The following is a 144,179-nucleotide window of genomic DNA, read 5'->3' as shown; positions in this document are numbered from 1 at the left end:
ATAGCTCCATACTACGTTGTTGGCTCATTGCACTATTCAAGCCTTACTGTTGGCTCATTGCACTATTCAAACCTTACTACAGCCTAAGGCTCCATACTACCTTGTTGGCTCATTGCACTATTCAAGCCTTACTGTTGGCTCATTGCACTATTAAAGCCTTACAACAACCGATAGCTCCATACTACGTTGTTGGCTCATTGCACTATTCAAGCCTTACTATTGGCTCATTGCACTATTAAAGCCTTACAACAACCGATAGCTCCATACTACGTTGTTGGCTCATTGCACTATTCAAGCCTGACTACAGCCCAAGGCTCGAGACTACCTTGTTGGCTCATTGCACTATTCACGCCCCGTGACGTTACCACATACTACAGCCCTTGGCTCAATATTTCCTTGTTGGCTCATTGCACTACACAAACCTTTTACTTACATTTCAGCTTCCCTCCTCCCCACCTGTTGCAACTCGTCACTAATACCCCCGTAATGGCTACTTATTCTGCACGAGTTCACATCAAATGGCGGGAGGGGGTGGGAGGGGTGGGGATGTTGAAGATCAAAGACGTACACGCTCATGGGTCAAGACATGCATTATTGACCACTTCTTATTGATCACAGATCGAAAGAAAATTGAGCTCTCATACAATAAGACCATTCCCTTTTAAACTATAATAATTAACTATTCTGATAATTTAAAAAAAAAATAAACTTAAAAAAAAAAAACAAATAAAGTCCTTTTAAAAAGAACAAAGAAAAAAACAAGATTAGCGTGGTTTTATTGTAAAAAGATTATATTTTACGAAGAAAAAAAAAACGTGTTTAAAAATGTATCGAACTGTCGCATGCAAATTAACAAGACGCCCAGGCCGATATTGAACGATGAATCACTGAGCGTGGGCGGAGATCGAATTGTGCAAACGTCCGGGGGGATAAAACTAAAAGAAGAGAGGGGGAAAAAATGGGACAATGAGTTGTTTGTAAAGCTGAACAGAAACAACAGACATTGCAGTAGAATTATGTCCCTTTTCAATTACCGCCTGCATTTGTTGCGTCGGTTCGATTAATTCATCCCCCCACCCACTGTTTGATTAGCCCACACTAATAGGTTCGGCCTAAATACAAAATGGCGTTAATAGATTAGCCATTTCGTTATAGATGGGACGCCAAAAATAAACAGCGCGCGGCCATTAAGAAATTAAACTTTTAAAGTTTATTGAATGGGCCCAGGATGCCACGTACAGATTAACCCTCTAAGCGCAGCACGGAGACTACTGCAGCCATTAATAAATTAACCCTTCACTTTTAACAAAAAAATCTAAACAGCTTAATTGGTTAATCAGTTAAGTCAACAATGATACATAATTATTGAGCCATGGGTAAATTAACCCTCTATGTACGACAAACGAGACGAATACATCTATTAATTAATTAACCCTTCAATTCTCCCAGACTGCCATTAACAAATTAACCCTCTAATCCCACAAAAGTATCGTATTTATCCAGGATTAACCCTCGAAGTCTACGTCGATAAAGGCTATTGATTGTCATGAAGGGTTTAGTTACAGTCTAATTGAAAGTCACTAGATCTATGTTGTGCATACAATGAGAGCTTAATTTTTTTAAGAATTAGAAACTACCGATTTTTTTAAAAACATGATCTTGTAAGTACATTTTTTTTTAAATTACAAAATTTGAAAAATACAACAATCTTACAAAACATTATAGTATAAACTTTCTTCACAGGGAGTAAAAATATAATTTCCAATGTCCCCCCCCCCCTCCCTGCGACGAAATAGAAAAAAATATTTTTATATAGAGTATATACACTTTATATATACTTTAACAAGATATTTTAAGTATCTCCCAATATAAGTTTCAAGTACACTTGCCCCCCCCCCCCCCCCCGCCTAAAAATAACTGAAAGAAACACTGGCAGGCCTATTCCGAGGCTTACATAGGAACAGTGTATGACATACTGTTTTTCTCTCTTCGTACAATGAAATAGTGTGTGGGTATTTGTGTGTATATAAGTAAAGCGTCAACACAATGGAATACTTCACTAACTTCACTTTAACCATACGTTAAAGTGAATTCATTACAACGATACCGACAGGGGAAAAAAATCTCGATACGATACTGTATCGTCATGCCCACCCTTTAAAAATAAAAAAAAAAAAAATATTTTTTTTAAGATACAGATAATCGCTCCTTGATGGTTTAAATCTTCGCAAAACATCAGACCGATTACGTGACCTTGCGGGGTGTCAACGAGAAATAGCGAGGACTCGTAACATTTAATCAAGATAAGCCTCCGCTATTAGTGGGACCGTTTGATCCCCCACGACGCTGTTGATAAATCACTCCACGTCCAGCTGACATTGTTTGACAAAGCCCATCATTCATGCCTTGGCGGCCACGCGATTGGTGATGTCATAAGAGGGGAGAAAAAATAGTTCCTGTGGGAATGTCAACGAGTAGCCTTGTGGAAGAGTTGAATGAAAACAATCGGGGGAAGGGTGGGGTGGAGGAGGGGGGTGAAGCTGCATCGTGACTATGAGACGACATCCTTCCCACACCCACAATCTACACATCCGGCAGCCATTGATTCCGTTCAAACGGAGTGAGCCACGCATACACACACACACACACACAATTTCATCGATAACAATTGTTAAAATTACTTATAAATAAAAATCGTTATTATTCTTAAAGTATTTTAGCTGCCTCGAGTGAATTGTATTAATTAATTCAAGAATAAATAGTTCAATTCTATTTTTTAAAAGTGCGTTGGATGATTATCATTCACAAGTAAATTACTGCGAGAGTAGTGCCTACCCCCACAAAATGAATTGTTTTAAAATTAATTATGTTATTTCTTTGGTCACAGTTTATGAATCTTCAAAAATTATTTTAATAAACTTTATATAAGGTCAAAAATAAAATAAAACTGCATTAAGCAACTCTAAAATAAAAGAAGTAGACCAAACAAAATGGGATTATTTCTATTTGCGGATTGTTCCTATCGTTTACAATATCGTGTTTTTTTTTTCTTCTTTTGATGTTGAGTTATAGTGCATATTGTACTACACTTAGGATCTTTATAGTATAATAAATACACCAATAATGATTTCGATGTTTATTGATACAATAATACAATCAATTTTACTAGACCATTTTTGCAAATGCAATATTTAGATGTCGAACTTGAAAAAAAATAATCAAAATAACCCTCCTCGCCAAAACACGTTTCTGCACACGGCACTACGCCACGCCTCGTCGCTTGGCGCGCGCGCAGCCCGCCAGCGTACTAGGCCGCGGAGTAAGATCAATAATACGTGCATTTCGGTTCATTCATAACTAGGCATGTCCACGTGAATTCTATTTCAGTTTTACTACAACCACCAACCCAACAGGATACCGGCGTTCTCCAGCGTTCACTATGCTTCATCACAGTTGTGACTTGGCCAGCGGAAACACATTCTGATGTTTGATAAACGGAGTATCCAACAACGCTTCGTGTGGACCTTCTTCCCTTCATCACTGCTGCCTTGCCCAGTTTTATGCCTGCCATGGAGAACGTGTGTGGATTAAATGTGACTGAGGTGACAGAAGTCCTAGCTTCGGGGAACTCTGACCAAATCCTCATCATCGACTGCCGGTCGTTTTTAGCTTTCAACCAAAGTCGCATTGTCGAATCGGTGAACATCCATTGCCCACCCATTCTCAAACGGCGCTCAGGGGGGTTCATTTCGTTGGAGAATATAGTGCCTTGTGAGGAGAAGAGGGCCATGTTGTTGAAAGGTGTGTACCCCAATGTGTTGGTGTACGACGACAACACGCTCGAGCTGGCCCAGGCTTCCAGTGACTCGAACCTCCTGTCTGTGATTAAGAGCTTGCTCAAGCAGGTGGATAGTTTATCTGTGAGGTTTATCATAGGTAAGTTTAACGGTTTAACTGGCTCAAGTGTTAACTGTCTGATGTTTGTGATAGTGTTTGAGTGGGGGGGGGGGGTGTTTTTTGTTCAAGTCCCCAATTCATAGAATCTATCTAGATCTAGATCTACTATCTAAATCTAGTTACAGTAGTTGTTAATTTGGTTTAATATTAATTATTATTGAATGTATTCGTTTGTTTATAGCAGATCTATTATTACATTACTTAGTCTAACTTAGTGAAGCTGGTTTTATAACTGTCATTAACTGAGCCTTACTGAGCCAATTACACACATTAGCAGACTTACTACTCTAGGGCTAGGCCTATTAGCCTTCATTAATCAATGTAACAGACCTACAATTCTGCACTGTACTGGATTAGATATAGACCAGTACTAGATAGTAGTATTCAATTTATTATTAGCCTATAGGCCTATTCAGAAATTCTAAATTTGTCTTGCTGACTTACACCTGGTTTACTGTTCACAGTTCAGTTATGGTCACAATTATTTATAGTTTTGTTATAAATAGTTTAAATTCGCTTTTTTTAGTGTCTCAGAATCTAGAGGTGGACGAGAAGTGTCGAGGGTTAGGCTTAAGGAATGATAAGGGGATTATTATAGCTAGGTCTATTGAGTATAATCGGCTGACATTTAAATATAGATAGATGTAGGGCTATTTTAAAAGGCTACGGTTTACACCAAGGAAGATTCATAGATTGTCTGATATAACAATATTTCTTTTTTTATTTTACCCCTAAAGACTAAAGGCTTCTTATTAGGCATATAATTATATAAATAGCTTTAGATTAGCAATTTTTACTGTATTTAAATGCATTGCATTAGAGCAGGGGTCTCCAAACTACGGCCCGCGGGCCGCATGCGGCCCGCGAAGTCCTCTCATCCGGCCCGCGGAGATATTTTGTCCATGAAAAAATCGTTTGTTGGTGATGGCTGAGGAACTTTGCCCAGAAAAATCAAAGACAAGCCTGGAAGAAACTGGCCCCCGAGCTGAAATTTGATAGTTAATGCGGCCCTCGGACTGAAAAGTTTGGAGACCCCTGCATTAGAGAAATGGCCAGACACAAAAACCCACGATTGCGTAGGCGTCTACTTTCAGGAAAAAAATATCGACCAAACTTTGTCAGAGGCCGAGGCCTCATCGTTTCACCGTGCTTCATTACAGTGTTATTCATTACATTACATAGTTCATTACATTGTTATTCATTACATTACATAGTGTTCATCATCATTATACTATTATTCGTTATACAAATTGTCAATCACTACACTGTTCTGTTTCATTACATATTTCCATAATTACTCTCTTTATTTTCATTACACATTTTCCGTCATTACCCTATTCTTCGGTACACAGTCAATCATTACACTCATTACACTGGTCTGTTTCATTTCATATTTCCATTATTACACTCTTTATTTTCATTACACGTTTATCATTAAAATCTTCATCGTTACTGTATTTATTAGGTGTAATACATACCTGAAGCAGAAAACCGAACATTTTAAAATCAGTGTTAGTGTAAGGTTCAAGTAGTTTTGCTTTTATTGATAGTTTTTGCGATAGTACCGGTTTCCTTTGGCTATATCTATCCAATACAAAATATTTGGTTCTTAAACAGTAGTGTGGCTTAGTTGGTCCATAAACCGCAAAAAAAAAAAATCAAGACTTGTATGTACGTGCCTTATGTGTCATAGTTATTTCAATGCGTTCCTGTTCTCAAATAACACTACGGATCAACCTAACCAAGCCCACCCATCAAGGCTTTATCTCATTCGACCGTATAATCAACTACCTGGGTTACATTGTGAAACAACTGGGTAGGCCCTCGAGTTATCTATATTCGGTCTCTGTCTGTTAGTCAGCCAGCCTACCTTTGTTTATGTTTAAAGGCCCCTTATCGATTAACCGTACCCAGGTATTCAGTTGAAGTTCTAAATCCCAGCCCCTTCAAAATGTGTAGGCTTTATCCTCCATACCTGTATGGCGATTAGGAGAAAAGGGAGGGTACTCGTGTGACGTGGATTACCGCGCCTTAGTTTGTTTCTAACAACGATACATCTGTTCGTTTACTGAAGTATCTTCTACTTCCTGAAACAATGTAGTTACTATTTTGTTGGGCGTACAGTATCCCACGCTTAAATTTAGATTTGGTTAGTTTATTAAACTACATAGAGAATAGTGACAACTAACTTTGTAAAGTAATTAAATAACGAGTTAATTGTAAATTTTTAAACATTGTGTGTTGCACCAGAGATGTTAAAATATTGGTCATAACCAAGTTATTTAGATTCCAGGGGAACTAACTCTGCTACACTACTTTTTGAGTAAAGTACGTCAAGCTTGGAGTACTGTTTGTGTTTGTTTTTCCTTCAGAGTTATGTTTCCCTTGGTTGGCGTATTTGTGGGCGTGGTGTATGTGTGTGTGTACATTTGAGATAACTAACAGTACAGAGGTGTCTTGTTCTTGCCAAGGTCTAGGGCCTAGATTTTCTGCCAGGGTTGGGAGGTGGGGGGTGGGAGGAGTGAATATGGGATAGTAGGTGTTTCGAGGACAGGATCGTCCTCCGTGTTTCTCTCAGGGAAAGATACACTGATCGTCATGTGGTAGCAAATATTGTTTACACACACAAACACACACACACACATATATATATATATATATATATATATATATATATATATATATATATATATATATATATATATATATATATATGTATGTATAATGTGTGTGTGTGAAAGGGTGCGTTTGTATGGTTAATAAGATGGAATACTTGACCAAGTGTCTGACGTTGTATTCCTACGCTTGTGAATAATAGATTGTGAATGAGCGTGTCGGTAGAGAACCCATTGCCACCAGCCCACTTGATGGTCTGATAGATGACAATCGACAACGGGGTCAGTGAATGAAGTGCGGCCGCTCCTAGCTCTGAATGGTGTGGTAGTCGACCGGACAAGGCCGTGATGGTGGGGGTGGGGGGTGAGTGGATTCACCGGAAATCAAACATGCCACTTGTGTTTAGTATTAGGACAGGAGAGGTTGCGGCCCCTGAAGTGTACTCCGGCTTCCTCTTCTACTTGTTGCTTAGTTTAAAAAATTAAAGCTACTTTAGAAATATATTTAAATTTAATTCAATGGTTTGCAGCTCTATATTGTGTGCCCGTTTCTTAAATTTTGAGTATTTTGGATTATCTTTTGGGGGGTAATTTTCTGAGAAGTTTTTCTTAAAAAATCGATTTTTTTTTGCAGGGAACAATTGTTAGGGGAGCGATTTTCCCTTTAAAGCGAGCAGTAGGTTTTATCCTTATCCTCATTCGATTTGTGAAATAAAAATAACATTTCTACAAGTCATTACAAAACACCGTCGATACAAAATAAGCGTAAGCTTTTATTGTTAAAACAGTATGTTCTACATTATAAAGGGGTGAGGTATCGAAACTGACAATACTGTTTCTAATTATCGAGTTGTTTTTGGTTTAAGGTTAAACATGTCCTGCCTACCGGAAAGTACATTATTCCTTGTAAGGGTGGGGGATTACGTAATCAGAATTTAACCGCATTTTTCCATCCGCTTTTCTATTCATGAAAAGACCCGCCACTGTCCTAGATAACTGTTAGACCAGAACCTGTTTGTTATCTAAATATACCACTCTATTCACCTACCTCTGATGTTCTATACAGGGAGATTTGTGTTCGTGAACCTCATTACCGTGTTCAAGCTACAAGTCATCTGATAAACGATATATATATATATATATATATATATATATATATATATATATATATATATATATATATATATATATATATATATATATATATATATATATATATACACTTTTATACACCACTGTTGAAAAAGTAAATGTGTCCCGTTTTTAAAAGGAAAAATCAATTTTTTTAAAAGCAATTCCATCCCCTCCTTACTCCCCCTCGCCCCTCCCTCCTGATTTTCTTCCGGTACATGAGGCTGATGTCGTGCAGACGCGAAGGACTGGGGTGACTTGAGCTGAGGTGACTTGAGCCAGATTCTTAGAAACTCCCCGGGCGTGGGGTTTTTTGAAGGGTGTGGGGGAGAGGGGTGCTTATGTGATAAGTGTTGGTTTTTCGTGGTATTTGGGTTAGTAGGAAATAAAGATTTAGGTTAGCTAGAAATATGGAAGGATTTGTTGGTATTTAGACGTTAGACGTTAGTTTTTGAGTATTCAGTGGTATTAGATTTCAGTTGGGGGTTGTTTGTTTTTTGTTTGTCAGAAGCAAGATGTTTGTAGTATTTCGTCGTAATAAAGAACGGCATTGTGGTATTCTGGTTTGCAATAAATCAGTTTGTGTGTGTCTATCGTGTCCGTAACTATAGGTTTATTTTTGTTTTTATTTGTATCCGCTAGCCAGAGATGCGAGAATGTTGTTGTTTAATAGTTCTTCAGAATGTTGAATGCGTTTTAGTTGTACCTATAACTGAGGAAAAAAAAAAGGGGGGGGGGGGGTTAAGTTAAGGTACAGTGTTGCAAAATAGAAGGTGTTTCATTTTAATTCCAATGAAGATTTAAGACCAATTTGAGCTTAACGAAGTTTCTGTTTTTAGCAGAAGATATTTTTTCCCCTTCTTTACAGTATCATAGCGTACTTTGATTGGTATTTGCTAATAAAGCCTTGTAATTTAACCTGTGATATATTTAAAGTTACGCTTATGTTCAGTAAGCAATTTTTAGAGGGTTTACTACACTGTCGATGAAAATAACTTGTATTGATAACTTTCTTAGCCCCCTCCCCCACACCTCGATAACATGAAATTTCTACCAACAGTAACTTTCACTAAGCAACGTTCATATTGCATTTTGTTTGCAACGTTTACAAGAACTTATGAACAAATCTAGCTCTCGTCTATTAGTTACGCTGTGTTCATAAACTGAAGCCTCTCTAAACCACACTGTCCTGACGCTTGATTCTAACTACCTGTAGCTTCTTGCATAACTTCCTCCTCTCGTCTTTCATACCCCCTCCCCCTGACTCTGCCCCCCCCCTCACCCCCCCCCCCCCCCCAGCTGAAATGGACTGTGATTGTCCGGGCCACCAAGTACTGGCTGTCGAGGACGGTCGAGTGGGTCCACATGTAACAACTTCCTGTCTGGGTCCCGTTCAAAATGGCGGCGATGGAGAGAGAAATTTTTTTTTTGCATGTGTCAGACGTGAAACGTGTGGGGGGGGGGGAGCCTCTTAAACACGTCGTTTCCTGTTCTCCTTGCTGCAGTTTTCTGTATTGGTCTATGTGTGTGTGTGTGTGTAAATAATCCGTAAATATTTGATTTTATAATAGATGGGTGGGGTGGAAATACGATTAAAATTTTGTTTGTTGTGTACTTTAAAATTGGTTGATTTCGTTTCTTTGCTGTTTTCTTTAAAAAAAATACGTATTTGTATTCTCTTTGGGGTTTATTTTGATGTCTTTATCAGCGGCCCTCGTTCATAGAGTCGTAAAGGGGTTGATCACTTGGGTTTGGCAGTAGGACACTGCCGCTAGGGGTGGGGAGGGGGTTCTGTAGAGTTGCAACTATTAGGGCTAGAGACTATGGTGTTACACTAATGTCCTATATCGTCAAATAATGTATTTTTTTTTAAAGAGGATGTTACGTTACTGGTAGTGAATTTAAAAAGAATAAGAAAAACAACTAACAATGCAATGCTAACCCTAAACCGCGATCTTTCCATAACCCTAACCTGAATACATTGTTCTAACACTGAACTACAATACTTCTAACAGGCCTATTTCGGGCGAGTCCATTGCCGGAGACTAGTAACATTAATACACCGGGTTGGGACAAAATCACCAGCTGTAGCTCAACTGTTTAACATCCCTTCCTGGATTGATAACATTTTTTTTGTCGTTTCCCTGTCTAGGGAAAACACTTTCTTGCATTAACCTATAGCATTTGTTATTTCGAAATCTACTTCATTGATCGAAACATTAAACCTTCTTGTTTTTTTGTATCACTCCGCCGCTTGTTTTTAAAAAAAGTAGTACTCATTATATATCCAGACAGGATTTGATCGTTTAAACCTATTTCAATTTCTGAATAACACTACGTAAACCTAACCTTCCGGGTTAAAGAATCATCATAGATCCCCCTCTTTGAAACTATGTGGGTACGGCTAATCGATTGTAACCTTAATCGTTCGTGCTGTTTTGGATGTGGTACAGTCAAACTCAGATTAATACGGGGGGGGGGGGGGGGGGGGGAGCAGGATTAACGATCCGCCAACCAGCTGTTTCCTGTTAGTCCTTGGTGAAGCGGGGCGTGACCGACCTGTTAAGTAACGTGTTGGTGGTTAGCTGGGTTAAGGTTAAGCCGTGCTTAAAAGTTCAATTCTGTGTGGGATGGGGGGTTAGCTGGGTTAAGGTTAAGCCGTGCTTAAAAGTTCAATTCTGTGTGAGTCTACGTGTGGGATTGGAGGGGGGGGGGGGGGTGAGCTGGGTTAAGTAGATGTCTTAAAGTTCAATTCTTTGTGTGACTGTGTGTGAACTTCTTTTTTTAAAACTGTTTGTACGGTTGGTCTATAAGATTAGTGAAAGACTACTCGCATTTCTGTTTTTATTCCACGGATTTACTGTATTTTGATTTTGCCCCCCCCCCCCCTTACACCCCCACGCCCCTAACACACTCCTTGACTTAAAGTGACGCCGTAGGGCCGCATCTCTGTAACAAAACTCCAAAACGGCCTTGGTGGCTCACTGAAGTCTATAGTCCTCCCACTGTAAGGTGGGATTGGCACTTTCAGACTGGACTCCACAAAGCATGCGAGGTCGTGTTAATCTGTTTCTAAATCCTCACCAGATTAACTTATTGTTTGGCCAATCAGCCCCGGATGTCTTTACCGAATGGGAAAAAAAATATATTTCGCTCATTGATGTTATTTTAAAATTATGACTTCCTGGGAGGGTGCCCATCTAGTTTGTGTTTGGAGATTATAGCTCTTTTCAAATCTTTGTCTCCAGGTGGATTCGATGCTGTGAGAGAGGAGTGCCCCGTCCTGTGTATGAGCCAAGATTTACATCTGTTCCACTGCATGCGCGAGAAGCTGTCCCACAAAGACAGGCGGAGAACCCCTCAGCAGGTGAGTACTTCATGCTAGTCACACACGCGAGTCAGCGAGTACACAGCCTCGCAGTTTTAAATGGTTAAAACTTTTTAGACAGTACAACAGGATACTGAGAATAACGCTGTATATAAAACAAATAACTACTATGTTACTCTTTATTTGTTCCCTTACTGTTCAACAAAGTATAGTTTTTAGAAATGACATACTGACGTTCAAAACATAACAAAGCTACCATGCACCCTACAGGACGGTACCGAACTGACTTTTGTTTAGCTGGTATCTCTATTCCAGCGCAACCCTAATCCTAGCAACTATTTCTATAGAAGAGCGAATATCAAAATAATGTATACGATACTGAATAGCATTACACCAACAGGAGTACCTAGAGCTACATGTTCACTATATGACAAACACAACTTAAACCAAAACTGTTTGACGACCCCACCTCCTTGTAAGCACTGAAGTGTCACACTGACCTCTTTAATTATCCTAACCCCCCCCCCCCCCTACCTGCACATGCACACACACCCCCGCCCAAACGTGACAGGAAGACAGGTCACGAAACACCTGGGCCGGCTAATCTCCTCCTCCTCTTCCTCCCGTCTGCCAGTGACCCACGACCCATTTCGCTTCCGCAAAATGTCGTCTGAAAGAAAATTACTTCTTGCTACAAAAAATTATTGGTCTGTTATCATGGGGGGGGGGGGGGGCGGATTTTTGACTTGTGTTTCTATTATTTTGTATGAATATGTCAACATTTTTTTAGACATGACCTGAACTCGTATCCTAATTACTTTATTTTAATTGGGACGTTAACTAGAGTTCAAACAAGAGGAAAGAATGGTAAAGTTGACCACTGTAGATATTTTAAAAAGGTATTCGATAGTCGACTGCCTATCACTAGGCTGAAGTTGTAATGAACGAAAGCGTACTGGCATCCCAAATTTATTTTCTGAACTAATTACCATCCTTCTTGCTGAATGGCTTCCACATTGGACCCGCATCATCCATCCCTCGCATCATCCATCCCTCGGCCTCGACCCTCGGCCTCCTCGACCCTCGGTCTCGCTCGACGCCTCTTTGAACAGGCTTTTATCTGACAATTAAAACTTGTTGTGACGCACCCAGTGGCTGTTGATGTAGCGCTGTGGTGCGGGTTGATGGTGTGAGACCTGGGCCGGTACGTGGGTCTGGGCCGGCCCACGTACCAGGTAGGCCGTGTGTCAGGTCGTGATGGTTGTCAGTCTGTAGGGTTAAAGGTGAAGTCACAACCCAGGGGGGGGGAACGATTTTGGTGTCAGTTTTTTATGTATTATTCCGGCCAGTTTTTGTCTTTTGATAATCTTGACATCACATTGTATAGTGTTCTTTTTTATATATATAACAGCGATACAATAAACTATCTCTGATACGATTCAGCATTGCGAAAAGAAATTGTATTAATTAATTTAACACATATTCATTGTCAAGCTAAATATGGTTTTAGATATTTTTTTAAAATAATAGAACGCTTCCTGGTATGTTTTTGTGTGTGCTTGTCTCCCATCACAATTTGTCATTCCCATTTATCCTGTCTGTTTGTTTTTGCCATACGCCCCCGATGTCGCATGTACTACACCTTACATGCATGTTGCTTCATCCGCTGATACATCTTGACATGTTGCCCCATGGGTGTTTCATTGAAAAAAATACAATTGTTTTCATGACAAATTAAAAACCGTGATTCTTGGACCCTTTTATAGTGTTCCGGTGTATTTCGTTTTCCGTTTATTTATTTTTGATTAAAGACGCTCATAATTTTGGTAGTTCAACTTTTTAAATATTTTATTTTAATTTGCCCGTCTAGTCGGATTGTAGAACTTGAACTTTACCTTAAGTAAATTTAAACGCCGAAATGTTAATGTACCTTATTTTTAGTCTTAAACGTAACCCTTTCTTTTTGAAACTGCACATTAATGCTTATTAGCAAAAAAAAAAAAAAAAAAAAAAAAAAACGTATCAAGGTCAGGGTTAAGAGACCTCGGGCTGAATTATATGGTCTGATACGTCTCACCCTATACTAACTAATGCACTCATGAATATGGAGGTGAGAATCTGCGCAAAAATGTGATTGGTCGCCTAGCTTTACTGACGTCATTTGCTGTACTAGATACACCAGGTGGACGAGTGGGAGGAGGGGGGGGGGGGTGGGGTGGATCAGGTGTTCGTTTGTCAGATAAAGAGAAACAGATAGTAGGCGGCCCATGAGATTCTAGTGGGGGGGGGGGGGGTGAGAGAGAAAAAAATAACGGTGGGTGGTCTGTGGCTTTTGTAGTTGGCTGCCTGGAAATAGCTCTTAATTAATCGTCATGTGTTGTGTTAGCTTCTGTACCGGGGGAGATGCGAGGGATTTAAATCCCAGAATACACGAGGGCGGGTGGAGTAGAGTTTTTAAAAAAAATCTTCTGTCATCTTGGCTTTAGAGTTAATGAATGAGAACTGAAATGTAGAACGTACAAATCCTATCGTTATATGTTTTTAATATTTCTATGGTAAACTGTCATTCATGAATGAGAACTCAAATGTAGAACGTACAAATCCTATCGTTATATGTCTTTCATATTTCTATGGTATACTGTCATTCTCGACGATCTCCGTTCTATCTATGCGGACTTTCCTTGTTATGTTATCAATTATCAAGTATATCCTCAATGTTATTGATTCATTAGTTCTACTTCGTATACTCTATATAGACCGATCGGTCTTAAAGTGTTCTTAACTGCTTTAACTTAATATTATGTACTTTACAAAAAAATCACGTTGGTATAATTTACCCCTGATTGGCGTGATAATTTGAGCGGGGTTAATTAACACCAGAAAAAAGACGTATGATTTAATTACCAGAACGGGCGTTAATTAAGTGATGTGACTAATGAGAGACAATGCCCGTGCAGTCGTTAATTACACAGAGACGCCTTGATAGTCTCAGCTTGAAAACTTTTCGCTCGCCCATCAAAGTGCCGCCCTTCGAAGTCCCGCCCAATGTAGTTCATCAGATATGCGCTTGACACTCGCATGCATTTAGTAAAGAATCCTCTGTAGACCTAGCGATCCATTGGGCAGATGAAGTAGAGTTCATGTGTTTTTTTTACCCCGGCATATGAAGGAGCCCAGCCGCCTTTTTTCCTAACGTGAGTAAGGGACCTGTCAAATATAAAGGACGTTTTACTGACCTTCGACCCGGATTCGACCTCGAGACTTTCAGGGTAGCAGCCTATGCCACGCCGTCCCATTCAGACGTTCAGTAAACGAACTGTGACTCCGGGACGTTATACTGACTTGAACTTGGATGCGAACTCGAGACTTTCGGGTTAGCAGCCTAGCGCTCTACTACTAAGGCCACACCATCCCATTTAAACGTTGAGTAAACTAATTTGTGACACCCTTTGTTTGTAGATGTCTTTATACTGGACGATGTCAAGTGCGAACTCACAATAATGTAAATGGGGGGCGGGTCTGCTGAGGTGTATAGCACTTAACCCCCCCCCCCCTCCTCCCCCAACATCCATTTGCTACGTGCTGGAATCCTGGTTGACCTTTATCTCTAGTACGTCTACCCCACTCTGAATGTAACAGATACATTTCTTCTTGACTGTAAGATTCCTGTGGAGATTGCCCAGCAAGAGATACACCTCCCGTCCTACCCCCTTTCCATTTAAACTGTCACAAAAACTATGCGGACTTCCAAGACGACAGGAGAAGAAAAGCAGAAGTGGTTTTCGTAGTCTCACACTGAATAATATGACTGAAACACCTGACTGATATGACTGATACACCTGACTGATATGACTGAAACACCTGACTGATATGACTGAAACACAGACTGAAACAACTGACTGGCTACTTTACTGAAATATCTGACTGTCAGACTAGTGAAACTACGCGAAAATACCTGACTAAAAACATCTGATTAAAAAACCAGATTACAACAGAAGTTTCGTGAAAGAATTTTTAATTAAAAAAACACGCCCACACAAGAGTTTGATAGTAATTATTTTTTTTTAATGAGCAAAAAAAAAAATTACTACGTCCACTACGCTAATCTTATCATTATAGGTTTCTTCTTATCTGTCTTCAGTGCTTTCAAAAAAGATTAAGCATAAAAAAAAAGTTCCATTCATTTTCAATAGCGGCACTCTTAACACACACTTTAGCTTTAGTGTTAGGCACACACAGACCCACACATTAACCTAGCCATCCCACACACTGTTCGTCCTATCCCACATCCATCCTGCTAGACTACACACACTGGCTTATCGTCACACACAGGCCCACACATTAACTTAACCATCCCACACACTGTCCGTCCTACCCACATCCCACACACTGTCCGTTCTACCCACATCCCACACACAATCTGTCCTACCCACATCCCACACACAATCTGTCCTACCCACATCCAACACACAATCCGCCCTACCCCACATCCATCTTGCTTGACTACGCCGTGTAACGCTCGTTCAGAACCCACCCATATGCTGATTATCATTTGCGCTGACTCTACTACACCCACACCTAGCACCCCACACACTTCACTCACGCCCATAAAATCCACCCACACACAATGTGCGTTCTTCCATTATAAAGACACATGCACCGTAAAAGATCAATAACATTTCCAACAATCATGCAATTTTCGACTTTTTTTCTAAACTCAAATAAACAACCCCACATTAAATACACAAAAATACCGCTCCTCCCCCTCACACACATAAAAAAACATAATACACAACCAACGCCCATATTAAGAACACAAAAAATCAGCCCCATATAAAATACACCCCCCTCCCTACATAAAATACACACCAAAAAAAAACAACCCCCACTTAAAATACACCATAACAACCATCTACACCATACCCAACTGCAGACCCATAAAAATTACAGTCTATTTTTAATGATGAAGAAATCCTTTTCTTTAGTGTTATTATTTTAAACACCCACACCGCGTCTGTTTACGACATACTCTTCAAACTCCCAGCATTTGTTAGGAATTGATGAAGTATTCTCCTACGAGTTGCGCAGTTTTCAAAAACTATAACTCTTGTGCTGAATGCAATCTTTCAACAAAACAATTAAAGAAAAACAACATACGCGCACGGTTGCTTAAGATAAGGGCCCACGCCTTCGCTTAATTAAAAATGGAAGTCTACTAGATCAATATTTCAATATTTACTTTTGAAAACAATGAAGCTGGAAAAGATTACAATGAGAATGTTCAAGATACGTAGAGATCGGAATAGGGGGCGGGGTTGTAGGTAAAAAAAAAAGTGGGAATACCCGTATCGCTATAAACTGCAAGTCAATGAACTGTATTGGAGAGTGGTGATGACGTCAATGATGAATGAGAAAAGTGAGGTTGTGGGTGGTTGATATTGATTCGTTCACTTTCGATGTTTTAATTCTAGTTTTTGGTCGAACTTTAAGTCCTTTCTGACATGTGACATTCTAGTCTGACAAAACTTGTTTAGGTGACATTCTTTTCTGACAAAAACTGTTCAGATAACAGGTGACATTCTCTCGTGTGAAAGACGCTTATGTATGAAAGATACAGCATTCTCCTATTTCAAAGATTTCACAGAGGACCGACAAACCAAAGACTTGTTACATATCATGCAACATTCCCTCGTTTCACTAACGACTTGTTACACATCATGCAACATTCCCTCTCTCAACATTCCCTCGTTTCACTAACATGTTACACATACAACATTCCCTCGTTTCGCTAACGACTTGTTACACATTATTCAACATTCCCTCGTTTCACTAACGACTTGTTACACATTATTCAACATTCCCTCGTTTCACTAACGACTTGTTACACATCATGCAACATTCCCTCTCTCAACATTCCCTCGTTTCACTAACGACTTGTTACACATCATGCAACATTCCCTCTCTCAACATTCCCTCGTTTCACTACGACTTGTTACACATCATGCAACATTCCCTCTCTCAACAATCCCTCGTTTCACTAACGACCTGCCACAGCGCACGTGACAGGTGTTCAACGCCATTTACTACACCGAGCTAGCCCCGTGTCACAGGTGTCCCTCGCCCCCTCATGTAACGAAAGTGCTGATTGGTTGAACTTGGGCTGAGTATCTGGACACCGAATTAACCTGCGGTTTAACTGGTGCACATCAAACGCAGCCTCCAGTCAGCCGTGTGATTACCTCCCTGCTCACCACCAGCCGTGTGATTACCTCCCTGCTGCCCATCAACAAATAAAATTACTTCCCCTGGGCCACACCTCCTATATTACCTCCCTGCTCCTCAACGCCCATAATACCTGCTCCCCGCCTCTCATAATATTACCTACTCTGCTCCCCGACACCCATAATATCACCACCCCGGGCCCCACTACTTGTAATACCACCTACCCCCCCCCCCCTCCCCCAGCATACATAATATCACCACCACCCATAATACCACCACCTCGCCTTTACCGTCCATATCACCCCTGCGCATAATACCACCACCCCAGCCCCTACTACCTTTTATTTGGACCACCTAGTCCCGGCATCCACCACCCATAATATCATCACCCCACGCCACTACCTCTATTATTACCAACCCGGCCCCAACCATCCATAATATCACCACCCCAGCCCCCTACTACCTATACTACCACCACCTAGCCCCCCCACCATCCATATCACCCCTCCCACATACACCAGCATCCATTATATCACCACCTCTGCTCCCCATCACCTATATCACCACCACTGCTCCCCCACCACCTATATCACCACCCCGCCCCCAGCATCCATAATATCACCACCCCTGCTCCCACCAACTATATCACCCCCCCCCCCCCCATCCCCACCACCACCATCCATAATATCACCACCCCGCCCCCCAGCATCCATAATATCACCACCACGGCCCCCACCACCTATATCACCACCACCCTGCCCCCAGCATCCATAATATCACCACCCCAGCCCCTACTACCTATATCACCACCCCGGCCCCCACCACCTACATTACCACCACCCCGCCCCCACCATCCATAATATCCCCCAACCCCAGAACCCCAGGAAAGATAGTTGACACAGTCGTGAAGTCCATGATGTGGGTGAAAGTAATCCCTGACCGAGAGAAAAGCGAGAGCAGACGAGATGTAATTAGGCGACAACTCTAAAGGGCTGGAATGGGAGGGAGTACTCGAGATAACGAGGAAGGGAGAGGGGAGGACGGGGGGGGGGGGGTATTTGTATGAAGTGAGATCGATGGAGATTTTATTACTGCTCTGGCTAGGTCGTCCTTGCGTTAAGGTATGACTCAGCCTCACGAGCCACCCACGCGCGCCGTTGACATCCTTTCAGCTGGGTTCGATGGATGTGGTGGGGGGGGGGGGGGTTAGGACTGTGACGTCGTGTCGCTGTGCCCGTGGGCTCTGGGAACTGATGCGAACGACAGGCGTACGGTGGGGTTATGGAGATAGCGCATCCTGTGATATACAAGTAGTCGGGGGGGGGGGGGGGTGAAGGTAGTGCATTTTTGATATACAAGATGTCTTGTGGGGTAGCGCATCCTGTTATATATGAGCTAATCAAGAACTTTTTATTTGAAATTTTTTAAAAATTTGTTTAAAGGACATGCTTTAATACTTTTGCTTGAAAAGACAATTATTTTTAACGGTTTTTTTTCGCTTTGCCATGCTAAAAATAGTGAGTTAACTTTTGTACTCGGGTTAAGGGGTAAGGTATAGATCTAGGTTTATGATTTTGCAAATATCGCTGACGAGATACTAGTATGAAGGTATGCGTATTTCGGTGGGCGTATGGATAATCGTCAGATTTCAATGCTTTTATGGTTGTTGTTGTTTTTTTCATCGGAGTAGATTTAATTGTCACGTCAGGAACATAAATGTTCCTTTAAAGTTGCACGTTTGCGCGGCCGCGCGGTAGTTGTAAACCTACCGCGCAGACGTCTATAATATAGAAAACCCTGTATACAGTTTTTCTAGCACCGCGCAAATAAAAGTCTGCACACTAGTTTTTATATGTGTAGATGGGAAAATGTACCATAGTTAAAAAAATAGAACTATAATTCTTGAGCAATCATCTCAGAAACAGATACCCCCCCCCCCCCTCCCCATTTCCTTTGGACGATTCAAATCACTATGGTTTTACTTTATTGGTTAATTTATATTGAACTTCTCAAATGACTGCGTAGCCTTTATCATGAGAACCCAGTTGATGATTCTGGAAAGATTGTGAAATATCTTTTTTTTTGGCCTCAGGAAAATGCATCGGTTTGTGTGTCAGATCAATTACATTACTTTCTATTTTACTTACAAATCTGTTTTTGTGTTTTATATGTTTTTCAAATTATATTGTATTTTATACAAGGAGATCAAGCAACAAAGTTCTTTGTTAAGGTGTGTTCACTGTTAATTTTGTTTACTGTTGAATTAAGTCTGTGTTACAATGTTTTAAAGAAGGATTATTTTTTTGACCTTTAAAAAAAATTTTAATCCGCCGCATCCGCTTATCATGACGCGCGTTCGTCAGTTTAATCTTATCTGTGTTGTCAGTTTACCCCTTCCGGAATGTCAACATCCACGTTCACGGCGATTGGCGCGCGTGATGGCACGCGCAGACGTGGTAACACATACGCGCACTTGTACGTGACCCAGATTTCATAACTCTCCCCCTTCCCCCCACCCCTTCGAATTAAAAAAAAAATTATAATGTAACTCTATATAGTAACAGCTCTTTACTTAAAATTCCCTCTAGTTCTGTACTACGTTCGTGTAACATTAATAATATGTGAACTAGATTTTACTATTCATTCATGAATTTTTCATGAGAGTTGACCGGACGAGAGAGAGGCTGCAGCGATACCCAATTCAGTTCACACGCCAGCACAAAGCAATCGATGAAAATTTTCCTTCTTTATGAAGGGAGCCTGCAAACCCATTGATAGGCACACAGGGTCGATTTTCGCAGACAACCCATTCATTCATTCATTTGTTCATTCATTCATCCACACCCCCACCTTTCTCTCTAGCGGAGTAGCACGGCGGTCTATCAATAACAATGGCTGCTGTCTCTCCTCCTTCGGTGTCGCTATTTTTTTTAGATGACAACTTCATATTCGCATCATCGTTTTAAGACTCGACAAGCCACGTAACCGTTATTTTATACCAGTCGTGAATTGTAACTGTTTCTTATACTCCCCCCCCTCACACACACAAATGTTTTTATTCCCTCTCTCACATTATTATTTTTTTCACTAAAATCTATATAGCCAGTTATTGTTTTACTCACCTATCCCCTTCCCCCCCCCCCCCCCCCCCACACACACCCAATGTTTTTATTCTCTCTCACAGTCATTTTTTTCTCCAATATCTATATAGCCAGTATCTGTTTTTACTCACACCCATTCATCCCTCCCCCCCTCCCCCATCTACCAGGACCTCACGACTAGGCCTACTCATCCGTTCTAATCCCCCTCCCCCTTACGCCTTCATCAAAATTGCGAATTAATTATTTTACCGGCAACACATTTTTTTAAAAAGTGTAAAATTTTTCCCCCTCCTCATTACTTACACAAATCATTTGTGAGGCTTATGTAACGTGTGACGTCACGAGCCATTTCTTTGTATTTAATATTGACTCGATCCTAAAAAGGAGAAATTAATTTACATTTTATAAAGTAGGATTAGGAGCGTGGGTGGCGGGGAGGCTCAATACTTAAGTATAATGCGTTTAGATTAAAACTACTTTTCCATTACTTGAAATGTTGCAGATAGAAATAACGTTATGTTTTGAAGGATACATCTTCAAGCTTGATCCTTCTGTTGACACGAGCGATCCGCCTACTCCATCACTGAAGAGTGCTTTATTAGATCTTGGGCTGACTGGGTCAAAAGCTGGTCTGTAACTAGTGTGGCGCTACTTGTATCGACTGTTTTGATTGGACGGGACGCGAGGACGTGATTGTAGAACATGAGTACTTAACACCTACAGTGTTGGGTTTTTTTTTAACCGACCGCATTGAAGGGAAGGTCGAGCAGTAACTAGGATACAATGCATTCATAAAAGCTCTCAATGGCACTTTGATTTTCCTGTTTCGACACTTTAGTAGCTACCATCCTTGATTTGTTCATTCCTGTTTGTACCATCACTCAACACCCCCCCCCCCCCCGTCTAACATTCTCTCCCCCTCCCTTCACTAACGTCCCCCCCCCCATCCTTCCACTCATCCCTCTGTTATAACTGCTTTACCCCTCTAACGCCCTGATTCCAGACTTCCAGACCCACGTTCCTGTCCCTCCTAGAAGCCTTCTATCCCACTACTCCCTCTAAAATCTCCACGCCCTTATCTCTGCTTCTACCACCCCACCCTCTCTCGATCACCATCCCTCTAACTCCTTTCCTCTCCACGCAACCCTCTACCACCCTCCCCCACATCCACACAACCCTTTACCACCATCCCCCACATCCACACAACTCTACCACCTTCCCCCACATTGACACAACCCCCTACCACCCTCCCCCACATCCACACAACCCTCTACCACCATCCCCCACATCCACACAGCCCTCTACCACCATCCCCCACATCCACACAGCCCTCTACCACCTTCCCCCACATCCACACAACTCTACCACCCTCCCCCACATCCACACAACCCGTTACCACCTTCCCCCACATCCACACAACCCGTTACCACCTTCCCCCACATTGTCACAACTCCCTACCACCCTCCCCCACATTCACACAACCCTCTGCCTTCACACAACTCTATACCACCCCTCTTCCACAAACCTCTACCACCCACCCCACATACACACAACCCTCTAATATCTACACCACCCCTCTCCCTACCACCCTCCGTCTAACCCCCCCCCCCCTCCCCCATCTCGCCTGTCCACAGCCAGAACGCTGCACTCTTAGATTGGTTCCGCTGGTCATGTGATCAATACGTCACCTTCCCACGCATTTTTTTTTCTCTCTCTCTCTCTCTCTTGCGTTAATAAAACGCTTAATTAGAAACAATCTAGCTCAGTTATTGACTAATTGAGTTTAGAGGAAGAAAAAAAAACGAGTTTTGTAAAAAGCTTTTGGAATAACATCCACCGTAGTAGCGTCCCTTTGTTGTCGACGCTTGTGTATAGTCTATTATGACCATCCACTGTAGTTATGTCCCTTTATTGACGCCCCTATGACGAAGTATTTGCTGTTGGTTGGATATGTTGCTTGTTATTTGATGAGTGTTTTGAAACACTGTTAAACGCCGCCCCCACCCTTTCACTATCACACATTCCCCCCTCCCCCCAGCGTTTACATTGATCAAATACCTCTACATTAGATTGTGATTGGAGGTGGGGGGGGGGGGGGGGGGGTAAGTGTCTGTTGTGGTGGCATACTGTTTGTAGGTCAATCTTTTATATAATAGATGCCTTGCCGTAATAATATAGAAAGCGTAGACTCCATTTCATATGGGAAAATGTGTTTTATATATATCGACACCCCTTGTAGAAAGTACGTGTTTATATATGTGATATTTTTATATATGTGATATTTTTTTGTATATATGTGATATTTTTGTATAACTGTGCTTTTTTTTTTGTAGCCAGTCATTTTATAAGGCTCTCTGGTGCTGCACGCCACTTTTGTATCATTAACTTCCGTTTTTACCGTTGGGTTCCGCCTTTTATCGTTGGGTTCCGCCTTTTATCGTTGGGTTCCGCCTTTTATCGTTGGGTTCCGCCTTTTATCGTTGGGTTCCGCCTTTTATCGCTGGGTTCCGCCTTTTATCGTTGGGTTCCGCCTTTTATCGCTGGGTTCCGCCTTTTATCGCTGGGTTCCGCCATAATCAAAGCAACACCTGTTTAAAACAACTCAGTTCTGAGACAACCCAGTCACAAACGCCGGTATTTTCCGGCTTATTATACGCAATTGGCTAAGCTCATGTTTGTGTGTGAGGGGGGGGGGGGAATAGTGGAGGGATGTTCTTGTCCCAGAATTTTTTTTTTTTAACATACTGGTGGGGCCCAAGTACGATCTCCTTTGCTGGTTGGGTTGTAGTTTTGTACTCTAAATGACACGCAGAGGTGGGGTTTTTCCCTAAACGTCACAGATGTGCTAAGACGATTCCCCCTCCCACCCCGGATGCCGTGTGTTTAAAGATGGACCCCCCCCCCCCCCGGATGACAGACTGTCCGTGTGGTCAGATCGATACTGTATCCCCACCCACGCAAACTACGGTTGACATGTGATCGCTGAAATCAGGTCGAGTGCCGGCTTGAAGGGAAACAACCCAGCAATCCCGCGTGCGTTAAATGTAACATTATACTGTAGATGGCAGCGGTGTGCTTTCAAAGGAGGGGGGAAAAATAAAGTAGATGGAGGCGAGTTCAAAGTAAAAAAAAATCTTAATATCTTTCCTTTCAACGATTTTTAACAGACAAGCCTTTGGTTTATTTAACTAGTCGTATATAAAGACATACTTAAAACTTAAATGGAGTTACAGATGAACACATTTGTTTGGTTCTTTTAAAAAAAAAATCCAACAGTACTATCTTATTTGACTGAATACATCGCCCACGTAAAGTACATGGTAGGTATAATCATGTATGATCGCGTTCGTGTTATAATTATGTATTATGATTTCTGAAGTTAGCGCGTTTACTCTAGGCATAAAACCCGGCGTATTAATTAATCCAAAGCATATCTCCCATCAGATTTAGTTCAAAAATCTAATTTTGACCAAGCCCACGTTCTTTTGAATGTGTACACATGACGAACTCTTCAGTTTTTAAAAATAGATTATTTCAGCTTTAAACTATACAGGTAACTTTGTTTTTATTTCGTCCCTGGTTACTCCTCTTAAAACTAAATTCGCTTACATTATACCATGTTCAGCTTTCAAACGTCGTTGACTAATTGTAGTATGACTAGCGTGACGTTAATCCTGCTCAGCGTAGGAGTAAAATGTGGGGAGAAAAAAAATCCGGATTATGCTATTGAAGTAGCTGGTAAAGTGGGTCGCGTTTGGTAGACACGAACGCGTAGTTCAGTACCGCCGCAGTTAGGAGAATGAATCGCTTGAAAGGGAGGGGTATGGTTTCCACGATTTCGTGGGTGGAAAGGAAGAGGTGGTAGGGAGATGGGGGGATGGCGGCTTTTACAGGAAGTGAGAGTTCATTAGATCAGGGTTCATCTTGACCAGTATCGTCTGCACGTGCTAGCATAAAAAAAAAGTTAGAGGGGGGTCATCCCCAGCAGATGGGGTGGGAGGGGGGGATACCTAAACATGTGGCGGTGTACTTTGATTAGAGGAAATGTGTAACCCCCCCCCCCTCTCGTCCTGTGGTATGTATGCACAGGAAGACTGGAGCGGATGCTGAACTTCGAGTCCAGATAAGGAAATAGAAACGCCTCATCCTGGGGGCAATGGAAGGTGGGGGGGGGGGGGGTTAGTTCCTTTATCTGGACACTAGGGTCAGGGAAGCAAATCACACAAGGCTCCCTTATGTACGGCTTATCTAGCAGTATCCGGCCTTGCACACGTCAGCGGTTACTGGGGTAGTTTTTAGAATTATCGCACAGTACGCTGCCTGGCTTAACTGTACCCTCGTCCGGCTATTCTAAATTTTCTAACAAACATTCATTGTATGAGTTTTTCGTTAATAAATAACGTATTTCCGCACATCTACAAAATGGACATCACACGTGTAAAATATCGGGAATAGGAGAGCGAGGATGGCATAGTTTCTAACAGGCTGTACGCAGTGCGACGGCACCATTCCATCCCCGCCCACTCGTTTCCCCAGCCTCACCGATACCTGATTTATTCCCATACGACATTTACGGTTTCTTTAAAACTCACCAGTGCTGATGTCACTCAACGGGATGTTTTCTTATTTTCAAATTTTTCTTGTTCATTTGTTTCGGTGTGTTTGTATTTCTTTGAATTGATTGCGAGTAGTTATAGCATTGGACTTGTTGAAAAATTTACTACCCATTTTTTAACAATGAAATTACCTCCATTGTTTTGGGACACCCCCCCCCCCCCTTCCCGCACCCACTGGACAGAGATGGGTTGTAAAATTATCATATGTGCTTAGAATTGATAAAGAACACACACCAGCTAATCCCAACCCCATTCTCACTCCCAAACACACCCCCAGCTTATCCCAACACGCACCTTATACTTATCCCAACCACACCCTTACTCAGATAATCCCAACAACACCCTTTACCTTTATCCCAACACACACGCAGCCCTTCCCAACCCCACTCTCACACTCAAACAATCCCCCAGCTTATCCCAACCACACTCATTTATCCCAACCACACACCATCTTATCCTAACCACACACCATCTTATCCTAACCACACTCAGCATCTCAACCACTCTCAACTTATCCCAACCACTCTCAACTTATCCCAACCACTCTCAGCTTATCCCAACCACACTCTCAACTTATCCCAACCACTCTCAGCTTATCCCAACCAACCTCTCAACTTATCCCAACCACACACCATCTTATCCCAACCACACACCATCTTATCCCAACCACACTCTCAATTTATCCCAACCACACACCATCTTATCCCAACCACACACCATCTTATCCCAACCACACACTCAACTTATCCCAACCACATTCTCAACTTATCCCAACCGCACACCATCTTATCCCAACCACAGCCACATACAATGTTCACCTGTCTCCTCCACAGAACGAGCCGGCCGAGATCCTGCCCCACCTGTACCTGGGCGACGTCTCCCACTCCTCCCAGCGCGCCCTCCTGGAGCAGATCGGCATCACAGCCCTGCTGAACGTGTCTTCCAACTGCGGCAACCTCTTCCAGTCTCAGTTCAAGTACATGAACATCCACATCAACGACAACATGGATGCGGATCTCATTTCCTGGTTTCCAAAGATTATCAGTTTCATTGGTCAGTATATGATGATACATTTGTAAATTATTGGCCGTTTCTAAGTAACGTTATTTTTTTTGGACAGTTTTTGACACTCAAACCCCACTTCTTGGTAAAAAAAAGTCAAACTCAATCATAAACTGATGTCAGATTTTAAAGGAAATTGCAACATTTGTTTAATAATAAAACCGCAACTTTCTAATTTTTTGCCAGTTTTTCCTATAATTAATTTGATAATTAATTTAACTTTTTATTTAATTTTCCATAGATGAAGTGGCTCAGGAGAATGGCAAGGTGTTGGTCCACTGCAGAATGGGTGTGAGCCGGTCTGCGACGGTGTGCATCGCCTACATCATGCAGAAACAAGGTCTTTCTCTGGACTCGGCTTTCGAGTTTGTCATGTCACGGCGACCCATCATCGACCCCAACCTCAACTTCATCCAGCAGCTGCAGAGATTTGAGACCCTCCTCAAGAAGAAAACCCAGCCATCGCTTCCAACGACGTCCACCACCTTCTCCTACCACCCGTATTCAGGGCACACTCCCACGCAACCGCAGTCGTCCAATATTTTTAACTTCTCAACGGATAACATCCAAGAGCAGCTATGTGACCACCAAGAGGATATGGATTTCTCCTCTCCTCTGGATTACAACTTACCCCCCATATCAAAATACCAACTACAATTTCCCTTCCCGGCGCCCTCACCGCTACCGCCCTTATCCCCACTCCCGCATTCTCACAACCTCAACTTATCACCGAGTAGCATATCTCAAACAGCTGCGTCGCCAAGTCCAGTGTCTTCCCTCGGAATTCCAGCCACCAGACCGGGGTCGCTCCCCCTCCTGCATATCAGCAGCCCTTTGTCGTCGCTCCCCAAGATGAAAGAACCCCAAGTGGGATCCTCCTTCATCTCCTCCCCCTCACACCCAGTGCCTTACCCGATATCACCTTTAATCGACATGTTCCAAGAGCCGACCGAAGCCGCTGAAGCCTTCTACGGAGGTTGTGGTAACGTCCCAAAGACTCCTTTACCCAACAGGACCTTCTCGTTCTTCAGCAGTGATATTGTAACCACGCAAGCATTATCCAAACCATTGGACATTTCACCCAGACAGTGTCGCCCAACCACGCCTAATGCCTTTGACCTCAACTCAGTTCCGTATCTTGTATCGGACCAGTCCTTTCCTACAGTAAACGTTGCACATTCTCCAATTTCACCTATAGGGGTTCCGCTTTCACCGCTTCCCTCGTTTGGATAGCATCCGCACAGTGGATAACATCCGCGCAATGGATAAGCATCCAAACTACCAGATTGGACTCTATACCTTCTGACTATTAGCAATAAAAAAAAACTCAGTGATAAAATTATATACATGTTTTAGGGTAATTTCAGATAATAGTTATAATTGCATTTGTTTATTGTATCACTTGTTACAGATATTAGTTTCAGTTGTTACAGATACTGGTTTCTAAATTCAATTGTTACAGATACTAGTCTCTTTTGTTACGGATAAACATTTGTGGCAGCTTAATTTATCTCTTGTAGCATCCACTTCTATTCACATTTTAAAATCCAACTTGTACACAAATTGAAAACATACCACATTTTTATAATCACAGCGAACTACATTCCACAAATTGGGAGTCAAATTGTTTTTTATGCTGAGACAGTTTTTTTATAATATTTAGGATAGTTATTCTTTTGTTCTGATAAGACCAAAACAGTTAACCCTTAACCAATGTAAAAATTTGCATCATTAAAAAAATTCAATTCAACTACAAATGTTAAATTTAGCCAACCTGGATAAATTCCATAGACATGCTTCAGTGAGTTTGTGCCTGGTCTGAAGGTCTTAAAACTGGTTTTACCTGTGTGTCTTTGACGGAGCATTAGCTGCATTTTTAAAATACCTATGCTAGGTGCAAAAACAAATTACTTCAAAACACCTCAAGATAACATGCGCTAGACATTGCAATATACCTGTGTTAAGCATTGCAAGATACCTGTGCTAGACATTGCAATATACCTGTATTAAGCATTGCAAGATACTGTGCATTACTAAGTACCTGTATTAGAAGTTAAGCAATATCAACTACCTGTGCTAAGCATTACTAGATACATGTGCCAGAGGTTGATGATTATTTACTACTTGCACCAGGTGCTATTATATTCTGTAATGGCGGTTAGTTCACTTTAGCCTGGCTTTTTATTTAGATCGGGCTCCAGTGATGTTGTAGTTCTTCCAATGCACTCTGTTGTATAACTGTCTTGTTGAATAGTTCTAGAAGTTGTAGCCAGCTAGGCATTTATTTTGTTGTAGTTTAGTTTAAAAGAGCTGTTATCAAGACTTATTATTCCAAACAAATGTTTGAAATGACGCTTACCTTTTTCATAAATACTTATTTAACTTGTAATCTAGCTAAATCTGATTAAAGGGAATAACATCCCAAAAACCAGTTTTTTTTTATTTTTTATTTATTTTTAGCTTTTTAAAGGCTGAGAGTAAAATAATTTATAATGTATAGAATGCTAGAGTCAAACTATTAGAATAGAAGCACCTATCACAACTAACCGAACTTCACAATTACATTGAAAAATTTAGCAGAAAAGAGACCAGCTTCATTAATTAATTTGAATGAGACTTATGAATTTAATTAGAATGCCAGATCATTAAATCATTAGCATTTTTTTGGTAATAAGCGTTGAATCAAAACATACCATCAAATGTAAAAATAATTAAACTCCACTTTATGTACGTTTAAATGTTATTTAAGGCTTAAGAAAAAAATTGTTTTCTTATAGCATTATCCACTGTGAGCATTAATGGAACATTTGACCTATTTTCAGGTCTATTTATTCTATTTATGATTGTTATATACAACCTTGTAATTTATTGTTTGCTGAACTGGGGTGTCTGTAATGCAATCAGTCTTTGAAAACCGTGTAAATACTGTTGTTAATTATTATCTATATAGACATGTATTCTTCGAATAAGGGACTTTTGAAGAGGTATCATTTTAAGCAGCAGATATTTATTTTAAAACCAACAGCAACCTGTATTATTATTGTGGTGATGGACTCTACTTGCTAAATATTACAATCATGATTAAGTGCATACAGGAAAAACAATGAAATTTTGGATTTATTTTAAAAAATTCATTTTAATGAAAGTGGAAAAAATCTGTTTGAGAAATATTTCTTCATATTCTAATAATATTTTAAAATTTCTATCAAATGTATTCCAATTAGGTTGTAGTTTGATGTTCATTTGACTCAGGGAAGAAATTATATGTCCTTTTGACTGCGTAATTTTAAATTAAAAATGTTGTTATTATTGCAGTTTTGTATTCAAATTAGAGATTGTTTCATAAATTCCTGTTGTATTTATTACTGAGTATATTTGAGCATTGTTCATTCAAATTTTGATTACAACTTAAATGTGATTTTTAATAATGTAATGTTCAAGTTTAGATGTTTGATTGAATAAGTTACAAATGAAAAGGTATTTTGAAATTAAATATAGGTAGAGCTAGATTGCAAAAATGTTAGTTTTTTATCACTAGACTATAAATTATGTAGTTTTTAGAAGAGCTGACAAAATTTTGGAGTTTTTATTTTTCAAACAAGGGAACACAACCAAGTTTATTTTTAAATTAGTAGCAATCCATATTGTTTAAATAGAAAAAAATATTTAAATATTAAATAAGTCTTAGTCTGAAATATTTTGATAACATAGCTTGTTCAAGATAGTGTTCATTTTAGCAATGTTAAAAATGATTAAGGCAATTGATATTTACAGATGTGTTTGTTAAGAAACAATCTTGTTAATGTTATATAATTAATTTTTAATACAACTTTGTAAACTAAATTATTAGAAGCCATTTGCATTTTTCGCAAATGTAGTCTTGACCTACGTGTGATGGATTTGATGCAATAATTTAATGATGTGTACAGTGTGAATATCCTATGTACAGACCAGAAATAATATTTCTCGATTGCTATTTTATAGTTATTCACCATTCCCAGAAGTTTCATATCATGTTTCAATTTATAAATAAAACAAGCATAATAATCTGTACTTGTGTTTAATTTGTTTTTTTTTTTTTACTAAATTGTTTCTGGGTGTCAGTTGAATTTGACTTAGTGGTGTGTGATTGGTGTTTGTGTGTTAGTGATGTTTGTGAGTGATTGGTGTTTGTGATGTTTGTGTGTGAATGGTGTTAGTGATGTTTGTGTGTGAATGGTGTTTGTGTATGAGGAAATAGTCACACATATTCATATCCAGGCATGTAAAGTAAGTCACTATTACCATTAGCACATTTTTATGAAGACCTTGAAAAAAATAACATTGTCAAAGTGTGTTTTCACAAATGTTTGCACCCATCCCTTGATAGTCCTATCACTGCACTTACTTTAATGTAATGAGGTTAATTGTGACTATCATAGTTCATTCAACATTGCACTAATAAATAAAACTATTCAACATTCTCGTCATTCTGCTGTAATAATTAAACCACTAACTGATATTTTTTTTAAAAATGTAATCACTAGTCTTAAAATATCGGGAGCTACTAGATGTTTGAACATTATTTTCCATTAATAATCCGAAGTCAGCAATGTATTCCTAGTAGCCTACTGTGGTAGGTAGCACTACTTTAAAAAAAAAAACAAGGCTGTTGTTGAACAGTAATGCTTAATCACTAAATCAGGGTACAATTTAATTTAGTTGACAACATGCTTTCAGTAGGCCTATGTCGATTATCATGAGGATATTTACACATCGTATTGGTGCTATAAATAGAAGTGAACTGAGTCGAGAAAAGCGTGAAGTTAATTTAGTTCATTTGAATTGAGTTAGTTGGGAATGGTATAAAAAAAATCTACATCAAACATGCAGGGGCAATCAATCTGTTAGCGCTGGTCTCCTATCGTGGGTGTAGGAAGAGCGCGTGGGAGTTGTCCCGCATAATCAGAAGGCGAGGGTTCAATAGGTCACGGCCCTTCCTGGTCAATGTCTTGTAAAGATGAAGGGGGGGGGGGGAGTACGGCTGTGATGCTGTCTCAGACTCTCAGTACAGAAGTCCATTTTTTATCAGGTAAAATTGTTTCTATTAATATATTGACTGTGGTGGACTTTAACAGACCGATAAGTGTTGTTAAATAGATAAAAGGACAAAATAATTCCTAAAATAAAACACGAATAAGGAATTCAGTCCACGTTATATAAATAATATATAATACGTGTTTTGCTAGGTTTTCGAGGGTCGAGACAGAATCATCGCCAGTGTTTCTTCCAGACTTTTTTCTCGGGGGGGGGGGGGGGAGCACTTGAAATTTTCGGGGGGGGGGCGGTAGACTTTCTTCGGGGGGGGGGGGAGGACACTGTTAAAAGTATATATTTTCTATATAAATTTCATTTCGTTCGGTGGGCGGGGGCGGTAGAATTTTTTCGGGGGGGGGGGGGGGGGGCTTTGGAAGAAACTCTGATCATCACCACATGGCGATATCTTTATTTATCATATTTAATTTTATCTTTTAAAACAAAATAATAGTAAACTAAGTTTATTTTATTTTAAATGTAGCCACCCTGTTTAGTGAGTAAATAACCAGCCGAACTAAAGTGAGTTAAAACAACCATCCCACTCAACGCCCTATAGAACGGCCTACGCTAATCAGCTGAGAACTATCCCATCATTCATGTGGGTTAAGGAAACTCCGTGTATATGATTAATTTATGCTTATCTGCTATCCCAATATAGTATATAGAATCTAGCTTAATTCCTATCAAACGAAATTTCTTTTAAAAATGTTAGTTGGCCAACTTTCAATGTATGGAGTTTTTTTTCGAATACGTATTTTTTAAAAAAAAATTAAAATAAAATTTAAAAAATCTTTACTTGGTTATCTATTTTTAACTTTAAAGTTCAAATCTAGTGATTAGGCTTTTGTTGTACATTTTGTGCTTCGAGTTAGAGGGAAAAAATAGATTTAGATCTAGATCTAGATCTAGTTTTTTATTTCCAAAGCTTCAGAACCAAAATATAATTTCTATTCTACGTCTACTCATACCAGCACGTTATTAAAACACTTTTTTTTTACACACGCAATACTTTCTAATACAGCTTATGACTAAAAATTTGTATTGTATTTTTCTTTTATTACAATCATGTTCCGCAACATGCATTTACAAAATATAGATCTAGCCTAGATCTATCCATAACCCGAAATTCCATTATACGCTTTCCTGGCCAACACTAAATTCGATATCAGTCCTTATTACAACGCTGCACACCACTACGCTCTCTTCGCCAACGTTGGAACCTTGTGCCCTGCGCGTAGCGTCGCCTCGTCGTCACTTGCTGCAACTAACGACGCCATTTTAACTTGCAAGTTAACAATGTTGTTGTTGTTGTGTAAAAACAGACCTGTAAATTCTTAAGACAAAACAATTATCAACGTATCTTTGGGTATGCATTACAAGGAAAATATAACGTAAAAGAAGAAATAGTTAAACAATATATCGTAGGGCAAGATACAATATTCGATTTTAATTTATTTTAGTCGTACTCGTGTGCTACTTTATAAAATAACGACGATGGATGGAATGCCAGTGAAACGTGAAATCCACGATTCGGATAGCGACAGTTACGTTAGTCAAGGCATTCATCACTCCGGTCCCGATAGAAAACGTAACAGACGGAGTATTGATCTAGATATGAAACTGACGGTTCTTCGACTATACGAGGAAGGCCAACAGGGGATTGACATTGCTCGCTTTCTCGATCTTCCTCCGTCTACTGTTCGAACCATCCGAAAGAATGCTGACAAGATTAAAGCCGGTGCCAAACATGCTGTGCCATTAAATGCCAAGAAGATTACACGTAGCAGAAGTGCTCTCATGGAATCGATGGAATCTCTACTGGCAGTATGGATTCAAGACCACAACCAAAACAACGTGCCCTTGACTGCTAGTGCTATCCAGGAAAAAGCTAAATCGCTTTACAGCGATTTGGCTACTAGTTTTAATACCAAGGGGGCAAAGGTTGAAGAGTTCGGGGCAAGCCGTGGTTGGTTGGAGAGGTTCAAAAAACGTTCATGCTTCAGTGACATTCAACTGTCAGGGGAGATGAGTGAGGATATTTTTGAAGTTCATAAATTTCCACAAGAGTTACAAGCAGTTATTGATGAAGGGGGTTACTCTCCAAAACAAGTGTTCAATGTGGATGAAACAGGCCTCTACTGGAAAAGGCTGCCTGCTAGGACTATGATGTCAGTAGAAGAACAAGCAGCTTCAGGGTTTAAAGCAGCCAATGACAGACTTTCTCTTCTTTTGGGAGGCAATGCAGAAGGGGATTTTAAATTCAAACCTTTAGTGGTGTACCACACTCAGACACCAACACCACTGAAAGGCTACTCTAAAGAACATCTTCGAGTCACGTGGAGAGCCAACAAGAAGGCATGGCTCTCTGGGACAATATTCGAAGAGTGGCTGAATGCTTATGCCATTCCGTCTGTAAAAGAATACTGCGCTAGAGAAAATTTACCTTTTAAAATATTATTCGTGTTAGATCAAGCACCCTGTCATCCGCCCCATCTCCTGAACCTGTCAGACAATGTGAAATTTGCATTTTTACCTCTCAGCGATTCATCCCTTCTTCAGCCTATGGATCAGGGCATCACCGCCCTGTTCAAATGTTACTACCTACAGCATCTTGTCCAGCAGCTTTTATCAGCTACTGATGGTGAGACTAAAATTACCCCTAAAGACTTCTGGAACAACTATGACATTTTGAAAGCGATCGATAACATTGCTGATGCATGGGAAGACGTTTCTTCTTCATGTATGAATAACGCTTGGGAAAAAATTTGGCCTGACTGTGTGTCAGATATGGCAAGCTTAGAACAAATTATAGATATACTTGAGATGATTAAAAAACAGATTTCATACCTGGCCTATGAGGCTGATTTTGAAGGGATGGAACAGTCTGATATTGAAGAACTTCTTGCCTCCCACAGTGAAGAGCGTTCTGAAGATGAACAGGTTGACTTGCAAACTGCTACTGAAGATGAGGAAGAGGGACCTTCAAAAGCTGCACTGTCCAGAGTTTTTACAGTCAAACGTTTAGCAGAATTTTTCAAACATATTGATCATGCAATGAAAATAATCAATGAAGATGATGCAAACAGAGAGAGGAGTTGTAGAGTTGCCAGGATAGTTGCACAGGAGATAGGCTGTTATAAGGATATTTACTTGGAGAAAAAAAAGAAGAAAAATTTGCATTAGCCAAAAGAAAAGGTTATGGTTCCATTATTTAGTTTTGAATTGGTAAAAACCATGCTTTGGTGATGTTGAAGACAGTAGTTTAGTTAAGTTGATTGATGTAATTTTGGTTTCTTGTTAAAAAATAAAAAATTAATCAGGTGATTATTTTTAAATTTGAAAAGGAAATTCTGTATACTAGCTCATTTATTGCTACTTACTTATCATATTTTGTTTACTTGGAAGATTTTTTAAATTCTTTAAGTTTAAGTTAATATTGGATAGTTGCCTTTCATTTAATTTATTTGAATGTCAAAAATAAATAAAACTCAATTTATTACATGTTGTTTTTAATACATGTTGATTTGACAAATAAAGCATTTGTACCAAAATTCTTAACTATAGTTTAATACATACAATAACTTAACTGAATTTCTTACATGTTGATTTAACGTGTATGACATCAAGTGTGAAATTCAACTTGAAGTTAATTTATTACATTAGTTTTGGAGGAATACCAATAATTAAAGTACCATTTTATCTTTTAAACTTAAACATTTATTAAAATAACATTTTGTTTTCTATCTGTACTTCATTTTGTTCCATCCAAATCAATGGATATGTTAATTGAAATTCTGATTTTCTTTTTCTTGATATGTATAAGTGGTAAACTTCTTAACAAATTTAATAATTTTAATTAGCCTAATTTTTGTATTTGAATGACTGTACTACACTAAATGTCATCTCGACCTAATCAAATTGTGTATTGATACTGCAAATAAAAGAAGCCATACAAGTAGGTATAGCATTTATTTATTTTTATTTTTAAAATGATGTTACTTTTGTGTTTTGATTAACAATAAACAATACATTTTTAAATATATTTCTTGGGTCTTCTTACCATTTGAATGATTAATCCATTAAACTGAGTTGTAGTTGTATGTAATGGTAGTATATGACTATTATATGTTTGATTTAATGATTATGGCTTATGACCTGTACAACTAAATCTGTCATGTTTCTGGCATTCAATGAGAAATCCCTCACTACACATTAGTACATATTATAGGGCCTGTAGCATTTTCATATGTTAAGCTTATGTGGTGTAGTAAACTGTAAGCATTGCATTGTAAAATTAACAAGATCTACTAACTCTATAGTAAGTAGTATTAGCTGGCTATCTCTTCCTTGTTGGAAAATCAAGGGCGGCAATCAAGTTGTCTGAAACATAAAAATGTGCACTTTAAAAATGTATGAAATAATTATTAGGAGCCGGCCCGCGGCATACCATACTCCGCTATTTAGTTGTTTTTTCTACTTTTCAGTAATTCATAATTTGTGAATTCGACAGTACCAACGTTGACACTGAAAATATTTCTTTAAAACACTATAAGTAGCTCGTTAAGGACCATAACCCCCCCCCTTCCTCCCCAACCCCCACCCCCAACGTTTAAAATCGTTTCAAACTAAATTATCTGCCCCTAATAGCCGTCACTAAACCCGACTCCACGAAGGTAAACATAGCGTGAACCACAGCTCACTAAGACCATGTAGGGGTGGGGATGGTAGGGAGCGCGTTTACAGCTTGTTTTCTAGCGTCTCCCAGAAGAGAATTATATAGATAGATTTTGTGTTAGAGAAATATTTTTGGTACGACAAACAGGAGACATCACCTGCGCAGCTGCTTTATGCACATCAGACAGCAACTAAAACATCACCTTAACAACTGATATTTGCACATCCGACAGGAAACTTGAATATCACAGACACATCACGCAGACTACTTTAAATAGATGAAAACGATGCAGTTTTCTCATGGTTAAGAAAAACACCATGGTGATTGTGCACATACTTCGCTTTTGAGAGTGTTCTTACTGGACTTTCGGTCTTCAATTTCGTCATGTCATATGCTGCTGTATTAATTGTTGTTGTGTTATTTCTTAAGTATATCTCTAAGTCTAAACCGTTACACAAATAATTTAAAAACTATATCAGTCGGTAATTTACTCATATTGACCTGACCAGTAGCAATCCATGATCATAATTTATTTCTTTTTAGTTAATGTTTTTTCTCTATTTATTTAGCCTGTTGCTGAAGCAGCATCGCCTTCCGTTAATCTTGCATTAACACCAGTCCTCATGTAGCCTACACTGACACTAGTACTACTAGAACTAGTAGCATTCAGTTTGCCTTTTCTTAGGCCATATCCAATACGATAACTAAGTAATTTTATGGGTTTAGAATGCAATGGCATGTTTTATAAAATCTTCCTTTTTCCCCCCATTATACAGTCCACCCCCCACATCAGACATCTTTAATATGCTTTATTATTATCCCAAAGCAAAAATAAATAGTAGATCTAGGTTTATAATAATTTATTAAAACAATTTATTTTGTTCCAGTAATGAATGTAGCCTAGAAATAGTTTTTTAGGCTACCAAGGGATATAACTCAATATTTCGTTTCTAGGCCTTTCAAGCGTTGTAACCGCTGCGCACATTGTTGACATTGAAGAAACGTTGACATCATTATTACAAATCAAAATGTCATCGACCAGAGAACGAGTTTCTTCATTGATGACTGGCGTGAGGCTAACCTTCTATTATGGCTTCATTCCTACTGTACTCATTCTTGGTTCGTTCAAGTTTTATTTTATAATTTAATTACTTTAGTGTAGGCCTGTACTGTAAGTGTAGGCCTAGAAGAATCTAGAGTAAAGTGGCGTCTGCGGACAGTTGCCTCTGTCCGGCTCTGTGCGGACACTTTGCTGTTTTTCGCTTAAAACAATAATTGTATGAATGTTTTATAGGAAACTAACGCAAACAACACAAAGCATGTCCATTTTTAAACACATTTGAGTCCATTTCTTCTATTTCACTCAATAGGGAGATTAATTGGAATTTTTCAAAGTTGCGATGTATGACGTTTTATGGTAGGAAACCTCACCCGGATGAAGAGCACTAGTCCCCGGACTAGAGGAATAAATCGAACCAATCATAGCTTAGTTAACTGGGTTAACTATAAATAGCTTATATATATATATAGAAAGCTATAAATATCATAGTTAAGGTTGTTTAAGCCATCTTAGAGGAAAAATTGGAGTGTTCGCATCTTTTTTGAGGGTTAACCTTTTGCGGACACTAATGAAAAATCAGAGTATATTTCTTACACTTTAAGTAAAAAGGAGCTTTAAACTAATCTTGATACTCCAGATTTATATTTAAATTAAGTCTAAATCTAGATCTATTAGTTTTTAGTGATGTTTTTAGGTTTTAAAAATATTTTTGATCATCAAACGTGTCTACTAAGCAAAAAGTGAAATAAAATCTCAACTGGGTCCTGAGTTTCTTTCAGGCATCACTTTAATTTAATTAAAACTTATTTCATATTTCTTCATATTTTTTGTTTTCCAATATATTAATATATAAAACAATCAACAACACTATTTATGTATGTAACATGTTTATTTCAATCATTTAAATAGAAACAAAATGAACAAAATATGCCTTGTCCGCATAAGGAGCAAGTGTCCGCACAGAAAATAAAATGTAAAAAAAAGTGCACTTACTGTCCGCACAGAGTCTCACCACTGAAAATGTTAATACATTCATTGCTATGCGTATGAATACAAAATGAATCAGACGTGATTAAACTAGAAAGAATGCGGAGTGAGACGGTACTTTCGGTTTGTTTCTATGTGAAGCGGTTACTGAATGGCGCTCAATGGAAATCGGCACTTCCGATTTTTTTGCTACGACTGTCCGCAGACGCCACTTTACTCTAGATCTAGATCTAGGCCTTGGGAAATAAAATAACGGTAACGGTAACGGGTAACGACCAGCTAGTTTACTCAAGTTTACTGTTTAGTAAAGTTAAGTTTTAAAGTTAGTTAATAAAAACTAAAAGTAAAAAGAAAAAGTCAAGTTACAGACTTAACTGTCGTCTGTAGTAAAAACAGTAGAATCTAGATCTAGGCCGTCTAGTCTAGGGAATCTAGTAGTACTGAAGTAAAGTAAGTAGTTTTAGACTTTTAGTACTAGTGTAACTAGAGCTAGACTCTAGTACGTTGCCTGTACAACTGAGTGCAGTTGTAGTAGTGTCTGGGACTACTAGATATCTAGATCTACTAGATCTAGATTTCTAGATTCTAACAGATCTAACTCAACTGACTGACTCTGAATAGAAACGATTGGTTTTTTTGGATTTTTAAAAAGTTGATGTAGAGTAGTGTAGATCTATACTATTTGACGATTCGGATTAGTTTAAGTATTTTCAGTAAGCCTAATGGACCTGAGTGAGAAAAGTCTCAAAACTTATTTGAGCCGAGAGGCCCATTAAATATTTTTAAAATCATGAGTGGCGTTGTTTAGGCCTATAAATTAATATGACTTTAAAAACCTGTCTGTTTGTGTTTTTTTTTTGGAATTTACCAAAGGTTGGATGTAGAGATCTAGATCTAGGCCTATATGATATTTTTTATATTTTCAGTAGGCTAAGTAAATAAAAATTAAAAAAAAGTAAAACACTTTGGTCTGGTTTTCACATGTAATGGCAACTTAAACAATGACAATAGTATCCTGCTATTTGATAGCATACATTTTATTGTACAAATTGTAATTGCAAGTGAAAAAAAAAGGAAAAATAGGTCATAACTCATAATGGTTTAAATTTGCGTTATTATTTAACAACTTATCTGCTAAATTTTGTAAACAAAAAATTATGATGTGAAGCTGTCAGAAATCGATCAAGGAGTGCTGTACAGCCAATCACTGTTTGTCTTACGAAAGTGAAACATCAGGTTATAACTTAGGCTTGATGAAGATAAGTACAAATGTAGCCTTAAACTCAACCAATTATTTTCAAGTTCTCTGGATTTGCAATTTAACATTGATTCTAAAAATATTAAATTACTGATTTATTTTTAAGCTTAAGTTTTATTTATTATTTTTACCTCAGCTATGAAGTAAAAAAAATAATTTTATCCATGTCAACAATATGATGAAAGGATTCTGTGGCTTCCATTTCATCACCAGTCACAGTCAAGCATCTCTATTCTCTAGAAACAAGTTTTAGATTAAAATAACTTTGCCATTGACTTACTACAGGCTAGTCTAAACTAGATTAACTAACCTTTAATATCAATTTAGATCTAGAATTTAGATCTGATCTATCAATCTTGAATTCTTGAGTAGATTTAAATCTACATATTAATAGAAAAGGTACAACTTTACTATTACTATGATTACAGTATTTATTTACATTCTTGATTCTGCACCAGTTCTGAGTAGACACAGTGTGTGTGTGTGTGTGATAGTAACTGTGACCTACTTAGGTCTGTTTGGCTTTATGTATATTTAACCTCCTGGGTTATGTATTTGTCCTTGGGAGAATTGTCAGTTCACTGGTACAACCCGGTCAACTGAACGCTGTCACATCATGTGATTGTAAGTTTAATCCCTGGCAGAACCTCAACCAATGGACTTGCGACCGTGAGGATCCTTGACTGACCCTCAACCAATAGTCGTAAGACTTTTGAGTTATTTCCCCTTACTCTGAGTTGTATTTAATCACGGGATTCTCAAGTTCAGAGGCCGCCAGATTGACCTAGGGACCAGGAGAGGTGTGCCTGTGGTTAGGTACGCCATTTTGCAGTATTATTATTTTGTGACATGATTTCACCTTTTGTATAAGGAATTATGTGACTAGGTGTAGTTTACTGAATTTGTGTTCTGGTGTATTATTACACCTTTTTGACTATCGGTGATAGTTTAACCTGTATAAGGATTTCTATTGTTGTAGAGGCAAATTGTCTCTCCTTGGTTTTTTGTTGTGGTTATTATGAGGCCAATTCAGTTGTGTGTAGTAATGATTTATCACAGCTGTGATGTATTGTGATTTTTTTCTCAAACTGTAAGTTGGAGTTGAGTTTATTTATATTACACTGAGAATCTGTACATTTTGATCTTACCTAGTGTCATTATCTTGTACATAAATTAAAAAGGTATTCATAGTTTAAGTCGTGTGAGTCTCTTCGATTTGTCGTGTTTTACCCCTAGACTGTATTAACGAGCTCACGGCAAGTTGTTGAGATTCCGTTACAACGTCTTCTATCGGTACCATACCAAACGAACCTGGGGCGTCCGCTTCCTCCGCGGCTGTCGGAGGTCGGACATAACATAACCATAACCTGATTTTTGTAGGACTATATCACTATTAAAAGCATTATCAATATCACTGCATACTTACTAATACTTAGATTTATTAAGTAATAAAAGTACTATTGAATTTATTTTATAGAATTGCAAACCTTAAGCATATTCATTTAACAATTAACGTCATATTTTTTGTGGGTACATACGTCATATGGGACCTCATGGTTGATGATAGATCTAACAACTGCAAATCTGAAAGTCTGGAGTTCAGATCCAGGCTCAAATCTGTATAATGTCCTTTGGGTCCACCCACCTGCTGGATACCTGATTCGTGCTTGGGAAACTAAGGTGGCAGGGCATGGTGCAGACGACATTATCCCCTGCATGCCAAGGCTATTGAAACAGTTGATCTGAACATATGTGTCTGCCTAGTGCATGAATGGGAAAGATCATGATGGTCCATTGGGTTTCTAACACATCATGCCTAAACCACTATGTTTGGTTATAGTTTTAGATTTTTTAGCTTTTGACAGTAAAAGTTCTCTTTTCAAACCTGGGGTAAGTGAAGTAGAGTTCACCTGTTTCTGTGTACTCTGCAAAAAAAGCTTATGACAGTACTTTCTTTTTTAAAAGAAGTAGGCGCACTGGTGCTGTTTTTAAAATGTAGATAATAGTTCTGAACCCTAGTTCTAATAAGATATTATGGTACTACTAATGGGTAAGAATTTTAAAAAAGAACCAGCTGAACATTGTTTTTTTTTACATTGCAGGCTTCTTGAAAGGTGCAGATGAAGGAACACCACCACTTTCTCCTCTAAGGTTCATTAATTTATTATCTTAATTTGCCCTGTTGTATGTTGTTTTTAAATTGCAGATTTAGGCTTTTCCTTTTAGTAAAAGAAAGGTTAATAAGTTATTAATAATTTATCTTTTTTTTTGCATTATAAAGGCTGTTGGATTGAATTTTGTAATTGCCTCATTTGTATTATCCACAATTGCTATATTTGTATTATCCACTTTACTAAACTATAAATATTCTGTTTTAGCTTACTATGGCAGTGAACATTTTAGCTGAACTGCTCCAAGTTGTATGTGGATGACATCATCGCTTCAGCAACTTCCATTTCATGGCACAGAGGAAGTGATGCACACACAATGAAATTGAACATTTTTCCCTGCATATTGTAGGCATTTATTTATTCATGATGAATAAACCTTGAACCCAAAAGTCCATTTATAAGGGTTGTGTTATTTTTTTTATTTATACAACAGGTTTGGAAAAACAGGGAGGGAGCTTATTTAGCTGAGCTTGTGGTGGCAATTTAAATGTTTTTTGTTACATTTCAACTATTAAATAAAAGTTAATGTCTGTGTAATACAGACTACAATTTATTTTTGGAAATAATTGTTTTTCATAAGTTATGCTTTTAATTTTACTATCATAACTTGATTAGAATACATGTTACAAAACTGGAGGAAACGCTGTGAACACAAGAGGTTGTGTTAGTCTCAATCAGAAAACCTTACTGTTCTTAAGTGTGGGTGCTGTTGTTGTTTACATGTATGTGGGCTGGTGTGACAAGGAGATAGGAGGATGCAATAATTACTAATCACACAAGTTTTGAGTTAAGCTCATTGTCTTGGGTCTATTTGACAATCTGATGGGTTCCTGAATTGAGGAAGGTAAAGGTGTCACATATGTTCAAATGCTGAGGTCACAGAAATATTGGAAGCCTAACTTCATCTTCATGTTACCCATAGACTGGCTTGCCTGAAAATGTGTTACCAGCATATATAATAATGCACATACAGTTATATATTCATCAGTGCTAGGTCTTGGTCAGTCATTGCCAATTTATTTGCACAGCTAACAAGGATGGAGTTGATTGCATGGCCCTTACAACACACAATGCCCACTAAATGTAACTCAAGAAAGTTGTAAATAGTACTATTAACTATGGATATTTAAGTACCTTTATACAGAGTCTCAAAAATATTCCAGGGTTTTAAAAGCTTAGTATAATGGGCAATAAGCAGCGTTGATATTTTAGAATTCCTACTACCCCAGTTCAGTTGCATAAAACATTAAATAGTATCCTTCATATATGCCTTATGGGATACTTTTCTCTTTTGATGTGATCTTTAGATATCACATGGCTGGATAGCCCTGTACTTGTTGTAGCCTAGTAGTAGTAACTTAAATTATCTTTCTTTTCAGTTTTTTATTAATTGAATTGGTTTTCATTTAATTTTTCATGTTTATTTTTACAGACTATAAATACAAAGTAAACTTAAACAACAAACAGAATAACTAAACTGGAAAAGGGGTGGGGGAGTGGTCTATGTTAATAATGTTATTATTGAAATAGAAATAAAAATCAAACAATACAAAGGAAACAATTAAAATTCATATTTGAATTATAAAAAGATCCATCTAAATTAAATGATATATAATGAGTTAAAAAATTGCATGTTTTAATCAAATATGGGTAACACTTTGACTGTTTATCCATTTATAATTTTTTATGTGTGTATTCTAGAACACATGATTCGATGATTTTCTCTTCAGACTACTTGACTAATGAATAAAATTTGATTAAAATTATAGGCCTCAAAGCTGGGTGTTATATTTCTAAAAATATTTTAAAATAACGCTACTTATATGCTTATTGTACTTAGATTTCTTCAAAATGAACAAAAAAGCTAGTTACAGACATGTAAAACTAAAAATCTTTTGAGTAAGGTTATGTAATATGTATGTTGCTCATGGGCAGAGTTTCTTCCAGGCATATCGAACGAAATGAAATTTATATAGAAAATATATACTTTTAACAGTGTCCGCCCCCCCCCCCCCCAAATTTCAAGTGCCCCCCCCCCCCCCACCTCAGAAAAAAGTCTGGAAGAAACACTGCTCATGGGCAGTTCAACTACAACACTTATCTTAGGTAAACAGATCTAAATAGTGGATTGGATACTGTGTTTTGTGTTAACCATAATTGTTTGGGAATGATGTGCTCAAATGAAGTTATAGATTGGCGATCGTTACGCAAATACCCGTTCGCGGTTCATAATGCATAACAAAAATCGGTTGACGAGTATAGTCGAGCCGGCGTTGACCCTCAAAGTCTAAATTCAGGAAGTCCATTGATCCAAAGGCTAAAAAAAGCTACATCGACGTTATTAAGTAGGGGATGCAGCAAGCAGATTAGAACATGATAATCTGCAATATATTATATGTATACATTTTAATGTTAAAATTATTTAATAGGTATAATGTTTTACTGATAATTTTAAGTATAAAATTATTTATAGGCCTAGCCTACTATTTAAAGTAAAATTTTAAATAATACTTTTGCCTAAGCCTATCTGGCATATTAAAATTCTGACAGGCGGAAGTGACAAACCCAACTAGAAACGAAAGTGAATTTTAACAACAAATGCACGAGGGTTAGGGTTCATAATAAAAGAAAGGGAAAAGAAAGAGAAGCTGAATACTTTTCAGTGATGGCACTTGTACCGTCTCTACAAGCTGGTTCCCTGTTTGGCCAGTACTGTTTTTCTCATGATTCAAAGTAGGTTTTAGTTTTGTTTCTCGCGCTACAAAAGTTAAGCAGACTAATGGAGGCGAGCGAGTTGACGAGATTCCTTCCATAATATTGTTGACATGGAATAAAAACGTGCTTTTTAGATTTAGACCGTAAAAAAAAATAAAAAATAAAAACTTAAGCCTAAAATTAATTTAGAAATTTTATATTTTTAGAATAAATGCTATAAAAGTTGCAAATCCAGAGAACTTGAAAATAATTTGTTGAGTTTATAGTAGGTACTAGGATAAATTTTGAAAATTGGTTTAATAGGGAAACAACCACTACAGTTAAAAGGAGCAAAAAATTACAATAACAGAACAGTTTTCCTTTTTGATGTAGCTCAAACGGTTAAATAGTTATGATTTTTTTTCGTATTAAAAAGAGCGTTTTTTTTAACATAGGTTTTTTTCCAATTTGTGTGATAGAGTTTTTTTAAGCGTTTACTAAAATTGTCATAGCCAGTAAACCAAGCGATCAAATTTGTTATAACTTTGTAGAAACTTTATTTATCATATATATAAGCATAATAAACAAAAAAATTAGAAATTTATAGGTTGAATTTTAAAATAATTGCAGTGAGAAAGGGGACCCCCCCTATTTTTGCAAAGATATTGCTTTTATATAATTGCACTTAAAACTGAAAATATATAAGTTATCAAGTTCAAAATAGGTTAAATTAAAAGAAATATGGATGTGTTTCTTAATGTTATCAAAAAATATGTCAAAAAGTTAAAAATTGTTATTTTTAAGGCTTTATACTGCTTATTTTTACACTTTTCGCAAAACCGATATTCTCTCAAAAAGTAAAAGAAAAATTAAGTCAAATTTGAACTAATAAGAATTTAAAGCTGAAAATTAGCCTGATTCTAGTTTACTCTATCCTTCAACAGAAAAACTCAAAACCTTTGTTTAAAATCTGTCTGTTTAATAAAAATATTGGGTATAAGAGGGTACCACCCTTTATTTTTGTAACCACGTTTTTACTGAATCTCAGTTAAAATTTTAACTATTTGAAATATTCAGCTCAAAATTGGTCAGAATAAAGATACATGGGTAAGTAAATAGATAATGTTAATTCTTTTATAAACCTTTAAAAAATTTTGAAACTATAAGTTTTTACGATGCAATTTCTGATAAAGCTTATTAAAAAAAAAAACTCATTAAATTTGATTTTAAATAAAGTATTTATTTTAAAAACAAAAGCAAACAAGCAATGAATTTATTATAAATGGGGTATAAGTTTAATATTTGTGTTTCTAAGTTAAGTGCTTCATATTTTAAGTATAAATATTTCTTACCTCAGCAATGATCATTCGTCAAGCCTTCAAGTTTCCGCATTTTACTTACAGTTTTTGAACTTGTTCAATAATCCAACAAACTGGTGTGTAGTTAAAATATTGAAATATATACCTGAAAAAAAATGTAAAGTTACTAATCTGAATTTTGGAAAACCCTACTTCAATTCATTAATTATTGTAGTAATGTTTAGAAAATGAAATTAAAAACATTTATCTTTAATCTGAGCAAAGTTGACAATCCTGAAGAACTGGCCCATATTCATTGTAGCTGAGTGGTCTCTTTCTGAAATAAAATACAATTAATCTTTCAAAAGGAATCAAAATGATCATTAAAAAATGATTATCAAAAATTAAAATGAGAATCAAAAATTAAAAATGACTTTTACCTAACTCCTTGCGTTGCGGACAATCCTGAAGAACTGGCTCATATTAAATGTAGTTGGGTGGTCTCTTTCTAGATATAATACATTTAATCAAGCAATCTTTCAAAACAATAATTAAAAATGATTATTAAAAATTAAAATGAGAATTAAAAATTAAAATGACTTTTACCTCACTCCTTGCGTTGCGGACAATCCTGAAGAACTGGCTCATATTAAATGTATTTGGGTGGTCTCTTTCTAGATATAATACATTTAATCAAGCAATCTTTCAAAACAATAATTAAAAATGATTATTAAAAATTAAAATGAGAATTAAAAATCAAAATGACTTTTACCTCACTCCTGGCATTGCGGACAATCCTGAAGAACTGGCTCATAATTGAATAAAAGGCTGGATTTTATTGTGATCTGTATCAGAAATATGACACTAGTACTCAGCATATGTTGCGTTCACACAATTAAAAGTATAGCTATATAATTGCAAGTAATTAATTTTTTTACCTATTTATTAGCGTTGCGGACAATCCTGAAGAAGTGGCTGAAATTTGGTCTAGTTAAATGAAAGGCTGGATTTTTATTTTTTGCTGAAGTGTGGTCTGTATCTGAAATATGACACTAGTACTTAGTATATGTTACACAGTATAAAAATGAAAGTAATATAATAGCAAATTTTATACCTCTCTATTAACCTTGCGGACAATCCTGAAGAAGTGGCTCAACATTGATCTTGAAGTGTCGTTCTATTAGAATATAAAAATAATACTTAATAAACAGTGCTTTCAGTTTTATAGATTTGCTTAGGAAAGGTTAAGGATTTATATTTACCTTATCCATTAACCTTGCGGACAATCCTGAAGAAGTGGCTCAACATTGATCTTGAAGTGTCATTCTATTAGAATATAAAAATAATACTTAAAAAACAGTGCTTTCAGTTTTATAGATTTGCTTAGGAAAGGTTAAGGATTTATATTTACCTTATCCATTAACCTTGCGGACAATCCTGAAGAAGTGGCTCAACATTGATCTTGAAGTGTCATTCTATTAGAATATAAAAATAATACTTAAAAAACAGTGCTTTCAGTTTTATAGATTTGCTTAGGAAAGGTTAAGGACTTATATTTACCTTATCCATTAACCTTGCGGACAATCCTGAAGAAGTGGCTCAACATTGATCTTGAAGTGTCATTCTATTAGAATATAAAAATAATACTTAAAAAACAGTGCTTTCAGTTTTATAGATTTGCTTAGGAAAGGTTAAGGACTTATATTTACCTTATCCATTAACCTTGCGGACAATCCTGAAGAAGTGGCTCAACATTGATCTTGAAGTGTTGTTCTATTAGAATATAAAAATAATACTTAATAAACAGTGCTTTCAGTTTTATAGATTTGCTTAGGAAAGGTTAAGGACTTATATTTACCTTATCTATTAACCTTGCGGACAATCCTGAAGAAGTAGATCATCTGTGGTCTTGATGTTTTCTATAAACAAATTTTTTTTATTAAATGTAAAATATATTATCCTGTTAATAAAACTAGCCAAAAATTAAACGCAAAAATATTTCTAAAAATATTTACCAGTTCTAGTGCATTCCATATGTTTTAAGATGTGGTTCATCATTATCCAGTTTCAATTATTCTTTGCTGTCAAAATAATAGCCAGTTGTTATCAGCTTAATACATGTTGCAGTAGTTATGTTCAAGTATTACATTTTGAACTGTTTTTTTATTACATTATGAATAATAAATTTTAAAGTTAGATTTTGCTAAACCAAGAAATATTTGTTACCTGATCATATCTTTATCCAGAAAGAGCAGATCTCCCATCACCAGGTCTGTTATTACATTTGCCAGTTCAAGTTCATAGTCAGTAGCCAAAAATTCATTCTCATCTAGAGGGTTCCAGTATGCTATCTTTAACATCAGTTTTTCTTTAGCGCATTTCATTTTCTTAATATGTCCATAAAATTTTGTATTTGAGCCATCTACATCCCACACGTGTGATATGATTGAGCCTTGTAGTGTGTCGGGATGAAAGACCAGTTTTTGCAGCATATCTTTGGAGACAAGAGGTGTTTTTTCCAGTAGATCTGTATTCAGTGGTTGTTTTTTGTACAAAGTACTTTTAATTTGATCTGAAATGCGCTTTCTGGTAGCAGTGTCTTTCTTCTTTATAGCCAGTTCTTGTCGAGCCTTCACTTCAAATTGCAGAGCCTTCTGTCTTTTTAGTTCCTCATTTTTTATCTGTCCACCTCTTGTCACAGCAAACTTGATCAACTTACTTTCATCTTCTTGTTTCTCCAGCCATTGTACAGTTTTGTTTGTTATAGCTTTCACTTTGCCATCCAAAAATCCAAAAGTAGCATTGGGAGATCTGCGCCACAGATAATCTGTCATCCCAAGAGACCTCTCTGACCAAATGTTGTGGGTTGGTGCTGATGCTGCTTGGGCCAGCATTTCTTTGGATGGCTGAGCATAGATTCCTCCAGCCTGGAAATCTTTTAACTGAGCATTCAGTTTGGCTTGAAATGCACCAGCCAATCTTTCCATCACCATCAGCTGGTAGTCATCTGCATCAGCTACATAGTGATGGAAAGCAGGGTCACCAATGTCATTTCCAAACACATCCTTCGTTGCAGAGAGCATCAACTGAGGATCACTCACGAAACTTAAAAGGACTGTGTTTGACCTCTGAATGTCAGATGCCTAAAAATAAAATAAATAATTAAAATTGAATGAATGATTATATGAATTATAATTATAACTTTTATCAAATAAAAGATATGAGATTCACAATTTTAAACTCTGAATGACCTTACCATTTCTAGATTCTTTCTTTCATTACTGTAGAAAAGACTCATCCAAGGTCCAGTGAGTACTTTGCCAAAGAAGGCTAATGCTTTCAGCTGCTTAATTGTGTTGTCATCTTGTAAGTTATTCAGCAATGTAGACTTCAAACTTGACTTGAGAGAGCAGACATCCCTGAGGTATGTTTTAAAATGTTCAATGTTGGAAACAATCACACCAGCCATGTGGAAGAGTACTTGCAACCTGTTTCCAACATATCTAACAACTAATCCTAGGGGCAAGTTGTTGGCCCTCAAGAATGTCTTAAATCCAGCGGGATCACCTTTTACTTGTTTATACCTATGACAAAAATAATGAGCTAAGATATGTAAAGAAATAACAAAAGAATTGTGTAGCACAATAGATAGTTGAAAAATATGAATGCATTAAAGAACAGTAATCACCTCATCTGGGAAAGGCCATGAATGCAAGTTACAGCCTTTCCTGCACCATCTAAGGATTCCAGAGTTTTGCGTGCAACCAGTGCTAAGCTGTCTAATGGATGAACATTACAGTTGAGCTCTAAAAGGTGTGTGTTAAAAGCAATGTTTAGTAGTTTTACAGCAGCATGGTTTGAAGGAGCACGATCAGTTAAGGTGTTGGTGATTGCCTTAAATAGTTTCTCTTTAACTGAGTTGACTTCAAGTCCATGGTATGCTGCATAAGTAGTCGCCACTCTGACTAAAGCATCACACACATGGTCTGAATAGTCAACAGCCTTACCTCCTGGGAGATTTCTGATGTTAACAGTGAGGGAGCCACTTTCCTCAGATATATGCAGTTCATTGATATGTGAACCTCCCAGGCTAGTTGCATCCCAAGAAATGGTTATGTTGTTGTTTGAAAGAATACTTTCAGCCACTTGTAAATCTGACAAAACTCCCAATTCATACGCCATCTGAGCCACTGTGGTTGAATGTGGAAGTCTTGTTAGTATTCTGCCAGTCAATTGCTTAACAACATATGCAACTACTTCAGAAGCTGAACAAACAGGAACATGATTGGTTAAACACATGAACATGGATTTACGCATTGGAGCATTATACATTTTTTCTTCTACTGGATTTATGGTTTCTTCTGGTATATTTTCTTCAGCCATGGCTTCAAAATATTCAGCACATTCTAGGTTATGGCTGGATTCATTTCTTACAAGATCATTCTCTTTCATTACATCGGCAAGTTTGCTTTCTAGATCAGTGATATTTTTTTTAAGCATACTGATTTTTGTGTTTAGTTTTTTGTTCAGCTTCTTAATATCTTTGTAGCTCTTATTTACTGGTTTAGGAGCATTTGATTTTTTTAAGTTTTGAAGCTCTAATTTCAACTGTCTGATTAATGCATTTTTTCTCATCTTGTCCTGATTGATTTTATAAGGAGCAAAAGTATGTTTCAAGTTTTTGTTCGCAGCTTTAAGATCATGTATTTGTTTGTACAAATCTTGCACAACTTTTTTGTTCTCAGTATCCAATGCGATGTTAATTTTTCTCAGTTTAGGGCAGTTCTCACAATCTTTCTTTAATTTTTTAGCTGGACTATGGGATGTGCTGACAGTCTGTTCTTTTATTTCCTTAGATTTTTCTGCTCTCTTGCCTTTAGGTATAGGTGCTTCAAAAACTTTGTCAAGTAGGGCCACAATAGAACACCAATTAGAAGGTCTATGAATGTTTTTCTTCTTTGTTGAGAGTTCTGCAAACATTTTTTTAACCTTGTTGGCAATAACTAATCCACTGAGTTCTTGATTCATCAGAACATCTAGTATGAAGGCAGATGTAGCTGACATATTTTTGTTACAGTTGTAGTAAAAATACAAAATATGGCCATTCTTCAATTCATTTCCTTGGCTGTAGTCTTTGTAGGTGCTGATAAGTTGATCAAAATCCTTCAAAGTCCTTGTACTTTGAGCAAAGTCAGCAGTTTCCTCCACAACAGCATTAGTTAGTTGCTCAACATGCTCCATTTTCTGGAAATTTAGACTTAAAACACAATGTTAACAAAGCAAAAAAAAACAAGATTTACTGTTATGATGAATATAAGTTATAACAGAGAAACGAAATCTAACAAAAGAGGTGTAAATAAAAAAATATTAACAATACTTTTAATTTAATCAATATTATTAATACAAAATGAATCTAGAATATAGAAGAATCGATGTCCAATTTAGATTTGGTTTAGCTCTAAACTTTAACTAAGATGCTGAAAATTTACTTTTAAAAACTATCAAAACTGATGTAACAGCACAACTGTTCAATTAAAAGTTAAATGTAGATCTTATAATGATCTAGAATCTAGATAGATCTACTACTAAAGACTAAAAGTATATAAAGAAATTGCGTTAGTAATAATGTAAAACAAAAAAAAATGTTAGTTGAATAACAAAACTAGTTACAAGAATAATAGTTTTTCAAATGAAAGAAAAAACAGGCAATTGGAATTCAATTGAGACAAATAGTATTAGTATTAATATCTTAATTATAATTAATTAAAACTAATATCAAATGATTAAAATTCAAGAAAATCTAAAACAAAGACCACACTACTACGTTTTTTACTTTTAAACGCGAGTGCGGAAAAAACTTAGAACTGGGGCAAATGGCTTTTAACAAAAAAAACTGTGTTAAACACAATAAAAACACAAAAAAAAAAACGAAATTTAAGAAAGAAAATGGATAATATATAAAAAATCTAGCTATAAAACATCAATTATTGAATAAATAGAGTGGATGATCGTAGATTGCAAGTAATTAATGCAAAGCATAAAAAACAAGCGAAAGTGTCAATCGTAAGATCTGGCAACTTCCGGTTAAAAAATTAAGGAATTTCAACTTTTATAAAGTTACTTCCGGTTCTACTTTCACTTTGAAAATGTAAACAATAGATGCCCCAAACAGTACACCTAACTGTGAAGCGTTTTTCAGCTGAGAGACACATCCAAACAATACGATTTTTAAAAGAGATAGACAAAAATGGATAAGAATGGAGATTTTGCAATAAAATTTCAAGTAGAGCCCATAGAGAAGTTTAGGGAATAAATCAAACTTACCTTATTTTCAATGAAACACTCCATAAAAAATAGTCCATGAAAATATTTTTAAAAAATATATAACACGCTAAGTCCATTTTTCTTCAAAAAAATACTCCTCGCAATAAAATTGACCAGGCGAAAACGGAGAATGATAAAAATTACGAAACACTCGCACTCGCGCGTCCGCCAACTCTCGGTATTTGGGTAACGGGAGGAAAATCTCGCCGCGCATCGTAAAACGGGAGCCTAATCCTAGTACCTAGTTTATAGCTACATTTCTATTTATTTTCATCAAGCCTAAGTTAAAACCGGATGTTTCACTTTCGTAAGACAAATATTGATTGGCTGTACAGTAACTTAGTGATCGATAACTATTTGTTTACAAAACTTTGCAGATCAAGTTTTTAAATAACAATGCAAATTAAAAACCCCATGACCTAGTTTTCTATTTTTAGCTTACAATGTGTACAATAAAATCAATGTCGGCCTATCCAATAGCAGGATGCCATTGTTTATGTCCCCATTACACGTGAAAACCAAATTGTTTTGGCTTGTTTTTAAATTTTCAATTAGTTACCGAAAATTTTTAAAACATCTAATAGACCCAATCTTTAGTAAAGTCCGAAATAAACCAGACAGACAGGATTTTATAACCATATTAATTGTAACTACGCCGTGCCTGATTTTTAAACTAATTTATACACCTCTCAAATACCTTTGAGAGTTTTCTCGCTCGTGTCCATTCACTGTGCAAGTCAGTGTGAGTGTTTCTTCCACTTCCCAACGTCTTTCTCGGGGGGAGGGGGGGGGGGGCGGTTACTGTTAAAGTACATATTTTCTACATAAATTATAAATTCCATTTCGGGGGGGGGGTAGACTTTCTTCAGGGTAGCGCTGCCCCCCCCCCGTCCCCCCCCCCCCCCCCCCCCCCCCCCCCCCCGAAGTGATGCCTGGAAGAAACTCTGGTGCAAGTGTCAACTGAGGCTGAGTTGTTATTCACGATTGGGTTGGTAAATATTAGTAAATAAAACTTAAGAATTAAATTTAGGTAGATCTAGAATAAAAATTCTAGATTCTATCATTCTTATTTCTAGATCTACGTAACAAATCTGTCCAACGAAAACCACACAATCATATTATATTATTATATACTTCGCCTAGATAACCCTTCAGGCAGGCTAGGGGAGGGGGCATCTCAACGAACCGGATAAAGAAGGTAGGGCTTGCAATCCTACCCATGAATAAAAGTTAAAAAAAAAACCAACGTTGATACAGAAAATGCACACACATCAGCAACGTAGGGAGGGCGGGGCGGGGGGGTGCGAACCGCACCGTTTGACACCGTGGCAAAAAATTGCAAAATGTATAGAAGAAAAATGCTTTTTTGCCAGTTCCATTGATGATTAAAGTTGAATAGTCGGGAGAATTTTTATACCAGTGTCGGATAATGGAATCTTCTTTTAAAAAGGGGTGTTAGGTTACTGGTAGTTAACTAAATACACACAAGGCTGGCTAATGTCAATGCTAACCCTGTCCCTAACCCCAACCTTGGTCCTACCATATTCCTAACCCTAATTTCTAGCCATAAAATTAGTCAAGATTACAATACTACTAACAACCCAACACACCTATTTTAAGGAAGAGTATTATCGAACATTGGTGTCTAAAATCATCCAAATAGTCTTTTAAGTACAAACCCACAATTATTACAAGAAGGAGGGGGTGACATCATGACGTTAAAATGCTAACTATAGAGAAAACAATGGTACATACAACTGTATAATAATCAACAAACTATAGATAAACATCGTTTCTATTAAGTCTGCAGTGATTAAAGCTTATAACACATACATCTACGCGTATGAGGCATATATTTAAATTTTAGGCCTATGTAGGCAGACACACACACACATATATATAAATATATATATATACTTTGTTTCTTGGTTGGGTTGACACCACAAAGTGCAGCACCAGGTGACACCCGACCTAGCGACACCAGTGACCCACATTATTTATATTATTAAGTTAATATAAAAATAAATGTGGTTATTATACTAATACTATTATGACTACATTGATTTTAGGCTACGGATTCACTACATATAGCCCCCAGAAGGCTATTCGACTATTCGTACTCTAACTAATCATTTTTCTGTGATTCTTTGATCCCCCTATTTCTGCAATATGGAGAAGTAATGTTTTTAGATCTAACCTTATCATTAACCCTAAGCTTAAGTTAAGCCTTAACCTTAATGCCTAATCTTAATCTTAATGCCTAACCTTAACGTACCCTAAACTTGACCTTGAAGCCGAACCCCTAGCAAAATAAAAACTCTGAGCCAAAAGGAATGGAACCCACACCGCGAAAACAAACTACCTGATTGACAAACACTTTGACCACTCATACATTTGTAAAATTGTTGAAAAGTCGAGTGTCATATGCAAGATATTAAAAAAAAGACATGTATGCATGCACTGGACAATAAATTTAAAAATAAATTTGGTCTGCTAAAAATAGCAAACTACGAATAGCCTTCTGAGAGCTATTTGTAGTTAACTACAAATAGACACTTTCTTATTTTAATACCACTGCAAATTAGTTAAAATATAGGCCTAATGTACCTTTCGAGAAATGTGTTGATGTGCTGGGTTGACCATGAACTTTGAAAATTTTAAGTTTAAAGCTTATTTTTGTGTTGTTATAACATAATAAATAACACCACCGCCAGAAAATTTAAAATTCATTGAATCTATGTGATGGTTTTCACAGCACCAGAAATATGCTAAAGATTTATCACTTTCACTTTCTATGTATTGATTTTGAGTACTACCTTGTTTAAAGTGATTCTTGTCTTATTGATTTGATGACAATTAATTATTTGATTTAATACCATTATTTATTGTTATTTATTAGGCCTAATATATTAAATTTTATATTAGCTTAAGGCCTAGGCCTACATAACTATTTAGTAATTAGTCAACTAAGTACAGGGACTGGTATTTCTCACATGACAAAAAAAAGAATGCAAGGAGGCTATCATGTACATTACACAGCTCACTGCATGTTTTTTAGGTCATAAGAGTAAGGAGATAAACAGCTGATATTTTGAGTCATGCATTGAATGTGGTATGAAAGAAAAGGCCAAAGGGGCATTGTTGGGCTTGAAACATGATATTTATCTAAATGAGTATGTAGGTATGACTTAATTAGCTTAATAAAATGCTTCGTTTAAATATATTTTAGTGTGGCTAGACTGAAACTCCATTGTAATTTTCTCTCTACACTTTTCTTAGATACATAATATGTTGCTGTGGCGACAGTTTAAAAGTTTTCAACACCACTAATGGAGAGCTGTTACATAACCTCAGAGGTCACACAAAAGCTGTCACTGGAGTGGTATTGAATCCTAGTAATGTCTTGCAGGTATTTAGCACACATCTGTTTTTTATATTTTAGATCTGTAAATTAAAAAGTTGTGCTTGAAATTTTGAGCAAATCTTTTTATAAAATGATTTATAAGTTGTGATGTAAGTTAAGTGGCAAGACATAAATTTTATAATTAACATAGTAATGTACAACTTATCCACAGATATTTTCCTGTGGTCAAGATGGTTTGCTGATTTCATGGGACTACCTTGATGGCGTGAGACTGAAGGTCGGGAAAACTCCTAAAATTTAGCTTTTAGAGTATACTGTAGGGTTAAGCTATTAAAACTGGCTACGTTATTGTGGGTCCTGTGTTTCAAAATTTTTATCTGTAATTTAATTTTTATTTACAGTGCTATTTGCTAAACTTGGTTAATGTCTGATAATGAATTATTTATATAAATTTCTCAGCAATATAATCTACATATGGCTTTGTATGGAATTATCTCAATCAATGCTGACAAAAAGTCTATCATGATGCTAAGTCAGACCACTGAGCATAAAAAAAGTAAGTATCTTTTTTAGAACTTTATATAGTAAGCTGAGTGTGGTCTCTTTAATCATTGTTTAGATTATGTTTAGCATCAACCTCAATGAGCTTTAAGAGACCTTTTAGATGTGAACCAATCAGATCAAGCTTGTCTGTTATTTTGTCACTATAGGCTCTAAATGAATTGAATCTTTCTTTCCCCGAATAATATTAACTTTTCTTTGAAACAAATAGCTTTATCACTGATAGAAGCAAATATTATTTGGATTTTTTTAAACAGATAACAATCATGTGTAAAATCTGCAAGTTACATTTTAATTAATATCATTCAGGCTCACTAGGTAGGGAAATTAGTATCAGTGCAAATTATTGCATGAATTTGTTTTACATGATACTGTTCCTTAGTGAAGTTTAATTGGTATCTATATGGCTACATATAAGTAAGGGAGGTAAAAAAAGTTTTTAGATGAAGTTCAGAGTAAGTTTTTGGTTTCAATTTCATTATTTTCTGTTTGTACCTTATTTTCTTAGTTCATCACAATTACAGTTAACACAGCCTTAGAAATTTGCTACACTTAATTCTGATTGAGAAATGAAACATGTATTTAACAGCAATGTATCAAGTTATTGATGGTTTTTTCTTGGCATTTTATTCATGTTACTTACTTTTGTGCATGTGCCTCTCAATACATTAAAATGTTGATGATTCTACTCTAGTTAAAACTAATCTTGGATGGCACAGATAATGTTTAACCATGTTTTTAACCCTTCCCCCACAGCATTCAGTCTTATGCAGTGGAAGAAGAAAAAAACCAGTAATGATTATTCAAAACCCAAGATGATTATTGAGAAATGTGATGGAGACCCAAGATTAGTTTCGTTTGGGTGTTTAGTAAGTATCAGGTTAAAAGCAAATAGTTTGATTGTACTCTTTGCAGTTTATGCATACTTACAAGTTAGAAATTTTTTGTGTTCAGTATATAATATTTGAAAGTTATGTTCTGTGACAAGATTATATTGGAAATAAAAATAATTTTGATAATTTTAAAGAAAACAGCTTTTTATTTTATAATGTTAAATAATACTAAACTAGGCAAGCCGCATATTCATCTTCTGTAACTAAAGGGCACTGTGTATAGTGAGATAAAAAATTAACTACTTTTCAGAGAGAATATGTGGCGTCAGGACTTAAGCACACACTGGCAATTTACTCTATGAAAAAAGGATCGACAAAATTGTAAGTAATTTATCTATTATATTTCTATGTTAATAATTGCTGCTAATTAATTTTTACACCAAATAATTAATTGTTTTGTTGAAATTTAATAAATAAGAATTCAACTAATATTTATAAATTTTGCTTAATTTTTTAGTGATAATCCAACAAAAATTAAGGAAAACTTTTTTATATAATTTACTATTTTCAAATTCAACAAAAATAAAGCTATAGGGCATATATTTCTTTAGTGTAAGTGACCATGACAAGTTCAACAAAAACAAAGCAATAACTTGTGTGGCCTGTCACCCAACTGAGTATTGTATAGCAACTGGTTTGGAAAATGGAAAAATTCTCCTGTGGTAAAAAAAATAAAAAATTTTGTTAAATTTTTAACATACATATTTCTATTTTATCTAGATTTGCATTTTTTCAATCAGATAGTAATCAGTTTTAGTATTTCCTTTTGTGTGTTAATACATTTTTAGTTGTATTTTTTCATAAATATGGATTTAATGTGGATGTATCACTGGTTATCCATTATAGACAGGAAAACTTATGTTTATAAATTTATTATTACAGGAACAATTTTTTCAAAGACAGTCATCCTGTTATTTCTGTTATGCACTGGCACAGCCTACCCGTCTCATGCATTGAATTTACGCCTAATGGTAATTTTCTTTAATATAAATATTTATTTTCAATTAAATTGTGTTATAGTTTTTGCCTGTTTATAATAATATAATTTAATTTTAGGTATATTTTCATGTAAGATTGGGTTTTTTTCTTCATTGGTTTTTAAATATACTTAAATTTGCATATAAATGTTTTTTTTTGTTTGTATCAATCACTAGTCTGATAATCTTGTGTTTAACAGGTTCAAACCTGCTGAGTGGTGGATTTGAATGTGTGCTAGTGAGGTGGCAGATGGGCAACCCAAACATATAAATGTTTTTTTTTGTTTGTATCAATCACTAGTCTGATAATCTTGTGTTTAACAGGTTCAAACCTGCTGAGTGGTGGATTTGAATGTGTGCTAGTGAGGTGGCAGATGGGCAACCCAAACCAACGGGATTACAAGCCACGCATGGGCGCTCCAGTCTCTGAGATTATCATCTCACCTGATGGAAATTTCTTTGCAACAAGACATGCTGACAATTGTATGTTGTGATTGATTTCTCTATCAGATAGTGTTTTAAAGACAAATATTTTTAATGGCAGTTTGGATCATCCAAGTTAATGAAAATCTTATTTCCCATGCTTATTATCATTTATTTATGATAAATAAAATTTAAATTTGCATAATACAAACAGCATTCATTTACAAGACTGCTAGTTTGTGCTTCTAGTTTTTTGATGGTTAAAATATTTTTAAATAGTTAATTTTATAAACTAAAATGTACTAAGAAACAGATAACCCACTCTCTCCTAAAGATAAAATATTTTTTTACTAATATAAAGTCTAATTGATTTATTTCTTCTTTTTTTTTCCCCTTAAAGCAATCCAGTTACTTGACATAAATCTTAAAGTGCTGCAAGTTTACAGAGGAATGACCAGAACAAATTTTTGTAGAACTGTTGATAAGTCACCCATCTCGAGTGGGCTGAAGTATGACCCTAGGTCTAGGACTATTGTGACCAACGGTTTACCTGGGCATTTACAGTTTTTTTCTCTGTCTTTAAACAAGCAACTTTTTAATGTAAGTGGAAAATTTAAAAATTTAAACCCCCCCCACTCTTTTTTTTATTTATAAAATATTATATTTAACTTTATCAGCTTTAGCACAATCTATTTAGATAATTCTCACAACTACTAGAAAAGGGCAGTAACTTCATAAGCAGATTTTTTTTTCCAGCTTGATATCGTAGGTCAAAATTACATCTCCCCTGAAAACCTTGACCAGCCTAAAGCCATCACAGAGATAATCTGTACAGCAATTTCTGGAGATGGTCAGTGGTTGGCAACATTTGAGATGTGGGATGACGGTCACTTCACGCCAGAGCTCAGACTTAAATTTTGGTCTTATAGTTCAGAAGCTCAAACGTAATTTTAATTTTTTTTCCTTTGAATTTTTAGATTTATAATTTGCGAATTCAAAATTAAAGTTAAGTTTTCAGTTATAGGTTTTGTAAACCTTTATCAGTGATTTTATTTAATTTTTCAATTTGTTTTTACAAATGTTTAATAGCGTTTACTTTTTTCCAGATATTCACTGAATACAACTGTTGAATACCCACATGATCAAAAAATTACTAGCATGTTATTTCGACCAGTAACACATAAAAAATCTGGATTTGATTCTCCATCTCTTGTTTCTGTGGGTGAAGATCAGTGCTTTAAGATTTGGACATTGGTGGATGATTCAGATATATACAGTAGGGTTATTTGTTTTATTTAAAAAATAGTTTTTGCTAATTTATTTTGCAGAATTTTTTTTTAAAAAGTAAGATTAATTTTTTTACTGAACAATTCAATATTATGTCAAGAATCAACACATCACTATTTAAAAATTGTTTTTGCTAATTTATTTTGCAGAAATTTTTTTTTTTAAGTGAGATTAATTTTTTTTACTGAACAATTTAATATTATTTCAGGAATCAACACACGGTGGAACTGCGAGTCAGTTGGGTTTTATCGAGGCTTGAACGTTCATTGTGCAGATTATTCTACTGATGGCTCAACTTTGGCTGTAGGGTTTGAGCATCTTATCACAATTTGGGATCCTGATACAAGTGTTGTTCACACAACGCTCTCCAACTGTTTAAATGAGAGAGATCCTATTACGTAAGAACTATTAATACATTTTTTATTACGTTGTACGTTTCAGTATAGTAAACAAATGTTCAAATCATCTAATTATGTACTTTTACTTTTAAATGTTTACATTACTGTTGCAGTCACTTAAAGTTTGGAAGCCATGGTAGCTGCCATCATTTGATATCTGCGTCTGCAAAAAAATTGATATCCAGGGATCTCTTAACATTGACAGGTGAGAAATACCCAGTTTTCAGCTTTTGGAATGGATAAAAAAAACCTGCATACAGTTGCTCTCTCATTCTTAGAAATGTTAATATCTATAAATAATATAATCAAAGTGGGTAGTGTGATATTGTTTTAAAAGTATTTACAAGAAAGAATAAAAGATATGAGCAGTTGCTAATCTTAAATTTAAATAAATATTTATTTAATTGCAAAATTTTTAAAAATGTAATTTTAATTTTTTTTAATATTTGATTTCTATTAAGTGTTAGATTTTATTATTATAAACAGGCTGATTTAACTGATGTTGTAACAATTTACAAATTAAATTTTGAATGACAAGTGATATCTTCCTTTGCCGGAATGTCTTAAAATAATTCTTGTGTTCCACTAGTTCTCTGGGTCATCAAGGATAATGTCACATTGCTGTTCAGGGACCCGTCCTCAGACCTCATGGGATGTGTGTCCAACAGTCAGACATGTAAGTTATCAAGTCTTATGCTGCTTACTCTAGGGCTATTAAAAACTGGATGTTTCTATTCCTATCCCCACCAAACTAAACCTTACTGACATTTTGAACACTCATTAACTTTAATTAATATTTTTATTAAATATAAAAACTGCATAAAGACAAAAAAAATTCTTTACTTTATTTAAAATTTTTTAATCAGACATATGACCAATTCTTTAGTTATGGCATTCAATAATCTCTTTAAAAGAGATTACTAAATGCCTTAATTAAGAGACAGATTTTAGCATTGGAAAAACAACCATGTTAGTCTAAGGATTCTATTTATTACAGTGTGTGTGTTCAGACCAAGCAATGAGGAAATTGTATACAGGCATGAGAACATAAGCTGTGCTGATATTGTTGATGCCATCTTTGTACCTGGGGGCAGACAAGAAGACCTGGCTGATGTGGGCTGGCCTGGCAGTTCCCAGATATATTTGTATAACACAGAACAGCAACTGATCACACTTGATCTAGAACGTAATACACGAGACCACAAGGAAAAGGTGGGGAATATTTTTAAATGATAAACATTGAGGTCTTAAATGATTTTTAGGGACTTTTTAATTGGAGTCTCCATTTATACATTGGGTAGATACAATTAATGGTTTCTTTGATCTTGGCATATTAAGGGGTTGAATGGGGTCAGCTCAATGCTCAATTCCCATTATTATAATTATGCCTATGTTAAATCATGGATGAATCCTGGGACTAAACTTTACATGTAGATTTTAAATGTGCTGTTAAAACAGCATATCTTGCCAAATATTTTCTTTTTTTTACTAGTTTAAAAAAATTGTATTATGTCAGACTGGTTTCTATTTCTTCTTCTATATGTACTTTTCTATATGTAATTAATACTATTTGAGCAGATGATTATTGCACAAAATATACCACAAAGCAACCTTCGATTAATGATGGCTGAGAAACTAGTTAGAGAAACCAAAGCTGTAGAGCACAAGGAAACTGCTGGGAAAACAAAGTTAGCAGAGGACCCTTTTGCTTCATTGGTAAGTTAACAAAACATTTTAGTGTTATTTTTTCTAATTGATGTGTATTCTTACTTAGTACTTTATTAATAGTTACAACACAAAGATTTGTATAATTTGCATTTAAAACCTATTGGTGAAATCAAGTGCCATTTAACAACTGGTTATATTATCGCTGGATATTTTTTCTGCAAATTTATGTTTCTTATGTTCTTTTCCAGTTTCTTCACTCTAATGAACCAGTATCACTGTTCTGTGACCAGTATTTAAATAGTCTACTTGTAAAAAAGTAAGTAATTGAAAATATACATAAATTGTATAGTACTTAACCATTAAGTTTTTATTTAGCTATTAAAATATCAGACTATTAATTTATTTCAATATCTTCAATGTTTTGAGATTTGTTTTCATTTAAGATTTATCAATTTTAGGAAATTAAAACACAAAAAAGAAAAAGATGATAGTGATGACAGTAGCAGTGAGGAAGAATCTTCCAATTCAGAATCAGAGATGCAGGTAGATAAGCGAGAATTCAACAAAACAAAAAGGGCAAGGTTAGATTACGAGAGGACAGAGACCAAGAAAGAAGAGCCAGAAAATGATATGAATAAACTTTTATCCTCCACAACAGACTGGGTCAAATGGTGCTCTTCTTTAAGTTTGAAGTAAAAAAAAAATTTTAAATAAAAAAAATTGGTTAGAAATATTTTTTTAGCTTTTGTTATTCTTCAGCTTGTGTGTTTTTTATAAGTATGTTTTACAATATGCTTGGGCTTCAGTGTCTGTGTTGTTAACTAAAGTTCTAATCAAGTCAGTAATTATTTTTTTGGTAACTTATGTAAAGTTTACTTATGTATTAAACAAATTATTTACATCAAATGAAAGGTAACGCCTATGTTGTGGTATGGTATGACCAGCACCATCATCATCTTCTTCTTTAACAATTTCTTTTTCTTCAACAACTTGACCTCTTGATTGTTTATAGAACATATGCATACAGGTTACTTTCAAAGCATTATTGTGATGTATAGCATTTATTTTCTACTATTTAGTTCAATCAGAAAACGTGGGTTTTTAAAAACTTTTTTAATGATTATTATTATCAGTTTTTTTTACTGTGATACTAATTTTATGTATATTTGTAAATACTAAAACTTGTGGTGACTAATTTCTGTAAAAACAAAAACCTCCCAACTATATAAACAAATTTTAAAAACTTTTTTTTTAATATCAGCATGGATATATAAGGGGAGGGTATACTAGACTATACATGTTACGGTAATTAAAGTTAAAAACGCAACTATACAAAAACAATTGAAAGTCATGTATTTATAGATGGAGATTTTACAAAACTTTTTACAAATATACAGTGTAACAACACAACTTTAGATCTAGATTCTGTATTTCACATTTTTTTTTTAAAGTTATCTGTATTTAAATATATCCTTAATATTTGACCACACTTCTGTCCAATTTATACGATCTTCATTTTTATCTTTGGCTGTGTCCATCTCAGTCAGGGTCAAAACATTACCACTTGCGTCTCTTGGCAGGTATGCCACATGGTTTTCAAGAACATCCTCAACACACTGTTCAGCATTGTAGTGAACCATCTGTCTCTCCATGAAAGGAACAATAAAGTTGTACTTATTAATTTTGAAATTGATTTCCTTAACTTGGTCTCTGAATTTGTCAATGCCGAATTTCCAGCGTAATTCATTTTCATTAAAATAGGGTGGTGGTCCCATTTGCTCTCGTAGTATAGACAGTTTTTCTTTAGCATAGCCTATGTTAACTCTGTAGATTTAAATCTATAAAAATGTTAGCCTTTAAAATAATTGAGACATGTGCATGAAAAACATGATAATTAGTCTCATTCATTCAATTTATATCACATAAGTCTTTGTATGAAAAAAATTCTAAATTTCCTATAAAAGATAGTCTTTTAATTCATTGGTACAAAAAAATTACTTTAAAGGTAATGAGGTATCCACAGTTCCAAGTACAAACAATGCTATTGTATCTACAACTAGTATTCTTAAATAATTTTGATATTGATTAGATAACAATAATTTTCTGCGTATAACATCATAAATATGCTACAATCAATATTGAAAGAAAATCTTGAACTTCTAATCACCTTAGAACTAAAGCAGAAATGATTGTATGTTTACTGCAACAATCCTTGCTTCCCCAAACTAATTTTCAAGTACTCATAAAACGTTGTGCCAAATTTTTCTATTTCCCATTTCTAGATAAAATCCAAATAAATATGAGGGTAAAATTAAAAACACCTGATCTCCTTTGACAGCATGATCCATTCTGGCTTGAAACCATTGTTGACCAAAATTTTGTTGATGTTGTGGGTGGTTGGGTCTATGTAAGGGTTGTAGTCGGACTTTTCCAGTGGTTTCCCACTGCCAGATAAGTTGTCAAAATCTCCTTTCTGCATGGACTCCCTGATCATGTCATCGACTACCCTGTCTATAAAACTACTGCAAACAAAAAAATTTTCTGGGTAAATTTATAAAAGTAATGTAACTATTTTTTAAAGAATGTTTATAACAAAAATACACATTATTTGATAGCCAAATTATTTTTAAAAACAGAAATTATTTTTTTTAAAGTCATTAAACACAACAAATGTGTAATATAATGTGTGAAAATTCATGAAAGAATTATAAATGTATTAAACTACTGTAATAATGAATAGATCATTTGATAGATGAATCTGTGATAATAATGGAAATATTTTAAAAATAACATTCAGCATTGATCCTGATGATTAACTAGCAAATTTTATTCAATAACCATGACCAACAGAAGCTCACCTTATTTTAATTTTTCTTGCTTGTGCCATATCTTTTGTCATCAGAGTGCTCTCACCAGTTCCGTGTTTGCGTTTCCTGTGCTCAAATACAGATTCAGTAGCTTGGGATACACGAACTTGTTTGTATTGACGTTCACGTTTACTGGGGGTACCGAATCCAACTCCCTGATTGATAAAAAATTACTCTAAATTAGAGTTAATTAAAATTTGGAAAACCATTACAAATTTTAATTTTAAATTAAATAATGGTATAAAGACCTTACTTATGTAAAGTTTACTTATGTATTAAACAAATTATTTACATCAAATGAAAGGTAACGCCTATGTTGTGGTATTGTATGACCAGCGCCATCATCATCTTCTTCTTTAACGATTTCTTTTTCTTCAACAACAACTTGACCTCTTTTGTGATTCTACAAAAAAAATTTTACACCACAATGGTAATAGTTAGAATATTTACTTTTTAGTCACTTATCTTTATGAATATAAATATTAGAGAGTACACAAAGCCATTGACTGTTACCATAGCAGTTTTATAAGCATCTTGAATCCTTGCAAACATATTAGCATCTCTGGAATTATTGCTGGTGTCTGGGTGATACAATTTCACCTAATTAAAACATACAAATTAAATTAAATGTTGTCAATTAAAATAAAATAATCATAAAGGATACTAGAAACCCCAGGATAGTTTTTCAGAACTATTTTATTTATTTATTTATAAGTATTATTTACTTGTATTAACTTAAGCAAGAAGTGTTTCTAATTCTATGTAGAAAGAAAAATTACAAAAATATGATTTTTATATCACTGTATCCTTTTCTGCTTTTAGCCCCATTTTTCCACGTAAGTTCTGTATTTCAGCCACCAGAGCCACTTACAATACAAAAATGCTTTTGGTTTTGTTAGGCAATGACTAAATCAAGCATGGGTGATGTAATATGTTTCATGTGTGTGTGTGTGTGGGGGGGGGGTGTGAATTGGGACAGGCACTCCATTTTGTTTATGTCTTTCTGTTAGATCATAATTTATAAAAGTGACAGTGGTTTTGCCCCCCCCCCCCCCTTAACTAACTTAATACTTAATTTCATTTTCAGCGACATAAGGGGAGAGCATTGATCATACTCCGTAGACACACCCGTGGTTTAAGAGCTTAAGCAGATGCCTATATTATTTAGTTATTACATTAAATGAACTAAGTAATAAATTACTTAAATGTTTTTTTCTGCTAGTGAGATCTACAACCTTTTCTAAATACGCCGATCTCAACTCATCTTCTGAGCAGTTGGAGTCCACCTCCAACAAAGCATAGCATTTCTCAACAGTAGATTGCTCTTTAAGTTTCACAGTTGCAAAATGCCTGACATGCGTGTTTGTTGCGGGCAACGGCGAAACTGGAAGAGGGTATATTTGACAGTAGGCGTTCAATGTGGCATACGCCTTTAGTAGTTTCCGAACATATAGCTGAGAGGCAGAACTCATTTTTTAATAAGATTATTTTATTTTCTTGACCTTCAAACTTCGCTGGAAAAAAGTTTATAAAAGGATTAACATTTTATTACATAGGCCTAAGGGGTCATCCATAAATGACGTCACACTCGTAGGGGGGGGGGGTTCCATAATTTTGTGACGATGTGTGATGAGGGGGAGGGGTTCAGATGTTGCGACGTCACACTTTTGCAATATAAAAAAGCAATGTTAGAAAACTAATTTTAGACGTTATTTCGCGTTTTAGATAACTGTTTTAATAAATTGTAATAGAATAGACAAGATTTTAGAAAAATATCGATGTTTAAAAAAAAATTCAACTGCAATTTTGAGGGGGGTTGTAGGTTGAGGTGTGACGTCATTTTAGGGGGGGGGGGTCTGGCTTTTTGTGAAGACGTGTGACGGAGAGGAGGGGGGAGGTAAAAATCGTCCAAAAAAGCGTGACGTCATTTATGGATGACCCCTAATGATGGGTAAAGGTTGTCCATGAATGACGTCACAATTCTGAATTTTGTGACAATGGGGTATAAGAAAGTGGGACGGCAAACTCTTGCATTTTAAAAACCAATGTAAGGAACTGAAATGTAGCCATTAATATACTCTGGCTACAGTTAACCAAGCTCCGAAAATATCGGAGAAGGAAATATATACTGCAATGTAGGAGGTGGGAGGTAGACTGGAGAGGGGGTCTACTCGGTCTAGTTTGGCTTTTTTGGTGACGATGGGAAGGGGGAGGTAAAAATCGACAAAACATTGTATCACCATTTATGGATAATCCCCCCCCCCTTTTTATCCAAAGGAGTAGGGGTCGAATAATGCCTATACAACACATTACTACAGCCAGTAATAGTCAATTTAAACTAATGACCTTCAAGCGTTTTAAATTTAGCTGACCCTTTGTTAACCTCCATTGTCGCATTACAATTTACATTCTACATGCGTTAGTCATTGTACTCAAATATTTTAAACTTCACCCCAGAAGAAAAAAATATCTAGGCCTGTTTAAATATATTATCAGTATTTAGAATTATGTTTATCATAATCTGCAATCAGCTTATCAAACTAAGTCTAGTCACACTATAGTGACACCCCCGCGTCGATCAAGAATCCGCGAAGTAAATGAAGTAGCCCTACACTTAGACGTCAGTACTGGTCTTTTAATAAACAATGCGTTTTTAAGTAGGTAGGCATACTGTTTCTATTACTTAATAAAATCAAAAGTAAACACAATGAAAACAGACGTCCTGACACTACTCCTATAAATATAGGCCTACACATTACTTGCGAAGTCTATAATAATTGTATATATATATATATATATATATATATATATATATATATATATATATATATATATATATATATATATATATATATATAAGGCCCTTTAGCCTATTTATAGACTTAGTTTTGTTGGCCTATATAAAACAATAGACCTTGTGTAAATAAATCGCATTAAGACTCGTGTATCCATTGAAAATACATTTTCAGGCGTAGGCCAACATGTTAATGATCATATTTGGCTTTGTACTATGTGGTAAGAAATGACAAATTCTCAATTACCCCCCCCCCCCCCCCCCCCCCCCAAAAAAAAAAACAACAACAACAACAACAAACAACCCCGTCTCCTCTTAAGTGTAAATTACTTATATATATATATATATATATATATATATATATGCTACATAATATACGGTAATGAATATGATTAAAAGTGGGTCAGTATAATAGTATGTATAATAATGTTTGCCATAATATATGCATTAAATAAAGAAGAAAAGATTTTATTACCTGATTGTCGCTGGAGCTTATTCCACGTATTTTAAAACAACCCACTGTCAGATTAGTATGAAACTCAGGCGATTATGTCTTACGTCTAGGCATATCATAAATGCAGTCATGTAATAACATGGTTTCGAAAAATAATCGTGACTAATCTTGTCAAAGTCATGTTAGACTGCACTGGAAACAAACTAGATCTAGAATCTAGAGTCTTGTTGTTATTGTTAAAATAGACCATCTGATTTGGTAAAAAGTCCATCGTATTTAATGTTGAATTGTATCAAACTAATATGAGTTATACTTTTATATGTTAATTTACTGTTATTTACAGATTTTAAGAAGGGTTGGTTGGATATTATAATTATTAGATTTGTTAAGTTTTTCAGCATCATCAAATAGAGCTAAATGTCTGTCTGCACAGAATGCTAGGCTAACAGCCACTAACTAATACCTGGCTATACCGCATACTCTACGTTGACCCACATACTTAGAAATCAATGTTGACATAGAAAGCGTAGTAATAAATTTAAAAAGCAATATTTATTTGAAGTAATTAAAATGATATGAAAAGTACATTCTCAATTAATGTAAGATATAGTAGTACAATTATTTTGGTAGCGACAAGTTTTAAAGGTATTATAAAAACAACGCAGTTTAATATATTTTTTGTTCTTTTTTGTGGTGACTTCCGGCAGATCACACATATTAAGCGCAAACAAGCGTAATGTTGTGATGTTGAATGTTGATGAAAGCAAGGACAGGGAAGTTATTGTCACTACATTGCTACTCAGCGGTAAGTACTTAAAATAATATTAGTGCCGTTTGTTAAATAAAATCATATATTTATACAAGTTACTTATGCTTGCCACTAAATGTATAATGTAATCGCTTATTTACATTCCTCTGTAACTCGCAGTAACAGGTAAAACAAACCCAATGAAAAGATTTCGAAAATCTAGGATTCTACGATTTTAGTTTATTTTTTACGAAATTTCCGTACTGAGTACCCAATCCTCACGGTCACTGCTTATTAAGCACACGATGTGCTGTAAATTTTGAATACGGTAGCTATAGAAATCTGCACCTAATTTTAAGTAACTATATTTTCCTGAAAATTGAGTGCTATGGCCTAAACTCGGAAATAACACTTGAATCTGAGCAATTCAGAGGGAAATGATGACATCGTTCAGAAGAGATTAGGACTAGGCTAATATAAAATATTTTTCCTTCATTTGACCCTACCAAGTGCCATTAGCCGCTTTGGGGCATTAAAAATATTATTCTAGCACCAGTCATATCTGCATTTTAGAAAATAAAATTGGGCCTCATTGTTTTTGGGTTTTATTGAATAGGCCGTAGCTAGGCTAATTAACCAATTACTTTAATTAGTAATTAGGCCCTAAGCCCTAAAATCTGAGGCCTATTTGTAGTATTTAGTATTTATTCAGTTTGCCTAATGCATGTCCTAGTCTACTTTTGATTAAAATTTGTCTTGCTATTTTACAATTTAGGCTACTAAAAATAAGGCTTGACTATGTTTTTAGTAGAGTAGGCCTATACACTTGGATAACTATTATGCTATACTAGTATTATAGAACTAAATTTAAAAGCTAACCTTGCCAAAGGCAAGCTTTCAAATCAATGAATATGCCAACAAGTAAGCTAGGCTTACTTAATGTACATAAGAAACAAGTATTTGGTTAGGCCTAAGCATATCAAATAGTTTTAACTACTGTAATATATAGGCCTAGGCCTTACAAGATCTTGTATTTAATATTAAGAATTAAATGTTGTGTAGATTTCCATTCTATGTAAGCCTAATGTTGCCTCTTGTTTGTATTTTAAAAATCATTTTATGGAATGGATACTTAACAGTTCCTTAAGTTAAACATAGTGCATTATTATAAAGTGTTAAATGTTCAAAGTGTTTCAGTCTGCTCCTTATTCTACTTGCTTGCAAATTTTAATTGAACTTTTTTTTCATTACAGGTTGTGGGTCAAGAATGTTGTGGTTCACAACTGCAGCCAAAGGCAGGTGCAGCACTTATAGATTAGATGGTACACAATAAATTTTCCTTTGCATTATGAATACTGCAAAGGAAACATGTGTAAGTACATTTTTTATGGGTTTATTTTTGTGTGTGCCCATACTCTTCATCTGTTTGAAATAGAAATTATTCATGTTCATCTTTCCTTAGTCTACTCACAAAAAAGAATATTGAAATTTAAAGTTCCAGCACCTCTGTTGGAGGGATGAATGTCTCAATGAACTAATACTAAGTAATAGTTATCACCAGACACAGGTGCATGAGATTATTCACCCTTCATTAATTGTCATGTCGCCTTCTCATCTGTACATGTGGCATCTCTCATGGAGTCTAACTAGTGGTTCATTAAACTGCTTTTAAATTCAGATTAATTGAGGCCCACTTGGGATGGAAATCTAGAGAGGGAAAGAAGAGGTGAGCTGTGAGGAGTGACCATGAAGCCACCTTTGACTGTGGAGGCAAAGGTGGCAGAGGAACTTCGTAATTGGTTAGCTTCTGAGCTGGAGCAACTCGATGCTTCCAATACCAAGTGAGTTCATACCGGAAGCGTGGCCTGTATTACAACCCTTTATTATTGCCCTTTGTGTGTTTGTTTAAATAAAATGTCATAGAGAGGAAACTAGGCACACAATCTTTGGCATTTTGGTAAGCTGCTAAGGTGTCTGTGAATTGAGTTATTATTTTTTATTTGCAAAATACTTTTTCCCAGACACACCTATATTGTTTACAAGTTGTATTTGAAATCAGATATTATTACTGATTTGCAAAATGTTTTTTGAAATATTTTTTTTTATTAATGCCTTATTTGAAGTAAGTAAATAACGTTTCTTTATTATGTTACCATTCAGCTGAATAGTACACTATTCTTAGATAATGAGCTTATTGTTTAGTGGAATAACTAATATTGAAATACTTACACATTACAGCCAGTTTGCACATCACGTGGTGACCATACTATTGCATGAGGATCTTGATATAGAAGATGAGCCGCTTACTGCTGGAGATGATTTCTTTCATGATATTTACAACATCAGGAAAGGGAAAACTCGAGACAGGCAGAAGAAGGCTGCTGTTCAGTTTCTGAGAAGTGCTGTATGCTGTGTAAGTTGAGATTTAAAAATTTTTTTTTTAAATATTTGCACGATTTCTCATGCTGACAGACATTAAGATTTAAAAATGTACCCTTTATCTAAATCAATAATTTAAAAAAAAACAACCTTTTGCATTGTAAGCCTTTGATTATTGATTTTTGGAAATGAGATCATCAATATCCAGATTATATAATACTAAATTTAAAAAAAATTATTTATCAGTTCGAAAAATTTAATTAAAGTAATCCTTTAGTAAAAATAAGGACCAACACCCTTTTAAAACGTTTTTACCACCAAGATAACACTTATAATATTGTTAATTTACTATTTTTGTAGGATGAATCTGATGAAGCAGAAATCCAAGAAGTTGTTGAAGAACTGATGGTAAAAATTGATGAAACCAAAAACAAAATGAATAACAAGAGAGCATCGAAAAGGAGTAAGTAACATTATAATGGTTAAAAAAAAATTGAAATCCTTTAACAATCTTTTGTTCTTAAGTTGACTCAGTGTGAGTTGGTTATAGCAAGTATCAGGTATTTTTTCTAGCAAAATGTTGAGTTGTTTAGATACACCTATTTGCACTGTTGTAACACCAAACATGAGCTAATAGAAGAATTTGATTATGTTTAGGCTTGCTTGCCCCAATTGCAATCAATGTTACTGCAGCAGCCAGCCAGACATGTGCAAAAAGTGATGGTAGTGAAGAAGAGAGGTATGTACATTTTTTGGAACAATATTTCTTAGACCTAATGGATGAATTAGGAATGGTAGGGCGCTAGACTGCTAACCTTAAAGTCTCACATTCGAATCTGGGTTCAAGTCATTAGAACGTCCCTGCTTCCACCCAGCTCTGGAGAGTACCTAACTCGTGTTTTTAGGGAAAGTAAAGGCGGCTGGACATAGTGCTGATCACACTATCCCTTCATGTGGTGAGGTCACAGAAACAGGTGAACTCAACTTCACTTGCCCCATGAACCAAAGGTTTGAAATGGGAACTTTACTTTTACGGATAAATGAGCAAAGACATAGATTCTTTGGTGTCCCACTCATTACATGGTGCAGTTCTGACATTCACATTATGTTGGGATTTTCAAGTCTTTGTGTATGCTTGTGAAATCCAAATATATTTTTATAGAGAAAAATGAAAATGCTTTACACAAAACAAAAAAAAATATTACATTAATAAGCATTGCTGGATTTATCTAATAAGATATTATCATATATAGATCGTTCTTGCATTGATAAGGGTTGTCCATTTTTATGTCACCTACTGGGGAGGTGGGATTTGACTGACTTAAGTTGTTTGCTCAATGTGAGGATTTATTTCTTTAAAAAAAACATAGACAGCATGTTATTATGGGCTATCACTTCATTTCCTCTTTACTCAAAATATGTTTCTGCATAAAATTAACATGCCCATATTATCTGGATGCCATATTTATCTAGGTTTTTTTTTTTATTATGGGCTATCACTTCATTTCCTCTTTACTCAAAGTGTGTTTCTGCATAACATGCCCAGATAATCTTGATGCCATACCTATTTGGGTTTTTTTTTATTATGAAAGAGTTCCTTTATGAATTAAACAGATGAGATATGACAGCAGCTGTCCTTGAATTGCACAATAAGTTATAGAAGAGTTTCACATATAAAGCTCTAATATATCAAAATATTTTCCCTTTGCTTATTTTAGTGTTTGCATGCTGAAGATTAAATGTTCATGCAACTGTTCAATTTCTTTGCTATGCTATACTTAAAAAAGCTTCAGTCTGTTTATACTAAATGGGTGCTAATATACACAATTTATTGTGTCTAAACAAAACCGCGACAACACTTAATGTACTGACAATGTAACAAATGAGCTAATGAACATCAGCATCTCTTTGTTTTTTGTCCATTTAGGTCTGTTACAACTTTCTGTTCTTATCTGTATTTTTTTTAAGTTCCTGTGAAACGAAATGTTAAGGAGGGGAAAATTTGTTTATTTGCAGGCGCTATAATGAAGCTTTTCCATCATTGGCTGGTGAGGAATCACCATGTAAAGAAGGTGCAGCTCGATTGAGTAACTCTGTATGGAATAGGTCACCCTCTGTTGGCAAAGAAAATAAGAAGAAACTGAAGAGGAAGTTTTTTCAATATGCAAATCAGCACTCGTACATGTTTAGCTGCCAGGAGGAAGCCCAAGCTTGCAGCATTGCTAGACAGGTGGCAGCGCTGGCACTTGCTGAAACTGTCTTGCCCAATGCAGAAGCCACAGAAGTTTTCCCGTCCACCTTTCACGACAGCTCACCATCTTCTTTTAATGACAGCTCCGGCTGCTGGAAGTCAGCCTTTCGGACTGTCATTCTCACCAAAGTATTTTCACCCACCACTAACCCCCTTCACCAGTCCAGACCATTCAGTGCCATTGCAGTTTTGAAAACCTTTTCTCCCAGGGTTATCCAAGGAACGAATGTGAATCCCGCTTTAGACCCAGCTTATAATTCAACCCACTCCCCTCTAGATCCTGACAGACCCCCTGGGGTATTCCATCCTGTCCAAGATGAGAGCATCGCTCATCTTTTCCCCAATGGTGCAGATTACAGCTTAGATGACAGCCTAGAAACCAAGAGTGCAGATATTGAGATTTGTAACATATTTGACACTGGTCAGAAAAGAGAACAACAGCTCAGAGAAAAGGTCCAGAGAATCAAGAAACCCAAGACGAAAGTAGATACCCCACACGACCTAGAGTCAGACCTTGAACATGCCCTACAGTTCCCTTACCACTGTGGATCCTTCTGGCAAGAGCTTGTCTACAAAGGAGCTGTAGCACTGTATCCAAACCTGACCAAGCCAACGAAAACAGGAAGAGAGACGGATACTGAAACATTAATCTACGCAGAAGAAGGTACGGCTAAGCAGGTGTCCAAGCCTGTGAAAGATCTCTCTGCACTAAGCTTGGAGTCTCTAGGACACTTCTTCACCCCCGAGTCCATTAAGAACATTATATTTAACTACTTCTCTGGTCCTGGATGTCAGATAGGCTGCCAGATGTATCCAGGGCATGTTTTAAAAGCCATGGTAGAGAAGCTCCTGACAAGTAAGGAAAAGGCTTTGCAGTTGATTAGTTGCAACAACATTGACCAGAATGATGAGGATAGTTTCAGGAACGAACAGGTTCTTGAGACATGCGTAGAGGCCCTGACGTCACTGTTTTCCTTGGATAGCGCAAACCCTGTTAGGTCCTTCCACAACAGCTCAGCAGAGAGCTCCGGCAATGGGAACGAGCTGGCAGAGAAATGGTCGACTTGCAATGTGGTGGATGGCCCAGACTATTGTGAAAGAGAGATAGATTTCAGACATGCTGATGACAAGAGAATCGCTAAAAATGACAGCCATCAAGTAGATTTAAAATGCAACTATGAGATGATAAACTCTAGCTATGGGGACACCAGATTACATTCTTACTATTCAGATGACAAGTTAGTTTCCTTCTACGGCCTGGACAATAACGAGGTTGATGGTGGATTTGAGGATGATCCCTTGTGCTTCAACGATGAGTCTACTTCTCCAAGCATCACAGGCTTCTCACCCAGCTTTCTGAATAAAATTGACCTTGGATATCTGGATGATCAGGACGGTAAATTGTTTGATGTTGATACAAACAGACATTTTGAACCATCTCTTACCCTTCAGGAGAAAGTAGTTCTATGGAGAAATAGCCTAGAGCCGCAGTATGTTGTTGAGAAGTGGCCAGTGGTTTGCGAAGAGAGCAGCCACCAGACCACCTGGCAAGACCCACACAGCTTTGGCCTGCTAGACCCTGGCTACGCCCCTCCTGTCTCCCCACAGCTGCTGGACAGAGAACACTGCGAGCGTGGGAACATGTTCCCACCTGACCAGAAGCAGCTGCAGTGGGAGAATCCTTGGTCCTTCACAGAGTGGGATTCTATATGTAAGGAGCTGCTGGCGGGCTTCATGGATGGCTGCACCACCTGGCCCAGCCAGTCAAGTCCTGCTAATCCATTCATGCCATCGTTACTGACCTCTTGTCTGAGTAGTGAAGGAGCACAACTTTTGCAGGTGAGTTACTCTTTTGTTCCTGTAAGGGCTCAGCTCATACATGTATTGTAGAAGCTACTAGAGATTTATTAAAATGGTAATATAGCTTATGTAGTGTACTATTGCCTTTAGCGATTTATTAAGATTTGAGCATGTTTTTCCATAACGATTAAATTCCATATTAATCTGTTTTTTTAAATTACTTTAAAGTGGCAATGCAAAGAGAAACATTTATAATTCTTTATTGCATTTTGACATAGGAAATAACATGGTAATTTACATAGGCTATTTGATTTACAAAAAAATCTACAAGTGATATAAATTATTTTTTTTTGCAAAGAAAGCATCCGCAACAGTGGAATTTTACATTGCATCTTTCATTGTAAAATACATAATTTAAAGTAGAATATTTGAATCGAAATATTATTTTTAAAAGTTCTTAAGTTCTAACACTGTTTTACTACTTATTTTTAAAAGTTCTTAAGTTCTAACACTGTTTTACTACTTATGATTATATTTCCTTTCACGCAAGTTTGAGAATACATTGAAATAATATTTTAAAAGTCTAAACAAGTTGTCACTAACTCTTCAACCAGTATCTGACAATCAATTCATCTTCACTTCAAATGTTTCTTCATCCACTAAATTAGTAGTATATAGAATGACAAATCAAGTACATTTTCTTTTCTTTTTTCTAGAGTGCTTTTGTAAACTCATATTTTTCAAACAACTTCCAAGAACCATTAACTCAACTTAAGGTAAAATAACTTTTTTGTATAAAAATATGTACTGTAATTTTACTGTATTTAATCATCATTAAAAATTCTAAGAAATATATTTAATGTATATATTCATTTTAAAACTGTATTCAAATACTAAATAAACAAAATTCATTCATTAAATTCACCCAACTTTTACGATCTAAAAAGCCCACTGGTCTATAGTAACCTTGCTTCATGCTATGATAGTTTTTATTTTATTTTTTCTTATATTGCTTATTAACATGTTTTCTGCAAAACTTGGTAGATAGTGGCAATTCATCCTCATTGTGATAGGCAATTTTTGTCTGCTCTATAGCCTATTTGTCATTGTAACTATTTATATTTATTAGTATACAGTACTTGTAACTGTGGTAGGCTATTTTTGTTTGCTATATAGGCCATTTGTCATTGTAACTATTTATATTTATCAGTGTTATTTATATTTATCAGTGAACTTGTCACTAATTATACACTTTTTAAAGACTTTTTGAGACCTATTAGTTTACTTTTTGTTTTTAAAAATTGTTTGAACAAACTTTTTAACAAAAGTATTTTAAACTATTTAGCAACATTATATGGGAGAATTAGACAATTTTATTTTTTTAATTTTATTTAATGGTTCACTTATTTGCAGTACCAAGTCGCAATGTTCAATATGCGTTCTTGTCTTAGCTGCAAAGTGTTGTGTTACACTTGATAAAGTCGATCCCCAGTCTTCATTGTTTTATTAACTACCTCGTTTTTATTTCTTGTTGTTTTAGGAAAGTGAATTAGCAGTAGATTGTTCAGAGCTTGAGAAATTTTGGTTAGCTAAAGAGATGCATCAAGACTCGTCTGACCTAGATCATCTGTGGTTATCTTCAGAAATGCACCAGTCGTTTGGTTAGTTTTTTTTGTTGTTGTTACCTATGTCTTTTGACTTTCACGTGAGTTATTTTAAGTTCTCAGAAAGAATTATTTTAATTTTAGCTGAAACTGAAAGTAGAGCTTTTTAAATTTACAAGCATTGAATGTTGATTTGGAATTAGGTATTTTTTACGGAATCTTAATTTAAAATAAATTTGTCTTCCAGCTTTAGGATTCAGTTCTGCACAGTATGAGCTCATTCGAGGCTGCACCTGTTCCAATTGGCTAGAAAATAATTGTAAACTTGGTTTGTTATGTCCATTTTCTCATCCAAGGTAGGTTTCCTTTTTTCTTAAGCCATAATCCTTACTTGCACCTTTTTTCAATGGTACACTTAACTGTTTTCCACAAAAATTTACTTGAAGTTGTAGGTTCTCTTTGTTTTTAAACCTGAATAATCTGAATTAAATACATAGAACAATATTTATTTAGATGGCAGTATAATTAATATTTAAACTTTGTGTGAAACATGTTTTGATTAAGATGAAACAACTTGTACATTATACCTGTTTTAATTATTTTAAATAATTTTGTTTTCGCCATCTTTTTATCACATTGATTCAAGAGGCTCAACTTAAAAAAATATAGAAATAGCTTAATTAATAAACTTAATAAAAGTAAAATTTTAGTCAGTGTGCTTTTGTTTAAGGTTCATAAATTACATAGCTTTAGTGTTTAAAGGTAATAATATATAATACATTCAGATAATACATCTTACAACAAAATGTTAAACTTTTAAAAAATAGAACACAATAATAAAATTGTGAGTTAAATCTTAATACTTTTGCTTAGTAGATTAGCAATTAATAGCCGTTTTGGTTTTTAAAAAGGATTTTACTATTTTCTTTTATTTTTTTTACAAATTAATTATTTTGGCTACAATGGCATAGAACGGGCATATTTATTTAATTGTATTTTTTTTCATTATATTCTAAAATGTTTCACATGTGACAGTTTTTTTTTAAATGTTAAAAGTAAAAATCAAAATAAGGATCAAATTATGCTCAAAATTTCTTACATTCTAAGACAAACTTTACTTTTATATAACATAGCAAGTGAGAAATATTTTCTAATGTGTTACAAAAACTTTTGTTTCAGTATATAACGTTTATCTTTAGCCAAAAAAACGACAGCACATAATGCGCTAGATCTGATTCAGATTTGAAAGGGACAGGCGTCCAGCAAAATAAAACATTTGGGCTGTTTTGTTTAACTTGAAACCACAAGACAACGATGCATCTGCTTTGATTTGTACATTAAAATTGCGACCTGGTACTTGGTATTTTCCTACCTGCACTTAAGTGTATATTGATGCCTTAGAGACTGATAAAGTATTACATTTCATAAACCTGTTGTAATCTTTTTTATACAAGGATGAGTATTGTCTACTTGCCCAGTTTTTTTGTTTGACTATATTTACAGTATGATAAGCTTGTTAGTTGCCTTGTACAAATATATAAGGGCAAAGAACATAGCAGTTGGGCTGAAAGGTGGTATGTAACTTTGATATTGTATTTTATATCATATTTCACATACAGATATAAAATGTTTTTACTATTTTTGTCTAGGTCAGGTTTATTTAATACAAATGATCCTGATATAAAGGAAGGGGAAATACATTTTTTTACCTTTAATTTTAGACTATTTAATATTCCTAAGAAGAAAAAAAAGGCATTAGTTGTGATAAAAAGAATTTAAAAAAAAATAATTTTTTAAACACTTTATAAATTTTTGTTAGTGAAGAGCTGTGCCTTGATAAAAGCAGAGACATTGCTTGGTGTTTTTCTGTGAGTCGTAACAAAGAAATCACGCAGCTGTTTTTTTTTTGGTTTTGTTTACATTATACATTTTCAACATCCAACTTTGATTGGGTTTGTATGGTGTTAAACTTGAAATGGATATCTTCAATTTTATTTTGTAAAGGACAAAAGTTATTTAGTTTGATGGTTTGAAGTGATCTCATATCATTGATCGCCCGTATAGTGTACATATAAATTATTTATTATTCTCAGGTCGTATGGGCGTGCTTGAAATATTGGGGGGCTGTGTTGTGCTGAAAGATGATTGAATGTTTTATATTGAAAGATTTAAAAAATGTTCTATGAGGTGTATGGAAGATGAAACAAAGTTAACAGCCAAAACAAAAAATGGTTTTGTAAATACACAAACATTAGGTCACAGTATTTTGGTCTGGAAGAAAAAGATTATACATTGTGTTGATGACAATATTTTTTTGTCTTTTTAAATATCATTTTAAAGAAAAGTTTATTTCAAGAAAACATTGATAAAATATTATCTTTTATTAACATCAAACTTTTCACCGTATACAGATACTTCCGAAAAAAAAACTATTTTCGTTAAAAAAAAAATTAGCTTAAAACTATTACAAATGGCCAAATTTTGGAGTGTTAGCCCATGTGGAATACAGACTGGAGTGTTATTTATGCTATCTTTATGTTGTTGTCTAGTCAGATGTTGCCTCATTCCATCACACAGCCATTTTGCAATAATAAATGATGTTTGAAGAATTTCATTAAGACCAGTGTGTGTATTGTAGGGCCAAAAAGCTCATAATCCATTGTGGTATTTTGGTCCCAATACCTTAGAATGTTGTGCCTTTTTAACTTATTTACTATTGTGTGTTATGTGTATTTGAAAAAAAAAAAATCAGTCAAATTCAGAATTAAAATTGTATTTTTTTTTAAAAAGTTATTTTCTGAAAGTAGTTAAAATATTAAAATTAAATAAGTTCATTTTATTCAACAGCAGGAAATAAAAGTTGCATTCCTAGGGTTAACTCATAAATACTCATATTTTTGTGTTTAATCATTTGTATGTACATTTCAAAATGATGAGAGTATTGAGGTTTTTTTTTTTGGATGTGTTTATTGGATCAAGTTGTTATAAATCCTTTTTTTCACAATCAAAATTAACCTCTCATCAAACCTTACAAATATGCCGCGCAGTCATTTTCTGATGCCGCGCACAGATTATCAGAACGTCGGGCAAGCTTGATTCACGAAAAAAATTGTGGTCAGTGGCTTGAATTAAGCGACATTTTTAGTACCTGTTTTGTTAAACGAACAGTATTTGTGTTTTGGGGCATAAACAGAAATCACAGGTTTCATTGACTGGGGGGAGGGGTTGACCTCGGTTGTCATACCACAGGTCCAGTTAATGACTTAACTCTAAATTGAGCGGGGCGGGTACCGATGTGATGTCTGGGTGACCCTCCCTCTGCTTGATTTAATGGTTTACCCCAAAACTGACCGTAAAAGGGATTGTGGCTACTAGCTGACCATGCAAGGTTTTATTTTCTATTGTCACTGCCCTTCCCCATCTCCCAACCCCCACCCATCACCTTGATACTATGACGGTTTACCCAAGTCAGATGCAAAATCTACTTTACTAAAGGTGGATGTGTTTTGCTCTGTTTGGTTTAAGGATTCATATACTATATATCCAATTCTTGGGATTATTACGTCCACCTGGATCGAACTGTTTCAGTATTCACAGACTGGTTTAGTAAATAAGGAATAAAAGTTTACTACTCTGTGCTATTTAAACATGTTGAAAAGAATAATTTGTGTAACAGGCGGTAAAACAATACAGCAAAAAAAAAAAAAAAAGCGAGAGATTTGTTTGAACTGGAATGGCTCAAAGTTAAAGTGACAACCGATACGCCAGATTCTTAGAATGTTTCAGTTGAATTAGGAAGCATCTGAAGTGTAAGTTCTGTGCTGCTAGTACTTGAAACTAACACTGAGCGAGAAGAACGAGTTGAGTGCCAGCGGTCTAACGAGGATCAAGTTCGAATCCTAATGGATAATGTTCTTTTCGCCATTAGGATGCACGCCTCGATGCTGTCGGTACAACTGATTCATAACAACATGGGGAAGTATGTTTCTATACCAGACAGTTGGCGAAGTAAGAATTACGCCTTTGAGTTTGTTAAACCAATCAACGAGGTGGTTGTAAAGAACATACTGACAGAACTTCGAGTAGCATCGTTCCACACGCTTATAGTTGATGAAAGTACTGACATATTTGTACATAAAATGCTAATCCTTTATTTTAAATTTCGCTCAGTCAATTCTTTATTCTACAAAACCGTTTTTGGTGGAATAATTCAGCTTACCGCATGTGATACCTCAGCTCTGGAGGCAGCCATAACACAGTACTACACTGAACATCAACTTGAAATGAACCGCATGGTAATGATGACATCAGATGGGGCATCGGTTATGTTAGGCCGTAGGAAGGGATTAGCTGCTTTATTGAAGGCTAAGGTCCCCCATCTTGTTGAACAGCATAAAAAGGGCGCATTTGAAGAATTGGTCAAGGTGCATGATATGGATGTAATTTCTTTTCGACCAATTTATGAAGTTAGTTGGTTGTAACGTCACTTTGCTGTCAGTGCTTTTGTTAGAAATCTTGATGCTTTAGCTGCTTACTGTGAGGAACAAGTTCAAGACTACAATGATCCTGTTTGTTGTTATGTTTTGAAATCATTAAAAGATCCCTTGTATCAAATTGCGCTTTATACCGTTAATGATGTATTAACTGAATTAGCTAATCTATCAATGTTGTTGCAGCGAAATAATTTATCATCTATTTAAGCACATCAATTTTGCATTTCTAGAATACGCAAATTAGAAGCACAATACCTGAGTGAAGATGTTTATTGGAATGATAAAGCCAAGAAAATTTTGAATGAAAACGTAGGAATCGACACAAGACAAATCACACAGTTTATACGATCGGTCTGCGATCATTTAAATGTAAGGTTTCCAGGAGATGAACTGCAGTTTTCTTCAGCTTTTGATCCTACTGGTTTTAGAAATTGCGCATTTGAGTTTGGCGTCAAAGATATCAAAGAACTGTGCGTAAAGTACAAAGACGTGTTACAAACAACAAATGAAGAGTCAATTATCACGCAATAAATGACTTCAATTTTCAGATCAGTGAAAAACTCAAATCAGGTTCAGTAAATGCACTAACTGAAAACGCAGGAGTTTAAATGATGAACAATTTAGCTCATTGGCAAAGTTAATTTACATATGCTGTACTTTTCAAGTATCCAGCGCTGATTGCGAGCGAGGTTTTAGTCTTATGAACAGCATTAAAGTACAAGCACGAAATAGACTTGAAGCCACACATTTGGATAATCTAATGCGAATTAAACTATATCTAAATGCTGGAAAGGATGTGGATTTAAACAAATCATATAAGGTGTGGAAGCAAGGCAAGGTTAGACGCGAGAAATTGCAATAAATGCCACTGAAAGGTTAGCTAATTTTGTTTTCAAGTCAGCTCTTTAAAATGGTTTACATGTTAAACTGTTGTATTTGTATTACCGTTATGGTATTAACATTTTTAACATACGATTGCATTACACTAACATAGTACGTCGACCATATAACCTGTTGTCTAAGTATAACTCTAAAAGTTTCTGTTGTGTATTTTATTTTATTTAGATGGGATTTGTATCTTCTTTTAATAGCATACGTTTCATTAGTTCTACACATTATACTATTAATTTATCAAAATGCATGCCTTAATTACTCTGCTTAATTGCAAGCTTAAACATACATATTAACTTGCCCAAGTCATTTTTAGCACCGCGCACACAACATATTTTTTGCACACACACTCTTGGTCCTTAGAGGGAACATTGCATCAAACTTAACCATGTCTATTTAAGCAGCATCTTGCATTGAAAGCAATTTAATTTCATGTAGTCTCACAGTTGAAATTTTACTGCATTTCTCAGTTTATACTGGACTTAACATTTCTGATGTCTTTGATTATTTTAAATTTTTTTCTTGTTTCTGAAATATCTGAAGGTTTTCAAATGAGAAAGTTTGGGAAAAAAGATGTTGGTCTAAGATCATAAATAAATAAAATTCTCTGCCACTGGATGGTAGAGTCAGGTTAGCAACAGTTTAGCATTAAATCCACACCACCCTACCCTAAGCACTTACTTACTAGCTTTAATCCACCCAAATTTTTATAATTTAATTAAATTCTAGTAAAAATATGCTTTTTACACTAAAAAAAAATTATTTTTAACTGCTAAGTAAATATAATCTGAAAAGGGAGGTTATTCACCTCTCAGTAATTGTTCTCAGCTTTGAAAGTTAAAGTTTTCTCAAGTTTTTTCCTCACTGATCTGATTTACTGTTTCTCAGAGTTAACCTCTCTTGTCTGCATAATGTTTGTTGCTTGTGTTTCAGCATAATTGAGGCAAGACGTTTTCATTGTTGTCATTTAGAATGCATTCTGTCATCTACCCTCGTCTGTGATAAATTTGTTTTTGGAATTCTTTAGTTGTTTTTTTTAAGCAGATAGTTGCAAAAATATTGCTAGATTATTTTGAAAAAATTTAAGCTGCATTTCAATAGTCAATTTTGAAAAAAAATAACAAACATTTTTGTTAAGTCTTAAAGCTTCTGTAATTCAATGATTAATTGGGAGGTACAGACAACTATAATCTCTATATTTGCTAACTAAATCATTTGTATCTCTTGACAAATCAAAGAACAATTTAATATTATCCTCTTCCATGGAGAAGTGAAAGTACCAATATATTGCTTGTCATTTTGGCAAGAATGTGTTGATGGATCATTTTGATGAGTTTTATTGCAAGGAAGAGTTGCTATTCTAATCTTTGATATTTCATGATAAGAACTGTGTGTTTTGACTTATATATAATGCTATGACTTGCAGTAATTTATGTTTAAGATGGGCGGAATATGCATACACATATTCTGTTAATTATTTATTAATAACATTAACTGCATTTTTTGTGTTGGAAATCCAGTTGAAAATGACAGCCTACAGCAAATTGCTTTTGTGTGTATTGAAAATTATCTGGAAAAAAAAAATTCATTCATCAATGTTTCATTTTCTTTGTATTCATTTTAAAAAAAAATCACATTGAAAATGAAAACAAATTTTTTTACTCTGTGTTTGTAAGACTTGTACATAATGTCCAACTTTTTATTTTCACAACGGGAGAATTAAAAAAAAAAATTCATGCAAATGTGATGTGCTTGAAAGTAGAATTTCACATATTTTTTATCATGCGATTGTGATGTGCTTGAAAGTAGAGTTCCACACATAAAGGAACCAAGTGCTTAGTGTGATAGAAGAGATTTGTGATTCTACTTGACAGCTGATGAATTGGGAGAGAGTGAATTATACCTACAGGCAGTCGTTTGTTTTTGTTTTAAATGTGTATGATGCCCGAACATATGTTAAACAAGGGTGTTGATATCATGCAGGATTTGATATGAGTATCCGGCTCCCGACTTTTTTTTTTTTTTAATGCAGTGTTGCAACACTTTTTACAGTGAGGATATTGCTACTGTAATTTTTACCTAGCAAAAGAAAAAAAATATTTTATCGTCAGAGGTTGCGAATGTCTTAGATGAGTATCATCGCTTGTCTATCATTGAAGAATGACGTGGGTCTGATGACGAGTATACTATGGGGTAAATGACATTTATGCATTAGGATGCTGATGAAGTTTGATCCTCATTTTAAGATGATGAGTAGCCAGTTAGTCTTGGAGAAGCTTTTGGTTGTCATGGAGTTTCATAACTTACCTGAGCCATAAAGTAAGAGCCATGCTCAGCGATTAGCCTAGAATGTCATTCTAGGGGACGGTCCTCCACCATTACTGTTATTCAAGAAACGGCCACGTACTGTCTGGTAAATGATGTATGAGGGGGGACTGCCGGTCTTGAGTGGGTCCTTTAACTTCCTTTTACAGCAGCAAATTTTTTTTTATCCTTAAATTGTATCCTTTATTTTTATACTTGAGTAAGAAATTTTTATGCACTATATTTCTTACAAATACATCAAATGAATAGTACAGTACCGTGTCAATTTATCAGGATATTTATATATAAATTTTATCCTTGTTTTTTTTTTTTTTTTTACTTTACTCAGTGCTTAAGCATGTAGCATCTCCTTTACACTGTAATAAACTGACATTTTTATGCTTGTATGTGCAAGAAGAAATAACGCTATGTACTGCACAGGTTTAATTTGTAATCAATTTTTAATTTTGACAAAGGAAGTCAGATAGGTGTAATAGCTTTAAGTATGTTTTATTTGGTTCATCTCTATATTACCAGTATACAAATTATGCTTTATATTTACTTGGTTTATTTTTTTACAGGTGTTTTTTTTTCTTCATTTAATTTGTTTTGTCTCTGTATTGTTTCCCTTTTTTTTCCTTTTAATGTTTTGTAGATGTCAAGCTTTTAGAAGAAAGGATAAAAAAAAATTTTCAAACCTTTTTTTTTTTAGATTGTATTGTGTCTAATTGTATGCATTATGTTCCTCGTAGAAAAAGTTAATTTTATAATATGTACTAAGTCTACATTTTTTATGTTTGTATACTGTCAAGTTTGTAGAAGGATGAATAATACATTTTTTGTGCTTTATATTCACACTTTAAATTTAGTTCTTATATGTATTATGTCCCCTTGTAGGCCTCTAAGTTACGTTGATGTTATGTCCATTTTAAATTTTTGTATTTTCTTTATTCCATGCTAAGTATGAATATCTTTAAGCAACTAAAGTAGGCTGTCTTAGTAGGCTTTCATTCATATTGTTGACATCTACCCATTCTGTTTTAATTGATTCAGTACTTTGACTTTGATGCAAATTGAAATTCTCTTTGACTTTCTCATATTTTAATTTTACCATCATTATGCTGACCAGAGTTATTAGACTTGTTTATCTGTAAAGTGTACCTAGCTGTTTTATGGATAGTATTAGCATGTCTGTATAAAATGGTTTGAAGTTAGATGAGTCTTAACATTGCCTGTGTAAATTTATATAAATAGAAGGTTAAAAATGATTAATGCCTTTGAAAAAAAAATACAGAAATGTAAAGACAGTGGTTTTTTTTGGTAAGGGGAAACAACTCAAAAAAATGTAACATCCACACATGGTGTATATTTTATAAAATGTGTTTAAGTACATATTGTCTTATCAAAATTTAGAGAGATTTTTGCTTGTTTTTCTGCAAGTTTTGAATCTGTTCTAATTTGGTAGATTTTATTTGTTTTGTTTTAAATAAACGTAAAAAAAAATATGAATGAGCTTGATTTAGCTCAAGTCATAAAAAACTTGTGTAGTTAAATGGTTTGTATCTTTGTTTGAAGGTGATAAACCTTTGTAAAGGTGTTTTCATTGCCCTATCTTTGTCTTGTATGTTGTGCCACAAAAAAAAAAGCTCATGAACACTTGATTGTTGTTACAATATGTTGGCCATTATTCACTATATGTTACTGTAAAATTGTTGGTTGATAGAAACTATAGGAAGAAAATGGAAGAAAAAACTTCAATATGTTGTGCGTTTGTGTGTTAAGAATAATTTTTTTTTGTCATGAAGGAAAGAAATGAATAACCTTGAAAAACCCCATTCTGATGTTAACCTAGTTTTTTTTTTTTTGTCAGTGACATGGCTAGCTTGCTAGTACTGAGCATAGTTAGTGTGCCGATTAGACCAGTATGTATGGGTATATGTGTGTGTAAGATAGTTTGTCAATGACAGATACCATCTATGTTAGATCACAGTCCTGGTTGACATGACAACCTGTGTTTTATGTCTGGCAACCCTTGGTTGTCTTGGCAAGCCGCTGGTGTCTAAAGGACCAGCCACAAATCAACTTCAAGTAAAAAAAAAAGAAACAAAAAAAAACGTGAAAATTTGTACATTGTTTTTTTACTTTTGGAAAACTTTTTCCCATATATAACTTGAAACAGTTGATAGTTAAAGAGGCAAAAGAAATCTAAAAAATATGTATGTGTTTTAAACATTCCAATGTTTAATTCTAGTTTAAAGTTTAGATGAATAAAAGATTTGAAAAGAGATTGTTTTTTTCTTCTTTTATACAGTTTTTGTTTGATATTAGATCTTATGTTGTTTGAGGTTATTTATACATACTAACTTAAAAATATACACAGCTTACAATATTATCCATATGTATCACAGGCCAATATTCATGTATTTTGTAAAATAATACCTAGATCCTATACACATACAAATAACTACATGCTAAATGTATGTATTTTAATAAACACGCAACCTAAAATAAACATATTCAAGCATAATAACATCCTTAAAAAGATATATTACTACATAAGTAGATAATTATTAGAGTATACATATTGCAATTTAACAACTGCAATCACAAACTATTTTAGGCCCTCAAAATCTTGATTATATATTCAATACTTCTGTAATACAAAAATAGAGTAGTAATGCAACAATATGAAAATATTTTTAAAAATATTTTAAAACCAAAGCTTCCTAATGAGTTATGTTGGGACCTTATACTGCCTTATAGGACAAGGCTATTTACATAAACCAGACATTTCTGGAAAAAAAACAAAATAGGCCAGTGAGTATTACTGATTTTAAGATTGCTAAAATAATGAGCAACTTCAGGCATCTCTTCCTGAGGACTACCACCCTTCCCTTCACCACTCTAGACGAAATAAAAAAAAAAATTGATACAAAAATTAAAAACTTCAGCCATTGTCGTTGTTTCCCCATCTCACTGGAAATTTGTGTCGTCGTCTCCCCCCCCCCCCCCACCCCTCCCCGAGAAAACAAAATCTGAAGAACAAAAACCAACCACTGTGTTGAAGAGATTTCATGAACGACCATTCTTTTTTAAAGAAAGCAAATTTATTTTTAATAAAAATTTAATGCATTGCTTTTTTTTTTAAATATAGGGCATAGGCCTATTTGTTTTATTACACCTCACCACATTTCATTTTACGACTTCTCTTTGCTTTTTTCTAATCTCCTTAAATCTAGTTTAGATTTCAGTTCATGACATCCTATATCACTGTACATTTTACGACATCCTATAATTTTTTTTTTCTCATCAACAACTGTCACGTCTGCTTGACAGCTGCCCTAATTTGCTGACGTTATCTGATCCAAGAGGAAGTTTGAGATCTGAACTTGTAATACCGTTGGTATTGAACAGGGATCAGACTCCCGGGAAAAAAAACCCTCTGGGGGGGGGGGGGGGGGTTCTTTGCATGTAGGCCTACACCTTGCATGAAGGGCTTCACCTGGGGTCATGTTAAACATTCGGCTGCATAAAAAAGGGAAACGATTAGTTTACATTTTTTGTGAGAAAAGGTGAGGAGTTAGTAAAGGTGTAATCAGAATAATCCCAATGATAATAAAATATTTTCAACCAGTTAAATTATGCTCATCAAAAAGTCGCATCGAAGCTAATTGTTGAATTTCTTAGCACTTATCGCTTCACTAACCCTGACCCTAAATCTAGCTTTTACCCAAACCTTGAACGTAACCTTTACCATAATAGCCAAACCGGAAGGTATGATAGATCTAAATACTAGATCTAGATCTAGATCTCAAGGCCTAATGATTAAAATTAAAACGGTAATGCACTACCGACGATAATAATTTCTCTCTAGACGCTACAAGTGCCGACATTTTACTCGCCAAATTAAAATATTAAAACAAGCTACCTAAACGAAAGGGTGAAAAATGTAGCCTGTGGCACTGATGGCTTTATACTAATTAGTTAAGTCAAAAACTGTCTTCCTGATGCAATAAATAACGATTTGTATGATGTAGGGCCCCCGTGCCTGTAAAAATCATTGGAATAAAAATAGCCACATTTGAATCACGTGACGGATTGATGACGTATGGCGGTATGCAAAGTATAAATCACTGTTTTTCCCAAGGCAGTTGCCGGGTTTTTTGGACTAGTGTTCCCAAGAGAGAAGGTTTCTCTCGAACATTCGTGATTGACGTAAAGTCAATTAGGAAAACAAGGTTAGAAATGGTTTTTTAATTAATTTATTTTTTTAAAAGTTTTATATAAACATAAATGTTTTGTTTTTACACGTTTTTGTTTATTGTTATTTTTTAAATTATTTTTTTACTAAAAAATATAATTTAGTCACCATAATTATCTCATAATCGATACTTTGAGTACACCCCCCTCTTTTTTCTACTGCCGCATGAACATTCCTTATCGAATTCGGTTTTCCGATAGGCCCTACCATTTTGATATAACGCCAAGTTAGATAATCCAGAATCCTTACTTTACTTATGAACTTAATTTAATAGTTTTCGCGTAAAATTTTTAAGCTTACCTTTAATTTTTTTGTTTCTTAACCATACTGGTTACGTTCTAGACAGTTCTAGTGCTGGTCTATGTATGCTGATTAGAGGTTTTCTACTTTTTTCCCCCCTATTTTCGAACCTGATAGTCCATTGGGTAAGTGAAGTAGAGTTTCAGTGACCTCGGCATACGATGGGATAATGCTGTCAGCACTATGCCCATCCGCCTTTGCTTTCCTTAACGTGAGTTAGGTACCCATCCGAGCCGGGTATGGACTTGAACACAGATTCGAACTCGGGTTAGCGCTCTACCAATAGGCCAAACCGCTCCATGGATTTCCTTATTATTATAATTTTTTTTTAATTTTTTTTTTTTTTTGCTTTTTTTTTTTTAAATCTAAATCGAATTAGTTACGACGCAGATCTAGACAATGGCGTCATTTTGTCTGTTGTCACCAGGTGCTATAAGAGAGGGTGACACCCCATCTATTCCAAAAATGTAGCATTTTTAGTTTCGTGTCATCTTCTCCTAAACAATTTTATTATTTTACTTGATGAGACATTGTTTCGACAGTAAATTTAACGATTTATTTAAATGTTTGTGTCACCCCAAAAATGGTGTCACCCGTTGCGGACCCCTACCATGCCCCTGCCGGATGACGCTTGGATCTAGTTTAAAAATAATTAAAAAATTATAAAATAGAACATGTGGAATTTCTATTGACGGGATTGTTTGAACTAAAAATAAGTAGTAAAATGTGTTTTCAGTTTAAGCCACTTTGATTGTCTGATTTCTTTTTGTCTCCATACATTTTGGTCCATATATTTATGGTCTCGGTCGGGATTTCAACGAAATGCATTATCATTGCTACTTCATTACCATGAAAAATGTTATATATATATATATATATATATATATATATATATATATATATATATATATATATATATATATATATATATATATATATATATATAATGCGTTCTGGTTTTGTGTTGCTCTGCTGGCGTTTCAATACGGGTCCATAAATGACGTCACTTTCCGTGGGAGTGGAGGGGGGGGGGTCGGTCATTTGTCATGATCTGTAACGAAGGGAAAGGAAAATTCAGATAGTGTATAGTCACACTTTTGATTTGACAAATAGCATTTTAAAACTGAATTTTAACAGTAAATTCGCAAATTCGCGGTAAAAAAAATTCTCGCTTGAAGTGTGATCATACCACACTATAGTTGTGTGAGTTGAAATAAATTAAAATTTTCTAGTGCTTAGTAACATTAGTTTGCAGGTCGATTCTTTTGTTGGTTTTATCTAAATGTTTTTTTTCATAATTAATCATAGGCTAGTACCACACCAATATACTACTCTATTTACCAGAGTATAAGTTGATTGTAATAGGGCTGGTAAGTAGGTCACCAACCAGTTATACGGCTCAATAAAACCTGCACGAGCCATATAACTGGTTGGTGACCTACTTACCAGCCCTATTGTAATGAAATCGGTGGGGCAAAAAACGGAAATTTAAAAAGCGCAGACAATCCACTCTCACGTACACACATACATTTATCTTCAGATAAACAAAGATGTCACCGTCTTTGAACTATCTTTTCCTGGCCTCGACGCTGCTAGCCTTGGTCTACGGAGACACCAAAACCGTCAGCATTAACCCCCCTGTCAGCGGGGGGACTCTGGACCCCCTGAGAGCCGCCTCCAACTCATACCTCCAGTCCAGGCTGCTCGGGGGTCCGGGGTACGGGTACTCACCCTACGGCTACGCTCCCATCAACGGCTACGGGTACGCCCCTGGTTACGGGGTGCCCTTCGGAGGTGGCTACTTCCCCGGGGGTTACAGTGCAAACTACAACGGCAACGCCAACACCAAGTCCAACTACGGGATCAGGATCACCGGCATCATCAAGACGGAGGTGTACAAAAGTGAGGAGGGGGCTCAGAATGAGGAGAGCGCAGCGAACGCTGGAGGATACGCGGGGGGATACGGTGGAGGGTATGGTGGGGTCGGTGGAGGGTATGGTGGGGTCGGTGGAGGGTTCGGTGGAGGGTATGGTGGGGTCGGTGGAGGGTTCGGTGGAGGGTATGGTGGGGTCGGTGGAGGGTACGGTGGGGGGTACGGTGGAGGGTTTGGAGGAGGGTATGGAGGGGGATATGCTGGTCTTCCATATCAGGGCATAGGCGGATACCCTGGTGCTTTCCCTTACCAGAACATAGGCGGATACGGCGGGGCTTATCCGTACCAAAATCTAGGAGGGTATGCGAATTTACACCCATACGCCACACACAAAAAGTAGGTTGTTTCAATGTTGAGGATGAGCAACGAAGTGGCGGACCAAGCTTGTTTGACATGGTTGTGAAAATGTTGTTTACGGTTCAATTTATTATTATTAAAAAAAGTATCTTTTTTTTTTTTAAATTTAAACACTTAGCATGGGAAAAGAATAGTTTACACCAATTTTCATTTTGGGAATACAAAAAAATGAAATTTTAAAAATGAATTTAAGAAAAAAAGATTTGTGCCTTCTGAAATCTCAAGTAGTTGAATCCATGCATGTTTTTATTTGATTAACAACTAAAATTTGATTTCTGAGAATCTTTCATGAAAGAAGACGACACAAACCATCAAGTGTTTTGTGTGTAGCAGTTTGAAAATTTGCTTACATTGAGTTTTGTTTACATTTTTACTTTGTAATCACACCAATATGTTGCCAAAAATATAATCAGTATCACCAAGAACAGTAATTAGTATTGTCAAAAGCAATAATTTCTTTAATTATTTAACCTTGAAGTGCGCAATATTTAGGACAATCATTAACTTGAATCAATTAAACTGTGTACCCCTAATCTAGCTTTAAACTTTGTAAATTAGTTTTGGAGTTTAAAAATAAAATGATAAGTTATTTGTTAAAATGTGTTTTTTTTTTTATTTGTGATGGTAAATTAAACACCTCCCACCAAAACTGGACCTCTAAATACTCTAATTGCCCCGAAGGACATATTACTAATTGACAAATATTAATTAATCACACGTCGCTATGATTATGGTGACAGATCGGCATAGACTTTACTTTGTCGGCCCCAGGCGATTTTCCCGCCAATCCTTGCGTGCGCCGATTGGCCAATAAAAATAGATTTTGAGTTTATTTTGGTGAATAATATTTTCGCCATTAAAATGAAACCAGACATGATTAGATGGATCTTTCATGGGTCACGGTATTTAATGTGGTAATTAGCACCGGTTGTGTGCTGTCATTAAAAAAAAAACGAATCTAAAAGTATTTTTAATTTAACTTTAACAACAACAGTGAAAATGTAATTTCACCTTCGATGTTTAGACTGAATGTTACGAATGTGCTGTTAACACAATAACAGTAACACGCAAAATATTTTCCTTAACTTTGAACTAATTCAATACGTTCCCCCAAAAGTGTACCTTTAATATTTCACAAGAACAGTTATATTGCTCCAAAGCCCCATTATCTCCCATCCGTACGTAAAGCTCAGTTGTTCTTTGCGTGTCTTGATTTTTTTTTTGAAAATCACGAAAATCGATTGTTAAAAACCTCACAATTTTTTTTTCTTTCAAATATACAAATTAAAAAAAAATAAAATTAAAAAGGGAAAACATTTTTAGGAGAAATAAACTCCGCTATTCCATTGCATTTTATGAGTTGTTTCCCTTCAACCATATACCATTAGCTTCCCTTGCGTTCGATTTACATTTAGCAGTCAATGCACAAATGCAACTCGCCCAATCAAATGGTGGTCGATACCGTTAGATTAGCAGAAGGGCTAGAGATTAGATACACCAATAACGAGGTGACATGCGTACTTTGCCGTGTGCAAGATAACAATACAGTGACCCACACACATTAATTAGGTTCATGTTGTTATCTACACCCTAACACATCAGTGGAGGCTGGATGTGTATATTTGAGCGATCAATTTTTAGACTTTACATTTGGTAAGTTTACACATTAAAAAGTATTTTGTTTTTTATGACTGTTGAAAAAACATTAAATAATGAAACCTAGGACAGGCTCTTTGGGTAACTTAGGATAACTTAAGGCAACTTGGGACAAGATAACTCAAGGCAACTAATGATAATTTAAGGCAACTTGAGACAACTTAGGATAACTCAAGGCAACTAATGATAATTTAAGGCAACTTGAGACAACTTAGGATAACTTAAAGTAACTTGAGACAACTTATGATAACTTAAGGCAACTTGTGACAACTTAAGATAGCTTAAGGCAACTTGAGACAACTTATGATAACTTAAGGCAACTTGAGACAACTTATGATAACTTGGGACAACTTAGGATAGCTTAAGGCAACTTGGGACAACTTAGGATAACTTAAGGCAACTTGGCACAACAACTTTGGACAACTTTTGATAACTAAGGGCAACAAATGACAACTTTAGACAACTTAGGATAATTTAGGGCAACTTTGGACAACTTAGGATGACTAAACGCAACTTGGGACAACAACTTGGGACAACCTTGAACAAAACGTCCCATTTTTTAAAGCTCAGTTAAGCTCACTATTACCTAGACACAAGAGCTAAGTGTTGGAAAGAACAGCTTATCAAGGGAAGTGAAAGCGCTTAATAAAAGCTGGCCACAAGCTTCTATGATCTGAAAGTAATCTTTCAGACAGGTGAAGTAGAGCTGACTAGTTTTTCTCAAAACTGTTCGTGAAAGTGGAGAGCAACCAGTCTTCATTTCGTTCATAAGGCAAAGTTTAGCTGACCGGAATTTGAACCCACTACCATTCGTGTGCGCCCTCTTGATACAGTGCAGGCAACCATGCTACTTTCACTAGAGATGACCTACAGATGTCAGATTTCAGAAGCCTATAAAAAAAAAAAAACGTCGTAATTTGTTGCGATCTGACTAAATCAGAAATCTCTAGAACATCAAAAAGTATATTTTTAGACTTATTAGGCTTCTTCCCCCTACTATAATGAACGAAGTTGAAACCACTTTAAAAATTATAAATTTTCACACCGAAATTTTAGAATCCACTAAAAAAATTAGATAAGAAAATCGAAGGTAGATTGTGCAGATATTACTTTTCAATATGAAACGTTAATTAAAGTTCCCGTTCAAAACTGACAATCACTGGGGCAGGGGAAGTAGAGTTCATCTATTTCTGTGACCTCGGCATATTTGGGAATAGTGTGGTCAGCGTTATGCACAGGCTTTGGTTTCCCAAACGTGAGACAGGCTCTCATCAAAGTTGGGAGGACCCAGGGACCATCTACGGATTTGATCTCGGAATCAAACTCGAGACTCTCAGATTAGCAGTCGTATGTTCTACCATTCGACCAAGCCGTCCCCTTATATAAAATGTAGTGCATGTACCACTATAAAGATATGAGATAGCCAGTGCGCGTATTGTTACAATTGTTATGGTATTGAGATATCCAAAGGTGCCAGCCATGTTTCTCAATGAGGTGTTCACGTTGGTGGTGTTGATGGTGACTATCACACCAACTTACTACAGCAAAGTCGACAACCCTAACGCTAAGCGGTGTGAAAGCAAGATAGCAGGTAAGTTAAACATTTACGTCTCATATTCTAAAAGGTACAATATAACGTCCGTCTTCACTAAAATAGTAAAATAATCCCCAAACATACTTTACCTGTAGTTTCGTAGTCTCCCTTTATTTAAGTCATCTCCCTTGGTACAGTTGTGCCTCATAATTAAGCTAGCAGTGCATCGACGTGGGTACATTCTGGCAAAAGATTTTATGCCGACATGAATTGAATCGGTGCCATCTTGACGCCTGTAGCTTTAACTCTGTCCACTGTTTTTACTTAGGACGAAGTCAATAACGTTCAGAAATTCTAACCATCTAAAAGATCACAAACATGCAGCTCCTTCCCATATTCAAGAGATAATAAATCCTACACTCTAACACTTCCCACATTCCCAGATTATGATACATCATAAAAAAAATTCGATCAAATTCCCACGTTGTAAGAAGATGATAAATTCTAACTCGGAATATAATAAATCCACTTCCCACATTATAAAAAGATGATAAATTCTAACTCGGAAGATAATAAATCTTACATTCTACCACATCCAACATTGTAAGAAAATGATAAATCCTAGATTGCACCAGTCTCCCATATTGTAAAACAATGATCAATTCAAACCCCCACCCAAACGCCCACATTGCCAGAAGATGATCTATTATAAATCTCGCCAACTCATCATATTGTCAGAAGATGATACACTCTAAACTCTTCCCTCAGAGTGCGGGGAGCTGACCCCACCAACCGCCCAATACGGACGTATGGACTGTCAGTTCAACCTCAAATCTTGCGCCTACAGCTGCGTCCTCAAGTGTAACAGGCGACCGGACGGGAAACTGCTGCCCATATCCAACGTGAGTACGTGGGTAAATATGGGGGGGGGTGGGGGAGGACGGGAAACTGCTGCCCATATCCAACGTAAGTACGTGGGTAAATATGAGGGGGACAGGGGGGGGGGGGGTAGGACGGGAAACTGTTGTCCATATCCAACGTAAGTACGTGGGTAAATGTGGGGGAGGGACGGGGGGGGGGGGGGAGGACGGGAAACTGCTGCCCATATCCTAAATATGGGGGGGGGGGGTAGGACGGAAGTACGCGGATAAATGTGGGGGTAGGACGGGAAACTGCTGCCCATATCTAACGCAAGTACGCTGATAAACATGGTGGTAGGACGGTATCCAACGTAAGCACGTATAAATATTGTAATAGGACGGAACAGGTAAACTTTGAGTTAAACTCATCTTTATTCTCTTTTCTTCAAACTACTTAAAAAAACAAGAATATAAAAAAATAAAAATAATTTTCCACTGGTGAAAATGTGCTGCTTCTGTTTCTTGTAGAAAAAGCACGCCAAGGAGATGTACGCCTGCACGAATGGCGTCTGGAAGCGGAAAGAGTCTCCCAGGGCCTTCTGTATGGGTGAGTAGATACATTTGTTATTCTTTGTATTTTCGTGGAACCAAAGATGTGAAACATCATAGTCAAAACTGTTTTAAAAAATTAGGAAAAAAAAACAACGTTTGAAATTTTAAAAATAAATGTTCACGGTATAGCGATTCTTCGCGATGAACTGTTTTCTAGAGGCGCATTTTCTAACTAATCGTACCTTGCATACCCCCACCCCCCGCCCCCCCCTCCCCCCCCCCCCAAAATACTCGGAAAAATAAGTTTAGTTTTCTTGTTTGAGGTTTTGAGCCCCCAGCATTGCCACAACGAGTAAATTGAGTCCTATTTTAAAAAAGATTATCTTTTTAATACGTTTTTACTGGGTTAAACTAACTAACCTCTAACCTTTGAACCCCAGCAAACCTGCAGGTCAAGGAAGTGAAACAGAATCTGTTCCACGACGAGGACATCAGCGTCCTGATCCAGAGACTCTTCAACACAAGCTACTACTACCTAGCCATGGTGAGTTGGTTTCTTGACAGTGGCGCCCCTAACTAGGTAAACCTCGGTGCCGCATCTAACACCCCTCCCACCACACCCCCTAGTGACGCCATTGTAAGACTGCAATACTCAAGTTCGATAACTGTTGTTTTTCAGGCTTCCTTCTACGAGAGAGCGGACGTGGCTCTGCCAGGGTTCAGCAAGTTCATGACAAACTTGTGGCAGACGGAGTTGGATCAGGCGAGACAATTCTTATCCTACGTCAACAAAAGAGGAGGATTTATCGCCCTTTATGACATTGTAAGTCCTAGAAGTTGTTTTTTATGCTTATATATATATTTTTTTTTTGGTATCCACTAAATTACAAAATTTAACAGAGAAGGTTTTAATATTAATTTTGCGTAACTGTTAAAATCGTATATACGATCACCTTCTTATTGTCAACCTCACTCTCCTCAATAACTTTCAAAAACGCTTTAAGCTTTCGCAGTGGCGCAAGCAAGGGGAGGGGGGTTAGGAAATGTGATCCCCTCCATAGACCATACAGGACAGTCAATAGCTTTAACGTTTTATGGGGGTCTATCAGGATTTTCATATCAGTGCCCAAAGACACAGGGGGGAAGATGAAGTAGAGTTCATCTGTTTCAATAACCCTGGGGTGTAATGATGGCAGCACTATGCCCATTCGCCTTAGTTTCTCCTAACGTCAGTCACGCACCCATCAGAGTTTGGTGGATTTGGGATGCTCTAAGGACTAAGTGTTTTTTGAGGCTACACCCCCTCCAAGCGCATCTACCCCCCCCCCCCCCCGAACGAATATAATTCCTAAGGGGTCATCCAAAAATGATGTCACATTCTTAGGGGGGAGGGGGGTCAGTAATTTTGTGACGGTGTGTGATGAGGGGGAGGGGGGTTCAGATGGTGTGACGTCACACGTTTGCATTATAGGGTGAGGTGTGACGTCATTTAGGGGGGTGGGGGTCTGGCTTTTTGTGACGATGTGTGACGGAGGGGAGGGGGTGGGGAGGTAAAAATCGTCAAAATGTCGTCATTTATGGATGACTAACCAGCACTCATACCTAAACTTATAAGGATGATCCAAAAAAGAAAAAGACATTGTCGAGAATCTAAATACATGTTCCAAGAATTTAAAACAAATTGTGAATAATCTCAAAACGAAGAGTCAAGCACCTAACAAGAACCAAAGTTTCCTATGTTAACTCTACAGCCCCGCCCCTCCTCCTACGACATGCTCCTGCTGAGGTTGGAATCTAAACCAGGCCTGGCCGGCATGGAGGCGGCACTAACAGCCCTCAGGGACGTCAACAGCCAGGCACTGGACCTGCAGAAACAAGCCATCGCCGTCAGGAAGTTTGCCGATCCTCACGTGACTATCTTTATTTTTAGCTTATTCGAAAATTGAAACATTTTAAAAAAATATTTCTTTACCGATCCCAATGAATTTTATTATTTATAACTTATTCGAAAATTTAAACACACTTTTTTTTTCATTCACTCATCCCAACTTGACTATCTTTATTTTTAGATTATTAAAAAATTTAAACAAACATTTATTTGAAATGAACAATATTTTTACTAGATTATAAACTGACCCCTGTTTTGACATTGACTATCTTTTTTTTTACTTTATTCAAACATGTAAAACAATATTCTTATTTTAGGTCTTTAGCAAATAATAACATGTAACTCGTAAAAAATATATTATTTTATTTAGAAGCTTAATTAAGACTGAAAACACGCTTTAAACAACCAACAAAAACATTGGAATTCAGCATTTCGGTTTTGTTATCTTTTGCAGCTCAAGTCTTTTGTAGAAGATCATATACTCACCCAGAAAGTCGAGGCTATCAAGCGAGTTGCAGACATCATTACACGTCTGCAGAGCTTCAGCGGGGAGGATTATTCCCTTGGTGAGTACACCTTGGACCTGGAGCTACAGGGATGATCGCTGTGACGATTATTGCAATCACAAACAAGAACTTTAATTCCAAGCTGTTTTTTAAATAGTCGAATTACCTGGAAATCCAATTTTTTTAAAGATTTATTTGAATAGTATTTTTAAAAAATTATTTTTTTTAAATTATTTTTTTTTTGAGGCCGAAATAATGTGGTACAATGGCAACAATCTTAGTGGCATGATAGATGTGGGGGAGGGGTGTTCAAGAAGAGTGAGGCCTGATTATTTTTTTTTTAATTTTATAAATAAATAAAAAATTGCTGAAATGATAGTTTTATATTTTCTTTCAATTTTGTTTGGTCCAGACGTATTTTATGGGGTATTTTGACGATGTGGCCGTATGGTAGAGAGCTAGACTGCTAACCTGAGAGTCTCGCGTTCGAATCCGGGTTCAAATCAGTGGAACATCCCTGAGTCCACCCAGCTCTGATGGGTACCTACATTACATTAGGGAAACAAAGGCTGCTGGGCATAGTGATAGTGCTGACCACACTATCCCTTCATATGCCGAGGTCTATGAATCAGATGAACTCTACTTCATCTGCCCCATGTGTCTTGGGCACTAACGGCATTAAGAAGAAGACGTATTTTGTATGGCTCAGACGTATATTTTGGGGCCCACTTGAATTGTGTATGTGCCAGACGTATTTATTTCTATGGTAGCTTAGTGTGAATCACAACGGACATGTAGCCTACATTAATTAACATACATAGGGTCAACTTAAAAGACTCCCTGGAAAATCAGTTGGTTTTATTTGTACTCAGACCTTGTGATCAAATCTCTTTATTATGGCACCAAGAGCATAACTTTGTAACCCAGTATTCTACCCTCTTCGTGGTGCCATTTTTTTTCTCACAAAAGAAACAGAAAAACTACATTCAGTCATTTGATACCAAACTTTAAATATTGTTTCTTTAAAACACAACAGCTTATTTTTAAGCGCCTATAAAAATGTAAACTTCTTAAAAAGAAAATCAACTAGATCTAATTCCGTTTATGATATTTACAATATATATTAGGATGTCTAGTCTAGACGTTCAGTGAATACTGTATACGTAACTCGTTAGGATAATAATAATAAAAAAAAGAAACACCTAAAAATTTATTTTAAAAAAGTAATTTATTTTTGACTTGAAGAAAAAAAAAACCAACATAAAATGAAAACCAATTAAAAATTGAAAGCTTGATTGGCAGAAAATGTTAACGTTACAACAGATATAAAAATTTTAACAACAAAAACATGAAAAATGTAAACAACAAATATGAAAAACTTTAACATAAAAAGAAACGAAACAAATTTGGAAATTATTCGTAGTGAAAGCCACAGACACATAAGAGCAGGAGTGACATAAATCAACTAGTCACATTAACTCACACTAATGATGGAATGGATGATGATTTAAATTACAATAAAAACCAAAGCACATCCATATTTTTTTTTCCAGTTTGTTGAAACTAACAATTGAACAGTTATAAAATGTTAATGACAGATCTGGTGTTGTTTAGATTTTAGACAAATTGCTCTTAGTTTATGGCAGTTCAATATTTACAGTCAGATAGCAATTGCTTTTGAAAAAAAAAAATATATTAAAAAGTATACAACACCAGATTAAAAATAACAACAAATAAAAACAATGTTATCATCTAGTGCACAGTGAAAATAAATATATTTCTTGCATAAAACATGTAATCAAAATGCACAGCACAATGACGAGAATGAAATGGATAACATCTACACATTTCTTCTGAATGTAGATTTTTATATGGGAATGTACGTATGAATGAAAGCTTATCAAGTGGACAAAAGGTGAAGTGAAGACAAGGAAAAAAAAAATTGCATTTGCTATAGACATGGCCAAGTGGACATAAACAAAGACAGTGAACAGGCTCTACGTAGCTAGGCACTAAGTTCTCAAATATTCATCAAATCACAAAGCTCAAGCAAAGGGGGAGGGAGTAGTGTGGTGGGGGGGGGGGGGGGGAATTTTCAGTCAATCCAGAGGAAATGGGATTATGGGGGGCGGGGGGGGGGGGGGGGGGTAAATTAAAACAAATTGAAGATGATGATGAAATCAAAACATTGATTACAATTTCTTGAACTCTAGAATATTTTACATTAAAATTTGTGTAGGTCTAGTCCAAATGTCAGGTGCTTGTGGTTAGGGTAGGTCATGTCATGTCAAAAACTATAGTGTTAAAGTAAATTCCGTCAAAGTAACAGTAGCTAGAGGGTTAAAGTTAATGTAGGATTTGTCACAATGTCACATGCTAAGATTAATTTTTAAATTTAACGACCTGGAGTGTCCACTTTTTAAATTTGTACCTAACAAAAAAGTATGGTTACTACGTAACATCAAAAGATTTTGTTTTGCTAAACCATTTCATGCATTCTAATGCCCTAAATTTGACTCAAAGTAGCTTTTCCTATTGTTTAAAAAATGTTTCTTAATTAAGACACCCACTTTTTAATAAATGAGTAGTAACATTATGTAAAAACAATATCCACCAACTGCAATTCTAACTATTCATAATAAATTATATTTGAGTAAACTAATTTATATATATTTACATCTTAATACATTTCTACTACTATCTAACATCTTCATGAATTGACATTAATGTGTTTTTAAAAAATTGGTCATTAATTAAAATTTTATAAAAAATCTGACTAGTATGTCCAGTATATAGCTAAGTTGACAACATACATCAACAAAGCAGCAAAAATTATAACATAATATACACATACAAGTTTTTTTAAACTTTCATATCTACATATAATAGCTGCAGCTGTTTGTTTTTAAAAAAGTAACAAAACATTTAACAAAATGTACAAAGAAAGATTCAGAAATTTACACAATTTTGCTCTTGAAATAACAAAGTAAAAAATATCAATTTTTTCCCCCAATACATGGTAAATGGACAACAAAAGTGCAAAGGTCAGTTTTTAAATGACACTCTATACTCAGAGAGATCTGGACCATGGAAAGAAATCACATGACATTATTGAAATATAGCCAGACCAGCACAACAAGGTCAAAGTTCAAGAATTAAAATACAGAACAACACAAAAATTTCTGGGGTCTAATAGCTCTCTTGATCTACAACAGAAGCTAAGACAACATATGTATGTATATATATATATCCATGTGTGTGTGTGTGTCAAGGTGTAGAGGCAAACATATCGAATCATAAAGAAAGAAAAGTGACGCTAAATAATATGCCAAGCTTTACAGCTACAATTGTTTTTGATATAAAATTGAACTGAATTATCCTGACTGTTTTTATAAGAACCAGGAAAAGCTTGAAAATACTTCAGAAGTACTCATTATAATTGAAAGCAGCAGTACTGATGAAGATATGCAAATAAAATAGTAGATATCTGGCAGGTTTATATATATACACATGCAAACATCTACATAGAGCAAGTATATAGGTACAAATGATAAAAATAAATTTAAAAATTGTTGGCCCAATTAAGATAGACATACAACTCCAAGATATGAAAATAGCATATTGAAAATGTTCAAAACATGTAGTAATCAATTTTATCAACATCCAATACCGACAAAATTATAGACATAAGGCAGGCTAGTTGAAAGATTTTAAATGAAATAGCTCAAAATCTTTTGAAGCATTATTTGTATTTTTTTTTTAATAAAACAAGCATCAATGAGCAAAGTAATTAAATCATGATTGCACATTAATTTAACAAACTCCTAGGTTTTTGTTATTTTCTCCAGTTCAAACTAATTAAATAGTTCCGTGAAATTTTTTTGAAAGCCCCACTGTCGCAGTAGGTTTGTAGTTTTAAAGTCACCAGACAGGACTGTGTTGAATGCTTCTGATGACTTTGAAAGACACAACAGTTATGGCTACTGTAGAAATTGTCTTGAAGGAAAGACTTTGAAATAAAGTATTGAATCAGAGTTTGTGACGACTGCCAGACTGAACAACAGGCACCACGCTATGAATGTAAATCAATAAAATAAACTTAGAAATGTTAGAAAAATGTAGCGAGATTTTTAAATTAACGGTGAAAATGATTAGATTTTAAGCAAACAGACTAACCTTTAAGTTACAAGTAATGAAGTACAAATACATTATATGATACAACTCATTTGTATATGATATTAAAAGCTTGTAAAGAAAAGCCAATTAAAACTTATTGAAGCATTTACATAGACAATTTATGAAAGATTTCAAAATCTAAAAAAAGTTATTTTAAAACAGCCTTCCTTCGTTCCAATATTGCTAAAATTAAAAACCTCTATGTAAATTAAAGTTTATAATTATATAAAATTTAGATTTTTTGGATTAAATACTAATAGAAATGTGTAAAAATAGATTTTTATAAAGAAATTTAGAAATAATTGGCACACAATAAATCAGAGATCAAATAATTAAAAAATATAATGTCTTCAATGAGAAGAGATCTGATGAACGCGGGTGACAAAACAGTTTACTAGTCAGCTGAGATCTGAACCTATACCGAAGATGAAATTCAGAGTTCAGAATCCAAACAAACCTACTAAATAAAAAAATGGAGTCTTTAAAACCATTTTCATTCAATGAATTCAAGAAGCATAAAAAAATCAATAAAATATTTGAAATAAAAAGTTATTTTGCTAAGGATAAAACTTTGTACCATAGTGTAAACAGAGGTTGAAATATAAAACAAGTGTTTTCATCTATTTAGAAATGTTACACAAATATTTTCATCTTTTTTAGGAATATAATTTTCATCCTCTACAGAGTGTTTCACAAATATTTTCATTCATTAATTCATATTTAGAGTGATGGCATTCATACACAAAAAAAATTTAATAATTATTACACAGGTATTTTCATTCTTGTAGGGTAGTACACAGGTATTTTCATCCTTTAGATAAGGTTGTAGTACACTATCTGCTCCTGGTGACACAGTGTATGGACAGTTTGTACATTCACATGTATTACAAGTCTACACATTACTAGCTAGATAAATACACAAGCATGATGAGCATTTGACTTTTTAAAGCTGTTGAGAGACTTGGCTAAAAATATAAATAGAAACTATCTACACGGATGATACAATACTGCTGGTAACATTTCTATAAGCAGGAATTTGAGCCAGGGGATGCAAGTTTTAGATTAAATTACTTCCCCTTGTAAAACTTAAGTGCATTTCAAAATGCTGCCAAGTTTAAATGATGTACACATTTCCTCTTGAATTGAAACATACATTATATAATTCAATGTTTATTAATAAAAAATTCAATAAAAAGTTACATTTTACAGAAGAAAAAAAACAAAAACAACATAATTACAGTAGTTTAGCATATAAAAAAGTATAATCATATAGAGAAACATTTCTTGTTTCAGTCAGTCAAGTTGTTTACAAGAGAAAAAAAAATAGCAGAAATAAAATATTGAAAGAAATCACAGGATAAAAGTAAGGAAACACAATTCCAATGGAACTTTGTAATTTACATAAGGGATTTGACCCCCTTTGCCCTATATTTTGCGAAAACAATAAATATGGCGTCAAAGTGACGCTGTTAAATATACCCTGTATGGTAGGCAGCTGAAAGGCTGAAGAAAGATAACAAACTGATAGAACAAATGGCTTCTGTTCCATGTAGTGAGAGAAATGTCATTATCTCCTTTAACAGAATAGTTCTAGTAGCTCCAAAAGGCAAAAAACAAAAAATATAAGAAAATAAAATTTAAAGAGTTTCCTGTATCATGTAAGAATAATCCAATCATTTAGACAGACACAGAATTTCTCTTAAAAAGATCAGAAATTGAGTATATATATATATATATATATATATATATATATATATATATATATATATATATATATATATATGGCTTCCCCAGAACCAGGCTGTTCTTACTCCATTTTTCAATTCATTCCAGATTTATACATTTTGTTTGAAATTCACCAATGCAATGATGGTAAAAATATTTGTGGTCATATTATTTCACAAAGTGTTTAATACAAACATTTTAAGGAAAACAAAACTTTAAAGCGTTGTTGTAAATATTATTACAAAAGTGGAATTAGAACAGTCTGGTTCTGCGAAAGAGATATTTGTAAATAATTTTTAAAATATTTAATCGGTTTTTGATAGATCAGGTAAAGATTTCAGCTAGGAAAAAAAAAAATTGCATTCTAAAGCCATTGAAGCAAGCATTGAAAAAAAGATATCTAGTGCGTTATATAATTCTTGTAATTCTTGAGCTTCTTAAACTGGTGGCGTATTTCATAAATAAAGTCCGAGGGTTGAACCACGATGGAGATCTCCCTGCCTACAGCTGACAGACGGAGGTCAATCTGCAGGGAAAAAAATGTCAGGTTGCTCGTAAGTAACTGTAAAAATATACCTTAGATCTTAAATATATTCAAATAAAATAAAATATTTATATTTATTAAAGTAGTTTTTTTCAGTGAACATAAAAAACAACAGTGTCATACAGCATTTACTAAGAAAAGGAACTCATAGAAACTATTCTTTCATTTCACTGATAATAATATGCTGAGTGTTCATCTATCCACATTAAAATTAGTCATAACTTAATAATTCAATTATACTTGACAAATCTAAATGAACTCAAACTGTAACGTTAAAAAAAAAACAACCAAGGATTTGTGTCAACTTACTTCACAATCCTTAAAAAACAGACTGAGTGGCCTATTGTTGATTTCTGTGATGAACCAGTTGCACCGCTTGACACCGTAAGCACTTGGTGCGTACTGGGTGAGGCCATGCTGAGCTGCCAGACCATTAGGGTCTACATAGATAATCTAGGGATAAAAATAAGGATTCATTTTAATATTTGGCTAAATAATGAAACAAAGTTGTAATTTTAAAAGATTTAACTTTAAGTGCTTAACTGTAAAATGAACATTACATATGAAATATGCTCAAATAAAATCTGTAAAAATTCATCAAATGACATATTAATACACCCTTAATAACTATTTGTTATAAAATATTAATTATAAATTAAAACAGATTAAGTAGAACTGAGAAGCCTTGATGACCAAGTATTTAGCTAGTACTAGTTAACTGGGCTGACATACCTCACCAGTGCCTCCATTTCTCTTTAACCCCAAGCTCTGCCCCTCCACACTGCGATGGATGGCAAACACCTTGGCATAGGGCATCCTGTGCAGCATGATCTCAGTCTTGGAGGCTGAGGCATTCGGCTGCCGCAGCAGTTTCTGGGCCATCTCCACGGAGGTGACCCTGACATTGTTGACACTGAACACCAGGTCACCCACGTGAAGCTTCCCATGCAGGCTGGGGAAATCTTTCTGGTTCCATCCAGCAATGCTGTGTGGGAGATTCAAGAGGATGAAGTTACACAAGTAAGTGTTTATTGACGACAATGGCATTTTCATGTAGTTTATTCTCTTCAAAATAAATCTTTGCGAGATTCAAGAAGATGGAGTTACACAACTAAGTGTTTATTAAAGACAATGCCATTTTTAAGTATTCAATTACATCTTTGGAAAATTCAAATAGATAATTTCATACAACTAAACTTTTGAAAGATTTGAAGTAGATAATTCATATTTAAGTAGATAATTCTATAAAACTAAATATTTACAATTTTCAAGTAGATAAATGTATACAAACTAATCTTTGAAAGATTCATGTAGATAAGTCTAAATAACTAGTAAATGTTAGGGTGCTGAAGACAACCATAATAAAACTAATGATACTTAAATGCATTAAAGATTCAAACAGCTTTACAAATTCAAAACTTATAAGAAAAAAAAAAAGAAAAAATTAGAACTAGTTATATAATTATTTTAAATTAAAAAAAAATGTGGAAATTGGAAGTAGATGTTTAGTTATTCTTATGAAAATGTTACAAATATTTTTTAAAGTGATTTTATGGCTTATGGAGAAAAAAATTACTAATTCTAGGAAATTGATTTTCTGCTCAAGTAGGGTTACAGCAATTACTCACCATGGGAAGTTGTTCCACTCCACCAAAGCCAGGCCGAAGCAGGACTTGTGAGTGAGCTGCACGGTGACGCTGGGCTGGTTGATCTCCGTCTGCAGGATCTCGACCTGGGTCTGTTTGAGGGAGACCACGGTGTGCAGGCTGTGGGACCTGTCAATCAGCATCTTCTGCGACAGGCCGGACAGGTTACTGCTGGTCACTGGTGAACAAAAAGGTGACACTTTTTACTCAGGGTGTGAACCAAAGGTGACACTTTTTACTTGGGGTGGGATAATTAGCAGGGTAGGAGAAGAGTGGATCTGTTTCTATACCCCCCACCTCCTGCACTAAAATGAATTGTATGGTCACTACTACACAAACCCGCTGCCATTAATTCCCAAACTTAAGTCAGGTACACATTTCATCTGTGCAAACTACTACTATTTTAGCTGAGGTGAATCTTTTAAGAATAGTTTGTATTAAAGATTTAAATTCTAGTTTATGGGTATTCAAGTATCAGCCCAAACACACTGTCTAATAACTCTTTCAAAACAAGAATCACAAACTAACTTAAAATATGAGCTGTTTAATTTATATCACAAGGCATAAGATATGATTAATTGCAGATTAGCACAAGCATCTAATTAAACTTGACTTAAACTCTACTGCTCTGTGGTCTTTCCAGTAATAATAACCAAAGAATACCCCATTTCATCTTGACTATAATTTGATCTAGACAAATTCCAGCAAAGTTATAGCATAAAATATGCAAGTTTAAAGACTGTTTCAAAATGATAAAACTGAGTAATAAAAATTGTGCAACAAAATGTAGTTTACACATGGTGATCAATTAGATTTTTAAAAACACAACAGAGATTTTAAGATAATAATTTTCTCTAGACACTATACTTGCTGATGGCAATACTTAATTAATAAATTAGCTAAGCTATGAAAGAAGATAAAAAGATGGAATTATTCAAACTTATTTATTAGCAAGTTTTTTTTAATACAGAAAATAAGAATGATCAATAAAATATTAGACAACCGTCTTGTTAATTAGAAGATGAAATTTGATAGATAATGTGAAATATGATCCATAAAAAAATCATATCTACGCATTTAAATAATTATTATTATCTTCAAGAAAGGGATGACAAACTATGTATTAAATCTAATTGGGAAAAACTCATGTTTTAAATGAAACAGAACATAGGTATGTAACATGCTGAACTTAACACTATAGAAGAAAAAGATTGAATATTTGTATTCAACAGTTAGGAAATAAGGTTTTCAAGTAAGATTAAAAATAATGACAATCATCTATAGGGCAAAGTGAAATTATTTTTGACAAAATGAAAACTTAACGTGGAGTTTACTCTTACCTATATCTTGCAGCTTTGTTTCATCTGAGGTCTCTTCCTTCTTGTGGATGCTATCCTCTGCAGGAGACATATCCAGGGAGTTACTGTGTCCGGTCAGCTGAGGACGCTTGATGTAAAAGCTCTGAGAGTTTCTGGAGGGGAGGGCGGGGGGTTGGCAGTCACTGGGAATACTGTTGCTGTGGTGTAGTGCGGATGATCGTCTTGGCGGCATGGGTGGGCAGTGACTAGCACTGGGTGGGTGGGACTTGCGGAAAGATTCAGACCCCTTTTTACGTGGAAGTGGGAGGGGCGGCGCCACACTCAGGTCGTCTAAGTATTTAGCGTGCTTGGAGGACGTCGACGTCTTTCCTTTGGGGTATGTTTTAAAATCTGAACTGAAGTTCTTTGCTTTTGAGCTTTGTTTTCTCGTCGGGAGGGAGTCGTTGCGGGGCGGGAGAGGTGGGATGGCAGGAATGGGCGGAGCCATTGTGTCTGGTGGCTCAATGTCATCGCACATGGGACCCCAGAAGTTTTCATTCTCGTCCTTGGAGGACTTTGGCCCGGCTGGCTTGTCTGGGTAGGTGAGAGGGAATGCTTTGCTGGTCTTGTCATGAGACTTTGTCTCAGTGTTGTTGTCCTTACACACAGCAGTCTGTATCAACAGTGGGTACTCGTCGTCAATGTCATCAAGGACAAAGTCCCCGTTGTGCTTGAAGCTTTCGGGGACGTTGACGAAAATTTCATTGTCAAAGGGCGACAGGTGATCAGAGCCGTTGGATAACGACCCAGGTGGGGAGTCGCTCTTTTTAGGTAACCCCCGGCGGGGCATCGGCGTCGGTTTTGAAGAAGGGCTGCCAACAAGCATTTCGTTTCTCTCCAAGCCAATGCCAGAATCTGTAAAAATACTCCCAGGCAGCTCGGAGTAACAGTTCTCCACCGAGTTGGAGTCGCTGAATACGTTATCCAAATCTTGGAAACTGGACACTGGAGAGCTATGCCCAGAGTTAGTTGGCGACCCTGACAAACGAGCGACTGTCCGTTTTGGACTTTTGACGGGCGTGGACATGGATTTCAAGAGTCGGATAGGGCTCTGATGAGAGATTTGACTGGAGTCGAAATAAGCGTTGTTTGAGAACCCAGGGTTCTCCTTCAGGTGAGCAGGGGACGACGTGTGCTGCCGCGAGTCATGGGACTCTTCCGGGATTTTATGCTGGGATTTCTCAAAGTTCTTGGCTTTCCGTGCCTCCCGCAGCTGGGCGATAATCTCAGGGGAGACAAAGTCGCTGTCGTTGCTGCTCCCCGTGTCAGGGTGCTGCAGGGGGGAGGAGTGGCTCTCAGATCTCTCCTGCTGTTCTTCAGCTTTCTGTTTAATAGCCCGACCGGGTGTCAGTATGGGTCGTGTTGGTAGCGGGGGCGGCGACTCGGTGAGTATCCTTTGTACAGATGGTTTATGAGTGGACGGGGACGAGGGGGGTTGGACTGACGATACAGACGACTGCCCTGAAGATGACCGCTGGGCTAAGGGTGAGTTTTTAGGTGTAAGACTAGGCCTATCAGAGCGTATATCTGCTGGGCTTAGGAAGCCGAAACCCCCAGGTCCACCGTTGGTGCTTGTCCCTTCAGAAATCTTTACGGCCGTTGCCGAAGTCATAGTTTCTGGTTCCAAGTCATCCTGAAAGTCTTTATTGGGCTTTGATTTTTGTATGACTGCGGGACATATTGAGTAAACGTGATCAACAACTTCTTGCTGGAAATAAAAAATTGAAAAGACAGCATTAAAAATTTGTATAGAAACATTCTTATTTTGATAACATTCTTTATGGTAAAATAAACAAAACGTTCTGAAAAAGCTTCATAGAAATCTCCATGAATGGATTTTTTTAAAAAGTGGTTTAAGTAAATGGTTTACTGGCCATACCTTCAAAACTCCAAGACGAATAAGACTTGCTTCAACCTCGTTAACCCATTCAACCATTTGAGTTCTGGAAATGAAGCATACTTTAATAAAAATGAGTTTTGGGAGAAAAAAAAACCAGTTTAAAAAAAAAAAAATAATAATTATATGAATGGAGTAAGCATTAGCAAGAATACAGTTTAATTAAGAAAATATCACTACGACAGATCTTTTTCTTGACAGCAGAGTCCCACCCTGACTTGAAACCAGATCTGTAACTACTACCCAAATCTAACAAAATACAAACCATCCCACTATTATTAACACAAGCGCCAAAGTCCACCCACCTGGATGATGCGACCAGTTCAATGACCCTATCTGGACACACAATACAAAATGACGGAGGGTTGGTGTTGCCCATAGACTTGACATTGTGGCAACCAGAGAGGTTGAAAGAGTTGATGGGTTGCTGGGAGAAGACGTCCAGCTCACTGTCGTAGTACTCCAGGAAGGGAATGCCTTGTCTAATGGTAAACACAAACCACTTGTTGCTGTCATTTCTCTGAAAGTGGAGAGTATAAAATGGAGGTATTGTCATAGATGGTAGTGTTATACTTGGTACAGTTATAGTCATACAAGGTAGAGTTATAGTCATACATGGTTGAGATATACATACATGGTACACTTATAGTCATACATGGCATAGTTTTAGTATTACAGGGTAGTTAGTCATACATGGTAGAGCTATAGTCATACATGGTAGAGATATACATACATGGTACACTTACAGTCATACATGGCATAGTTTTAGTATTACAGGGTAGTTAGTCATACAAGGTAGAGTTATAGTCATACATGGTACAGTTATAGTCATACAAGGTAGAGTTATAGTCATACATGTTAGAGTTATAGTCATACATGATAGAGATATACATACATGGTACACTTATAGTCATACATGGCATAGTTTTAGTATTACAGGGTAGTTAGTCATACATGGTAGAGTTTTAGTCATACATGGTACAGTTATAGTCATACAAGGTAGGGTCATGTCAAACAAAAGTGATAGGACTAAGGTAGAATTGGCCAACCAATAATGCAGAATGTAGTTCTTATAATTCAGTGGATTAAGAATATGAATTGTATTTAGGTGTATTAAGTTAGTTTGAATTATAAAGTTATATATAGTAAGTTAAGAAGATTTAACAGAATGATAATTAGTCATTCTTCATAATGGGATCCAAAGATATAGTTAGACAACTAAGAATATTGACTATAAAGTTATATACAGTTATTTAGGAAGATGAGACAAACATAGTTTTATATATATATATATATATATATATATATATATATACATATATACAAATATAAATTCAATTTAAAAAACAGAAAGTAGAATATAATGTTCAGCCAATGCAAGGTCAATTTTTAAATAAAGAAATTGTACACTTGTGTTGCTATACAAACTTAAAAGTATTTAAGTAAAAACCCAAAGAAAAACCCAATACAATTGGATTTTCCATACTTCTTGTTTTCTAAAAAAAAAAAGATTGACCATGTACTTACTCTGAAAAATCCTGATATGCGGCTTGATCCTGTGCTCCCTTTCTTCAAATAACCTTGCTTGACCACATTCTCCACTAGATGGGCCATTTTAGTTCTGAGAAAACAAACGATTAAACAGTGAGATATCAGTTGGGGGAGGGGGAGGGAACCCACCAGGTAACATCAAACCTAGCTCCTAGTCCCCATGTCATGTTTAAATACAGTTCCTCATACACATTGTTCAAACATAAAGCAGACAAAAAGAACTGGTTGATTTTAGTTTGATCAAGTGAAAAATTAAAACAGGTTTAACAACTACAGCAAAGACACATTGTATTAAATATAGATTGATATTAATATTTATTAACAGCAAGCAAGGTGGGATGTTTTTTCTATTACATGCCTACCATTGTGCTTTGTTTTTTTTTTGTGATTTATGCTGTTGCTTATAAAGTACTGGAGAAAACCTGAACTGAAGTTCCTTACACTGAACTGCCCTATCAAAAAACCTTATCAACATAGGCTTAAAATGTCAGACCGACACAGCGCTTAGTCAACCGATACATTCCGATTTTTTTGTAACTTCATGCTTTGTTTAATGTTTAAGCAGTTGAAAGAGTGTATACATAACACATACACATATATCCAACACACTGGACTTAGGCCTATATAAAATCAAATAACATACACAGCTGTGGTTTGCACATACCTTGGCATAATCTCTAACGATAGTCCATGACTGGAACCTTAATCCACAAGTAAGTAAAATAGGTACTATGGACCAGTATTAGGAACCATTCACTGTAGCTATTGGTAGGGAATTGACATAGTATATTTATTATTGCACTACACAACGCTATGAAAAAGTCCTACAGCACAGAGATAAACCACACCATAGACTAGGTGTAGATATACAGCTCGCCTCAACACTCGACGAACTCGTCAGGAAACACCGAGCACTATGGCGAGGGTGGGCTCCCCTGAATGACAACTCGAGAGTTATCTATCGCACGTCTGCCATCAACCGGCTGACAACACACTAAGCGTGGAGGAAGTAAATTACAACACACGGGCCGCATGACGTAGCTGGCCAATTGTTTCCCCGCACCCCACTTGGGTAACAGTGAAAGCCCGGGACTTATTGCCTTCTCTGTGTACTTTTACAACGTGTGGCTTATGGCCCTTGGGGTTGAGTTATAGCCCTTGGGTACGTACGAGTAGACACCGGATAGATATTTAACCCAAAAGAAATGGAAAACGAAAAATCCGAATACTTTCTTGTTCAGGGTTACTGACACTCTTTCAAAAGATAAAGTCTAACTACAGATACTTTTTACTTTGTAATACAATAACACGTCCAATAACAAATAAATAGATCTTACTTTTAAGAAATATAAAGGCCTACTTAAAAAAAAATTAAAACGGACCATTTGTGCACATTAACAGACCATGGTGATACGGTGTGATCGGATGGTAGAGCGCACGACTACTAACCCAAAAGTCTCGACTTCAGATCCCGAACCCGAGTCTGTATGAGTTCACCCATCTCTTATTTGTACGTGAGCAGCATTAGGGAAAAGAAGATAAGGTAGCTGGACACAGATAGCGGTCACCACACTTTCCTTCTGTATACTGAGGGCACTGAAACAGATAAACTCTACTTCATCTACCCCGTGTCTTGGCCAAGACCGGGAAAAGATGAAAAACTGACAGGGGCACGATGAACTGACAATGACATACCCGAGCTCAAATACTTCTCAGTACGGACAGTCCTAGAGTCAGGAGCAGTATGGAAAATATGGCAGCATTCTATCATTAGCCGTAATGAGTAGCACATGTACCACATACTGACTCTAGCAGACATCATATCACATATGTGTTAAGGTAATATGAATGTACACATATTGAAAGAAAAAGAAGTATTGTGGTGGGGGAAAAAACAATTGGTAGATCAATGCAGAATCTTTTCGTATTTTTATCTCTCCATTGCCGGTTAGTGCCAGGGATAGGTTGTGTCAATTAATGGACTTGAGCCAGGTTTATGATAATTTATGGTAAAGATAATAACAATAGATTTGATGTAACCAACTGGTTTTTATTTTATAATTACGTAATCACAGACCGGTCTGTCTATAGGTGAAAATTACAAGCAGCTTATCGACGTTTTTATGTCTACAAATTGGGGGAGGTAAGGACAGAACGTAAGTATCCGTGCGCTCTACCATTCGACCACGCCCGCTCCCGTATAATGAAAAACATCTCTAATTTCCCAGAAGACGCGACCTTTTTATAAAACCAGACGGCCAGACAGCTAAATGATGACATCATTCCCTAGTCATGCAGCTAAAAGTTGACCGTATCCACTAGCAAACAAGATCAGACCAGCTAAATGATGACATCATTCCCTAGTCATGAAGCTAAAAGTTGACCGTATCCACTAGCAAACAAGATCAGACCAGCTAAATGATGACATCATTCCCTAGTCATGAAGCTAAAAGTTGACCGTATCCACTAGCAAACAAGATCAGACCAGCTAAACCATGATCGCTTCCACCATGCTTACAGCTAAACCACAACCTAACCCATTGAGCAAGTAGCTAAACATGACCTCTACCACCAAGCATACAGCTGCACAATGATCTCTTACATCAAGCTTACAGCTACACCAAGCATACAGCTAAACTGATCTCACACCAAGCATACAGCTAGACTATGACTTCTTACATCAAGCAAACAGCTACACCAAGCATACAGCTAAATTATGACCTCCTCCACCAAGCATACAGTTCAACTATGACCCCTTCCAAACATGGAGCTAAGCCATGATCCCTTCCACCAAACATACCTACATTATAACATACCCCATTCTCCCGATTTATACACACTGACCCATTTCGTGACAGTCTCTTCAATAGCCAGCTATAATTAGATCTACTCGGCGCTTTTAACCGTCAGACAACCAGTGGTTCCCCCGCATCACATGTGACCAGATGTGACACAATAACCACGTGATAACCACCACACATCTGTTGGAAACAGCAAAACCGCCTCACACCAGCATCCATATAACAACCGTACCATTAAAAAACCAAAGACCATCCCCTAACCTAAACACAAACACCTAAAACGAGCTGAGGCGAACTTAAACACAACGAGAACCGGTGATAGAGTTGGCCATTGTGTGGATGAGTCGACAAGTGGTGCTGGGTTGTGTTTTGTGCTAGTCAAGTGGCACATGTCACGTGTGTTCTAGTATTGTGAATAAAATACGTCCCTGCCTAACACTAGATCAATGGTGATTGACACCACGTTTTGAAGGCGCCACGTTTTTTAAATACGTAACATGTTTACACTCCATACATGCAAACCAATCGATTTGTATTACGATTTGAATGCTAACAGGATTACACTTATAAAAATATCAATTAAAAAACAGATAAATAACACGGGTGACAACTTATCGTTATGGAATAATACTATCCGCTATGGGACATGGTTTCAGCTTTATAGTTATACACATATATTTTTTTAACTTTTAAACCAATTCTATTTACCTCCCCTGGTCCAAACGTGCTAGTTAAATTAATGGTATCAACTAAAGGGAAGCAACCCTTCTGTGTTGCAACTGTCCCACAGAGATCAGATGACGATTTTCGGGGATTACCTCCCTATTAACGCGCCGTTACACAAATAGTTGTGCAATTTCACCCCCCCCACGCCTAATAAACATATATTATAGGTTTACAACCCCAACCCCCATATTCTTAAGATATTCTAGGGTTCCCCCAACCTCATATTATGAACACATATATAGGATTACATGATACAAGACAGTCGCATTCAAACCATCAACATTATATGACGTGGTTAAAAAACGAACAGGAACAAGCATCTAATAATATCCGACGTGATTAAATAAAAAACAGGAACAAGCATCTAATAAGCTTAACGTTAATACCTGTTACATAATACAGTGGTGTGGTGGATTATGGGAAACCTCTGCGGACTGAACTCGATGTCATCCATTACCATTCTCATACACATAGAAATGACCCAAAATGCTTGGACACCCTATGAAAGGAGTTAATGTTCCTATCGATCTGAATTACTCACCTAGCCAATTACAAGATTAAGGCTAGGCTTGGGGATGGTGCTAGTGTAGCGCCAAGGTATACACGCAGACAATGTTAGTTAGCTACAACTAGGTAGTCCAAACTGAAATTAACTATTGATTGCAGACTTCTGGAGTGAGTATGTCATGAAAGAACTTTTAATTGTAAGGTCTATGCCACAAATTTTATAAAAATATCTCAATAAATAAAAAAGTTATGCGATTTTTAAAAAAGCAAAATTTGGTAAAAAACTGATTTTCAAAAAGTGCCATTTTTGAGAACCCATATTTTTTAAACTAAATAACATAGAAGTGTGGAAATAGGTAAAGTTGCTGCAAAGTTTGTAATATATATGCCCAATTTTTTTCAGTCATCTAAAATGAGTCTTTCTAAGGTAAAAAAATAATTGAAAATGACAAAAATGCGTTTTGGTCACTTTTATTTTCATAAAAAAAAAAATTCAATTTTTTTTTTTTTTTGCTTTGGAATAACTCTAAAATTATTGTGTTGGTAACATCGACGTGGAAAAATGTGTTAATTATTTTCAAAAATCACATGAGTTAAAATATTATTTTAAAAAATACCACAGTTATCTAGTGCAGGAGAAACAGAATCAAAATTTAGTAGAGTAAATGTAATGTAATGTAATTTAATAAAGACGTGATGCCTACAAGTGATGCAGCAGTTGATGCCACATGCTTTGGTTTCTTTTCAAACCTGATAACTGCTTTGGGGGAACAGTTTTGGGGGAACATCTTTGTACGTCTTGTTTCCCTCAACCTTGATCTTGTGGAGCATCAAGAGTAAGTAATATGTTTTGGGAATTGTAGGGGGGAGGGGGGGAGTGGGGTCTTGGCCTTCTTCCCTTCCCTTGTAAGGAAAGTTCTGGATAGGCCACCGTAAATGTCTCCAGCTATGGAACGAACAATTGATTTAGTGATTAATAAAATATAATTAAATTTACTACTAGCCTATTGTGTAGGCCTACTATTTGTCCTATGACTATAACTGGAAACATATGAAAAAGCCTGAAAACACCTTTTTGTTAAAAGTAATTTATATTTTTTATATATATTTTTAAGAGTAATTCTACTGAATGAAATTTGAAATAATCGTTGCTTGTCCCACAATGGTTGAGATATCCAATGATGAAGATGCCATACTGTGGTTCTCAACATCCTATAGGACAACTTAACTGTCCTTCATTGTTACTATTATATGCATATAAAATAAATAAATAATGAGAAATACTACTAGTACTACTTACACTTACAACTAATATAACATTTAAAACTAAGTCACAACATGTACAATCTTAATAAATTGCACAACCATCTAAAAATTGATCTGGTACATTTTATTAAGGAGACTGGCGCAGACCATTTCACATTATTCAGCAGGGGAATCAGAATCAGAGTGCACAACAGAAAATAAAAAAATTAATCACATTAGTCCTTAAAATTTAGTGTCTTTTGTTTTAAATAAATCGATAAAAATGTATAGTTATTATAATTATACATTTCTTTTGTGTTTCATTAATATTTTATAAGTATTTAACCTTCGTTCCCTGTAAATAATTGAGTTCGTCCACATAGTAACCAAGATAGTCTGGTGGCCATTTTGAATTTGTCGATTCATAATTTTGACGTGATAGTCCAGATAAACTGTAGTAATACGACCCTATCATTGATCCCAGTCAATAGATTTTAAAGAATTAGTAAACACTAGCATCTAATAGTTAAGTGCATCCATATTTTAAGTCCCTAGAATGTCCTGAATTAAATAGCTTCACGTCTAAACACACCCTGTGTACAAGCGTAGTTCACACGCTAAAACCGTGGACTTGAAGCGTTCAAATTTACATTAATAACGTGTACTAATTAAACCAAACTGACATTCAAACTTAAAATTCATTTATTAAAATGGAAATGAAACTTTAAAAATGATACTTACAACTTGTTTGAAGGCTCTAGCAAGGGTAAAACTAAAATCCGTTTAGCATCATCGGTCGTCAACCTTTAAAACCGTTCGGCGAGCAACTTACTCGGGGCTGAAAGTCGACTCGAGGGTTATATGTTTATTGGGGGTACGGCTTCGCGACCGTAAATCAGAAATACTTGAATTTACAACACAAAGTAGTTATAAAACTGAACTTTACATCGGTGTAAAAATTGAAACAGAATTAGTTTGTTTCCGTGTATATATCGTCATTTAAAGTTTAAAATCTGTATTTTTTAAATGAAATAAACAAGTTATTTTTTCAATTTATACATCAAACGATAGCCTAGAATTCGATCTTTAAAATGACATTAAGATTATGCTTCTACGATGCTTCGTCGCGAAGCCGCGACCAAATAAAACAGTGTGGGGTCGATCGGTACACGCAAAACGGTGAAATTTGTTGACGTAACTGATACTTTTCAAACAAATATAAAACACATTCAGACATGTGTTACAGATATAAAAATACCAGATTACGACAGATAAAGACTTAAACTTTATTGACATATAATTTTTATTCTTATAGGACAACTAGAAGTAGTGAAATTTTTTTTTTGAAAACCGCAAAAACTGACCCTAAAACGCACTTTTTCGCCAGTTTGGACTACCTACTACAACAGTAGGCTATGGTAGTGTTGATGGCTATGTTTTATGTGTTTTTTTTTTTTAACAACTGGGGTCAGTGGGATGGGTGGGAGAGGATGTTTTCGCTACACTGGTTCAATGTAAACACGTTTCCCAGTCATTAGCAGTTATGATTGTGTTGAGATATTTTGTGAGATAAATCATTATAAAGTATCTGGAGATATCATTTGTTCTGGGGTAATCTGGCGATGAATTATTATTCCTGTCACTAAAATATTCTGTCACTGAGATATTCTGTCACTGAGATATTCTGTCACTGAGATAATATGCCGTTGATATATTTTGTCACTGAGATATTCTGTAACTGAGATAATAAGTCGCTCAGATTTTTTATCACTTGAGATATATTGTCACTCACTGAGATATGAGATTATCTGTAACTGAAATATTCTGTCACCGTGATAATAAGTCATTCAGATTTTTTGTCACTTGAGATATATTATCACTGAGATAATATGTCTTTGAGATATTTTGTCACTGAGATAATGTTGGTGATTTTTTTATGTCCAGATTTATTTAGCTGTTAGAGCTTTTGTCTCGAGACCTTTCGGCTTTAACATGTATTAGTCCTGTGATACTTTGTCTTGACGCCAATAGACAGACCATCCCCCCTCCAAATCCAACGGAAATGTGTACCAGTCGCGTGTACATGTACATAAATACAACGTAACAACCCCCACCTACACGTGTACATGTACATAAATACAACGTAACACCCCCCCCCCCCCCAACCGGAACTGCACAGAGAATCAACCGGTGGTTGTTCCCCTTTATTCCTTTTAGAGAGCATTGACCTGAAATGTTTTTATTTTTGTTTCGTCGTTTGCATGCGTAATCGTTCGAATTTTTCACCAATCGTAAGGACGTTTAAGGTGACTCTAAAGCAACGCGTGCGTGACATAACGTCACAACACGCAGGTGATTCACTGAACGAGACGACAGGTATTTTAAAACGGGCTTCCTTTTTTTTTATTAGACGTACCTACACGTTGATGATAACGATAATCTAATCCCACGGATCAGGTTTAGGATTAGCTTAAAACACGGATTAACGTCATCATTAAAAGTTAGATGACGATGGTATCGTTAGCGATGGAGCAAGTTTTCCAGCAAGTAGATAAGGCTAATAGACAAATACGTATACTCAGATTATCAACAAAGAGCAACTCCTTTTAAATAATTAATTTTAAAAAAGCTAATTTATGGTCAATCTCCCCTCTCCCCTCCCTACCCACTACCATAAAAGGACATTATTTTTTTCTTTCTTCAAAAGACCAAAAACAACCTCCCGTCAAATCAGCAAACGCATTACGCAAGTAGGTCGGCCCCTCAAACAATGAAGCTGATCGCGACATACCGTGACCTAATCGCCGTCGCGAAGCTTCCACCCGGTCAATGGCTTTTTGGCCCTCGCGCGGACCCCGGGCATGACGCGGCGCGGGCATGTGCACATGCAGGTCGGAAACAAAGCAGGGGGAGGGGCCACATGCGCGCAGGTCGCTCGTGAGACCGAACAACGCGAGGACAGGCCGTAAAAAAAAAAGAAAAAAAAAACATTTCATTAATGGGACTGCATATTTTGAGGCGGTATTGCGTCATGTCTATTTTTAACATCGGAAACTGGGTCAGACAAAAAAAAATTTTCAACCATTGGAGAGGCAGAAAGCAAATCGATGCAACGAAAGCCTTGGCCCGATAATGCATGTGATCGTTTTATTACATCACTGGGCGATATAATTATGTGACATGCATTGCGAGTCTACCTGGAGTCTATGTAGCAGGATTCACTTGAAGGTTTGGGGGGGGGGGGGCTATGTACTGGGCATTAAGAACACAATATATTCTCTCCCTCTCTAAATAGGCCCTAAGTATTGTTATTTTTAATTTAAAAAAAAACCCAGCACACAAAAAGAGTAAAGGAACACACTGTCAAATGCAGAATTTCGGCAGCGTCCATCCCACCAGACAAAAAAATGAATTAAAAAATATGGACAATAGATAATTTAACACCCATCTGGCATGAGAATAATGTCTGCAAGAAACCTTTGTCATAGGTAGTGCATGTAATTTAATTACAGTAAAAAGTTAATGCCAGAATAATGACTGCAAGAAACCTTGGTCATAGGTAGTGCATGTAATTTAATTACAGTAAAGGGTTAATGCCAGAATAATGTCTGCAAGAAACATTGGTCATAGGTAGTGCATGTAATTTAATTACAGTAAAGGGTTAATGCCAGAATAATGTCCGCAAGAAACATTGGTCATAGGTAGTGCATGCAATTCAATTACACTAAAGGGCTAATGCCTATTCTATTTGGAGCAACTGCACACATTTTTTAATTTCGCACTTTACAAACTAGGCAAAAGAAAACAAATGGACGAAGTTGTGAATAATCTCGAAATAGTGCAAAAATTACTTTGAAAAATCTGGCGCGATGTTGTTAAAATAAATTTGGTTATAAAAAACTTGACTTAGATTTTTGACGGAATTTATTTAAGATGTAGTGGATGTTTTGGTATTTTCGGTAAGTAAACACAATTTTTAAAAAGGTAAAAACAAGTTGGTTGTTTACATATTTTATCACACAAAATGAGACAATTGTGTCTGAACTAAGCCATGTTGTTTAAAAACAATATTTTTTTATTTAAAAATTGTATCAGCAAAGTTTTGAGTTCAAATTACTCTTGAATTTTTTTTATGAAGTGAGGTTTACAGAATATCGATCGGGAGTTCTGGTACAGCCAATCAACGTTTGGCTTACGAAAGTAAAACTACGGGTGATAACAGGCTTAATGAAAACTAATAGAAATGTAGCTTTAAAATACAAAAAAAAAAGTATTTTCAAGTTCTCTGGGTTTGCTATTTTTATAACATTGATTTTAAAAACTTAAAATTTCTGAATTATTTTCAGGTTTAACTTAAAAAAGAAATGTTTATGACCGCTTTGATTGCAAATCTAAAAAGTAAAATTTAAATCTAAAGTAAAACACGTTTCTTTTTTATCCATGTCAACAGTAATGGTTGAACCCAACTGGCCAAACACCTCCATTTATCTGTTTAAACAAAGGTTGCGACATGTACCTATTTATTTTGACAAATCTAGCTATAGATGTACAACGTTACAGTTACAGTGTAACAATCTTAAAAAGGCCACTATTCGATTGTATATCAAACATTTTTAAATGTCTGAAGAAAAAAAAATCAAAAGCATTAAAAAATAAATAAAGACGTAATACAAACATGCAATATCGCACACATTTATTTTTTGTAAAAAGGGGGATAACTACACGGAACAAAGTTAACTCTCTTGAGGCGGTAGTCTAACACTACATCGCCACAAGAAATTCTTGCCACGTCTAACAATGTCTGCAGTAAAGCTGTGGGGGGTTAACACCACGTGTCCTTGTTGAAATCAAACAATGGTGAGAGGCGAGTTTGACGTCACGGCCAAGTCAGACGGGGGAGTGACGAAAGCATGTCACAAAGGGGGTCACGGCTGTTTGGGGTCAAATCTGTTAGGGATGAGGGCAAAGTTGTTGTGAAGGGGGAGGGGACGAGTCGCCACAAAGACTACGAACGTCAAACGTTTTGAGAGATGTGGGAATAATATTATACCAGTACGAAAAGTATGTTGTATACGTCAGAAACAAATCGACAAATGACAATTCATAGACTACTGCGTGTATTGCTAGCGTCACAAAGTAAAAAAAAAAAAACAAATAAAACGACATGTAATAAACGTTAATGAAACACAAAACAGAAAAAATTACTTCTGCTAGGTTTTAGGCTGGTTTCGGATAGGATAAGAGTTTCTTCCAGGCATCTTTTAGAGGGGGCAGAGCCCCCCCCCCCCCCCGGGAACGAAATGAAATTTATATGGAAAATATATACTTTTAACTGTGTCCGCCCCCCCCCCCCCTTCCCGGAGAAAAAAGTCTGGAAGAAACACTGGATATGATTAGGCTTGGGAAGTTCGTCTATTCTAGCATTGTAGTAGGTTGCATTAGGTCAGTGTGTGAGTGTGTGTGTGTCTGGGGGGGGGGGGGGCTTAATGCTCTTAAGCATGCAAAATTTGTAGCTTTACGAATTCAACGTTTTAAAATGGCTAATATACACAGCGAAACAAACGCACCCTCCTCGCTAGTCAATGTTGGTGTTTCACTTAGGAAATTGTGCTAGTGATCGTGTATAGTGGTTAAGTACAGAAAAAAGTATATATATAGTATAGTATAGTATATACAGCTGAATAAAGTGGCTGTATACACAGAAAGGTCTCCTCAATTATCTCCAACATCATCTATCTCATGAGTTTTCTTTCCTGGAAACAACAACAAAACATAAAGTACAAGTTTTAACCCAAAAACCACAAACACAATAAACACCAACATAATGACAAAAAAACCTATAGGACACCATGAAGACAGAAAATCTCATGATTCATACAAGGCATATCTCATCAAAACTTGACTACAAGTGGAAACACTTATTACCATGGGATGATGAAAAGATACAAACTCACTCACAATTCAACTCTTTTGACTTATTACAGTTTTGAAATCAGATTTAGAATCTGTTTTTTTGTGTGTGTCCATTGACTAACTGACTACAAAGAGAAAAATAAAATGAAAGTCAATTTCTTGTAATGACAACACAGCTACACATATGACTCATTCTTAACAGTACAGGGCCACTTAAATCTTATAAACACATTAATGTTTAGATAAAAAAAATGAGTTAAATAAAATACTGTTACAGTATACATTTTTTAAACTCTCATCAAAGCTGAAGGGATATCTTGTTTATCAAATAGCTCATGAAACATCAAACTATTCAAAATGCATCTGGAACTAAAAAACTATTCAAAATGCATTTGAAACTAAAAACTATTCCAAAATGCATTTGTAACTAAAAATTATTCAAAATGCATTTGCAACTAAAAACTATTCAAAATGCATTTGTAACTAAAAATTATTCAAAATGCATTTGTAACTAAAAATTATTCAAAATGCATTTGCAACTAAAAACTATTCAAAATGCATTTGTAACTAAATACTATTCAAAATGCATTTGTATCTAAAAACTATTCAAAAATGCATTTGTATCTAAAAACTATTCAAAAATGCATTTGTAACTAAAAACTATTCAAAATGCATTTGTAACTAAAAACTATTCAAAATGCATTTGTAACTAAATACTATTCAAAATGCATTTGTATCTAAATACTATTCAAAATACATTTGTATCTAAAAACTGTTCAAAATACATTTATAACTAAAAACTATCGAAAATGCATCTGGGACAAAAACTACCAGAAATGCACGTAGACAACAGTGTAAATTCAAGATTGGGTGAACAGTTGCAAAGCTACAGACATATCAATCAACACACACTTCAAACAAGCTGCGCACGGTTGTTACATATGACTCAAATGTGACACCAAAGTACAGAAATAGAAACGTATGAAGTGGAGCCCTCATTCACCCACAATGAACAATGGAGTGATACCAATCTCCCTGCAGCATTGGTGTGTGCTACCATCTAAAAAATTCACAATTCTACAATACACATGCTGCACTTACACTCTGTATTATGAATTGGTCTGCACATAAACACTTTGAGCTTAGGCTGAATAGTTAAGTGGTTGGTTATTAAAACTTGTTAAAAATGTATCCTAGTTTTTAGCTTAGTGGAAGGAGAGGTAACATAGCATCAATGCTAGTTAAAAGGCGGGGTGGGGGAGTATAGATACAATAAAACTAGACTCTTATGTTTTTCTTTATAAGAATGTTATTGATATTGAGATTTTAAAACAGAAATAATTTATATTTTCTGATGCAATGCAGTGAAAATCTGACAGTCATGGCATGATGGTTACAGTTTTATGATGTTGATTGTAAAATGAGATTACTAATCGTGATGTTGATAGCTGTAAACAAAAAAAGTAAAATAACAACTAATAGTTATGCAACTTTTACTTAGGCCTACTGTTTAATCTGTTAAAAAAGGACCTTTCCCAAATGGAAGAGTGGACTAGTGGTAACTAGGTGTAGGCTAAAGGTCTGCCTAATAGTTTCGATATGTAGAATTGACAATATTATTCATTATAAAAAATAACAGAGTTCATTTGTTAGGCTGTCTCAATAAATTTAAATTACTTTATAACGCATTAGCATTCTCCATTGCAAAGTTTAATTTTTACAAGTTAAAAACCATAACAATTAAGGCAAAAAATATATTTTTGTGGGGGCTAAAAAAATTCAGTAACAAAAAACTCATATGTGGAAAATATCCAGAAAAATAGTGCTCATCTCTTAAGTTGTACAAGGTTTTCTTTCATTCTATGGCTTCATTATTTTCTAAATGTTTTTAATTGTATGCATTTGTATTAATTCTTATGAATCAATCAATGTTAAAACCTATATCTTTGTGTAATATGCATACATGATACATAAATAATTACTTGAAAAATGTATTTAACTTGCTCTGTACAAAGATGTAGTATTCTATAAAATATTAGCAATGAAGTCAGCTAGTTAAAAATAGAAGTTTTAGTTATACTACTTTTTCTCTAAACTGGCATGGTTAAATTTCTAAAAATTTTTGCAGACTTCTCATTTACATATTTTGGCACCAATAGGATTCACATATGAAATTGCTGTTCTGTTTTAAAGTGACTATTGCCATATGATAATAATGCATAGGCTTCATAATAAATAGGCCGATGGTTTCATAGGCTACTAAAATAGTAATACATTTACATGTCACATTGAAATTTACTAGATATCTAGATCTACCAAGCTTGACGCTAGTAACGCCAGAGGCGTAGCTAGGGGAGGGCGGGGAGGGCGGCCGCCCCGGGCGCCGACCCTAGGGGGGCGCCAAAAGGGGTAAAAAATTATTTTAAAAGCTCATTTTAAACTGCAGTTTTGAATAATAAACAGTCAGAGTAAAGAAATTTAACGGCTGAGAGCCTTTGCATACTGATTTAACTGTTTTCTACCTTGATTGCTAACAGTAAAACATATATCCTTAAGAAACAGTGACCGGAAAAACCGCTTTCCAGCTTTCCTAGATTGGGGGGGGGGGGGGGGGGGCACTTTTTCGAAGACTAAATTCAGAAAAATTCAATCCGGATTAAGGAATAAATAACCGATATCACTCAGAAAAGAAACTCATTGAACTAAAGCGTATTTTACGATTGTGTTACATAAAAAAAGAGTTGACAAAATCCGATCGTGAATCATAAGAGTCGGCTGTGTGTCTTGACCTACGCGGAAGCCCAGAGACTGAATTACCGAACCTCTCGGGTTCGATGGAACCCACTGTTCTAAGCTCTTTTGATTTTCTTCTTTTTATTCGTTTCGGCTTCCTAAAGAACATAAGCGTAGGAAACACTTCGTCAACTCATTTTTATGAAGATCGAACCCTAAAATCCAGCCTCCCCTTCTCTATTTCAAACGACTTCCTTCAGGAATTATTTCGTCTTTTTTTCTTCCTCTTTCCCCCTGGACTTCACACAAGCACCTGCATAGTGATGTTATTTTTTGTCTTCCTCGTATTGTGTCCTAACCGCCATCTTTTCATTCTCCACTGTCTTTAACCTAGCTACGAGCCATACAGTAAAAGATACATCATATTTAGCTATAGAACCTGTTTGAATTTTTTTGACAATGCATTTGAATTCCACATCGACTTAGAATGTTAATACGCATTTTATCGTATTCCATTGTGAACAATAATTTGCTATTGTATGTCAATTGTATGACCTTAATCTAACAAACTTAAAATCCAAATATGTACTAGAGGTCTATATCAAAACAGAGACTGTTCCAAAGATAAAATATAAAAAGAAAATCATACAGCGTAATTATTTTTTCCAGACTGCCCACATACACACACATACACACACACACACACACACATATATATATATATATATATATATATATATATATATATATATATATATATATATATATATATATATATATATATATATATATATATATATATATATATATATATATATATATATATAGGATATAGGTCCTATATGGGGGGCGCCAAACTGAAAATTCGCCCCGGGCGCCATGAGGGGTCGCTACGCCTCTGAGTAACGCTTGTAGTAAATTAGCTATGTCTATGTAACTGTAGGTTCTATTTTGTAACTGTAGGTAGCTAGATCTAGAAATCTAATTAGTAGTTAGATTTCTAGTAGGTTATGATTATTATGATATGAAGTTATGAGTATGAATGTTATTTTATTTAGTTTATTAGTTTGTAGCCTAACTGAGCCTAACACTCAGTAGTGTAGTGTAGTGTAGTTAAATTTAAAACACTTCTGGCTGAAGCAAAAATTATGAAGAAGATCAACATTACATTCTTATGATTCTAGTTGTGATAAGTCAGGTAAATCTGAACAATCTAGATCTAGACTTAGATCTAGAATTTATAGTTGGGGGTGGTAATCTATCGTTTTAGTTTTAGCGTAATCAATTCGGTCGTCACTAGTAATGTAGGGATAAGGTAACTAATAAATATGACTTAAATATGAATATATCTTTGCATATTCTACTAAAATACTAAAGATAATTGAATATTAAACCACATTTAAGGGTTAAATCAATAAAAATGTCATAAAATTAAGGTTTAACAACGATGTTCCAGATACTAAATTTGCTATTAAAAACAGCGGCCATCTTAAGAAAATATTATTTTGAGTCATTTCCCTTTAATTTCTATTTGTATGGAAAAGTATAGACGATTGTCTTGTGTTTAAATATAAAGCATGTGTTTTTTTTTTCATTCTGCCCTTTAAAAAATTTAATTGAATGAAAATAACATCAGTTCTAGAATTATTATTATGAGATGCAAGTTTTATACTTTAAGAAACTCCCTATTTTTATAAAGCTACCACTACATATCTAATGTTTATTTAAATATTAGTTTGAGTTGATTGTTATTGTTTGTGTTATTGTTTGCTATTTTCATGCTTTTTCCCTTTAATTAGTGATTTAATCATATATGACGTCACGTTTTTTGACATCTCTTCACCTTAACCTCCCCCCCCTCCCCCATTTTCGCCGTCACGAAATAGTCGTAATGTCGAAAATTACCTTTTTGCCCTTCCTGTTATTACTGTTAAAAAGTCAAGCCATAATTCGAACGAAAAAGAATTGTTTCAGCATTTTTGTATTAGGCCAAATACATAACGTTTCACATTTCTTACCCCTCCCCTTTCCCGCGTAAAACGTCGTCTCAAAACCAGTTACTCCACTCCTTAAGTGCGTGATGTCATTTATGGTAGATGTCAAGTCCTAACCTCCAATACACATTTTGAACAACCTTTGTTGTCAAAATGTTGATACCAAATACCCAAAATGAGAAATATGGGGTTGTCCATAAACGATGTCACATATGCTATTCTAATGTGACGTCAATTTACGTAGGAATGCAATTTATGACCTATAATGAAAGGGTGATCGGGGTGGGGGTGAGTGACGTCAATTATGGAAGACTTCTATAAAGCTGTGCTCAATGAAAATGAGGAACATAAAGTGTTCGTTTTCATGCATACCTTTGCTCATAACGAATGATCATAACTATTGCAAGCCTGTTGTCCTAAGCGGTGTTAAACAACCTCAGCACACCATCCCCGCCAAAAAGGGCCTGCCACTAAATGCCTACCGACGAAAATAGGCCGCACTACATTGACTCGGAATGAAATAACTTCTGACAATAAGGCTCAAACCAACTAGCTCCTGGCAACGATATTCGACAAGAATCCGACAATTATTGGCTTGCAGGTAAAATTGGACAAAACAGCAAGTTTCGCGACATGGGGCAAAACAAAAGATCAACCCTTAATAAGACAGCAGCTAATGTAAAAAGCCAGAGCTCAGTATAGGCTTGAGTATAATATAGTACTAGCAGTGGACAGCATCTAAGACGGTGCATTAGGAATACGGCAGTCGGCTAAACGCCCGAGTCCGACGATGTCTGAACATCAAGTTTGTCTTTTATGAAGTGCGGAGGCCGCTGTGTCACGGGCATTTTAGAGCCGAACGTCTCAGGGCAGCAGGTTGCAGAAATTAAAAGCACGTGAATTTGTAGAGTAGAGGGAGCACCGCATACCACTGTGTAATAAATTAAACACCAATATAATTTACCGTACTAAAGTCATTTAGATCTATTCTTCAGACTAAACGTCGCTAAAGTCTCAACGCCATAGTGCCTGATTTGACTTTTTTTTAATTACGCGGTATCTCTTTCTTTAACATTAGCCTAATGACAAATGACGTCACGCGAACTTGGTGACGTTGTGCTAAGTGGGGGATGAAACGTCGGGATTCAGAAAAATGACGTATTTCTTTTTTTTTAACAGACGAATAAGTGATAGATTCTAATTTTCCTACGAACTATAGGTTGATCTAGTTTTTTTTTCTAGAGGGAGATATCACTATATAGTGGGTGTTTTTTGTTTTTGTAATAATGGATGGTGGGGATGGGTAAGCATCGACTACTGAACAAATATAAAACTGATGAAAGCAGAAGGCAAAGAAAAAAAAACATGTGGTATTCGGATGTAACTAATTAAAATGTAAAACTATTTTTATAAACACAATAATCTTAATTCAGAAAAAGTGTAGGCCTAAGACCAATATCTACAGACAAAATAAACAACTAGGCTTAAATGGATCACCCATAAACAGTGCCGGCGCCAGGTTATTTAGCGCCCTAGGCAAAACTTAATAAAAGCGCCCCCCCCCCTCTTTTGTATGCCCCCGTATTATCAGAGGCATAGCAACCCTTCCCGGCGCCCGGGGACAAGCTTACGATTTGCACCCCTCCCCCCCCTCAAACTTTCAATTTGTTTGTCCAACCCATTTTGGCGCCCCCCCCCCCACTACGGACAGCGCCCTAGGCGACAGCCTAATTCGCCTTACAGGTAGCGCCGGTCCTGTCCATAAACGACGTCATACTTTTCCCGATGAATTCCCTTTCCCCCAATCGTCGCTAAAAGCAAGATGTTGATTTAATATCATTTCGCAGTTCTACTATACCCGAACGCGTAAACACAATTTCTAACGAAAACGAATATATTCATCATTTTTTAAAAAAATATTTTACACCGTCCCATATTTTGAGTCCAACGTCATTTATGAGGAATATGGACGACCTAATAATTGACAAGTTAAGGGGTCATCCATAAATGACGTCACGCTTTTTTAATACGATTTTTACCTCCCCTCCCCCCCCCCCGTCACAAAAAGTCAGACCCCCCCCCCTAAAATGACGTCACACATCAGCCTACACCCCCCCACCCCCCTCAAAATTGCAGTTGATTTTTTTTTTAAACATCGATATTTTTCCAAAATCTTGTCTGAAATATGTCAAAATATAGTATTTTAATCAATTTCTATTATAATTTATTAAAACTGTTTTTTTTAAAAGCTAAATAATGTCTAAAATTCGTTTTCTAGCTTTTCTTATCTATAAAGCAAAAGTGTGACGTAGCACCATCTGAACCCCCCTCCCCGTCATCACACATCGTCACAAAATTACCGACCCCCCCCCTCCCCCCTACGATTGTGACGTCATTTATGGACGACCCCCTAATCAGTACAAAAGGGTTTAGTAAATGTTGGACCTCCCAAAATTTTTTGAGATCTTGGATGTACATACATACATAGCCTTCATTTCACTTGAAAATGAAATTAAAGATAAGAAGACGGCTCTCTGTCTTACTTATATTAAACAAGACAGGTATTATATTAAACAACAAAGTCAACACAATATACATACGAATAGACATTTTTATCCAGGGAAACTACTCTAAATTTTATTTGGAAAGATGGCCGCTGTTTTTGTTCTACTAATATTTATCTCAAACACCTAGTTTAAAGTTAGTTTCATGTTATTTAAATTGTTTTGGTCACTTTTTGTTATTTTAAATCAATTATCTGTGATATTTTGTAAAATTTGACTTAAATAAACTTATTTAAACAAATATATTCATCAGCTACCTCTCCCGCACATTACTATTGCAGCCGAATTGATTACGCTAAAACGATAGATTACCGTTGGGGGTGGGGGGAGGGGGACACTTGACTTATTTTTAAAAGTAAAACAACAACAGTTTACTTTACATTACAGTCGAGTCAGGGGAGACTACAGTAGGCAGCATACTAATTTAAAATTTAGATGGATAGGGCCTAGCTGTAGCTAGTTAGCTACAAATAGCTAGGCCCTAATTATTAAATTAATAATTAAATCTAGCTAACTACATACAACTACGCCTACAATTTAATAATATGTAAATCTAGACGTCAATACTCTATTTTATTTAGATCTAGTATTTAGAAAGATCTAGATCTAGATTCAAGTCTGAACTTACACATTTCAATTATATTATTTGTAGTTCTAGATTAATCTAGATCTATGCCAATCTATGCAGTCTAGTCTCGGCTTATCTCTTTTATTACGGTAAGTCTAAATGTATAAACTGCAGAATTTGGCAAGTAACCTAAAAAACGTAAATAAAAGACTACACTACACCACAGACTAAAACCAAAAGTAAAGTTAGATTTTCAGAAAACAAAATCGTAGACCAATAATTTGGAATAACTTCAATAAGCAAATAAAACTAATTTATTAATTATTAAATAATATACCTATTAAATTATTAACAAATAATAAATAAATAAATAAGCTTACCAAAATGACAGAAAATTCACATCAATCAAGACATGGTTGCAGTGTAAATCCAACCAATGCTCTGGCCGTGGCTGTCAACCAACATTGAAGTAATGAGGAGAAAAACTTGGTTTGTTGTTATTTTCAGCCAGCTCCAGCTGACGTATTCTTACTTCCGGGTCATGGAAAAATCACAGAGGATTTTAATCTCTGGATGGGATGGCAACGACGCCGCCGCCATATTTGCATTCAAAAAGTCTTAATTAATTCGTTTTTGTTAATTTTTGACCTAATTAATTTTTTACATGCCTATGCTTATGACAAATATATGGTTCCATTTTAAAACAACGGACACTTTCGTATATTTATGAAAGTAATCTAGTACGTTATGAATATTTCGACCCATCCTTCTTTTGAAAATCTATTAGTAAATAATTACTAATTAGTACTAATTAGTACCCTATTAGACTTAGTTTAATAGTTAGACCTAACGAATGATTATTAATCTAAATTCTAAATCGAGGACTAACTAACTATCTCACAGCCTATAAGACCATAAGACAATCATAATAATGTTAGAGTATAAGTCTATATTATAGTTAGGCGTATTTAGGTTAATTGAAATTAATTACGCTTGATGGCTACATACTATGAAATATATACATTAAAAAATATTAGTGCACTTTAAAACCCTTAGTAGACAACAATAAAGATGTATTGTAGGCCGAGACAGTGGACAGTATTTTAATCATCTTTTTTTTTTTAATAAATAAAAACATTTATTACATTAATGTAATATTAAGCGATTTGACATGACCAATAATAAGTCGTTTACGAATGACGCAATACTCCTGAAAAGGGGGTGTGGCGGGATTGTGCGACGAGGAGTGGCTAACAAAGTGTGACCTCACGCCTTTGCATTTGGGAAATACTTTTAAAATACAATTACGCAGCTTTCTTTTGAATGTGATAAACATATAACGATTGCATGATCTATGCCAATATTCTCAATTTTTAGCGATGTTTTCTAAAAAATGTAAAAGCATTTAGCTGGCAAACGTCTTTAGGAGTGAACATGAAGTGTGAAGACTGTAAAAAGGGAAAAAAAAGGGGGGGTGGAGGAAAATGAAAGGTGGATGTCTGACATTTTTGTAAGACTGGGGACAGGTGTGTGTGTGTGTGTTTATAAAAAAAAACACCTAAAAATTGAGCCGACTGAACCGCGGAATGAAAAAAAAACAACAACAACTAGTAATGGTATTTAGGCTATGTACGGAAATTTATAAACGTTTTTTTTTTTATAGTTCTACTAAAACATAATTAGTTGGTAAACCAGGCAAGACAAAGCACAGTTTAAGATAAAGGCCCTTCGGGCAACTTGATGGATACCTGAGCTAGATGACATAGTGTCGACCACACTGTCCCTTCATTAATGTCAATAACAGTAATTCAACTCCTCACAACAACGGCACACGTTACCGTTAAGTAAAACCCTATATACAACAGTGTTTCTTTCAGGCATCTGTTGGGGGGAGGGGGGGGGGAAGAAGTACCCTCCCCAGAAGCACGTTTTATCCCTAATGAAATCATAAGTTAGGTGAACACACCTAAAAGCTGTGGTAGAGCTTTAAAGCATACATCACAATGCAGCTTTTAAAACGGAAACCCTCTCATTAGAAAATGGAAATCCTCTCATCAGTATACCATAACACTGACACATTGCTAGTTCGTTAAGTTGTTACCACCATTATGATGATCAATGGATGGAACTTGCTAATGATAACGTGCTCTAGACTGATTAGACTCGGGCCCCATAGCACAAAAGGTGTAAGAAAAATAGATGATGACAAGATATTGTTTGTATAATTCTGACATTTTTTCTGATAAAGATGTGGGCGCTAATATAACAAAATATTGTAAACGATTTCGATTTATCCCCTGAATGTCAGTTAAAATAAAAACTGTTATGTAATTTTTTAAGAATTCAAAAGCTCCGATGCTGTAAAAACTTCCATAAGCATTTCTAGAGTTTGTTATATAAAAAAAAATTAAGATTTTTAGCACTGAAGTCATATATATTCATCTTGTTTTTTTTTCTAACCAAGGGAAAAAACTGCCGTAATTGGATACCCATTAATAATTTTCTAGGTTGCCTCCCCCTTGATTTATTTTTCTCGAACTCTGCAACTTCCATATAGTTTTATTATCGAGCAATTAAAAAATTTACAATGATGCTTAGAGGTGTACATCATTTATCATAATGTATGTTAGCAGTCTTATAATGTTATACGCTCTATCCTGGGACGTAAATATCATGCAGGTGGAATTATTGTAAAAACACTGTATATATCAGTTTACAGCCGTACCCTTTAAACTTTATGTGATGCAAAAAGCTCAGCTACAGCTTGTTAGAAAATTTTGATTTCGGATCCTGAGTCCACCCATCTCTAATGGGTACCTCAATCTATCCGCAAAGATAAACAGGTAAACTCTACTTCAACTGCCAAATGGACCGCAATGTCAGAAATGGTAAAATAATATTTAGCAACATACTTTTAATAGATTATTCAGTAGGACTATGCTGTATTAGGTGGTTTTCTTATGTGGTTTTAGCAATAAGCTTAGGACTAAAGTTGATTGCAGAAGAAAGCAAAAATTATTGACAAGATTTGGGTTAGGATATTTTATTTTTTTCTCGTTGTTTCTGGGCGATATTCAACTCAGGAGCTAAAGCCAGCCACAAAGTAGAGACATAAAAGTTCGTGTACAACTTGTATTTTCTCAGATATAACTTCTACAGTATACATTGATGCAGTGGCGTAGCCAGGATCGTCTCAAGGGGGGGGTCCAATTTTTACCCGGGGACAAGCTTTCGATTTGCACACCACTCAGACTTTCGATTTGCAACCCCCCCCTCATACTTTATATATATACCGAGGGGTCTATGGGGGGTTGTGACCCCCCTAGCCCCCCCCACCCCCCTGCCTACGCCACTGCATTGATGTTTTTTAATTTGTAACTTAAAATTTATAAAACATTCGGCCCATTATTTTAAAATGTACAAGCTACTCACAACCAAGCAAATGAAATTAAAAGAATTGTGACGAAAAGGAATTAATGTGCCATAACTGATGTTATAAATTTATTTTTATAATCCATAATTAACCATCCTTGCTTTAATTAACCAGTATTGATAGGTCTATAAATTATAAAGATGGTAAAAAAACTATTACAATATTAAAAAAAAAACATTCAGAGCTATATCTATACATTCCTTCACAATCATTAAGGCCCTTATCTTTATTTGTATTTACAATTTTTGAAGGTTTAAAACTATTAAACACAGGTTTAATTATAATTTGGTTTTACAAAATAAAAAAATTGAATGTCGGAACATACAAATAATTTAGACCAAAACCTAACCGACAGTTCATATAATTATACAAGCTACCATATTTTCTTTCTTAACTGCAAAAAAAGGCAAGGCCAAATGTAGAAAAATTGCAGTTTTACAGTAATTCTAATCACTATACAACATATTAGCTATCATAACTATAAGGATACCATAGTACAATTATTTACATAGTTGAGAGACACCGTTTTGATCAGTCTTGGTCGTAATATTCTGATTTGACTTCATACAACAATTTAATTATCTGAAAAAAAAGGAGTTTTGAATAATATTATACACAAGAGAATAAATTGATTAATAATAATAAGCAATTAACAATACATCTGTCGTATTTGATCATATCAGAATTTAAAGAAGCTCGATTTGTATGAGATCAACCCCATATTTTATATCATGTATGTAGTGAACAAGAGAAGGGGACGAATGGGGGTGAATGTTGTTGTTAGGGTCCACTTGGTACAATATCCCGTTCGTCCTTGTTCAGTTCTCGTGCTGTGAGTTGTAATAGTCCGGTTTGTACCAGTTTATGAAAGGATATATAAGGTGTATGAAAACGTGTGTGATTGCCTCAGTTTCGTCCAGATCTCCAAGGTTAGTATAGGTTAGGTTTATACTAGTTTTTAGCCACTGTATCATAGTTTTACTAAATTACTAGCTTGTGTGTTTTGTGTTTAGAATAGACTGTGTTAGGTGTAGATAGTGTAGATACTATTTTATTCTTTTAGTTTCAACGAGCCTTTGTTGTCATTCAGTCTTGTTTTGTAACCCGTTTGTGGTTGTTTGTCTTATGTGTTGCGCTACGCACCAGATCACCCGTTACAACATGTAACAACGAACAATCCTAATATACTAGGCATGCTGCCCAGCTTTGCTTAGGCTTTCGAAAACATTGAGAATTTGAATGCTTAATTAATTCGCCCGAGGGTCGGTCTACGACCTCAGGAGTTATGAAGAGGTTCCTCCGTGGACATTTTTTTTCGATTTATAGCTCATATAAGGCGCCGGTCAGTCGAGGTCAGTTTTGACCCCCTCATCGTAGACTTTTCGGCCAACCGGCCCCGGTGTTCTGTCGCCCCAAGGCAAGATCCTGCCAAATTTGAAGCGCCTGCGGTGCCGGGAAGTGCCCTGTCGGGCACCCGACAACTTTGCTTTATATATTATAGAGATTAGCAAATTGCATATATCAACAAAGATTTCAATAAAGTAATTAAGGCCTGAAATACTTTAGTATAGAAATGTATTATTTGAATAGATGAATCTAGAATATCTAGATCTAGAATCCAAATAAATAAAATAAATTTTATGAGTTTAGGCCGGAAAAATTGTATTGTATACATTTCATAGTGTACGTAGATCTAAATCAAATTTGAATGAAATAGTTAATTTCTTTTTATTCTAAACACGGCAGATGACGTCATTAGTTAATGTATAAGCAATAGTGACGTCCCAGTTTTATGCGTTCTTTTTCACATCTATTAATGCTTTTCCGGTTGCATAAATAATACTGTTTCTCTACATTCGAATACGCCTTTAATTTTTATTTTTCTTCTTTAAATAAAATTGTGGTTATACATTTAAAACATCTAACATATTATCTTCAACAAAAGTCCGTATAAAGTTCTCCATATATCGCTGCCGTTTCTGACGTGATGTCCGGCGAAAATATTTTGCGGACAGACAGAGAGAGAGAGAGAGAGAGAGAGAGAGAGAGAGAGAGAGAGAGAGAAGTGCGCACATGGGGAATTATATATTAGGATAATTCCCCATGTGCGCTCTTCTCTCTCTCTCTCTGTCTGTCCGCAAAATATTTTCGCCGGACATCACGTCAGAATCGGCAGCGATATATGGATACCTTTATACGGACTTTTGTTGAAAATAGTATGTTAGATGTTTTAAATGTATAACCACAATTTTATTTAAAGAAGAAAAATAAAAAATAAAGGCGTATTCGAATGTAGAGAAACAGTATTATTTATGCAACCGGAAAAGTGTTTAAACTTGGGACAAGAACGCATTTATCAATGCTAAAAAAAAGAGCACGAAACTGATGACGTCATCTTCCGAGTTTAGAATAAAAAGAAATGAACTATTTCATTCAAATATGATTTAGAGCTATGTACTCTATGAAAAGTATACTATACGATTTTCTCGGCCTAAACTTAAAACAAGTTAATTAAAAAAGTCTAGTGACATTTGTGCGCAATTTCCTTATGTTATCTAAAAATAGCTCTGACGTATAATGTTGGGGTGCGTTCAAGCTAGAAGAACAATCGGTTTGTAGGTGTTTATGTAATTTTAAAATTTGTGACCGAACGAGAGAATATTTTTGAAAACTTTCTTCGGCAATATTGTTCTAAATTATGACAGGAATCGATTGGTACATGTTTCAAGTCGCTAAGTGGTCTGGTTGCCGAGATATGGGCCAAAAACTGCTTTTTTTCGAGATTTTTTGGCTTTTCTGGGAAATCCATGAAAGAAACCCGGAATTTTTATGGCCTATGTTCATCCTCGTAACTTGCTTAACATAATTGCTTTTGGAACTAGTCATCGATATTGCTTCGTTGAGGAGGAGATACGACTTAAAGCTGCGGACACACATTCATCCATCCATCCATCCATTCAGAAATGACGGGTTAATAAACGCAATTCTCCAGAATGGAAATTGCGCTAAAAATTATTTTATCTATTTGGATTCTAGATCTAGAGATTCTAGATCATATAGATCTAGATATTCTAGATCTAGATCTAGATGATCTATAAAGCTAAGTTGTCGGGTGCCCGACAGGGCACTTCCCGACGCCGCTGGCGCTTCAAATTTGGCAGGATCTTGCCTTGGGGCGACAGAACACGGGGGCCAGTTGGCCGAAAAGTCTACGATGAGGGGGTCAAAACTGACCTCGACTGACCGGCGCCTTATATGGGCGAATTAATTAAGCATTCAAATTCTCAATGTTTTCGAAAGCCTAAGCGAAGCTGGGCAGCATGCCTAGTGTAATTAGAAACAGCGAAACACGAAGAAGAAAAAAAAAATCAAACAGAACTAATGTACCGAAACACTTAATAAATGTAAGTTTTTTTGTATTCACTACTTTCGCTTTAGTCTTGTCGGACTAGAAATAAATTTTGAAATAATGTAATTTTACTGGTTTTTTTTTTTTTTAAATAAATATTTCATTTCAAATTTCAACACAATGTGTTTGGTAGTTGAAAACTTGAAATGTTTAAGTCTAACTGGATGGGTTGTTGAAATTTGCAAGGGAAATGTGCAGTGAATTAAACAGTGTTTTTATTTTATTTAATAACGCCATGAGCATGTCGTTTAGATAGTTCTTTAAGAACATGTTACACTAAACGCACACACACAGACACACACGGACGTCCACACACACGTCAACGTCAACGTCCACACACACACATACACACACAAACACATACACACACACACTCTCTCTCACTCTCCCTCCCTCACACACACACACTACTCACACCGATGTCACACTAAAAGCTGTTGGGATACCTTGTCATCCCAGATAATATTAGACAAGGTCGTTCACTAACACGCACCCACGTCCGCACACGCACCCACGTCCGCACACACATACATACACACATACACACACGCATACACAATTATGTCCACACACACACATGCACAAACCCAAACACACACACAAGCACGTCCACACAATCACTCGTGCACACACATGCATACACACACACGTCCACACACACACACACTCACATCGACACACTAACACAGCCTACCTGTGGTTGTTTTGATCATCTTTCTACTTTCTACTCTGACATCGTATCGTCAGAGCTCGTAGAGATGGAAAAGATTGAGGATAAGGAAGATGAGGATATAGAAGAGACTACTGATTCCATCTCATCGCCATCGACAGCGCTAGGAGACACGCCTACATTTCCGTTTGACATTATATATATATATATATATATATATATATATATATATATATATATATATATATATATATATATATATATATATTATTTATGTATGTATATAAATAAATAGATACACAAAAAGTATATATGTATGCATACAGTGGCGCATATACATATATATATATATATATATATATATATATATATATATATATATATATATATATATATATATATATATATATATATATAATGTATGTATATAAATAAATAGAAAAAGACACGCCTACATTTCCGATTGACATTATATATATACTAGGCATGCTGCCCAGCTTCGCTTAGGCTTTCGAAAACATTGAGAATTTGAATGCTTAATTAATTCGCCCGAGGGTCGGTCTACGACCTCAAGAGTTATGAAGAGGTTCCTCCGTGGACATGTTTTTTCGATTTATAGCTCATATAAGGCGCCGGTCAGTCGAGGTCAGTTTTGACCCCCTCATCGTAGACTTTTCGGCCAACCGGCCCTCGTGTTCTGTCGCCCCAAGGCAAGATCCTGCCAAATTTGAAGCCCCTGCGGCGCCGGGAAGTGCCTTATCGGACACCCGATAACTTTGCTTTATACATTATAGAGATTAGCAAATTACAAAGATAAACAAAGATTTCAATAAAGTAATTAAGGCCTGAAATACTTGAGTATAGAAATGTATTGTTTGAATAGATTCTAGATCTAGGTAGGGTCTACATCTGTGTAAGTCTAGATTTTCCGTAGATCTAGATCATCTAGATCTAGAATCCTAATAGAATTTTTTTTAAGTTTAGCCCGAGCAAAATAAAAAATAAAAATAGTATAACCAAGTTGACTTGGTGCGTCTCGAACCCGCACCACCTGCGTGGGGTTAAGTACACTATCATCTCCGCTACATAGGCACCTTAGAAAAAACGGAGAATAAAAGACGTATTTTAAAATCTTAACTTACGCGAATATGCCTATTCTTTCAAATTAATATTTTTTATCCCAAATTAGCCAGTTCCAAACAAAGACTTTGTATAAAATAATTATGTCTTGAAATAGTTTAGTCCTAATATAGAAATTTATTTTTGGAATAGATTCTAGAGAAGTTAGAGTCTAAATCTAGATTCTAGATCTTAGCGTCTACGTCTCGATCTAGTTAATAGTTATTGCGTAGATTTGTAGATTTAGATCTAGTCTAGATCTAGAATCTCTAGATCTAGAATCCAAATAAATAAAATAAATTTTATGAGTTTAGGCCTGAAAAATTGTATTGTGTACATTTCATAGTGTACGTACATCTAGATAAGAGATCTAGATCTAAATCAAATTTGAATGAAATAGTTCATTTCTTTTTATTCTAAACACGGCAGATGACGTCATTAGTTAATGTATAAACATTAGTGACGTCACAGTTTTATGCGTTCTTTTTCACATGTATTAATGCTTTTCCGGTTGCATAAATAATACTGTTTCTCTACATTCGAATACGCCTTTAGTTTTTATTTTTCTTCTTTAAATAAAATTGTGGTTATACATTTAAAACATCTAACATATTATTTTCAACAAAAGTCCGCAAAAAGTTCTCGATATATCGCTGCCGATTCTGACGTGATGTCCGGCGAAAATTTTTTGCGGACAGACAGAGAGAGAGAGATGTGCGAACGTGGGGATTTATATATTAGGATATATATATATATATATATATATATATATATATATATATATATATATATATATATATATATATATATAATATTTATGTATGTATATAAATAAATAGATACACAAAAAGTATATATGTATGCATACAGTGGCGCATATACATATATATATATATATATATATATATATATATATATATATATATATATATATATATATATATATATATATAATGTATGTATACAAATAAATTTAAAAAAAGCATATATGTATGCATACAGTGGCGCATATACAACGAGCTGTCGACAGTGTTTCTTTGTGCGTCTATTAGGTGAGTAGTTAGACATTGCTCTACCCACCCCTACCCCATCCCAATCTATCTGTACACAACCAAATTAAAAAACCATTAGATTTATTACCGCTGGAAGGGGTAGTAACCTGCTGAACACAGACAGCATTGATAGACGTTTTACCATTACCTGAAATGGCGTTAACAATTTAGTATTCATATAAAAAATTATATATATATATATATATATATATATATATATATATATATATATATATATATAATTAGAGAAAGAAAAAAGAAATATCTATATAGGAAAACTGATGACAAAAGAGCGAGAGAAATATCTTACAATTATCTTGTTAAGGCTAGGGATGAAGATGTACGGAGTGTAATGAAACACTTACACGATACTACTTGCATAACGGTCATACTGGTCACCTCAACACTTGGGGCGTCATTAACATCATTATGCTCTTGCAGGTCAAATATATTCCCCATATCTCGATTAGTATGGATGCATCCGAGTACCTCTACTGCAACATTTTAGTTAGACAGAATAAATGAAATTTTTTACTTCATAAAACTCGGAGATTGTTTTGTTTGATTATAACACCTGAATGATTGAAGATTGTTTCTTTTGATTATAACACATGAATGATTGAAGATTGTTTCGTTTGATTATAACACATGAATGATTGAAGATTGTTTCGTTTGATTATAACACATGAATGATTGAAGATTGTTTCGTTTGATTATAACACCTGAATAAGAGTTAATAAACCTAAATGAAGTTTCATAGGCCGATTTCAAAGGCCAGAAAAAATTGTTTTATTTCAAAACTATTTTAGAATGAAAAAAAAAAAAACGAAAAATAAACCGTTTTATGAATCATATGAAATGGCAGGAACACTTACAAAAATAAAATAAAATAAAAAATTGTGGTGGACAATAATTTACGATTATAAACAGTACTCCTTTAAAACCTAAATTATTTCTCAATTTAAAATTTTATATTTGGCAAAAAAAACAAAATAAAAAAAAAACAAACGGATCAATCAATCAACAACTTTCTCATCAGATTGTTCTTGGATGTACAAAGGCTATGAAAGCAAATCTAGAAAAAAAGAAGGCTGAAATTGGAATCAACTGGCCATATGGCACGTAACATGTTAACACAGGGGCGTAGCGAGGGGGGGGGGGGGGGGGGCGGGGGGGTGCGGACCGCACCGGGTGACACCATTTAGGGGGGTGACACCAAGGCAAAAAATAGCAAGCAAATAGAAAATTTGAAAGTTTGTCCCCGGGAAGGATCGCTACGCCTCTGGGGGGTGACACCATTAAGTGCCGCACCGGGTGACACCCGACATCGCTACGCCACTGTGTTAACATAATACTTAATTGTGTTGAAGGATATTCCCTTTAATAGTACTGTTCAGATGGAAGAAAAATAAATACGATCAAGGTGTTTCTTTACAGCCATTCAAAATTTGTCTTAGTCTTACTAAAATGAAATTTCAGGTTAAAAACTTGGCTCGATGTAAATAAATAGAAATGTAGTATTAATAGCAAATACATTTTACCATGTTCACTGCTTTTGCAACTTTTGTAAAATTCATTCTGCCGTAAAATATCAAATTTCAGAATTTTTTTCAGGTTTTGATTATATTTAAAATGTTTAAGGCCTCAGCAATAGCAAAATTGACAAAAAAAAACCCCAAACAAACAAAACACGATTTTCATCTAAGTCAACAATAACGATCGGTCATCTCATTAACTAAGTGGTGTGGATTCCCATTGGGACCACCCCCCCCACCCTACCCCCCCCCCCCCCCCCCCCAAAAAAAAAACAAAAAAAAAACAACTAAATCTCGAAATCTCGAATTCAAGAGTCTATTTATCTAAAAAAATGTGTTATAGTTTAAGTAAGATTTACCTTAAATTCATTGAGTCACATTGTTTTCTGATTCTCTTGTCTTTTTAATTAGTATTTGGTGGTTGGTTGATATGTTTTACATATCAATACTAGTTATAACGTATCAAAATATATTATAAATTGATTAAAGGTGGTTTTCTTTATTTTCGATAAGTTATTTTATAGGGCTTGATGTTTGCAAGTTGGAAAATGTAATACGGAAATGACATAGATATCAAAAGAAATATTGCGTTGTGATGAAAACAAAATGTATCTTCAAAACCATACTCGAGTTTTGCGAGGAATAATTTTTGGTTTCAATCTCTTTAAAAAATAACTTTAAAAGTAATAATTACCTATATTTAATAACGTTAAAAGGTAACACTGACCGTTTTCTTTTTTTAAACATAATAACATTTTAATAAAAATAGCAATTTAAGTAGTAAAGACAGTAACATAGTATTTAAAAATGTGGAATAAAGAAGTAATATTATTTTACATACATAGTTATAATACTCAATGGGATAGGATGAGAATATAATAGATAGATGAATGAGAAATGTTGTAATGAGTCAATTTAGTTGAATTTAGGAGGCCATTAAATAGTTTTTTTCGTTTAGTTTTGAATATATTTTAGGATACAGATAGCTTTATTTCTAATTTGTGGAAGATTATTCCACAAATTAAAATAAGGGGTCATCCATAAATGACGTCACACTGATGGGGAAGGTGGGTCCGTAATTTTGTGGGGTGTGTGATGAGGGTGAGGGGGTGGGGGGGGGGTTAGATGGTGTTACGTCACACTTTTGCATTATAAACAAGCAATGTTAGAAAACGAGTTTTAGCCGTTATTTCGCGTTTTAGAAAACGGTTTTGATAAATTGCAACAGGAATTGATCAAAATACTCTATGTTGACAGAGTTCTGACAACATTTTGGAAAAATATCAATGTTTTAAGAAAAATTCAACAGCAATTTTGAGAAGGGGGGAAGGTTGTGTCACGTCCTTTTAGGGGGGGGGGGGGGTCTGGCTTTTTTGAACGACGTATGACGGAAAGGGGGGGGGTAAAAATCGTCAAAAAAAAGCATGACGTCATTTATGGATGACCCCCCCAAGAGGTGTTTTTAGAACTATTTAAATAAATGTTTACAACAAAAGTAAATCTCTACTAGACCCTAGTAATCATGATCTTGATAACCATTTTTTTTCAAAACATTCAATGCACAGTTGAAAGAAAATTGACTTTTGGCTCATACTGCTGGTTTGTTTATAAAATCTCATTTCCGGTGTTTCTTTCAGACATTTTTCCAAGGGTCCACTAGTAGCTTTCAGGGAAGGATTCGGACAAGAATTTCCGGGAGGAGGCGCACTGGTAAAAGTATACGTTATATTTTGTTTTCTATATCTGCGAATTTCTACACGTTTTGTAAATGCATTGCTCCCATTCAGGGGCGTAGCGAGGGGGGGGGGCGGCGGGTGCGGACCTCACCGGGTGACACCATTTAGGGGGGTGACACCAAGGCAAAAAATAGGAAAATATATAGAGAAAAACTTGAGGGGGGGTGAAAATCGAAAGTTTGAGGGGGGGGGGGTTCAAATCGAAAACTCGAGGGGGGGGGGGTGCAAATCGAAAATTTAAAAGTTTGTCCCCGGGAAGGGTCGCTACGCCTCTGGGGGGGGGGTGACACCATTAAGTGCCGCACCGGGTGACACCCGACCTCGCTACGCCACTGCTCCCATTAAAAAAATTTTTCCAATTCTTCAAATTTACGTATATAAAAGTAAAGTTCCATTTCGAAGCCTGACGGTCCATGGGGAAAGTGAAGTAGAGCACCTGTTTCTGTGACCTCGGCATATGAAGTGACATTGTGGTCAGCATTATGCCCAGCCGCCTTTACTTTCCCTAAATTGAGTTAGATACCCATCAGAGTTGGACGTTCGACTGCCTTGAACCCGGATTCGAATTCGAGACTCAGGGACGTCCTACAGTCACAGGTCCGAACTGAGATCCAAACGCGAGACCTTCAGGTTAGCAGCCAAACGCTCTACCATTACGTTGAAAAAATATATACCCTCCAATAATTCAATTAAGATAGAAAAATAAGGATACACGTTTTAATCAATTAATAATGTTTATATTTAAACCATCGTGATAATATATAGACACCGGGCTTTGTGTAAATTGCAATAGTTATATTTAAGGTATAAACACTCTAGCTTATACAAAAAGCGTAATAAATATGCCATTTATAAATTCGATAGTTTAAAATAAAATAAAACTGTTCTTATCACAAAATAAACCTTAACTTTGTTGATTTTTATCCTTTATCTTTGGTGACCAACAATTAGAAGTTTTATCCTACTGACGACATATATCCGCGCATGACGTAGTACGCATTCGGCGGGAGTTCTTGCTTTGAGCTCGCGTCATTTACGTTTTCTTCCAACTCGGTGACGTCAGAGTTATGTAAATCTGACGTCGGGGGAGTATCACGTGAACAATCTTGCTGTATCGAGGCCAAATCTTCCCCCTCGGTTATCTTACCCTCCGTCGTGTCGGAGAGCCGGCGCAATATCACGTGACCGCTGGAGGTCGAGGTCGTGGTGATGACCTTGGTGTTGACGCACACGACCTTCTGCCCGGCGTGACGCGCCGTCGTGACGGTTTTGATGGTCCTGACGCTCGTCTTCCTCGTCTCCTTCATGATCTTCTCGGTCTGCGTCGTCGAGGACCGGACCGGAACCAGTTTCAGGCGAGCTCCCGACGGATGACGGTACACCGTCGTCTCCTGTCTCTCCATCTTGTTAGTTGACTCTATTAATTAAAAAAAAACGTCAGTTAAAAAAAAAAAAGTAAATATAATCAAAAGTCTTTAGAAACTATTCAGCAGAGTTTCTTTCAGGCATCTCTTGGGAAAGTGGGGGGTGGGGAGGAATTAGGTGGGGGAGGCTCTACCCTCCCAAAGAACGTCTATTCTCCCCACCCCCGAATGAAAAATATGATGGGTAATTTATATTTTACCAGTGTCCGCCCCCCCCCCCCCCACCCCCGAAGATTTCAAGTGTTGCCCCCCACCCCACTTCCCGGAGAAAAAAT

General features: G+C 35.7%; 8 protein-coding genes and 3 long non-coding RNA genes across 14 annotated transcripts; 7 read left to right on the top strand and 4 right to left on the bottom strand.

The window, feature by feature from the left end:
- The first annotated feature begins 3,371 nt into the window (after positions 1-3,371).
- Positions 3,372-28,443, top strand: LOC131945128 (dual specificity protein phosphatase 1-A). The gene is made up of 4 exons (XM_059306129.1): positions 3,372-3,936; positions 10,952-11,070; positions 25,804-26,023; positions 26,274-28,443. The coding sequence occupies exons 1-4, from the start codon at positions 3,561-3,563 to the stop codon at positions 27,263-27,265; spliced, it is 1,707 nt and encodes a 568-aa protein (XP_059162112.1). The 5' UTR covers positions 3,372-3,560; the 3' UTR covers positions 27,266-28,443.
- A 3,866-nt stretch (positions 28,444-32,309) lies between these two features.
- Positions 32,310-34,457, top strand: LOC131945130 (tigger transposable element-derived protein 1-like). The gene has a single exon (XM_059306131.1). It carries the CDS (start codon positions 32,603-32,605, stop codon positions 34,289-34,291), a length of 1,689 nt encoding a protein of 562 aa, XP_059162114.1. The 5' UTR covers positions 32,310-32,602; the 3' UTR covers positions 34,292-34,457.
- A 2,260-nt stretch (positions 34,458-36,717) lies between these two features.
- LOC131945117 (uncharacterized) lies at positions 36,718-41,651 on the top strand. The gene is made up of 3 exons (XR_009387113.1): positions 36,718-36,902; positions 41,191-41,239; positions 41,467-41,651. It is a non-coding gene; the product is annotated as an uncharacterized LOC131945117 (long non-coding RNA).
- Positions 41,652-43,820: 2,169 nt separating this feature from the next.
- On the top strand, positions 43,821-61,881 carry LOC131945129 (WD repeat-containing protein 75). The gene is made up of 19 exons (XM_059306130.1): positions 43,821-43,992; positions 54,855-54,984; positions 55,151-55,216; positions 55,399-55,495; positions 56,257-56,369; positions 56,644-56,714; positions 56,945-57,055; positions 57,276-57,364; positions 57,695-57,853; positions 58,194-58,393; positions 58,550-58,737; positions 58,900-59,069; positions 59,289-59,478; positions 59,592-59,683; positions 60,068-60,154; positions 60,476-60,690; positions 61,057-61,194; positions 61,395-61,462; positions 61,605-61,881. Exons 1-19 carry the CDS (start codon positions 43,925-43,927, stop codon positions 61,840-61,842), a joined length of 2,490 nt encoding a protein of 829 aa, XP_059162113.1. The 5' UTR covers positions 43,821-43,924; the 3' UTR covers positions 61,843-61,881.
- A 661-nt stretch (positions 61,882-62,542) lies between these two features.
- LOC131945120 (dnaJ homolog subfamily C member 28) lies at positions 62,543-67,752 on the bottom strand. The gene is made up of 7 exons (XM_059306121.1): positions 67,283-67,752; positions 65,249-65,527; positions 64,527-64,613; positions 64,306-64,416; positions 64,005-64,168; positions 63,468-63,668; positions 62,543-62,970 (listed from the first exon to the last, which is right to left on the bottom strand). The coding sequence occupies exons 2-7, from the start codon at positions 65,483-65,485 to the stop codon at positions 62,598-62,600; spliced, it is 1,173 nt and encodes a 390-aa protein (XP_059162104.1). The 5' UTR covers positions 65,486-65,527; positions 67,283-67,752; the 3' UTR covers positions 62,543-62,597.
- Positions 66,658-78,824, top strand: LOC131945119 (uncharacterized). The gene is made up of 12 exons (XM_059306120.1): positions 66,658-66,674; positions 67,969-68,066; positions 69,263-69,381; positions 69,688-69,850; positions 70,248-70,422; positions 70,749-70,851; positions 71,046-71,127; positions 72,405-74,478; positions 75,156-75,215; positions 75,980-76,100; positions 76,291-76,399; positions 77,223-78,824. Exons 4-12 carry the CDS (start codon positions 69,756-69,758, stop codon positions 77,227-77,229), a joined length of 2,826 nt encoding a protein of 941 aa, XP_059162103.1. The 5' UTR covers positions 66,658-66,674; positions 67,969-68,066; positions 69,263-69,381; positions 69,688-69,755; the 3' UTR covers positions 77,230-78,824.
- Positions 78,825-87,844: 9,020 nt separating this feature from the next.
- On the top strand, positions 87,845-90,565 carry LOC131945126 (uncharacterized). Its single transcript, XM_059306127.1, has 2 exons — positions 87,845-87,969; positions 89,833-90,565. The coding sequence occupies exon 2, from the start codon at positions 89,843-89,845 to the stop codon at positions 90,563-90,565; it is 723 nt and encodes a 240-aa protein (XP_059162110.1). The 5' UTR covers positions 87,845-87,969; positions 89,833-89,842.
- Positions 90,566-92,129: 1,564 nt separating this feature from the next.
- On the top strand, positions 92,130-97,952 carry LOC131945118 (ferritin, middle subunit-like). 2 transcript variants are annotated; one of them, XM_059306118.1, is made up of 8 exons: positions 92,130-92,235; positions 93,699-93,829; positions 94,541-94,674; positions 95,161-95,239; positions 95,625-95,728; positions 95,864-96,007; positions 96,936-97,094; positions 97,527-97,952. In XM_059306118.1, exons 2-8 carry the CDS (start codon positions 93,718-93,720, stop codon positions 97,671-97,673), a joined length of 879 nt encoding a protein of 292 aa, XP_059162101.1. In that variant the 5' UTR covers positions 92,130-92,235; positions 93,699-93,717; the 3' UTR covers positions 97,674-97,952. The 2 variants fall into 2 exon arrangements, with proteins under 2 accessions (XP_059162101.1, XP_059162102.1); XM_059306119.1 differs by having other exon boundaries at positions 92,140-92,235; positions 93,709-93,829.
- Positions 97,953-103,485: 5,533 nt separating this feature from the next.
- Positions 103,486-130,005, bottom strand: LOC131945124 (cyclin-dependent kinase 12). Of its 3 annotated transcripts, none has more exons than XM_059306123.1 (9): positions 129,907-130,005; positions 110,452-110,545; positions 109,230-109,444; positions 108,907-108,970; positions 107,010-108,735; positions 105,652-105,847; positions 104,756-105,008; positions 104,333-104,476; positions 103,486-104,005 (listed from the first exon to the last, which is right to left on the bottom strand). In XM_059306123.1, the coding sequence occupies exons 2-9, from the start codon at positions 110,536-110,538 to the stop codon at positions 103,880-103,882; spliced, it is 2,811 nt and encodes a 936-aa protein (XP_059162106.1). In that variant the 5' UTR covers positions 110,539-110,545; positions 129,907-130,005; the 3' UTR covers positions 103,486-103,879. The 3 variants fall into 3 exon arrangements, with proteins under 3 accessions (XP_059162106.1, XP_059162108.1, XP_059162105.1); XM_059306125.1 differs by lacking the exon at positions 129,907-130,005 and adding an exon at positions 129,587-129,618; XM_059306122.1 differs by lacking the exon at positions 129,907-130,005 and adding an exon at positions 111,140-111,208.
- Positions 130,006-132,999: 2,994 nt separating this feature from the next.
- On the bottom strand, positions 133,000-137,192 carry LOC131945122 (uncharacterized). The gene is made up of 2 exons (XR_009387114.1): positions 137,063-137,192; positions 133,000-133,541 (listed from the first exon to the last, which is right to left on the bottom strand). It is a non-coding gene; the product is annotated as an uncharacterized LOC131945122 (long non-coding RNA).
- A 2,104-nt stretch (positions 137,193-139,296) lies between these two features.
- LOC131945123 (uncharacterized) lies at positions 139,297-141,325 on the bottom strand. Its single transcript, XR_009387115.1, has 3 exons — positions 141,104-141,325; positions 139,575-139,703; positions 139,297-139,357 (listed from the first exon to the last, which is right to left on the bottom strand). It is a non-coding gene; the product is annotated as an uncharacterized LOC131945123 (long non-coding RNA).
- Between the last annotated feature and the right edge of the window lie 2,854 nt (positions 141,326-144,179).

The sequence above is a fragment of the Physella acuta genome, unplaced genomic scaffold, assembly GCF_028476545.2.
Source record: "Physella acuta isolate Inbredline_101_S28 unplaced genomic scaffold, ASM2847654v3 ptg000525l, whole genome shotgun sequence".
Taxonomy (NCBI): domain Eukaryota; kingdom Metazoa; phylum Mollusca; class Gastropoda; family Physidae; genus Physella; species Physella acuta.
The sequence above is the reverse complement of the archived record's forward strand: the minus strand, read 5'-3'. Positions and strand labels throughout refer to the sequence as shown.

What these genes read in the sequence shown, in the direction of transcription:
- LOC131945120 (XM_059306121.1), bottom strand. Translation starts at nt 65,485, where the DNA reads ATGAGTTCTGCCTCTCAGCTATATGTTCGGAAACTACTAAAGGCGTAT. An exon ending in ATGCTTATAAAACTGCTATG is followed by an intron (nt 64,417 to 64,526) that starts GTAACAGTCAAT and finishes TTTTTTTTGTAG; the next exon opens with AATCACAAAAGAGGTCAAGT. An exon ending in GGCGTTACCTTTCATTTGAT is followed by an intron (nt 64,169 to 64,305) that starts GTAAATAATTTG and finishes TTTATCAATCAG; the next exon opens with GGAGTTGGATTCGGTACCCC.
- LOC131945118 (XM_059306118.1), top strand. Translation starts at nt 93,718, where the DNA reads ATGTTTCTCAATGAGGTGTTCACGTTGGTGGTGTTGATGGTGACTATC. An exon ending in GCTACTACTACCTAGCCATG is followed by an intron (nt 95,729 to 95,863) that starts GTGAGTTGGTTT and finishes GTTGTTTTTCAG; the next exon opens with GCTTCCTTCTACGAGAGAGC. An exon ending in TTATCGCCCTTTATGACATT is followed by an intron (nt 96,008 to 96,935) that starts GTAAGTCCTAGA and finishes TTAACTCTACAG; the next exon opens with CCCCGCCCCTCCTCCTACGA.
- LOC131945126 (XM_059306127.1), top strand. Translation starts at nt 89,843, where the DNA reads ATGTCACCGTCTTTGAACTATCTTTTCCTGGCCTCGACGCTGCTAGCC.
- LOC131945119 (XM_059306120.1), top strand. Translation starts at nt 69,756, where the DNA reads ATGAAGCCACCTTTGACTGTGGAGGCAAAGGTGGCAGAGGAACTTCGT. An exon ending in CAAGAGAGCATCGAAAAGGA is followed by an intron (nt 70,852 to 71,045) that starts GTAAGTAACATT and finishes GATTATGTTTAG; the next exon opens with GCTTGCTTGCCCCAATTGCA. An exon ending in AAGGAGCACAACTTTTGCAG is followed by an intron (nt 74,479 to 75,155) that starts GTGAGTTACTCT and finishes TCTTTTTTCTAG; the next exon opens with AGTGCTTTTGTAAACTCATA.
- LOC131945129 (XM_059306130.1), top strand. Translation starts at nt 43,925, where the DNA reads ATGGCACTTGTACCGTCTCTACAAGCTGGTTCCCTGTTTGGCCAGTAC. An exon ending in CATTGAATTTACGCCTAATG is followed by an intron (nt 57,365 to 57,694) that starts GTAATTTTCTTT and finishes TGTGTTTAACAG; the next exon opens with GTTCAAACCTGCTGAGTGGT. An exon ending in TAAACAAGCAACTTTTTAAT is followed by an intron (nt 58,394 to 58,549) that starts GTAAGTGGAAAA and finishes TTTTTTTTCCAG; the next exon opens with CTTGATATCGTAGGTCAAAA.
- LOC131945128 (XM_059306129.1), top strand. Translation starts at nt 3,561, where the DNA reads ATGCCTGCCATGGAGAACGTGTGTGGATTAAATGTGACTGAGGTGACA. An exon ending in ATCTGTGAGGTTTATCATAG is followed by an intron (nt 3,937 to 10,951) that starts GTAAGTTTAACG and finishes CTTTGTCTCCAG; the next exon opens with GTGGATTCGATGCTGTGAGA. An exon ending in GGCGGAGAACCCCTCAGCAG is followed by an intron (nt 11,071 to 25,803) that starts GTGAGTACTTCA and finishes TCTCCTCCACAG; the next exon opens with AACGAGCCGGCCGAGATCCT.
- LOC131945124 (XM_059306122.1), bottom strand. An exon ending in TTCGTCTTGGAGTTTTGAAG is followed by an intron (nt 108,736 to 108,906) that starts GTATGGCCAGTA and finishes TTTTATTTCCAG; the next exon opens with CAAGAAGTTGTTGATCACGT. An exon ending in GAAATGGAGGCACTGGTGAG is followed by an intron (nt 104,477 to 104,755) that starts GTATGTCAGCCC and finishes TTTTATCCCTAG; the next exon opens with ATTATCTATGTAGACCCTAA.
- LOC131945130 (XM_059306131.1), top strand. Translation starts at nt 32,603, where the DNA reads ATGGATGGAATGCCAGTGAAACGTGAAATCCACGATTCGGATAGCGAC.